Genomic DNA, 144179 nt, shown 5'->3' on the forward strand with positions numbered 1-144179 from the left:
CCCCTCACACGCAGGAAAGGAGGAGGAACCCAGAACAATGGCGCGCAAGGCCTTATAAAGACTTTTAAAATTGCCACCCTGTAGATCAAGACCACCCCCAGAAACATCATACATACATCACAGAAGGGGTGTAACCTAAGACCACCCTCAGATACATCATACCTACATCACAAAAAAGGCGGTCTAAAACAGAAATTTTAATGTTGTTTTTCTCCTGTCGTTGTTTATCTCCTGTCTGGCAGGTTACTTGATTGGATTGCCTGGGGAGCCTGGCTAGTCTTTTGTAATGATAAATACTTAGTTCCTGGGCCAGGTCACAGGCTCACACCCTATTCATATCTTAAATGTGCCCTTAAGACAGGATTTGTGAGGAAAGAGACAATGGGGAGGTTTCCCACTTCGACCTTGCAGAGAAAACATTTGCTCAGTTTAGGAATCAAAATGGTTCCAGGTCGGTCTTCCTGTGTTGATCTATGTACGTGCTTGGTTGGTACGCTTATGAACATTACCATATATCTAAGACCTCAAAATTCCTATCACAGTACCATATAAAAAGATTAGGGGTACAGTGGTACCTCGGGTTACAGATGCTTCAGGTTACAGATGCTTCAGGTTACAGACTCCGCTAACCCAGAAATAGTACCTCGGGTTAAGGACTTTGCTTCAGGATGAGAACAGAAATCGCGTGGTGGCAGCAGGAGGCCCCATTAGCTAAAGTGCTACCTCAGGTTAAGAACAGTTTCAGGTTAAGAACGGACCTCCAGAATGAATTAAGTTCTTAACCCGAGGTACCACTGTACTCTCTAGGTCCCTACCAAGGCCTGGGCAGTTGGTCTGGAAGGAGCCCTACCTACTGTACATAAGGAATCCAGATTCAGAGAAAGTTCGTACATGAGTGGCTTCCCTACCAAAGTGGAGCCTCTTGGGATTGCCACATATTCCCCATGAAACATTAAGCAGGCAGCCCAGCCAAGGGCTGGTATTCCACCTGCACAAAAAGAGAGTCTGGTGGCCTCCTCAAGAAACAGGATTAAGAGAAGCCAGCAGATTTGGGAAATGGATATTTAAGACACCTTATCGGCCTTCTGCTGTCATGTGATTCCTTGGGGCAGGAGAAGTGTCGGCTGTTGGTCAAATGTCTTAGCTACAACTGCCTGCAGTTCTTTCCTTCAACCAAAAGCCCCAGGGAGCACAGAGCCACGGCCAATTTCTCAGTCTGAACTTTGTGTTGCCTGACAAAAAAAATCCTGACATTTACCACATCAGCTTGGCACTTAATTGTATTTGAGATTTTACTGGTGGATGCCAACATTTTCTGTCATTGCCTACCAGTTTTCTATAAACCTTAAGAATGACTGGTACAAATCAGCATTTACTGAATTTGTGGCATCTTCCATATTAATAGGACAAAACTGGCCCACTCCTTAGATAAAATAAAAACTCTTTCACTGCCAGTTTTTATGAAGTAGGAAAGGAGCACTCTTGAAGTGATGTGCTTGCGAGCTGAATGTATCTGTGTGCTTTTTGTGCCCTGTGTGCTGATGAACAAGATTATAATTGGAACAAAAGCAATTGAGGGGAAGCATCTCATCTGCCTGAATATTTGTAATGTTTTTATGTTTCGTGTTTCTTCTCTCTTTCGTCTGTTCTAAGGAACACCCTTGAGAGGGGAGTAATCTTTACTAAATAGGCTTTGTTAATAGATTCTCAGACATGCACACTTGGAACAAAAAGAATAAATAGAAGTGAAGAAGTGTTGGAATGAATGCACAGAGAGAAAGCAAAAGAAAGCAAAAGAAAGAAAGAAAGAAAGAAAGAAAGAAAGAAAGAAAGAAAGAAAGAAAGAAAGAAAGAAAGAAAGAAAGAAGGGGTTTGCATGTAACCATAATACTAAATTATAGTTTATTAAAATATGGTTTATTAAACCATGACTTAGCATTATGTGTGAACCCAATCCAGGGGCTTAACTATAGTTTGGTTACTGCCAGCAAGCCACAATCTGTATCCATGGTTTGCTGTTGCTTTACTAACCTTGGTTTGAATATAGGAAGCTACAGCATCAGAGCACTGGTCCACCTAGCTCATAGCTCAGTATTATTTAGAATGACTGGCAGCAGTTCTCCAGGAGTACAGACAGAGGCCAATCTCAGCCTTACCTGGAGATGCTGAGAAATTAACCTGGGACTTTCTGCATGCGAAGCAGATGCTGTGCTACTGAGCTGTGGCCCTTCCCCAACTGTTTAAACTATGACTTGACTTTATGTGTAAGTCCAGCATTCTTCCTTCACTATAGTTTGTTTGACCACCAGTGACACTCACCCAACTACAAAGGGACAAGGCAAAAGCAGCTGGAAAACAAACGAGGCTTTGGCGAGGCAGCATGCCTCTCTCAATACCAGATGTGGGCAGAATTACAGCAGGAGAAGGCTATTGCCTTCAAGCTCTGCTTCCCAGAACCATCTGATTGGTTACTTTGGAAAACAAGATGCTGGACTAGATGGGAATTTGGTCTGTCCCTGTGGGGTTGTTCTTATGTCCTTATGCTGGAATCTGGGACTGGATTGGAAAGGTCTTGTGTGAGTCCTGCAGAATCCTGCAAATGGCCTTTCTGTTCATTAGCCTTTCTGTTTGTGGGTCATGCAGTCTCTTTTTTCCTATTACTGTACTATGAGCTTGTTATGGGTGCTTCACATCCACTAGATTCAATTCTCTATAATGACAGAGGGGGAACACAATGGCTGGCTGGATTCGAAATATATCAGTAATGTTTCTCTCCCTTCTGCTCATCACCTCCTCCTTGTGTCTTGATCTCCTTTTCATACTCTTGCTTCCAATATTGTCAGCTTCCACTGGCCCTTTGCCACTGGGGTCTGGAGAGCAGGCTGCCATTTCCTGACACCCAGATGTGGGGTTTACTGTTATACTTTGGGAAGGAAGATGGCATCAAAATTAGATCACTGCTTTCTCTCTCCATTCTGTCCTTTGCAATCACTCAGGGGGGATTGTTCCGCCTGGCAAGCTGAAGAGCTTGCACTGATGAAACAATTGTCATACTGTTATGTGGAATTCCTCCCTGCTCTTCTCAGTCAAACCACATTCCTTCGTCTATTCTTCTGACACCCCCCCCCCCCCCGTTACAACTTCTTCCCTGTTTTTATTTTTTTCACCATACATTTTGGCTTTCTGTTCTTGCTTTTTGCAGTTGCTTATTGCCCAACAGCCGTGCTGTCTCACCTATGCAGACCTGAAGATTTAAAGTGGTGCAGCATGGCTCAGGGAACCCTGGGAACTATGAAACTGTGAACGGGTGCTAGGGATTTCTAACAGAATAGCCAGCACTGTCCTCAAACTACAATTCCCAAGACTCTTTTGGAGGAAGATGTGACACTTAAACTGGTATAAAACAGATATCACTGGGTGGTACAGACCTTCCTTTCAGACTCTTTTTGAAACAAGACAATAAGCCTTATTTAGGCCTTTGTCTGCCATGCAGTTTTTATCATGTGGGAGAGTGGGGCTGTGGCCTGTTGGCCCTGCCTCCACATTGATTCTTTGCCATCCACATGTTGAGGGCATCAGCATCTCTAGAAGGGAGGCTGCTGTATGCATTCAGTCTCCATCTGTGCAATCATGGTTCCCAGTCATAGAAAGAGCATGCACATATAACAAATGTCTTCCCACCCAAAAAACCCCACATGTTGACAGCAGGTGTGTGTGTGTGGGGGGGTGGGGTAGTGTCACGGGCTGGTTGTATGCTGATGAGTGGTGGGGGAACCTGCAAGGCTCAGAGCCGGGGATTAGTAGTGGAACGGCGATGAGTGGTCCAAGGGAGAAGAGGGAGCAGACTGGGAGAAGGAGGTGTTGGGTGCTGAAGAGACAACAGGGTTTAGTGAGCAGGAAGAGGCTGGGGCAGAGAGCAGTCTAGGATCAAAGGCAGAAGTGGAGGCTGGAGAGGAGGTGGCACGAGAGGCAGAGATGAATCAGGCTGGTGAAGAAGCCAGGGGGTCTCCCCCTCCAGCTGAGTAATCCGATACCCTCCACCCTGGTCTCCCAGAACCAGAAGAGGTATGAAGAGGGAGCAGCAGAGACAGGCATGGCGGCACAATCTCAGATCACTTGGGAAGGACCCAGGGCAGGGAACTTAGACAACAGTGGGAAGGTGGGGACCTTCAGTCCCCAAAGCTGCCTCATTCGGGTGAGTTGCTATGCTCACTAGGCCTGGCTGGCCTTCTGAGTTGACCTTGTTTCCGTAAAGAGTGAGTTAACTTCACTGATGCCATGTGATTTATTGCCATCCTGCTCCTGACTCCCATTCCTGGCAGGTAGGGGCACACCCCCTCTCCCCCTATACATGATTACAATAGGAATCCTTTTGTGACATTTTTCTCTTCCACCCTTCCTCATATTTAAGTTCAATGCCTCATCACCTGTTTTCAATTCTGTTTCTTCTTAGCAGTCCTCATGTGTCACCTTTTAAAAAAAACCACTGTCAAAGCTTGAGGGCTGTGGATGTCTAATTCTTTATTGTGATGCCTTCTTACTTGAAAACAAGCTCTGTTATCACTCCACAACTGTGCAGTGATAGCAGAGCTGCAAACTTTCCTTGATGATCGGCACCTTGCCTCTGTCATCTATGCTTTCGTAATTTCTAGACTGGGCTACTAATCATGCCTTCCAGGGGCGCTGACTATGTGGGGTCCTGAGTACCCCAGCACCCACAAATTTTAAATGAATGGGCTGTTGCCCCTAGATTCCACTCGTGCACACCACCGTGATGTCAGCAAGCACCAGCCGCCTGCTGTTGCGAGGTCAAGTCAGCACTCCTGGTGCCTAATAAAGACAGCTCCACAATTTCAACCAGTACAAAATACAGAAGTGAAAAAGTTTAACACATCACTCTGCAACCGTTTCCTGCTTCTGGTTTTCTCCTGTAAAGCTTGAACTGCATAGGTCTTGCCTAGGATCAGTGCAGTGTACATTTCACATAGCGACCTACAATCTCGATCTCATGTAATTTGTGGCCCGGTAGCAGCAGGAATCCAATAATGGGCACGACGCGGGTGGCACTGTGGGTTAAACCACAGAGCCTAGGACTTGCTGATCAGAAGGTTGGCAGTTCGAATCCCCGCGACGGGGTGAGCTCCCATTGCTCGTTCCCTGCTCCTGCCCACCTAGCAGTTTGAAAGCATGTCAAAGTGCAAGTAGATAAATAGGTACCGCTCCGCGGGAAGGTAAACGGCATTTCGGTGTGCTGCTGTGGTTTGCCAGAAGCGGCTTAGTCATGCTGGCCACCAGTGGCGTAGCGTGGGAGGTGCAGGGGGGGCCGGCCGCACCGGGCGCAACATCTGGGGTTAGGGCAAATCCACAGGTTAGGGGGCGCAAATCCACGGGTTAGGGGGCGCAAATTACTTGCCTTGCCCCGGGTGCTGACAACCCACGCTACGCCACTGCTGGCCACATGACCCGGAAGCTGTACGCCGGCTCCCTTGGCCAATAAAGAGAGAGGAGCGCCACAAACCCAGAGTCGGCCACGACTGGGACTAATGGTCAGGGGTTCCTTTACCTTTACCTAGCAGCAGGAATCCAATAATAGGTACGACTTTCAGACACCCTCATATCTTAAGAACCTGTCTGTACAAACCTATCAATGCTTATTTACCAAAGCCAAACTAAATGTATTTCCATCGGAAGTGCTAAATGGTAGACTAAGAGGCATCCCTTATCAGAACAGGCTTTGTTTATGTTCTCAGGACGTCGATTGCACGAAGCATATTTTACTGCAATGTGGGCAGTACGAGCAAGCAAGGCACCAACTGATCAAACCCCTGCCGGGAAAATCTGAAGCCTCCCATATTAAATATCTTTTGGGTGACAGGCCTAATGATATTACACTGGCCGTGGCAAAGTTTCTCTCGGAAGTTAAAAGAAACAAGGATCATCATGCTTGAGACAAAACAAAATGACCGCCTCGGTCCCTCTCTTTTTTGTGGTTGGCTGTCTTAACTGTATTTTGTTCTGAAATTGTTTGATGGGTCTTTGGACCGCAATAAAGATTTTATTATTACATATGTTGGGCTGCTTTTGAAAATGGCATGGAAACATCAGCTGGCCCAAAACCAAATAGCAAAGCTATTATGGCCAAATTACACCCACGCGCCTCCATCTGTAATGCCTGCCTGTCCATTTCCAGGCCTATTTCAGAGTGTTGGTATCCACCTTTAAAGCTCAAAATGGCTTGAGGCCAGGTTACCTGAAAGGCTGCCTCCCTGCATATACCGGATTTTTCGCTCTATAAGACGCAACAGACCACAAGACGCACCTAGTTTTTGGAGGAGGAAAACAAGAAAAATTATTCTGAATCTCAGAAGCCAGAACAGCAAGAGGGATCGCTGCGCAGTGAAAGCAGCAATCCCTCTTGCTGTTCTGGCTTCTGGGATAGCTGCGCAGCCTGCATTCGCTCCATAAGACGCACACACATTTCCCCTTACTTTTTAGGAGGGAAAAAGTGAGTCTTATAGAGCAAAAAATATGGTAAATGGACCCTCAAATCACCTTCAGGACTCTTCTCCCAATAGTTCTAAAGCAAGGGTGGGGAAAATGTGACCCTCCCGGTGTCATTGGGCTTCAATTCCCACCAGCCTCAGTTGCATGCTCAACAGTCAGGGATGATGGGAGTTGTAGTTCAGCACCACGTAGTGGCTCACAGCTTCTCCATCCCTGCTGTAGGCCATCCTGATACAGTTATTCCTCTGCTACCAACACGGGGGCTTTGCAACAAATGCGTTGGTATTGAATGAGTGCCCAAGTACTACAGCAAAGCCTGGTTTGTCAGTTGTTTACAGGTCTTTGATTGGAGTGATTTTCCAGAATGCCTTGAAATCAGTTGAAAATTGCATCTTCCTGGCGCATTTGCCCCATTCAGTTCCAACTCTGTAACTGATTAAAATCAATAGATTAAGCCTGAAGCTTTCAAGTCTCTCTCCATATAAAATATTTCATGAAGGATTCTAGGAGCAACCAGTGTCGTAAAAGTTTCAGGGAAATCACTGTCACTAAAGCTTTTCAGCTCCCTATTTCTATGCAGTTCTCTCTCTCCCCCTCCCCCCGCCCCAGTTTACTACATCTTTCAGTTAACAACTCAAGCTCTCTGAGATTAACTCAAATGTATTCATTATCTAGTGATAGATGGATAAGACCAGAGCTTGGTAGGTACCATAGATGATAAGGTACGTGCTAAAGGTGGGGATGCGGGTGGCGCTGTGGTCTAAACCACAGAGCCTAGGACTTGCCAATCAGAAGGTCGGCGGTTTGAATCCCCACGACGGGGTGAGCTCCCGTTGTTCAGTCCCAGCTCCTGCCCACCTAGCAGTTTGAAAGCATGTCAAAGTGCAAGAGAATAAATAGGTACTGCTCCAGCAGGAAGGTAAATGGTGTTTCTGTGTACTGCTCTGGTTCGCCAGAAGCGGCTTAGTCATGGTGGCCACATGACCTGGAAGCTGTCTGTGGACAAACGCCCTCGGCCTATAGAGCGAGATGAGCACTGCAACCCCAGAGTCGTCCGCGACTGGACCTAACAGTCAGGGGTACCTTTACCTTTTAAAAAGTGGGGATGTTCCAATCCATTGGCATTCCCTTTTCCAAATACCATGTCCAGCTGCCAGCCAATGTCAAGCTTTAGCTTCTGGTGCTAAACTCTTCAAGTAAGATTATGATTATGATTTATTAATTCTCTATACCACCCTTCATCGAGGGATCACAAGGCGGTTTACAATATTGTTTGTATCCATCTGTCTCAAGAATGGAATGTGTCTCTGGCGGCAAAGTCAAACCACTGTGTCAGCAGCACTGAAGTGATCTCCCTGGGGCACAAGCCTGGGCAGTGTGTATAATGATAATGATAATGATAATGATAATGATAATGATAATGATAATAATAATAATAATAATAATAATAATAATAATAATAGTTGTTATTATTACACTCCACCCATCTGGCTGGGTTTTCCCAGCCGCTCTGGGTGTCTAGTTTCTCCTAATAATACAGATTTGCAAGCCGTTTCCCCATACGCAATGCATCTTATATGTTATTTTCACCAATAAATGCAATTTTATGGACACTGTCTCATAATACACACATTTTTACTCATATTATTTGAGTGGCTGGAGAGCCGCATCAGAACATTTGGGGGAGCAGGAATTTCAAAGGATAGCTGTAAAGGAAAACCCAGCCAGATGGGCGGGGTATGAATAATAAATTAATAATAATAATAATAATAATAATAATAATAATAATAATAATTTCAGTTTACATATTGTTTCAGAAAGTGTGAACTAGAAACTTTAATTTATACCCCCATCCTTGTATGAGTTATAACATGTGTATTCTTCATACCTGGGGTAGATTGCCATATTTTTTTCATGCACGAATGAAAGATTTTAAACGTTCGACAAAAGCTACAGCGTATTTGCATGAATCACAAGGGAGAAGTGTGTTGTTGCACTCGGATGCTGCTTGTCACCTTCCCATAGGCACCTGTTTGGTCACTGTGAGAATAGTATGCGGGACTAGATGGGGCAATGGCCTGTTCCAGCAGAACTGCTCTTCTTACATAGCTCAGCTGGTTACAGCGTGGTGCTGATAACACCAAGTTTGCAGGTTTGGGACAGTTGCATATTACTGCATTGCAGGGGGTTGGACTAGATGACCCTACTGGGTCCCTTCCAACTCTAAAGGTAAAGTAAAGTGACCCCTTACCATTAGGTCCAGTCATGACCTACTCTGGGGTTGCGGCGCTCATCTCGCTTTATTGGCTGAGGGAGCCGGCGTACAGCTTCCGGGTCATGTGGCCAGCATGACTAAGCCGCTTCTGGCGAACCAGAGCAGCGCACGGAAACGGCGTTTACCTTCCCTCTGGAGTGGTACCTATTTATCTACTTGCACTTTGACATGCTTTTGAACTGCTAGGTTGGCAGGAACAGGGACCGAGCAACGGGAACTCACCCCGTTGCGGGGATTCGAACTGCCGACCTTCTGATCGGCAAGTCCTAGGCTCTTCTGGGACAGTTGCATATTACTGCATTGCAGGGGGTTGGACTAGATGACCCTACTGGGTCCCTTCCAACTCTACAGTTCTATAATTCTTATGGTCTTAATAATCATTTTCCTTAGGGGGAGGGTCCAGGGTCCAGTTCACGCTTTTCAGCTTTTCTGATAAGTCAGCCAATCCTGACATTGTCTTTTGACTTAACGTTCAGTTGCGGCTTCAGCATCACAGAAATGTACATTCCTTCATTAATGAGGATTCTCCTTTCCAGCGTTACTTCCTCCCTGCCCCAGTAATGTGCACACATTATACTGTAAGAGGCCCAATTAATCTCCTCTTGGGTGGGAACAGCAGGCTGCTTGGCTTGGTCATCTAATCAGCTCTCTTTACCCAGCAGCTGTGCCTGCTTCCCCGGGGAGTATGAAACGCTAAATGGCTCTGAGCTGGTGAGTTACAGCAAAGAGCTAAGATCCAGCTGGAGAATGGCATTACACAGGAGGAGCAAAAAGACTGCAAGATCAGAAGGTTAATTAAAAGATCTGAAGGCTGACGAGGCAACAGGCAGCTCTGCTTCTCTCCGCAATGCATGCCTTCTCCTGTCCTGGGCCTTCTACCCGCTTCCACCTGGAGAACGTTCATTAGGACTTTGGACATCTGCCTACCTGCCTCAGGATGCAGAAACCAACAGAGGCATTTTTGCTGACTTGTGTGCACTTTCCCATGATGCCAGGGTGTGATGTAAAGGTGAAGGAAAGTGAGCTTGACCCAACAGCGGGTCACAAATGAGGAGAATTTGAAGGAAATCTGGTTTTAGCTGGTTTTACGCTATGCTGTTATGCAAATACGTACTATTGGTTATTGCCAAGGGCTGAGAGGAATTTGTGTTGCTTAAAGGCATCAACTATAAGGGCACTGAAAGGCAGAGGAAGCTACAGGTAGAGATGAAAGCTAGAAAAATGCATGTAAACATGTAACAAAGAAGACTGATCGCCGAAGAATTGCTGCTTTTGAATTATGGTGCTGGAGGAGACTCTTGAGAGTCCCGTGGACTGCCAGAAGATCAAACCTATCCATTCTTAAGGAAATCAGCCCTGAGTGCTCACTGGAAGGACAGATCCTGAAGCTGAGGCTCTAATACTTTGGCCACCTCATGAGAAGAGAAGACTCCCTGGAAAAGACCCTGATGTTGGGAAAGATGGAGGGCCCAAGGAGAAGGGGACGACAGAGGACGAGATGGTTGGACAGTGTTCTCAAAGCTATCAGCATGAGTTTGACCAAACTGCGGGAGGCAGTGGAAGACAGAAGTGCCTGGCGTGCTCTGGTCCATGGGGTCACGAAGAGTCGGACATGACTAAACAACAACATGGAACAATAGTGACGTAAAGGCAGGGCTGGCCCACCCCACCCATGAGGCAAGGTGAGGCCACCACCTCGGGTGGCAGGATTCACAGGGGCAGCAGATCTGGCCTCTGAGGAATGCATGGCCCACTCCTGCTACTGTGGTACCAGCAACAGCTGCAACGAGCTCCTTAGAGACCAGATCTGCCCCTGCCCAATTCCACCTCTACAGCCATTTTGAGGTTCGCCTCAGGTGCCAAAATGCCTTGGGCCGGTCCTGTGTAAAGGGCATTTAATATAACCACCCTGTACTGAAATAAGATTATCACCTGCAATTGGGAACTTGGCTTTTTAAAATTCTTCCCACTTGGGGGATTGGAACTGCCACCACGGGCTTGCTCCTTCCCCCTCCCCGTTCAATACACCCAGTTGCTTGAATCAACAGGACTGCTGTTTGGTTCAGGGATGGGGCATCTGTGCTCCCCAGATGTTGCTGGACTGCAACTCCCATTATCCCTGAGGCTGATGGAGAAATGGGAGTCCAGCAACATCTGGAGGACCGCAGCTGCCTCATCCCTGGTGTACCTCAGCCATTTCCAAATTGTATGCCCTGACACAGCTACCTACCAGATTTTGCAACATGAATCTAGCAAGAGAAGTAGACACAGACTTGAGGGTTATTCCTATGTGAGGCTGAAAGGCTTTTTTTGCTTCAGGTGGCTGTGCAATATAATATAAAGCCTTCATTGACTAAAGTGCTCAGTCACATTACATGAGCGCCTCTCTTCCACAGTATGAATCATTATATATATTACACACACTCACCTATCAGAAGCATTTATGCCTCATTTATGGAAATACTCAGCTGGGGGAAATGCAGGGATGTGCTGTTGGTTTTGCAAAATGGATGAGCTCATGTCTTGCTTGTGGGCTTCCTAAAAGTATCAGGCTGGCCACTGAAAGAGAAGGTTGCTGCACCAGAGAGGCCTTTGGTTTCATTTCTTATGTTTATTTTATCTAACAAAATTTATATACTGCTCATCTGCAAAACAGAAACCTCTGAGTGGTTTACAAAAACATAAAATAAAATTATAAATAAAGATCACTTAAAAACAGGTAGTTAAAAACATTCGAAAGGTGATTGAAATCAACAGTATTGGAAAACAGGATAAGACATATGTCATTTTTACGTCTGGATAAAGGTAAAGGTACCCCTGCCCGTAGGGGCCAGTCTTGCCAGACTCTGGGGTTGTGCGCCCATCTCACTCAAGAGGCCGGGGGCCAGCGCTGTCCGGAGACACTTCCGGGTCACGTGGCCAGCGTGACATCGCTGCTCTGGCGAGCCAGAGCCGCACACGGAAACGCCGTTTATCTTCCCGCTAGAAATGGTCCCTATTTATCTACTTGCACCCGGGGGTGCTTTCGAACTGCTAGGTTGGCAGGCGCTGGGACCGAGCAACGGGAATGCACCCCGCCACGGGGATTCGAACCGCCCACCTTTCGATCGGCAAGCCCTAGGCGCTGAGGCTTTTACCCACAGCGCCACCCGCGTCCCCTTACATCTGGATAGGCTTGCCTAAACAAAAATGTTTTAAGCAGGTGCCAACAAGAGTACTGCTTGGTGTCAGCAGGAAGGGAGTTCCAAAGTGTAAGTGCTGCCACACTAAAATATTAAGTTCATGAAAGTGAGGAACAAGTCACCAGTGCCTGAGTCACTGTGGTCAAGCTATTATGTTCTTATGCTGTTGGGGGTGGGAGCTGATGCTACAAGACTCGCACTGTCTGTCTACTCACACCTCCACAATTTTGGGCCCAATTAGAAGTGATATGGGGGATCTTCATCATGCAGACTCCAATATGTTATAGCTTATTTGACCTGAAGCTGAACAGGGAAGAGCAAAGAGATAGTTTTCTGAAGGAGCATCACTTCTCCTGAAGCAACAAAATCTTGCCACTGTGCCTTGCCTGTCCCCAGCCATCTTTCCAAGTAAATAACCTTCAGTAGAATTTTGCCTCTGTGATGACTAATGATCAATCACGCCTTAATTGAACATGCAATGTTGGCTTAACAACAAGAGTGTAAGATGTCTCTGGGATGTGCTAATGGAACAGAAATGCCTGTCCACTGGGATTGCTTTAAGCCTTAACATCCGCTAGTTCTCCACTCTCCACTTGCAAAAGCAACACTTGACCGCAAGGCATCCTTTGAACTAGTTAGCATAGGAGTAAATTGCTTTTCATAGGCAGGCATAGGGTGGGTGTTCTTGATGAGGGAGGAAGCAGGGATTACAATGAGGCAATGCTCACCATTACTTATACACATGCATTCACACAAGTGCGTATGTTCCTGCATTTTAAGAAGAAAAACCCTCCATGTGCGTGACTTTAACGTTGAGGGGAGGGCTTTTCTCCCACTATTATGGAGAAGGATTTGGATTCAAGCCAGTCCGATGAACAATAGATTAAAGCGTTAACATCATACTTAACTAGATCGTTCAATACCAAGCAACTGATAGAGTGGGTGTTCTTGATTCTAATCTTCTTAGCTGCTGCCAGACATAAAAATGCTTTTGTAAATAACATACCGGTATTTAATCTACAATGGCCAGAAAATAAATAATCTTGTCATTAATTCCAGAGACATTTCTAAATGGTACCATAAGGGAATTGTCTCTGGGATCCTTGCATAATGAGCAACAAAAAGGTACAAGATATCTTCTGTGGAATAGGTAGGCACGCCAGAGGATTTGCCAATGAAATTGTTTGGAAACAAGGAAGTCCTCCTTAGAGGGTTAAAGGAAAATAGCCAATCATCAGGGATGATGGAAGTTATTCAGCAATCAATCTCTGGTGGCATACAGCACCTGTTGAAATGCAAGGCTTTTTCTACTTCCTTCATTTTCCTTGTTTTGTGCCAAGACAACCTCAGCTGGTCAGGTTTTCAGTCACTGAAGCCACTTGGTTCCATTCTGTTTCCCGTTTCATTGCAAAATACATGGCCCAATGTCCAGTGTATCTAGTATCTCTGAAGCAGAGGTAGCCAACATGGTGCCCTCCACATGACCTTTGACTTTGGCTGATGGGACTTGCAGCCCAGCAACATCTGGGGCACACCACATCGACTACCCAAGAATTTGCTCTACTCACACTTGTCTTGGTGTATGCAGTAGTGAACAGACTTTGAACAGGGAAAGCTGGGTTGAAACCCCCACTCAGCCATAAAGTCCACAGTGTAACCTTGGGCTACCCAGTCTCACACTTAGTCTAATCTCTTGTGGGGTAGTTGTGAGATTAAAGTGGGTCAATGAAGGAAGGGTGGAATAAGCATGCATTTCTCCAAAACGACGCTTGCAGAGGTATGAATTCTGTCAGACTATAGCAGGCTTCCTCAACCTCAGCCCTCCAGATGTTTTGAGACTACAGTTCCCATCATCCCTGACCACTGGTCCTGCTAGCTAGGGATCATGGGAGTTGTAGGCCAAAAACATCTGGAGGGCCGAGGTTGAGGAAGCCTGGACTATAGTGTTACAAGCACAGAACATCCTAATTAAAAAATAAATAAGAATATCTGAGGCAGAAGTATTATGCTCACATTATTACATTGCTTTGGCCTACGTCACTGGCTGTTGCGAGATATCAAATCCCTGAAATTGCCTTATAAATTACAATAATGAATAAAGCGTCCAACTCACAGACGGCAAATCAGATCACACCTGAAGTTTTACTTAGTCGATTCTGAAGCTAGAAGGGATTCTCTGTTCAAGCAAGTCTGGAAAAAGCCCGTCTTTCCTTTTTTGTTTTTGCTGGTGTCTTGACTCCCATCCATCAGAACTAAACTTCTTAAGTATTTTGCTCAGCTGGAACTGAGTTCTCGTCTTCTTCAGCCTCCATTAGCACCAGTCTCCCTGAATCCATTTTAAGCTGTTGCATTTACCACCACACGGCTCAAAGAACACATTGCCTCCTACACACACTGTCTCTCCCTTCCTCTAACAAAGGAGAAGACAATGGGGGTCTTGTGATTCAGTAGAAGTGCTGTCAAAGCTTGGAGAATTAGTAATCCATCTTCAGGAGAGTTGGATATCCATGGAAGGACGTGGATTCACCAGATGAATAGCTTGCAAACTGAGTTACCGGGTGATGTTTTTAAAAATTTAAACATTCTAAATTATTTTGTCCGTTTCCTTTCAGAATGCCAGAGCTCCACAGAACATAATGGACTCAATATATTTTGGAACATGATGGTTCCGTGATGTCCTATATATTGGATATTTGGATAAGGTGACCTTCTCTCTGTGTCAAGTGGAACCGAACAAATCTTGAGATTAGTAGATAGACTGAGAGCTCTATTTTTAATCCCCACCCCCAAACTTGAAAAAAAGCATTTTGCTGATGAGCAAGGATCTGAAAATTTCTAGGGGAGAAAGTAAACAGAATAAGTTTGCAACTGTATGGCATTGCTTTATTGGGTATACAAGAGTATAGGCCATCTAAGGTCATCCCCTGCCTGAAACATATTCTTGTTTGTAGTTGCAGTAACAATTTTTGGCCTGGGAGGAAATAAAGAGTAACCTTGAACCTGCAAGGAAGATTATTACGTATTAACCTGAAATTGTCAGCAAGCTAGATTGAATGAATGAATAAATTTATTACGGTCATAGACCAGAAGAAAAGAGAAAAAAACATAAAAGGCAACAGTAGTTTACAAGGGAATGATGGTGTCAATTTAAAAGTTGTAAAATTATACATAAAAACAATACATATATGCACACCCCCCCACACACACATATATACTCATATATGCACTACAGTATATGTATAGACTTAAAAAAGGGGGGGGCTTGTCCAGGGGTCAGATCTTTCACTTTTTTACAACTAATGCCCTCCGCTTGATCGCGGCCGCAGAAAACTTGGCCACTTTCAGTGTTACTTCTGGGTTTTTATCTCCTAGTAGGATTTTCAACCGCTGAGATTCAGATCGACCTGGAAATTTCTGAACGATAGGGGAGATAAACAGTGACCTGATATCCCCGTAAAGGTCGCAGTGTAACAACACATGTGAAGCCGTTTCCACCTCCTTCAGACCACATGGGCAAACTCGTTCAGCATAGGGTGTGCCCTCGTATCTGCCCTTTAGTAAGGCAGATGGCAGTACATCAAATCTGGTAAGGGTAAACGCCCGCCTATATTTTGCGATTTGTAGATCCAGCAAATATGGGGTTAGATTAAACCCTTTTCCATAATCTTGGATAGCTGGATATTTATCTATCTTGCTCATATGGTCCTGAAGCTCTACATCTCCTATTCGCTGGCTCACCATCATTTTAGCCTTTTCAAAGCCTGAGGCTATAAGTTCTTGTGGGGAAAGCCCCAGGCCCTTCAATTTTTCATAAAGCGACAATCTCCATTTAGACTGGAACGGGTCTAGTAGAGTCAATGGAGCCACTCCCACTGGGAAAAATATGAGTTTTAGCCAGAAGTGAATCTTCAGGATCCATATCCTGGCATTAATAGGGAGTTGACCTACCTCCAGCCTAATGGCAGTGTTGGAGACACAGGTAGGTAACCCTAGTAGGGAGCGGTAAAATTTAGTTTGTACAGATTCCAGGGACTTAAGTTTTTGACAATTAAATATCTGGGTGCCATACATCAATTGTGGAAGTATTTTTGCAACAAAGACCTGGGAGGCAGCAGGAACATATTGACCTCCTTTTCTGTAAAAGAATCTTATGATAGCTCTGAGAGATCTTTGCGCATTTACAATGGAATTCTTAATCTGATGGCACCAAGATCCCTTCTCATCAAAAATTATTCCAAGATATCTAAAAGATGTTACTTGCTCAATAGGTTGGTTATTAATTTTCCATTTATGTCGGAGTTTTCTCTTGGAGAACACCATAATTTTTGATTTAGTGTAATTTATTATTAGGTGTTCAGCTTCGCAATACTCTGTAAGAGCTCGTAAAAGTTTCCTTAGACCCACACAAGAGAAGGAAATAAGTGCCGCATCATCTGCGTACAAAAGGACTGGGATTGGTATATTATTTAGGTTTGGGGAATGAGTACTTGCTTCCTCCATCTTTCCGACTAAGGAGTTTATATAAAAGTTAAATAGAATAGGGGCAAGAACACAGCCTTGCTTGACACCATGGAAACTTTGGATTTCCTTTGATAAGTTCCCATAACGGTCGCATCTAACACGGATCCGAGTATTTTCATGTAGTCTACGGATAAGAAGCAAAAGACGTCTATCGATGTTTGTGGCATTTAATTTTTCCCAAAGTCTGTGCCGGGGTATCAAATCGAAAGCTGATTTGAAATCTATAAAGGCTACATAGAGAGAGCCTCCTTTCTTTGAGGTGTATTTCTCCACTAGATGTTGCAATACCAGTCCTTGGTCTAGAGTTGATCTATGTGCCCTGAAACCAGCCTGGGCTTCCTTTAGGATGTGCTCCTGTTCCAGCCAGTCCGCAAACTTTTCACGTAAGTGAGTTGCATAAAGTTTGCTAATGATGCTTAAGAGACTGATTGGTCTGTAATTGGCTGGATCAAGTTTACAGCCTTTCTTGAATATGGGAACGATGATTGCCAATCCCCAGTCCTCTGGTATTATTGCTGTTTGATCTATGCTGGTGAAAAGGGTGGCAAGGACTGGGGCCCACCAGTCAATATTGGCTTTGAGAAGCTCAGGAGAGATATTATCTGCTCCCGGGGCTTTTCTGTGTTTGAGTGCCTGAATAAGCCTCCTAATCTCCGCAACCGACACCGGTGGCCACTCATCACCTGCCGCACACTGTATTAGTGGCTGTGTCAAAGGCAGAGCTGAATATGAAGATTGGAAAAATGCCTCCCAAGTCCCTGCAGGTATAGTATACTCCACTTCTGAGGGAGTAGATCGCACTCCATTTGCTACCAGTCTCCAGAAGGTGGCCGAATCTCTCTCTCTGGATGCATCTATTAGGCAAGCAAGCTAGATTGTATTTGTCTGCTCAGTTTTTCCAACTACAATAGTAGATGATCTACAGTTTGTAACCATCCTTGACCATGCTTTTGTAATTTGTTTTGTACTGGTTGAAATTGCTTTCCCTTATAAATTAATAAAAAATATTGAAACAGAAAGAAAAGAACAAGGTCCCCAAGTAAGTTGCAGTCAAATCGGGTCCTCAGTGAGGAAATCTTGCAGTTAATCCTATACACTGTCTACTCCCAAACAAGCCCCATTGAGCTCAATGGCACTTCCAAGCAATTGTACTTAGGCCTGCAGATTTACTTGTTTAATTGTATGATAAATTCTACAATTGATAAATCTTCATATATTTGTATGTGAAAAACATGACTATTTTAAAGAAGGGGTGGCTAACCTGTTTGGCTGAGGGTTGCGTTTGTTGTTGGTCAACCCTCTGGGGTCCCCATGACCCCAGTGATGCAAGTTGGTGCAAATTCCCTAACTTAATTTCACATATACACTTATCGGGTCTGAACTGGTGTTGACTGACCAGAGAAGAGGTATTGGGGTCATGCTGAATAGCTTGATGAAAATGTGAAGCTAGGAATCGATGAAAGGGATTTTAAATAAAGCTTCCAGTATCATAATGCCACTATACAAATCTACAGTGCAGCTACACTTGGACCTGTACAATTACCCTGTACAGTTCTGGTTGCCACACCTCCAAAATTATATTGTAGGGCTGGAAAAGGTTCAGAAAAGGGCAACCAAATCCATCATCCGGCTGGGACAACTCCCCTAAGATGAAAGTTTAGAAAATTTAGGGGCATTTTAGTTCAGAAGGGACGTGGGTGGCGCTGTGGGTTAAATCACAGAGCCTAGGGCTTGCCGATCAGAAGGTTGGAGGTTCAAATTCCCACAACGGGGTGAGCTCCCATTGCTCGGTCCCTGCTCCTGCCAACCTAGCAGTTCAAAAGCACGTCAAAGTGCAAGTAGATAAATAAGTACCGCTCCGGCACAAAGGTAAATGGCATTTCTGTGCGCTGCTCTGGTTTGCCAGAAGCGGCTTAGTCATGCTGGCCACATGACCCGGAAGCTGTACACCGGCTCCCTCAGCCAGTAAAGCAAGATGAGCGTCGCAACCCCAGAGTCGTCTGCGACTGGACCTAATGGTCAGGGGTCCCTTTACCCTTTACCTTAGTTCAGAAAAAGAATGTGAATAGTGGGACACCATCCGGTCTAAAATTATGCATGGCTTGGGAAAAATGGATAGAGATATTTTTTCTCTTCTTCTCTCAACTCAGGAACATCCCATGAAAATTCAGGGCAGACAAAAGGAGATGCCCTTCATTCAAATACATAGTCAAACTCTGTGCAGTGGTACCTCGGGTTAAGAACTTAATTCATTATGGAGGTCTGTTCTTAATCTGAAACTGTTCTTAACCTGAAGCACCACTTTAGCTAATGGGGCCTCCTGCTGCCGCTGCACGATTTCTGTTCTCATCCTGAAGCAAAGTTCTTAACCTGCGGTACTATTTCTGGGTTAGCGGAGTCTGTGACCTGAAGCATTTGTAACCTGAGGTACCACTGTAATTCACTACTGCAAGATGTAGTAATGGCCACTGACTTGGACATATCGATGGCTATTGCATTTATAACGTGACCTGATGGTCTGTCCTCCCTTTTCTCTCACACCGCCCCCCCACCCCGTATTTCTTGCTGCTGCTTCTCTTTGTTAAATTTGTTATTAAAGTTTGATTAAAAAGAAAGGGGATTCGACAAATTCATGAAAAAAGGACTGTTAAAATCACAAGTTTGATACGCATAAGATGTAATGCATTGAAGTTAAAACTTATGTAAAGGTTTGCATTTGCAAAGCTGAGAAGTTTACATTGAGCAAGAGGTTCCACTCTGGGTGAAAGCAGAAGGCTTGTGTTTTTCCATTTCACAGGGTTAGGCTACCTGATGACTCACTCCAAGCTGCAGGTTGCTCGCAGCAGAAGAGGAAGCTTGAGAAGTCAGAGATGGCTAGTAGCAGCAGTAGAAGAGATGTTCTGCAGTGATGAACAAGTTCAAGATCTCTCTCTGGGACCACAGAGAGGAAAGTTTACTGAGCTGCATACAATTCTATGATTCTACTATTCCAATAGTTACTAGTCATGATGGCTAGTATACAATTATATATGACCTTTGTATCAGAGGGGGCATGTCTCTGAATACCAGTTGCAGGGGTGCACAAGTGGGGAGATTGCTCTGGTTGGGCACTGTGATAGCAGGATGCTGGACTAGATGGCCATTGGCCTCATCCAGCAGGGGTCTTCTCATGCAATGCTAAAGAAGAAACAACAACTTACCAAAAGTATACCCTCTCGGGCAAATTATGCCATTTAAAATTCATTCATAATAAAAACCAATATCCTGGAGATGACTGGCCTGGCATTTTGGTCACATACTTTTGGGTTTGTTGCCTTCCCAGCCTTTCTTATAGCAAATACTGCATCAGTATAAAGCATGTACTGGGTTGTTAACTGGAGTAATTTCTTTGTAGGGCCCTATTAGGCCCTGTCCCTTCCCTGTGCATTTTTTATTCAAAACTCCCAAGAGGCATGACCAGCAAATCAATACAGAAAGATTAATCTCTCCCTTTTTTAACTGCTGAAACTACAACAGCAGTGCAATTAACGGCTTTTATAACTCCTGCTTCTATTTAGGATCTCCTAGAACTGAAATAGCCTTATTGGTGCAATCCAGTGCATGGCTATGCAGAAGCAAGTCCTTCTCAGTTTCAGAGAACTGATTTCCCTGGTGCATAGGATTATAGTCTTAGTCAGGGGTAGGCAACCTAAGGCTTGTGGGCCGGATGCGGCCCAATTGCCTTCTCAATCCGGCCCGCGGATGGGCCGGGAATCAGTGTGTTTTTACATGAGTAGAATGTGTCCTTTTATTTAAAATGCATCTCTGGGTTATTTGCGGGGCATAGGAATTCGTTCATTCCCCCCCCCCCCAAAAAAAATATAGTCCGGCCCACCTCATAGTCTGAGGGATGATGGACCGGCCCACGGCTAAAAAAATGTTGCTGACCCCTGGTCTTAGTAATGCATTCAAAACAAAACAAAACAAAACAAAAACCTCACAATACTTGGGTGTAATAAATGCAGGGGGGCAGGGATACCGAAAGGTTATCACCTCTGGATCTTAACTCCAGTGCCAACACAATGTCGCTGTTGTACTCTTATGTACAATATGGTTTATTTAAAATGTACCTGTATTATGTCTGTCTCCCCACCCTCACCCACCGCTGCTATTAAGTGAGGGTGTTAAGTGGGTGAAATAGTGCAGGAGGAAGTGTTAACTCCCCCTCCCCAGCACTGTGACCCTGTTTCATACTGGGTGCCCTAAACCTGCTTTTAACATTGTGCGATCTCATCACAGTGCAAACCCTATGTCATATTTAGTTTAGCCCCTAATAAGGCTACTTCCAGGTGTCAGCCTTTCTAGGCCAAAAGCGTGGGATGTGAAAAACAGAGTAGTCAAATGCAACATTCCTAGAGTGGACATGTTTGGACCAGCCAGTCGGAACTTCCTGTTTCCTCCTAGGCTGGGACAAACTTCCTCTACATGTGACCAGAGGTGGGCATTACCTTACCCGTGCAGGTAACATAAGCACAGGGCTGGCCACCATTTCTCTCTCTCCTCCATCTTGCTTTCATCATAGAAGCATCAGCTGCTTAGCCTCAGATGCTCTCTTGGCCTCCAGTCAAGAGAGGACAAAGGAACTATCTCTTGATGGGATAGATTCCAAGTGTATATATTTTGTAACCTAAGTCTGCCTTCTGGGATCCATCTGAGAACAGAATGTGTGAGTAAACTATTTTATACCGTTTTTTACAAGACTGTGTCGTGTCTATTCTTTTTAGGAGGGAATAAAGGGGAATTAAGCAAGCCTGGCAACAAGTTATCCGCTGTGTAATTTTAGAAAGTGAATGTTACTCTGCTAAATTATAGAACTTGCTAACACAAGTTGCGAAGGATATTATTAAACAATATATCCTCTCCTGCCTCCCTGAACATTCCCACAAAAAGAAGGATGCAGAGTAGTAGCCAGAGTGGCCGCTGCTCCCTGCTGACAGCTGTTGCATGAAATTCATCCCCGATATAAGATGCATCAAACAACAGCATGTGAATATGTTCTTTTGTTACCTGTGACTGCATTTCCTCTGCACCTGTATGCAGGCTGGAGAGTCTGCAGAGAATCCCCCCCCCTTCACCCTAAACTTGCACTTGCCTTGATGTCTGTTTTCCTTTATTCCTATTGCTTGTGTCAAAATTGTTAAGAAATTTTCTGTCCTCACATGTCAAACCCTCGCGCTGACAGCTTATCATCTTGTCGTCACAAGTGGGCTGTAGGGGTTTGGAGGTGTGAGTAGCTTTTTGCGGTGTGTATCTGTGCAAGGTCTGTATAGTTAAAGCCATGGTTTTCCCAGTAGTGATGTATGGAAGTGAGAGCTGGACCATAAAGAAGGCTGATCGCGGAAGAGTTGATGCTTTTGAATTATGGTGCTGGAGGAGACTCTTGAGAGTCTCATGGACTGCAAGAAGATCAAACGCATCCATTCTTAAGGAAATTAGCCCTGAGTGCTCACTGGAAGGACAGATCCTGAAGCTGAGGCTCCAATACTTTGGCCACCTCATGAGAAGAGAAGACTCCCTGGAAAAGACCCTGATGTTGGGAAAGATGGAGGGCACAAGGAGAAGGGGACAACAGAGGACGAGATGGTTGGACAGTGTTCTGGAAGCTACCAACGTGAGTCTGACCAAACTGCGGGAGGCAGTGGAAGACAGGAGTGCCTGGCGTGCTCTGGTCCACGGGGTCACAAAGAGTCGGACACGACTAAACGACTAAACAACAACAACAACATCTGTGCACACATATGCACGTGTGTGTAAATGCACATCTACAGTGCACCTTCTTCACTCCTTCCCTCTGCTTCTAATATGCGCTAGCTTAGACAGTGTGAGATAAATTGGTGGAAGGGAGAGAATAATGAACATGTGAGTGATCCTGTCTTGGGGCAAAGGCAGTAGGACATTAAAAAGGTAAAGGGACCCCTGACCATTAGGTCCAGTCGTGACCGACTCTGGGGTTGCGGTGCTCATCTCGCTTTATTGGCCGAGGGAGCCAGCGTACAGCTTCCAGGTCATGTGGCCAGCATGACTAAGCCGCTTCTGGCGAACCAGAGCAGCGCACGGAAATGCCATTTACCTTCCCGCCGGAGTGGTATCTATTTATCTACTTGTACTTTGACGTGCTTTCGAACTGCTAGGGTGGCAGGAGCAGAGACTGAGCAACAGGAACTCACCCCGTAGTGGGGATTCGAACCGCCAACCTAGGCTCTGTGGTTTAACCCACAGCGCCACCCGCGCCATTAGAACTTTATAAAATCTAGTTCCTTCCGACCTTGTGCTTTTATGTATGAGCACAACCAAGGCAGAGAGAATGTGCTGGGTGACTGCATGCATGTGTTGCAGAAATGGATGGATGTGCTCATAATGTTTTGTGATGGGTGCATACCTGTGTCCATGTGAGACCACAGGCATATGCATATGTGCTCCTGACGCAATGCATATAAATTTGTTTAACATGTGTGGCATACACAGAAGTAAATACATGCAGTGCTTTTCTACTAGAAAAAAGGTGCCAGTACTTACTATTACTCACGTTATGGTAAGTGCCATGATCCTAATAACATTTACAGATGTTGAGGTGTTCCAAAGGCATTTGTGTTTCTCTCTTAGTAACATTGTGCTGTATCCACGGAACTGCATATTTTGTGTGATTATGACTAGGGATGCCAGAGAATTCTGGAAGAAACAGAAGTGGGAATGGAACTTGCCAGGTTTGCTTATTTGTCCTGTATCCGGAATGCAAATCAATCCAGTGAATACGATGTGAATATTCAATGTGAATATTTCCACATTTGCAAATTGTCCCATTTGCACCGAAATGAATGATGTGGAACAACATGATAATATAAATAATTGCATAATTAATTACATAAAACCCCACCACAGCGAACAGCAAGCCGAACGTCAGTGGAAATATCACTGCATCCTACCATGACAGATCAGAATGGAAATCAAAGTCTTCTCACAGCCCTAATCATAACATGCAGTGCCTGTATATATCCATATATGAATATATATCCATATGAAGAGTGTGGCATATAGTGCATTTATTTATCTATGAAGTGTGGGGCTTGTGCAAGCATGTTACAGGCAGTGAATTTTTATATGCATAGTATTTCGGTTAGGAATGACCTCATAGGTGCTACATGGGGTTCTACAGGTTGAAGATGGTAAACATGAATAGCTGCTTTTAATGTGTCATTTTATTTGTCACATTTATTTGTCCCACCTTTCCAAAGGAGCTTAAAGTGGCATGAAGCTACCTCATTTTCATCCTTGGTTAGCCCGAGAGAGAGTGACTTGCCCAAACCCATTCACTTTTTATTCTCTTGTCCCCTCTGTTTCATACACAAACTCTCTCCCTCCCTCCTAGAAACAGTGTCTGCAGTTTCTTTTGGCCCAGTCCCAGGTTGCTCCTGCATAAGCCTACCCCTTTAATTCTACTTTGTGGGAGAGTTCTTTCAATCCCTTATACTCAGCACATCAAGGATTCCCACTGTCTTGGCAAATCAGCTTCATCAAGGTCCATAATTCATAACTGTCTCATGTGGTGAGATTTGCAACTGGCTCCCCTTACTGGTACCAGTGAGGGGCTAAGCTGCCAACCGGTGGGAGCAATATTCTTCTGAGTATCCTTGCAGGGAGGTAGAGGAGAGTAATGATTTTGACTTCATATGCACTGGAAATAAATATCTGCATCTAAACTGTTATCTCTCCACAGTGCATAAACAAGTCCATACAAGTAACTTGCTCACTTCTGACATGGCTCCATTTATTCATGTCTATCTATCTCATTGGGGGATGCGGGTGGCGCTGTAGGTTAAACCAGAGAGCCTAGGATTTGCCAATCAGAAGGTCGGCGGTTCGAATCCCCGCGACGAGGTGAGCTCCCGTTGGTCGGTCCCTGCTCCTGCCAACCTAGCAGTTCAAAAGCATGTCAAAGTGCAAGTAGATAAATAGGTAACGCTCTGGCGGGAAGGTAAACGGCATTTCCGTGTGCTGCTTTGGTTCGCCAGAAGCGGCTTAGTCATGCTGGCCACATGACCCGGAAGCTGTATGCCAGCTCCCTCGGCCAATAAAGCGAGATGAGCACCGCAACCCCAGAGTCAGCCACGACTGGACTTAATGATCAGGGGTCCCTTTACCTTTTATCTACCTAGTTATCTAGCGGTTTCCTTGAATTTAGGAATCCTCATGCCAGCTACCGACCTATGAAATCTTATTCCTTCCCTAGTCAGGGACAGAACACAGAAGTTCTGGAATGTAAAGCAAAGAAGCCATTAACACACAAGTCAGCCAACCTATACCTTGACAAAGTCACTTGCTCCATAGGTGTACAGTTTGCATATAGGACCTATAGCAGCAAGAACAACAAAGAACTCATTTTATCACGTTGTTGTTAGGATGAGACCCTAATCTAATGTTCCAAAACTATTTCAGTATTTTTAGATCAGCCTTTCTCCCTGTCTCTTTTAAGTATAGCTCTTTAGGGACTGCACCATGTTTGAGGATTAATAGGAAAGTGTTTAAGATGCTCCACTTTAGAAAGATGGCTTTTTCAAAAAAAATGGGGGAAAGATTGGGGATAGAGATACCAGCAGAAATGCGGAAATGGGTTTGGGCCAATGTAACAAAAATATTAATTTAAATTACGCTAAAGCAGAATGTTCACAAAATATCAGTGGTTTCTTACTCTGCATCTTAAACTAATCCATAATGCAATGAAGGCTCCCACACCCTTGGCATTGTGAGCAGCTGCATACTGATTTCTTACATAAGTTTTGGAAATATTTTATTAGCCCTTCCTTTTCTGTTTCCCCTGTGTCCATATTAGACTGATAGCCCCTTTGGGCAGGGGCTTGTCAAACCTCAGGCCTTTTGCGTTATTTCTCATGATTCAATGTGGCTCAGTATTTGATATTAACTTCTTAACTTTAGTACCTTATTTCTGATTATATTATTTACTGTACAGAGTGTATTTGAATGACTCTGTGTTTATTTAATTATGATACACTTATTCTTGCATGTGTGTGTATCATTTTTTAAAAATAAGATTCCAATGATGTATGTTTCTTTAAACTGCAGATCTAAACTCCACAGGGCTGGTCTAATCACTGAACTTTACTATCTTCTGATGCAGTAAGTGGTTAAGTATTCTGGAAGAAAGAGACCAGTGGCGTAGCGTGGGGGGTGCAGGGGGGGCCAGCCGCACTGGGCACAACATCTGGGGGTTAGGGTTAGGGGGCGCAAATCCACGGGATAGGGGGCGCAAATTACTTGCCTTGCCCCGGGTGCTGACAACCCACGCTACACCACTGAAAGAGACAATTGTTCCAGAAAGATTTATAGTGAAGTTGATGTGTTATTGATTAGCTAATCAAAGTTGGAGCTTGTTTCTCAAGTGGTATTCTGGAATGTTCAAAATCACACTAGAATTTCAATACTAAAGCGTAAGCTAAAACAAATAAAAGAATGGAATCTTGTCAACTTAGAAACATGAGGAAGTAGAGATGCAAAATGTAGACGTTTCTGGCATGGTTGTCAAGAATTAATTAACTGTGGGTGCACATGTGTGTAGTACACAGATTGGATCTGGGACTTGTCAATGTTCTGATGCAGTCTTGTGAGGATTAACAAACCTGTGATGGGGTTACACTATAGCATGAATTTTGGATAACTATGGATTATTTGCTACCTTTCATAATTAAACAGCTAGTTATTGTACATTTTAAAGGAATTATGTAACGTTTACTCCTTGAAAAGAATTGAAATGAGTATCCATGAAATGAATTGACCAGCAATCTCTTTTAAGGTTGGGGCAGTTTCAGAAATCAAGGCATATTTCCTTTCATCCTCTGTTGCTTTTATATTGAAGTGGGTCTGAATCAGCCGGCCCAATTAATGTAATGAGATCAGGTTGTGTCTGGCAGCACCAGCCGGCATGGTACGGTCCTTGTGCCATGAAAAATGAATGTCACATAACTGCAGCCATTGGATTGGCAGGAGCAACACCCGAGGTGGCTGTTACCCTCGCAGGAAGTTTTCAGGGGGAGAGCCATTGCAGAGCTATTACGACTTTGCAATTAGGTGGGGCAATGCGTTTATTAATTAGGCCTTCTCTTCCCAAGACTCATTTAATTATCATCTCAGCCTTCGCAGATGCTCCCCTTTGCTTGGGGCTGAGAGATGGATTCGTACATGACTCACAATGTCCCAGTTGTTGCCACATGTGTGTTCAAGTGACACTTTAGACTGAAGTGGCCATTGTAATGGAGATGATGACAAAGCGGGGGGAGCAGATGTGTGAATCCTGAAGTGGCAAAAAGAAGGGGGAGGCGAAAGAGAGTGGTAAACAGAAGGCTAGGAAGTTGAAAGGTGACTGTGGCCATCCTTGCACCTTGTTGTTTCATATTTATGTGGTATGCATTATCACTATAGCAGTACAACAGCTTTGGGTAAATTATAAACCTTAAAAAAGTAAGTCACTGTCAGGGACTGGGCAGAGGTGGAATGGTGGAGACCACCTCCCCATCCTGACCCTTCCAGGGAGGAGGAAGAGGAAGACGGTATAGATTTACAACAGGGAGTTGAGGGAGGTAGCAGCTCAGAGGCAGATGAGGGGGAAAGATGGGAAATCATGGGAGAGGCGGAACAACACCCAGATGACACATTCTCATTAGAAAGCATTCCAGACCCTCCATCTCCCAGAACCCAGTGAGCCTTAAAAGTAGGAGAGCAAAGAGCTCAAAGACAGAGGGAACGTAGCAGCACCCGTAGAAGAGGTGATGAGAATGACGAATGAGGAAGTGGGAGAGACGGGGTGTGTGTGTGTGCAGATACACTGGGGGCAACGCCATTATCCAAGAGGCTGGGGTCTATAGCCTCTCTCTGTAAAGATTGAAATAAAAAAGGTCTGTAAGAAACTTTCCCTTGTCTTTATAATTGCCTGGGCAACCAGCCGGGAGCCGCTGACAGCATCCTGACTGTCACATAGTTTTCAAGCCCACTTTTTGATTGGAACTTTCTTGACAGGTGATTTTTAAAAAAGCGTTTGCTTGGGGTTCCAAGTGCTCCAACATGCCAATAAATATGAAGGTCAATGGACTCGACAGCTCAGTCCTATGCATGTCCATTCACAAGTCCTGCTGGGTTCAATGAGACTTACAGTATTCCCAGATAAGAATTATAGGGATGTAGCTTGAAGTTTACTTTTTATCAATGGGAGGGGATCTTCAGTGGTGATTTGTTAGCTTCTTTACAATATGGTGGCTGTTGCAGAGACTGGCAGGGTCAATGTTATCCTATGCATGTGTTATCTTACACATGCTTACTCAGAAATAAATCCCACTGTATTCAATGACAGCATAAAGGTAAAGTTAAAGGACCCCTGACCATTAGGTCCAGTCATGGCCGACTCTGGGGTTGCGGCACTCATCCCGCTTTATTGGCCGAGGGAGCCGGCGTACAGCTTCTGGGTCATGTGGCCAGCATGACTAAGCCGCTTCTGGAGAACCAGAGCAGCGCACAGAAACACTGTTTACCTTCCTGCTGGAGCGGTACCTATTTATCTACTTGCACTTCGTGCTTTCGAACTGCTAGGCTGGCAGTAGCAGGGACCGAGCAACGGGAGCTCACCCTGTCACAGGGATTTGAACTGCCGACCTTCTGATCAGCAAGCCCTAGGCTCTGTGGTTTAACCCACAGCGCCACCCGCATCCCTAATGACAGCATAGTGTGCAACAAAGCAGTATAATTCCAGTCTCATACCATGGCTGTCTTCTGCTGGTCACTTCTACTATATTCTTCAATTGCATTAGAACATTGATGTCTCATAGATGCTGAGAATCCTTCAAGTATATTGACAATTGCTGAGACAAGGAGAATGTAGCCTGCATATACAAAACCAGCCTTCTCGAACCTCTTGCCATCCAGACACTTTGGACTCCAACTCCCATCAGACATCAAAACACCATCAAAAGTCAGAGATGATGGGAGTTTTAGTCCAAAACATCTGGAGAGCATCAGGTTGGGGAAATGCTGGACAAGATAGATGCTTCAAACAGTCGTTTTTGCAAAATGGCTTGAGAAATGGCCTCCATGCAGTAATATAATGTCCTGGGAATGACATGGTAATATGATGTAATCACATGAGATTGCATTCTGTTCACATAAACAATTTAATTCCTAGAAAGTGGTCTCGTGAATCAGCTCGGAAAAGAAAATGTGGGTGTGGATGGGGAAACAGAGGAGCTAGTTCATGCACAAACCACTCCTTAATTAGACATATGAGATTGCATGAGATACCATGTGGTTCCAGGAACAAAGTTGGTGTTCTGGATCAATTCTCGTTGTTATTCTAGACCTCTCAGCAGCTTTCAACATAATTTGAACACTAAACATTACTGGGTCATCAAATATTGACTCAAAATGTTCTACCCATTTGTCATGCTGGCTGCTTTTCCCTCTGCCCTTTCCATCAGTTGCTTGGGAGATGCCATATATCAGGGGTAGCAAAACAAAATAATTTTTTTTTTCTGTTGAGGATTGCACTCAGTTGAGGGTAGTCTCTTGAGGGCTGTATACTGGCAGCACAAGAGGTCAGAGTCAAATGTGGGCAGGGGTAGAACCCAAACAAGCCAGGAGCTCAGTCTTTCTGCCACCTCTCTTTCTCTCTGTTTCTGCCACCCACTTTTCTTTCTTGCTCTTACTGGCAAGAGGATGGAAGGAAAGCTATAGCCAGATCAACATTTTGTGTCTTGACATGTGTGTTTTAATAAATTAAATAAAAATGACATTCATAGACTCATAGAATTGCAGATCTGGAAGGGACCACAAGGACAATCTAGTCCAACTCCCTGCAATGCAGGAATCTTTTGCCCAACGTGGGGCTCTAACCTATGACCCTGAGATTAAGAGTTTTATGTTCTATTGAGATTAAGAGTCTTATGTTCTATACTCCGAGGATGTGGACAGGCTGCTTGGACGAGTAAAAACAACCACCTGTCTCCTTGATCCTTGCCCATCCTGGCTTATAAAAGCTAGCCGGTAAGGGCTGGGCAATGGGCTTTGTGGGGTGGTGAATGCTTCCCTCCGTGAGGGAGCCTTCCCAGACCCGCTGAAAGAGGCGGTTATTAAACCGCTTCTTAAAAAACCATCTTTAGATGCGGCCACGATGGCCAACTATCGCCCAGTCTCAAATCTTCCATTCTTGGGCAAGGTGATTGAGCGAGTGGTTGCTGAACAACTCCAGGCACGCCTGGAAGAAGCGGACCATTTGGATCCCTTCCAGTCGGGATTCAGGCCTCATCACGGGACTGAAACTGCCTTGGTCACACTGGTTGATGATCTCCGGCGGGCTAGGGACAAAGGTGAGAGCTGTTTCCTAGTTCTGCTGGATCTCTCAGCGGCGTTTGATACCATCGACCATAACATCCTTCTGGACCGTCTTGAGGGGCTGGGAGCTGGGGGCACTGTTATACAGTGGTTCCGCTCCTTCCTCCTGGGCTGTGTTCAGAAAGTGGTGGGGGGGGATGAGTGTTCAGATCCCTGGGCTCTCACTTGTGGGGTGCCTCAGGGTTCTGTCCTCTCCCCCATGCTTTTCAACATCTACATGAAGCCGCTGGGAGAGATCATCAGGGGATTTGGGCTGGGTGTTCATCAGCATGCGGATGATACCCAGCTCTACCTCTCTTTCAAATCAGAACCAGTGAAGGCGGTGAAGGTCCTGTGTGAGTGCCTGGAGGCGGTTGGAGGATGGATGGCGGCTAACAGATTGAGATTGAATCCTGACAAGACAGAAGTACTGTTTTTGGGGGACAGGAGGCGGGCAGGTGTGGAGGATTCCCTGGTCCTGAATGGGGTAACTGTGCCCCTGAAGGACCAGGTGCGCAGCCTGGGAGTCATTTTGGACTCACAGCTGTCCATGGAGGCACAGGTTAAATCCGTGTCCAGGGCAGCTGTGTACCAGCTCCATCTGGTACGCAGGCTGAGACCCTATCTGCCTGCGGACTGCCTCACCAGAGTGGTGCATGCTCTGGTTATCTCCCGCTTGGACTACTGCAATGCGCTCTATGTGGGGCTACCTTTGAAGGTGACCTGGAAACTACAACTAATCCAGAACGCAGCAGCCAGACTGGTGACTGGGAGCGGCCGCCGAGACCATATAACACCGGTCTTGAAAGACCTACATTGGCTCCCAGTACGTTTCCGAGCACAATTCAAAGTGTTGGTGCTGACCTTTAAAGCCCTAAACGGCCTCGGTCCAGTATACCTGAAGAAGCGTCTCCACCCGCATCGTTCTATCTGGACACTGAGGTCCAGCACCAAGGGCCTTCTGGCGGTTCCCTCACTGCGAGAAGCCAAGTTACAGGGAACCAGGAAGAGGGCCTTCTCGGTAGTGGCGCCCTCCCTGTGGAACGCCCTCCCACCAGATGTCAAAGAGAACAACAACTACCAGACTTTTAGAAGACATCTGAAGGCAGCCCTGTTTAGGGAAGCTTTTAATGTTTGATGTATCACAGTATTTTAATATTCTTTTGGAAGCTGCCCAGAGTGGCTGGGGAAGCCCAGCCAGATGGGCGGGGTATAAATAAAAAATTATTATTATTATTATTATTATTATTATTATTATTATTATTATTATTGGCTGAGCTGTGCACTAGAGTTAAAATGGATCCCCATTCATTCAGATATTCAACTTCTTAAGACCCAGGGAAGGGACCTGAAACAGAAAGCCCTCCAGTGGACATATGTGCACGCACGCTAAGTTAGACAACAAAACAGGGAAATGTACCTGAACACAGAAAAATTTGGAGCATGAATGATGAGTGAAAGAGTCACTAGGAAGGATTCTATTGTTTACAAGTGTGACAGCCTTATCTCTGTGTGACTGAGTGACATGTGCATGAAAGTGAAAGCGTGAGTGGGTAGCACTGAGATACAGAATTTTTGTATTTTACATAAAAGAGGGGAAGGTATATGAGCAATACACAGTGAGAAACAGCGAGGAGCAATATGTTTGGTTTTGAGATCAGGAATGCATGTGTCTGTTGATGCTGAAATTACAGATGCATTTTCACACACTTTAATCATCATAATACAACAATCTTCCCCTACGTCTGTTCATGTGTGTTACCACCACTATTCGCAATGTATGCTTTCCCAGCTTCAAATGTCATCACACCACCCTCCAGTTAGCAGGTGCAGAAGACTCCCCAGCTTGCCTTCTCCATATTCGTGGTACATTGTCATCAGACTCTGATCATGATGTGGCTGGTGGCAGTCCTGACAGTGTTGCCATCCCATTTTTTGCATTACCTGCTTGCTGCACTATTCTCTCAAATCTCAGAGCTAATGAAATAGTATGCTGGGAGGATAGTTCTTGTCAATTTCAGTGATGCTGTCTCGGTGTTTCTAACAATTAAAGTATTGCTATGCTTTAATGAAACTGAAAATGCTTTCTACTGACATTTGCAGTGACTGGATAGCAGAGGGTAGGATGTGCTTCCAGGTGACCCATTTATTGAGCATTCACCCTGATTCGTTTGCAGGGAGGTCTGATGCTGCTGCGCCAAACCAAGTGTAACCACACACTTTCCAGTGCATTTTGCTGTCCCTTTCCTTATTGCAAAGAGTCTTATATTTGGGGGAAGTGGGTTGGTTGCACATGACCTCCCAATTTGCCAGTACAGTGGTACCTCGGGTTACAGACTCTTCAGGTTACAGACTCTGCTAACCCAGAAATAGTACCTTGGGTTAAGAACTTTGCTTCAGGATAAGAACAGAAATCATGCTCTGGCGGTGGCGTGCTGACAGTGGGAGGCCCCATTAGCTAAAGTGGTGCTTAAAGAACAGTTTCAGATTAAGAACTGACCTCCGGAACGAATTAGGTTCTTAACCCGAGGTACCACTGTATGTGATTGAATCCCAACCAAAACTAGCAACAGTCCAGAAGTGCCCTAATATAGGGTCATGCCACAGTTGAAGGCCATGGCAGACTTTGGGCTTTCAAATTTCAATGGTGCCCTGTGTGACTCCAAAATTCACCTCCCCTCCCCTCTCACCTTCCGTTCTACATCATTGCTTCAGTGTGCAGTGCATGCAAACTAGTTTCACCCCCTTAAATCCACCTCTCACCTCTGATGGAAAACTGAGGGAGCTGGTCTGCTCCTGTGAGTGATCACTGTCAAAGCAGCACTTTTGTGATGCGTGAAACTGTGAGCAGGTGAGGGGGGGGAGTCACTCCCACATGTATTTAAGAACATTATAGCCATGCTGGGTCACATGAGCACAATAACCTTCTCCTGTTCATGTTCCCCAGAAACTGGTATTCCGAAGCATGCGAGTTAATATACCCACCATGACTAAGAGCCACTGACAGCTTGAAATTGTGGAAACCCCCTTTAAAGCAGTCCAGATGGATGGCCATCACACTGTAGTGTGGTGTTGAATCCCACAGAAAGCCAGTGTAGCGTGGTCAGAGCACTGGACCAGGGATCAAATGCTCACTCATCCACCAGGTTCACTGAGTGACCTTGGGCCAGTCACAGACTCTTAGTCTAACGTACCTCACAGGGTTGTTGTGAAGACAGAAATGGAGAGGAAAAGCCACCTTGCGCTTTACTTTGGAGGAAAAGTGGGATAGAAATGTCACAAATAAGCAAATAAGTATCTGAAGAAGTGTGCATGCACACGAAAGCTCATACCAAGAACTAACTTAGTTGGTCTTTAAGGTGCTACTGGAAGGAATTTTTTTTGTTTTGACAAATAAGCAAATAATAGTTCAACCATGTGCTGTGTAAAGAACTGCTTTTCGTTTTTGTGTGCCTTCCAACATTAATAAAGGTAAAGGGACCCCTGACCATTAGGTCCAGTCGTGGCCGACTCTGGAGTTGCGGCACTCATCTCACTTTATTGGCCGAGGGAGCCGGCGTACAGCTTCCGGGTCATGTGGCCAGCATGACAAAGCCGCTTCTGGCGAACCAGAGCAGCGCATGGAGACACCGTTTACCTTCCCACTGGAGCGGTACCTATTTATCTACGTGCACTTTGACGTGCTTTCGAACAGCTAGGTTGACAGGAGTAGAGAGCGAGCAATGGGAGCTCACCCCGTCACGAGGATTCGAACCGCCGACCTTCTGATCAGCAAGTCCTAGGCTCTGTGGTTTAACCCACAGCGCCACCCGCGCCCCAACATTAGGCTTCCTTTAATGGCCATGGGTCCTGCTAGCTTGTGTCAGGGCAGAGGGAGAAATGTTTATCTCTTGCCACTTGGGATCGCTCACTAGGTAGACACGAGATCCTTCGTCTCGGGGTCCAGGGTTTGAGCCCCATGTTGGGCAAAACGATTCCTGCTTTGCAGGGGGTCGGACCAGATGATCCTCGTGGTCCTTTCCACCTCTACATAGCTGTCAACTTTCCCCTTTTTTAAAAAGGGAAATTCCCTTATTCCGAATAGGATTCCTCGCAAGAAAAGGGAAAAGTTGACAGCTATGCACCTCTACAATTCTATGATTCCTTTGTATGCCATGTGTTATCTTACGCACCTCTTACCAGGTCCTCTGCTATGACGAGCCTTCTTCACAGGTGAGTTGTTCCGGGCCCTTGGTCACCTGCCCTTTTCTCCACTTCTACAAGATCGTATGGAAGTGAAAGCTGGACCATAAAGAAAGCTGATCGACGAAGAATTGATGCTTTTGAATTATGGTGCTGGAGGAGACTCTTGAGAGTCCCATGGACTGCAAGAAGATCAAACACATCCATTCTTAAGGAAATCAGACCTGAGTGCTCACTGGAAGGACAGATCGTGAAGCTGAGGCTCCAATACTTTGGCCACCTCATGAGAAGAGAAAACTCAATGGAAAAGACCCTGATGTTGGGAAAGATGGAGGGCACAAGGAGAAGGGGAGGACAGAGGACGAGATGGTTGGACAGTGTTCTCGAAGAGACCAGCATGAGTTTGATCAAACTGCGGGAGGCAGTGGAAGACAGAAGTGCCTGGCGTGCTCCGGTCCAGGGGGTCACGAAGAGTCGGACACGACTAAACGCCTAAACAACAACACAAGATCGTTTCAGAGGTGAGTTAACGGCGCAAAGTATCCCTGCGCATCCCCCCTCCCCCCCCCGCGCGCCCGCCTCCTTTCCGCGCCTGCGGTTTCGTGGGGCGCGCGCGCAGGCGGCGCGTGGGCGGGAAGGGGGCGCCGCTCCCAGCCCCCTCCCCCCCCGCCCTCCCCGAGAGGCGCTCTCCAATCCCCGGCAGCCAGCCTCTTCTTAAAGTGGCGCGGCGCTCGGGCGGCCAGGCACTCTTCGCCGCGGCTCCTCCGACTTTCACGCGCGCTTGCTTCTCCTCCTCCTCCTCAAGCGAGCCGAGGCAGCGCTTGCCGTCCGCACGAGAGCGCGCGCCGCGGACTTCCCGCCAAATCGCCCTCCTCCGCCAGGTGGGTGATTCTCACGGCCCCGTGGCTGGGAGAGAGGGGGGCGGGGAGGGGGCGGCAGACCCCAAAGTGCGGGAAATGGGTTAGGTATATCTATAAAGTTCGGGGCAGGAAGTTTCAGAGCTCACCGAACTTCATGGATGAGGATGCACCATCATTTCACGGGGGGGGGGGGGGGCAGGATCTTCTAAGACAGGGCTGGCCAACCTCCCGAGAGACTGCGATCTACTCACAGAGTTAAGAACTGGCAGTGATCTACCCCCTTTTGGGGGGTGCAGGTCAAAGTTGTCGAGCTTTTCTTTAGGGAGGAGGAAAGCCCGTTTTTAGGGGTGCCGGGCAAAGCTTTTTTTTAGGGGAGCCAAAGTTATTGAGCTTTTTTTTTGGGGGGGGGGAGGCAGTGATCTACCACAAATGTCCAGTGTTCTACCGGTAGGTCACGAACTACCTGTTGGACACTTTTCTCCTCCTGACAAAGTTTTCGGAGCTTTGTAACCAATACTGTGTAGTAATAGTATTAATAATAATAATAATAATAATAATAATAATATACTGTGTAGAGCACAGGGCAAAAATTCGGCAGAAGTTTCCCCATCACTGAGTTTCTGTCACGAGGAAAGCTCCACCTGTTGAATTTCCCCTTGCAAAGAATTTGCTCAAGTCTGGGAGACGTGTGTGTGTGTTTGTGGCAGGGTTTGTGCCAATGCAACTCCCCGTCATATTCTCTGGTTCAGCTTGCATTTGAGATTGCTGGGTGATGCTTAATAAAGGGAGAAACACAAATTAGTCGCTTCCTAAAATCTGCTAGCCATCCTCCTGTATTCTCCATTAGCAGAGGTTTATGGTTGCTTCGAAGTGTGGGGAAATGTGGGTTCTAATCTGCGTGAGTGGCTCTGACTACACATCGAGGGCACATTTTCCCTCAAAGAATTCTGGGCACTGTAGTTTGCCCCTCACAGAGTTGCAATTCCCAGGAACCCTTACCAAACTACAGTGCCCAGAATTCTTTGAGGGAAAGAACATGCTTCAAATGTGCCTTAGAGGTATAGTATGGAACCAGTGGGTGGGAATCGGTCGTTTTGAATCAATTGCCACAGAGCACGAAGATGCCATATGCATATGTAACAGAGGGAATGGCATGTCCAGGCAGATGTGTCCTCCTCATACACCTGGAGAAGAGAAGTTTTTTTTAAAAAATAATAATATTTTTTAATTTTTTCCATGCTTATTTCCATGCTTATTACATACCTAAAAACAACAACACTGGAGAAGAGAAGCTTAAGGGGAGACATGATAACAGTCTTCTTCAAATACCTGAAGAACTGACACACAGAAGACCAAGCAGAATTTCTCTCTCTCTTGGTTTGGGCTAGAATTCATGGGTGGAAATTGGAGGGAAACAGATTTCAGCTAAACAGTAGAAAAAATGACTGTTTGGCTGGGGAGTGGATTGCCTTGGGAGGTGGTAGCCTGTCATTCACTGGAGGTATTTACATAGAGGTAAAAGATGCTGTAGCATCCAGGGTATATGAGGACCCCTTTGCTTTGCCCAAGAGACCCTCAGAACAGGCAGTAACCCTGAGTCTTCAAGGAGAGCCATGCACAGATATGGAAGATACACACGGCAAAGGTAAACGTAGATTTGCTAATGGGTATATGGTCTAAACCACTGAGCCTAGGGCTTGCCGATTGGAAGGTCAGTGGTTCGAATCCCTGCGACGGGGTGAGCTCCCGTTGCTCGGTCCCAGCGCCTGCCCACCTAGCAGTTTGAAAACACGCCAAAGTGCAAGTAGATAAATAGGTAACACTCCGGCAGGAAGGTAAATGGCATTTCCGTGCGCTGCTCTGGTTTCGCCAGAAGTGGCTTAGTCATGCTGGCCACATGACCCAGAAAAACTGTCTGCGGACAAAGGTCGGCTCCCTTCACCAGTAAAGCGAGATGAGCGCCACAACCCCAGAGTCGTTCGTGACTGGACTTAACTGTCAGGGGTCCTTTACCTTTACATGTATATACTCAGCAGGGAGGTGCAGCCTGTCCTGGCTCCCTGGCAAGTGAATCTGCATGATACATATGCTTGCAAAACACCTCTTTGTCACATTATTATGTACACATTTCAAACTTTTTAAGTTAGCAGCCAAAACGTGTGATGTAATACAGAAGAGTAGCCAATTCAGTGCGGTGAATTGCTGTGCAAAGTACTGAAGAAGATTGATCTCTATTTTGGAGATTTTGCAGGCACAGACAATCCCATTTCTAAGCTTTTCAGAGCAACCACAAGATAGGGTATAATTGGCAGCATAGGGCCCCTGAGCAGTTGCCCCTCTTTCAGTGCCAGCCTGGCCATGCTGCCTATGGAATTTTTCTTATAAAGATGAATTATTTGGTAGGCAGGATAAAGTGCTGCTGAGTGCCCAGTTTACTAACGTGCATTCTGGCAGGACAGCTGCTGAAACTTTGTGCAAGTTAACTGTTTGCTAGCAGACTGGCTGCATTTTAGAGGAGCAGTTTGTCTTTTGGTAGGAACTGCTTTTCAGTGTAAATGAGTGGGGCTGCTATTTTCAGGGTTATAGCAATTTTGCTCTAAGTGTGAGGAGGTGAACTGTTAGTTTACCAAATGATTTTCCCTTAATGGAGAAAACACTTGGCATCAGACCAAGCAAGTAAGTTTTGAATACCGCCTTTAATCTGGTATATTTTGGGGTATTTCTCTATAGATTACAGTATCTCATTTCAGACATAACACACTTGTGCTTCAGGTATGTGTCTAAGCAAATGTGCGAGTGGCACTGGATGGCTGACCAAGGCTGAGTTAGCATGAGGGTGAACATCAATATGCTGGAGTATCACTAGGAGCAAGCAGGAATATGGATGCAGGAAGGAGTGTGTCTGAGAGAGAGAACTTTTTATAGCAGTGTGTTTGTTTAGTGTGACATACACAATGCTTACAATAAGCAAGCATACGTATGCATCCGTGTAATGTGAATATACTGACAAGCATGGATTAAGATGTGTAAGAGCATCTATGTAATTGCACACTGCAGTTATGTAAAGACTGCAGTCCTCAAAGCTAGGCTCCTTATGTTCAGAATAACAGGATGGCAGCCAAAGTCATCAGCCCTTGCTTGCTCTCTCCTCTCCAAGGTTCTCATGACTATCAGATATTTAGAATTAGGGTTGCATTTTTTAGGGACTGGTAAGAAGCAATAAGGGACGCGGGTGGCGCTGTGGGTTAAACCACAGAGCCTAGGACTTGCCAATCAGAAAGTTGGCGGTTCGAATCCCCACGACGGGGTGAGCTCCTGTTGCTCGGTCCCTGCTCCTCCCAACCTAGCAGTTCGAAAGCACGTCAAAGTACAAGTAGATAAATAGGTACTGCTCCAGCGGGAAGGTAAATGGTGTTTCCGTGCGCTGCTCTGATTCGCCAGAAGCGGCTTAGTCATGCTGGCCACATGACCCGGAAGCTGTACGCTGGCTCCCTTGGCCAATAAAGCGAGATGAGCGCCGCAACCCCAGAGTCGGTCACGACTGGACCTAATGGTCAGGGGTCCCTTTACCTTTAAGAAGCAATTGCTATGCATTATATGGGGCACATTCATAACACCTTTCCTATGATCAAAGACTAGGGCTCTAGAACTGCTTTTGAATGGGAGCAACCTTGGCTGCCCTCTGCAGTCACCACCCACTAAATTTAATAACAAAAAAATGCACTGCCCTGGCCTATAGAGCTATAAAATTCATTCCCAAACACACTGGGTGCTTGGGACTGACAGGGAGGAGGGGACTGAGGTGGGACTGGCAGGGAGGATGGTGAGTGGCAGCCCAGAATAAGGGGAAGTGGTGGTGCTGCTGTCTCCATGTGTGGTGGCAAGCAGGACAGGTGTCCTGTCCTGGTTAGGGGCAGGGACAATGTTGGAAGAATGAGGTGACCCAGTGAGAGAGGGGCATTGCTATCACTACATGCAGAAATGGGAGAGAGTCCTGCCCTAGTCTGGAGTGGTGAGGGACTTGTCAGCAGCCCTGGGCTGAGAGCCCCCTTTAAGTCTGGCCCTGGCCCTGCTTTTGCATAGAAATGTACATATGTGGGGGAGGTAAGTTGTTTGCATGCACATGCTTGATTTAAAATATAGTTGTTCAAGCCTTTTAATAAAAGAATACATATATTTTTTTCCAAAATAATTTAATATTTGGACAAAATAATTTAAGAACATTAGTAAAAGCTGTCATTCCATCTCTCCTGTTATCCTCCTTAAGAAAATGGCCTGGAATTGTAAATGTATGAAATTGTCTTGTGTAGAGTCATAACATTCTGGCTGACATGAGCTCAAAGACTAAGGCAGAGGCTTTTGCAGGTTTTGCCAGAGATCCTTTAAATGGCTGAACCCTAGACTACAAACTATAATCCTTGTCTTAGCATCATGTCTGAAATAGGGATTGTTTGTGGGTTTTTGGCAAAGTTATCCTTATGTACGTTTTGTCTCTTTAATGATGATGGCATTTACACATTTCTATGTGCATCTATATCCATTACGTGGTGCTTAAATTAAAACACCATAGGTGTAAGTAAAGTTGATTGTGTGCAAGGGTGAGTATGTGTGCATGCATATATGTTGTAGTTATTTCCTGAAATTTGGTGAATGACAGTATCCACATGTGAATATTAATAATCTGGCATCATTGTGCGTTTAATTTATAATTATTTTATAAATAAATAACTTATTTTATGCTGACAGTTTATGCGGTTGTTTATGCCCTCTTGATTTTTCATTTTTATTGCTTTAATATGATTTTGTGTTCCTGCACATCACCCTGATGTTTTGCAAAAGGGCAGTATATAAATACTTCTATATATAAATGAATAATTTTCAGTGTGTAATGTTGCATATTCACACTGGTCAGACGTACACAAGAGCAGGAGTCAGCCCACCTGGTACTGTCCAGATGGTATTGGACTACAACGCCCATCAACCCTGAAAATTTGCCATCCTGCTGGGGCTGATGGGAGTTGTTGTCCAACATCAGCTGGAGGCCACCACATTGACTAACCCTGCATTAGAGAATGCTGATAATCTGATGTGGGTTACTATGAACCATTACTACTGTACCTCCAAGTTTTTGTAATCCACCTAGAGATTCTTTTTACAATCAAGCAGTATATTGGTAAAGGTAAAGGGACCCCTGACCATTAGGTCCAGTCGTGGCCGACTCTGGGGTTGCGGCGCTCATCTCGCATTATTGGCCGAGGGAGCCGGCATTTGTCCGCAGACAGCTTCCAGGTCATGTGGCGAGCATGACTAAGTTGCTTCTGGCGAACCAAAGCAGCGCACGGAAACACCATTTACCTTCCCGCTGGAGCGGTACCTATTTATCTACTTGCACTTTGACATGCTTTCGAACTGCTAGGTTGGCAGGAGCAGGGACCGAGCAACAGGAGCTCACCCCGTTGCAGGGATTTGAACTGCCGACCTTCTGATCAGCAAGTCCTAGACTCTCTCTGTGGTTTAACCCACAGCGCTACCCATGTCCCCAAGCAGTATATACTTATGGTTAAATAGCTAGCTAAATAAAGATATGGTACCTAGCCAGTTTTAACCCTGCATTCTGATTTTCAAAGCATTATTTGTATGTGTAAACTCACAGAAAAGTCTGTAATCCTGGTTGAGGTGAGTTTAGAAAAGCTTTGAAACTGAAAATGGGACTGGGAAAGTAAGAGTGATAAAAAGGAAACCATGCAGGAGGAAATGTAAAAAAGATTAATTCTGTTTACAGCTATTTAATTCATATAAAACATTTTAGCTGTATTCTCTACCTGCTTCCTCCAAAGTTGCAAACAGTTACAAATAATAAAATACTGAAATAATGTGTAACCATATAAAACCTGGCGGGAAAACAATAATAGTAGCCAGCAGATTTAAAAGATACTATCTGCAGCTGTTTAAAGCAATAGCTTTCAGATTAGATTTCTTTACAAACCACGTTTTTCCTTTTTTCTGGAAGGCTGGCGGTGGTAGAGCTGAGTAGACTTTAAGTGGGCAACGTATCATGTGAGTGCCATGGAGGAGACCAATGCCCTTGCTGGACGTTCTTGTCTAAAAAGATTGGTCCCAGATTGTAAAGGGCTTTAAGGGTTAAATACCAGCACTTTGTAATTAGCCCCAGAAGAAACAGGCAGCTGCAGTGGTTGAACCAAACAGTGTTAGAAACTGAGATATGAAAGCCAGGAGCTAAATGGCACCTTAGACCTAGGTTATGGGCACAACCTAGACCTAGGTTTGGGACACGGGTGGCGCTGTGGGTTAAACCACAGAGCCTAGGACTTGCTGATCAGAAGGTTGGTGGTTCGAATCCCCATGACGGGGTGAGCTCCCGTTGCTCGGTCCCTTCTCATGCCAACCTAGCAGTTCGAAAGCACGTCAAACTGCAAGTAGATAAATAGGTACCGCTCCGGCGGGAAGGTAAACAGCGTTTCCGTGTGCTGCTCTGGTTCGCCAGAAGCGGCTTTGTCATGCTGGCCACATGACCTGGAAGCTGTCTGCGGACAAACGCCGGCTCCCTTGGGCAATAAATCGAGATGAGCGCCGCAACCCCAGAGTCGGTCACGACTGGACCTAATGGTCAGGGGTCCCTTTACCTTCACCTATGGGCACAACAATGGAATGTCTAGGCATGCTTTTCTATAACAAGAATACAAAGCTGGAAATGATTGAACTGTGGCTGAAATATTATGCTCATTTTTCACATGGTCTAGTCCTTCCCCTGCCCACCCTCCTAATATTCTTAAGAGGGTGTCTTCTCCAGTCTCCAGAGAGTAGCTGGAAGTGGGGAGGCAGAAAAGGGTCCTCTTTTCCTTCCACTCTGCAGTTTTAATCTGAAATCTTAGGCGCAGCCGGAGCTCAGAAGCTACTTGCACTAATGAAATTCCCTGTCGCAAAATGTGCCTAGAGCAATGGGAGTTTCGAACACTGGAACCAAAATGAGAATAATGGAGGTGCCCTGGGACATGCCTCTCTCAGGCTGCTGCATTTTGCACCAGCGGCAACTTCAAAAAGGCAGAGCACATTGCAGTCACCCAAGGGCATTTTAGGCACCCATCTATGTCTTAGAAAAAAGGCAAAATGACCCATTTCCCTTCTTTAATTTTTAATTTTTAAATTATTTATTACTTTCCCCTTTCCATGCACAGGGATCCCCCCCCCCCAATTGTCGTTTGTTCAGGAGCACAATCAGTAAGGAAAGATGGCTTACTATAGTGCATCCAAACTGAAATCATCAACTTCTCTCCTTGCTGGTGCTACAGTCCAGCTTTGGTGTTGTATAGTGGCCTCCAGGCAGTGACACCCTCTTAGCTAAGAACAATGGCGCAAATTTCACCAGCTCATCAGCAAACCTGTACTGTATTTGCAAGCTACCGCTAGCTTATCAAGGACTTTATTTTGAAGCTTAATTAGGAACACAATATTTTGAATCCACCAGAGAAGAAAACCTACTTCATATATTTTACATGAGGAACATGCAAGTCACCAGATGAGATTCTTGCAATGCCCCCTGTGTTGGCATACTCACGAGGTGCATAATCTTGTTGCTTGGCTAGTAACAAATATGAGCCTGTGGTTAAACAACTGAGGTGGTTACTAGTTTGCTTCCAGTCCTTCTGTGGGCTGTCCATCTTTAATGCCTCTTTAATGCAATTCCCTAAACAAGTGAAATGAATCTTGTTTCACTGTTCCATTGATAGTTAGTCCCTTTCCAATTTTCTGCTGTTGATGTTTTTGTATCGAATCTTTAGTTTAGTTTATTATTTATATTCTAATTGCTTTTATATTATTGCTTGCATGCCACTTCAGAGCATAAGCTGAAAAGAAGCATATGCATCTTTTAAATAATTCCCAAACAATTGTGGCCAGTGTACCAAATGTTTCCTGCTACTGAGGAGACCTTTTTTATCTTACTGTTACAGCTGAGACTGTACCTTCTTCATTAAATATCAGGGCAGACAGTGTTCTTGATCCATGGTGGTTTTATTAGATTGTGCCCACAATTAACCTAGGCTTGTTAATCCAGTGATGGGTTCCAAATTCTGACACATGGGCTGATTGGCTGGGGAAGTAATGCCCTTGTCTTCAGTAGAGAGGATATGTCTGACTGATAAAGGTTAATACAAGTATTATATTGGGTTGTATCAAAGGGCGTAATCTGTGAGTCCAGATTGCATGACACTAGGTAGGTAATTTCAGTTTGATTCGTTCTGTTCCTGAGTAGGAGAGAGAAAGCAACATTTTGATTGTGTGCAAAGAGAGCAGCAGAGATGGAATTTAAGCCTAAGAGTTCAAAGAAGGGAGGTAGCTAAGAAAGCATTGCTTTATTGTCTTCTAAGGCTGTGCAGAGAAATTATTTTTGTGGAGCAACAAGAGTAACTTCACATCACCACGGTCACACTAGCCAGATTCTGTTTCAGTAGATATATAGATAGATGATAGGTATGTATATATATAGAGAGAGATAGATGATAGATAGATAGATGATAGATAGATAGATAGATAGATAGATGAAAGAGAATGGGAGCTTTTTTGTAGGTGGGGTTGCCTGATGCGTGACATGTTCATTTAAAATAAATTTAAACACTCACAAACAGTTCATGTGTCTTGCTATAGGAAATAACCAGCTTTGCATATGAAATAAACATGTTTGACAGGTAATGTATGGTGGTGTTCTGTTTCTAGCTTTAGAGAGGATTCAGTATAATCTTTTTAAAAAACAAAGTACTAGCTTTCCCAGAAATTAATTGGCCAGTCATTATGTAGTACTTATAAGGGAATAATAGGCAGTGACCTCTTGTTCCTCTTACAAATCTGAAGCGTGAAAATGGCAGTCTGCTAATTAAAGTTCCACATAAAATTGCTTGCTGTTATTTATCTGCTTTCTTTTAATGATGGATATGTATGTTGGTACTCCTGTGCTCCCTCCACACTTTGCAGTTTCCATTTTTCGCACTGATATTCTCCCACTTTCTCTCTCTTTCTGAACCCTCTCCCACTGCTCCCCTTCCCAAGCTGTCGCTCCCTCGGGAAGAGAGAATGAAGAGCCCTCTTGTGCTGACAGTGCTGCTGTCCTTAATAACAGCAAAACTGTGCCATGCTTACTGTATTGAGTCCCAGGAGCAGCAGATCCCCAGCGGAATGCAAACAAAGGTGAGAGTGGCTAGAATTTTGTTGGAAGAGGGGATAGGAGGTTGCTGGTGAGTGGAACAGCTTCTGTGCTGGGTAAGGATCTGCTCCAAATAAGTTCCTGCCATGGTACCAGTGTGGTTTTTAGAGCCTTGCATTTCAGGAGTTGAAACTGAACCCATCATCCACTTCGGAAAACCTGAGGACTCAAAATACTAAAGTTAATGCATAATTTTGTTTTACCCAGATAAGGTAAAGGGGGGAGACCCCTGACCATTAGGTCCAGTTGTGGCCAATTCTGGGGTTGCGGCGCTCATCTCGCTTTATTGGCCGAGGGAGCTGGCGTACAGCTTCCGGGTCATGTGGCCAGCATGACTAAGCCGCTTCTGGCAAACCAGAGCAGCGCACGGAAACGCTGTTTACCTTCCCGCTGGAGTGGTACCTATTTATCTACTTGCACTTTGACGTGATTTCAAACTGCTAGGTTGGCAGGAGCAGGGACCGAGCAACGGAAGCTCACCCCATCGTGGGGATTTGAACCGCCGACCTTCTGATCAGCAAGCCCAAGGCTCTGTGGTTTAACTCACAGCGCCACCCGTGTCCCTTGATATCCAGATAGAAGCTAATTAAACAAAGATAATAACCCCCAAACACTCCCCTGTTGTGACTTCTGCAATAATAAATTGTCCAAGGCTTTGGAAAGTTATTCTGATGTTTCTCTATATTTCATGGGTTTCTTTCCAACATAGTTTTTCTTCTAGCGTTTTGCAAACAGGATATATTTCAAGTTTTGACATACAACACAAAATTGGATTCTGCCCCCTGCCCCCTATTTCATTATTTTTACCTGATTTCCTACAGTGTAATGAACAAACAAATAATGGAAAACATATTACCAGTGTACACTGTTTTAGACAATCAGGAAATGTGACCATGCCTAGTCACTTTCTCAATGCTAGAAACCTGAATCAATTAAAAAGAAATGTGGTACTGTGTAATTTATCTGTTAACTTTCATCTGCAGTTGCTACAGTTTGAAGGAGTTTTGAGGTTTATAATACAGAAGAAGATCCTATTTCTTCCCTATAAAAATGTTAATTCGGTTCCCCCATAAACACACCCCATGGCAAGACATTCATACATCTTTCATCTAAGGCAGTGGTTCTTATCCTTTTTGAGGGTCACAAACGTCTTTGAGAATCTGATAAATGCTGGACCCTGCCCCCAGAAAAGCTCACATAAACACAAACATAAGTTTGCATATAATTTGGCTTGGTTCACAAACCCCTGGAAGCCAGAGCAATGTACTTCAGATGACTTCTCCTTTTATCCACACAACAACCCTGTGGAGTAGGTTAGGCTGCAATACAGCATTTGGCCAATGGGACTCATGGCTCAGTGTTGATTGAATCCATGTATTCTCAATCTTGAGTCCAAACTTCTAAAATGATAAACTGCCTTCCTGAAATAGTGAATTTCTCAAGAGAGAAAGTTCCGTAATGTTCAGACCACAGCAGAGAACTCAAGCAGCTGCTGAATTAATCTTGTTTGATGATAACATGTTGAGCAGGACCCCCATTACAAACCTGAAACTGAAAACAAATACTGATTCCCCTACTACTCGGTGTTTTCATTGTGACTCCTTTGGAACAGGGATTAACTCTCCTGAGCCTGCTTAGAGAGCCCAGAAGCATGGCTGGCTACAGAATGCTGTGCTAGATGTACGTTCATTCTGCTCCTGCAGGGCTCTTCATACGTTTCTGGCACAACTAGAACTTTGGGATTGCTTTGGCTTACAAATCTTACCAATCTATTTATTACACAAGAACAACAGGACCTAAACGCAGCAGGAGAGGTTTCCAAGTTCCATGTTAATGAGCCCTGCTTTACATGCAGTGATTTTGTACACAGATGTAACTTAAGCATTCTCTGTGCATGCCGTCGTGTGAAGTGCATGTGAATCATACACACACACTTTCTGCATTGGTGGGACTTGAGTGTACAGGGGTCTTCCTGGTGGTTTCCCATCTAGACACTGAGCAGATCCAGACCAGCTTAGCTTCGTGTTACTTAAGGCCTTTCCTTGGTGACCTTTTTGCTACACATGGACTCTGTAAAATAGGGAACACTTGGCAAATGGCAGTTTAATTTGGGACATGCACACAATGATTCAGTGAACTAGCCACATGTGAACCCATCACAGGCAAATGTGTACATATGGTTTCCCAGCATGGATGTGGTATCTGTGTTTGTCACACATCTCCGTCCCCCGCCAAAAAATAAAATAAAATAATCCTGGGATCTGCAGTTCATTAAGCTCCATGAAGGGTAAACTTTAGTTCCCTGATTTCTTTGAGCCATGTGCTTTAAATATGCTTTAATAAATAACAACACCCTAGTGGCACAGGGCCCTAAGGAAGTTAGATTGGCTTCAACCAGAGCCAGGGCCTTTTCAACTCTGGCTCCGGCCCGGTGGAACTCTCTGCCTCATGAGACCAGGGCCCTGCAGGATCTGATTTCTTTCCACAGGGCCTGTAAGACAGAGTTGTTCCGCCTGGCCTTTGGCTTGGAGCCAATTTGATTCCCTCCCTCCCTCTCTTTCTTTTTTCTTTTCCTTCTCCTCCTGCAATGAGGCTACATTTTAATATTTTAATGTTCCATTGTTTTAATGTTGTATTTTATTTTTGTTTTTAAGTTGTAATCATTCTTCTTGTTTTTATTATTGCTTGTAAGCCGCTCTGAGCCCGGCCTTGGCTGGGGAGGGCGGGGTATAAATAAAAATTATTATTATTATTATTATTATTATTATTATTATTATTATTATTTAAATGTATGGTGTGGATGAGACTGAAGTAGCCATCCACCTGTTCTGTTATTTGTGATGGAACAATGGGACTCAAGTGTAAATTATGCTAGCTGAATCAGAGCAGTTATTGCATGGTTATGAAGGATGGAAACTGTTCTATGAACAGACGAGAACAGAGAAGAGGTAATGAAGAAGTAAATGGAAAACTGGTGCCCTAGTTCAGGCATAGGCAAACTCGGCCCTCCACATGTTTTGGGACTATAATTCCCATCATCCCTGACCACTGGTCCTGCTAGCTAGGGATCATGGGAGTTGTAGGCCAAAAACATCTGGAGGGCCAAGTTTGCCTATGCCTGCCCTAATTTGTAACAAAGAAGACGTGGCTTTGCTGGTGATTCTATCAGATGTGGACACCAACAGTACAAAGAGAGATAACCCCACCTGCTACTCATACCTGATGTGTACCTACAACACAGGGAGCAGGCTTGACATCCTTCTGCCCCCCCCCCCAAAAAAAAACCCATGAGCAATCTTGTCCATCATATGCAGTGGTTCATAGCTTACATTTTAGCAAATAAATGACATCAAATTTCCTCTCCTGGGCACTCACTCACTCATTTTAAATCAACAGACTATTCAGGCATTAATATTGATGATAGCGTGCTTTATTTTGAATGGGACGGGGAGCACTGTACTGTGATGGGAAGGGAAGCTCAAGTAAGTGAGAGACAATGTGGGCATATGGATGGAAAAGCATGACTAGAGGCCAAGAGATTTGCAGGGTGGAGCAGACAGGTTTGCAGGGCATAAAGCTCCCCATTATTGAATACTGGAGCCTTCAGCAGAAATGGCCCCTATGTTTCTAAAACATATCATGTGCACCATAAACAGTATACAAGCTTCTTAATTATTTTATTTATTTAACAGTTTGTATACCACTTAATAACAGGGGTGCTAACTTGAATAAAATATTTTTTTGGGGGGGGGGCAGGTAAGCCCTACCCCACATAATTGGTCACAAGACGTGGCACATGCAATGCACATCAACTTAGGGGGCGGCCCTCTCAAATATTTTATGGGAGGGAGGGGTGAAGGGACCTCAGACCCTAGAAATTGGCTCCTGTGATCACAGTTATGTAGAAGAAACCTAGCAAATTAGACTAAAATGATAAAAACTATAAAATCAGAGTTCAATTTTTAAAGCCCTGCTGAGATACAAAAAAGAATAAGTCATCAGTAAGGACTAGGGTGTGGGTGGCGCTGTGGTCTAAACCACAGAGCCTAGGACTTGCCGATCTGAAGGTCGGCAGTTCGAATCCCCGCAACAGGGTGAGTTCTTGTTGTTGGGTCCCAGCTCTTGCCCACGTAGCAGTTTGAAAGCACATCAAAGTGCAAGTAGATAAATAGGTACCACTCCGGCGGGAAGGTAAACGGCGTTTCCGTGCGCTGCTCTGGTTCGCCAGAAGCAGCTTATTCATGCTGGCCACATGACCTGGAAGCTGTCTGTGGACAAACGCCAGCTCCCTCAGCCTATAGAGTGAGATGAGCGCCATAACCCCAGAGTCGTCTGCGACTGGACCTAATGGTCAGGGGTACCTTTACCTTTACCTAAGGACTAGAAGTTCAACTGGAAGGGATTTCCAAAAAATTGGGCCCACACTACTGAATGTACGGGCTCCTTGTGGGTATGAGCTGTGTGTCCAAGTCATGGGGGCCCACTAACAGCCACCCCCAAAGACCTCAAGGATCAAAAGGAGAGATATACAGGGTCAGGCTCTTGGTCTGTATCCTGCTCTACTTTTGATTCCTTGGAGTCAGTTGTGTATCTCTCAGTGTTAGGCTGCTGGTCCCTCATTGATTTTTGTGATGGGGCCTTGTACATAACAAAACAACAAGTGGTTCAAAGAAGGCTCTTTGGTGCAGTTACAAAAAGTTGCTCTTTCTTTCTTTTCTTTTCTTTTTTACTCAAAGCTGTTTCAATAACCTAAAAGCCTATACATCCTGTGGAGAATGAAATGTTGGTCTGCGATAATGACCTCACAGTAGGGAACATCTCTCCCACTGCAGTCTGAAATGAGAGCTTCCATGAGCCAGTGGTCTCTTGGTAGCCAAGCGATGGCTTGAGAGCCGAGCACTTCAGTGCATCTGCATGTGCGAAGAGGTTGATTTCTACATATTAGAGAAATTATTTAAAATAGCTTCACCGTGAAATGAAGCAAGTATAAAACCATCCAAGATCCTGGCTTCAAAGGCTCATACTTTTGGCTTTCTTCGCTTTTTTTGCAACTAAATTACATTGTTGAAATGTTTACCCCACAACTTTTCCCCATTTATAAAGATATCAAAGGATTAAATCATTTGCCCAAGGTCATGAAGGCAGCCTTTAGTGGAACTCAAATCTCTCAGTCCCTAAAATACCGTAACCAAACAGCTCCAATCTAGTATAAAATTAGATGTCTGGCTAATGAGAGGTTGAGGGAGATCTGTGAACTTGATCATTAGCTGTCTTGTTTTCAAAGCTAAAGCAGAAAGTTTGGAGAGAACAATTTCTACTGCTGTCTTTCACATGCAGAGATAATGGCAGCTTCACTATTGTATATCATCTAGGACAAGGCTGGGGAACCTGTGGTTTCCAGATGTTATTGGACTACAGCTTCCACGATCCCTATTAGCCATGTTGTTTGGGGCTGATGGGAGTGAGAATATTTCACCCCTCCCATTGCAAGAATCTGCTGATTTTCCAGAGAGGAGGGGGCAGATTGTGCTTGCTACTTATTCCGCTTCAGCCTCACTTCAAAAGGGGAGACTGGGTGTTATCTCTGTGTAGATAAGGTCGCTGCAGAAAGCAGCTGTAACACTCAGTGCAGTCCAGAGTCTCCATTTGTATATAGTTTGTATAGTACAGTAGCTTTTAGTGAATAAAAGAAGATATTCTTCAGCACTGTCGTCCGAGTGATTTATGCTCTGCTGTACTCTGCTGGGCACAGCTGTCTTCTGGAAGTGAGTTCGGTGCTCACAGCTCTGAGTTGTGAGTCTACAGCACTTAGACCTGTTCCTGCAGAAGAAGGTCTCTGGAAGTGCTACCCCAGTTCGCCCGGCCCAGTCGGGGCTGAAATAGTTGAGCCCGGTCGGTGGCACTGGCTCAAGGGTGATGCTGACAGGGAGTTGTAGTCCAAAAACATCTGGACAGGTCAGTGAAGGCTGATCTACTTGTGGTGCTGAATGCATGGAGCAGGCCACACAGTCTCTTGGCATTTGGAAGCAACATGCATGGTAGAACACCTTCTTGGTAGCCAAAACTATAATCATATTTCCATATTCTAAGTCTGCTGAAGAGGCTTTCGGTGTGTAGGTGGTCTCTAATCTGATGTAAAAGGGGCATTCTTTCATAGGTATGAAAAGGGGAAGTTAAAAAGAAGATGAGGTCCCCCCGCCATCTCTCTTAAAAAGAGCTTTCTGCTCTGCAAATTACTTTTGTAGACAAGACCCAGCTGGAGTCTTTAAGTGGCTGTTTTTGTCAAATCCCATCTGAATCAGATCTGCTGAGGATAAAAAAGCTTTGAGAAATCCAATTCAACCCTCTCCCATCACCTTCTCTTCCTGTCACATCCTTACTGTCCAAAAAGAGAAAAGAAAAAGCCTCAAATTACTGTAGCTTTAAGGCTCTCACGAAGCAATTCCGCATTTTTGGATGCAGCTGACCTTCGGACCAATTTCACATTTCTCTCTCCTGGAATTACTTCACTCTTAGCATAGGCAGAAGTTTTACCCAGATTAAATTAGAGGACACCCCCGCCCTGCCCCCGCTTTATTCTTCAAGATAGATTTAAATTCTGTAACTAACGGTAGATGTAATCGACAAAGTTTTTCACTTGAAAATTATGCTTTGATTACGGGAAATAAGGATGGAACTTCATATCCATCAAAATCTGCAGACATTCTAGTGCTACCTGTCCAGGATGCCTGTTGGCTATCAAAGGAGATGTACAAGTGAGAGCCTTGTGCCTAAAGGCTGTGTTTTCTTTACATCAGAACCTTTAAGTTTGATGGCCAATATTTACTCCAAGAACTTGGTTCTCACATGATTTGGATTTTTGTGTGTGGAGGGGGGAAGTCTGGGATGACAGAAGCCATTGCACAGGAGAAGGGCATGGAAATCATTTCCCACTGAGAGCAATACAAGGCATTCTTCCTTGGCAATCACTCATAGCCAAATAAGATTGTCTTCCATAAACACAGTTTTAACAGTGAGTCTGTAAGTGACTGTGGAGGTCAGTTCTGGATCCACACGTCCTTCCACAGTGGAGACATAGGTTTCCGGACGGAAGTTGATCAGGGTGAGGGTTTGCCAAGCATGCCTTCCTCTTAGCACATTTCCTGAGTTCTAGCATCTTCAATGCCCATGGCATCTTTGGTAAAGGCTGTTCTCCAATTGGAGCACTCACAGACCAGTGTTTCCCAGTTGCCAGTGTTTATATCACATTTTTAAAAGATTTGCCTTGAAAGAATCTTTAAGCCTCTTTTGTTGACCACCAGCATTACGCTTTCCATTTTTAAGTTTGGAATAGAGTGGTTGCTTTGGAAGATGATAATCAGGCATCCACACAACATGACCAGTCCAACGAAGTTGATGTTGAAGAATCATTGCTTCAACACTGGTGATCTTTGCTTCTTCCAGTACACTGGCATTAGTTTGCCTGTCTTCCCAAGTGATGTGTAAAAAATTTCAGATACACTGTTGATGGAATCTTTCAGGGAGTTCAAGATGGTGTTTATAGGTGGTTCATGTTTCACGAGTGTACAGTAAGGTTGGTAGTACAATAGCTTTGTAAACAAGCATTTTGGTTTCCCTGCGAATGTCCCGGTCCTCAAACACTCTGCACTTCAATCAGGAGAAAGCTGCACTCACAGAGCTCAGGCATTATACTCCTGCCTTCTGAACGGTGGATGCCCTGCAGAGTCCCACTCTACTTTCTGACTCTTCACCTTCAAGTTTCTACATGCTATGAAGGCTGTAGTAAATATGCTGTTGAAATTCTTACACTGCCAAGTTCTGCACTCAGGCTGTCAGTACCACAGACATATCCTTTTTTCGTACAAATATTAATCACAATGTCAAAAGATGCAATGTCTGTCAGATCACAATGTCAGAAATAATAGCACCTGTGAAGAGAAAATAGAAAACAAATTTTAATTAAATACTACTGGGGATGTGCAATATGTACAAAAACAATGGAAGTCAAGGGCAGTTGTTTTAGACAAAGTCTAGATACTATTGCACACAAAACCTGTCTGCTGATTTTTACATTTCAGAAACAAATATAAGCTCTGCAACACCAACTTTTGCATCCCAAAATGATTCGTTAAGCACCATTCGGTTCCATATTGATAGAGTATTATTTTTATAAGATTGTATTTGGAAATGATGAATTCAAAGGTTGAAGATTTCGCTATGTTTTGAATCTGCTCAAAACTTTTAAAGACTTGTATCTGACCCCACAGTAAGCAAAATGTGGAAGTTTATATGATGTTTATTCATGGGGGGGGGGGGGGAGGCAGAGCCCACTTTTACCCTCTATGACAAAATGGGTAGATCTGGCACTGGAGGAGCCTCACTATTGTTACGGCAAAATCTGGGTGCGAGGCTGCTCTGCCACCCAGCTCATCGGACTAAGTCCGTGGGTCCCTGCGGAAGAAAATGAGCTCAGCTGGACGCAGGAGCAAACTGTAGAAGATCCAAGTTTATTGCGCAACAGGTTCAAGGCGAGATTGAACCCCGAGAATGGGGCGACATAGACTTTTAAAAGTTCCCTCCAAGTCCCAGAATACAGTGCACGAAACGTCATGAATACATTTTGGGAAGGTTGGGTTTCATGGATTACATCATGAATATATTACACACGTCATGAATATGTTTACAGAGAGGTGGGGTTACACTGATTAACATTTAAGACAAGGGAGGGGGGAATGTGCAGAGTGAGGGATATACATAAATAAACATTTCTTGAGTACCGGTGGTGGCAGGACAATGGGACAGTGATATGCATCGTCTGCCACCTGGTATTGCCCGGAGGAAGGGTTAGGCAGGACGATCTGACAGGATTAAGAAGTTCCTGTGTACGTGACTTGTCGTCTTGAAGATTATGGAGGTAGGGGTAGCAACATGGAGTCCAGAGGAAACTGAGTTGAATGTCACCAGGATGGAGAAAATCGGAGTTGTGGTTGATTTTATATCAATTTCTAAAGGTTTCAATGCTTTCCAGACTCACGTTAGGAATAGGGCGAGAGAAAGGCATAGGAAAGATGGGGCTTATTCCGCCCGCGTGAAGACAGGAAAGAGAGCCTTTTATTTACAAGGCAGGGGTACAGTGTGGTGCCTATGCAATGGTGCGGGGGCTGAGGGTTCGAGGCCGGCTGGGCACTGCAGGGGCCATCGCCTCGGACCCCTTCAGGGAGCGGTAGGGAAGGATGGGTACCCCCCCCCCCTGTTCCTTCCGTATCAGTCCCCCATTCGGAGATAGATTTGCATTAAAGTTCTGCAAGAACTTGCAAATCTTTTCTCCGCACCCTAAATCTCGGTGAATGTAGGGGTGCCCTGTGAGTGGGAATAGTGGGCAGCAAAAGAGGGAACAACACGGACGAATAAAATTACTTGTGGCACCCTAGCTCTTTCAAACACTTTCAATAGTGGTGTATGCTTTACATTTAGCAGGAAGGTCCACTACTGACTGAAAAAAAATGCAGTTTGCTTTTTAGCCCCACCGTTTTTGTGTTTTCAGGTGCCAAGCTAGCTCTTCTGTGGTCTCACACCGGCATAGTGGTACAGTAACACATCCTGCTGAATCCCCTCAGGGCTTTCATTTAACCATGTCGCCTGGCAACCACCATAGCTGACCAGGCTTGGACACATCATGAGAGATATGTCTTCACCTTGGTCTTTCTATAGGGTTTTCATTATTGCAGGCTCTGGTCCCACACTCATGGAAAGTTGTCCACTTGCTCTTAAAGGACCAAAAGCTAGTTGCAGCCTGGATACAAGTGCCCAATTCCGGTAGAGTCCAATTTGAATTTATCTTGCCCCATGGTTCTCAACTTTTCAAAACCAATATGTTAAAACCAAAGCCATTCCTAAGGGGGCATTTGTCCAAATGAGTCAATTTAACTCTATAAGGGACCATTCTTGCTACATCAAGGCATATACAATTTTCTTGTTACCAATAATAATATTACGTATGGTAGTCGTGTCCTCAAATAAATAAATAAAATTTTGACATGATCTACACCCAATTTCATCTGGCATCCTAATCAAAACATCTCAAATAATAATAAGGAGTGTTGCTTCAAATCTATCTGATAAAATATGGTTCCGATAATAACACTTGGTTGTGGTAGATTAATTTCGCAGCTATAGATGAAAACCAAGATTAATAAGTAAATAAATGCAGAACAATTGCTACTTGAAGACAGTACTGAATCTGCAAGAGATGCAGGGAAATCATAGAAAAGATTTGAAATAGTTTTCTGGAACAGAAAGAAAGAAATAGTAAAATCTGGGAACTTCATATATAGAAAAACATTGAATGCATAAATAAATGGGTAGGGAAGGTTGGCACTCTTCAGAGTGCCAGGTGGGACAAGGAAATATGATCATCAGTTGACTTGATCTAAGTATAGTCTGCTCTATTGGAAAGCATTGTAATATATGGGAAAGCATTGTAATATATGGGAGTCCTCCATGAAGACTTGGGGTGTAAGCCATATCCTTCTGCTGTTCATAGTTATGTATGTTACATTACACAGAAATTTTTCTTTTGTGGAGATAACACATAATCAGACACACTTCAACATTCCTACATAATAACACATAATACACAAAACCAACTAATTAAATATCATTTGCATATTGACATAATTGTGATCTTTTACGCATGTATCTTTTGAATCCCTGGAGCACCGAGGCTTGAGGTTCAAGTGAAAAAATGTCCTCGCTATTCAACTCTTCCCCGTCAGTCTACATCCTTTGAAAGAGATAGCTGTGGGCACTCTGGCGTCTGTTGTGCAGGTCTTGTGATCGCGAAGAACCGAGTTGAGGGAGGGGTTGTTGCCGCTTTTCATCATTGCACATCTGTATAAGTGATATCCTGTAAGGGGGCAGGGTTTTGGGGACTTAAAACACGGTTAGTCTAGAAAGAGAACTGTAAAAATACAAAGGTAAAAAAAAAAGGGAAGAAAAAAAAAAAATAGATTACCAGTCAGATGAAACCAGACTTGACACAAAGACATCAGACTTAGAAAAGAATTATTATTAAATAATACAAAGATATTATCAAAACCACACGGATTACTACTGGACTGAAAAAATTGGGAAAACAATGGGGGGAAACTTAATTTAAAATTGTGCAAGTACCTTGCACTAGCCAAAATGATAGAATTAATAAGAAATGCTCAGGCAAAAGGTAAACAAATACCATTCCACAAACAATGTTTGGTTGTGCTTCGATTAACTTCATAGACATCATGGAAAAACGGATTAAATAAATGGAAAACAGATTATTTGTAATTTTAAAAGTGTCAAAGCCACAAAGAGATTCAGGCTTGTTTCACAGAATAGAAAGAAAGTCGCTGTGGGAGGAAAAAAGGGGACAAACACTTTGTTATCGGGGTTCACATATCCTGTTAAAAGGAAAAGTTATTTCATGTGAGAAGCCTGTCAGGAAATGCTGTTCCTAAAATGCAGACAAACAAAGTCTGTGATTTTAATCCCATTGAGGGGTGGAATTCTTTGATATTTACCTGTGAAAAGAATTTGGCATGTTAAGATTTCAAACTTGGGACACATTAAGGGTGATTTCTCTCAATGGTTCCAAGTTTTACATAAAAAAAAACCTCCTCCCCCCCCCACAGTTCCCCCTCCCCCCCCCCACAGTTCCCCCTCCTTCCTCTCTCTCTCTCTCTCTCATTTCTTTTCCTATCCCTTTTTTTTTTTTTTTTTGCTGATCTAGTCTCTGTGCATGTGTGGAGTTCATGTCTCAGCAAACCTTTTATACTATTGAAATGTTGCATCTTTTGGCAAAATTACCATTTGAATAAAGGAAATGAAGGGTAAGGAGTAGATTTAAAAAATAGGGTTAGATTTTAAAGCAAAAAAGAGAAACTCAGCAATTCAAGTATTCACCAAAGCTAGCAATTTCAGCCCAAGCAAAGGGACTGCTTCCTTTATGTACAGGAAAGGGCTATCATTATTGGTCATTTTATCTGGTCATTCGCGGAACAATCAACCGCTCTCTTATTTATGAGTAAAAATGGCCAGTCAGAATTCATAGGATTTTAAACATTCTCAGTCAGTTCAGCCTTACCATTCGCAGACAAATTTTTCTCCTGCCCTTTATTTACAGGATTGGTCAAGGCTAATTCTACTTGATTATTCATTTGTATGTGCTTAAACTTTGAGTGGACTTTTAAGTCTGATTTTTGTAAATAATAGACAAAACGATAAACACTGTAATCACTTAAATGCCTGATATCACCAGTTCTGCTTCAAACATCATGGCTTCACCTCACACCTTTTAAAAAAACAAAGAGCAAATCTGGGCTGAATTTCAACTCATCAGCCACAAATTGGGAAAGTTGAAAGGGACCTGGGGTCATCTAGTCCAACCCTAAAATACAGGGTTCATAGCAAGATTTGTACTACCAGAAACACACACATACTTATGTACACAGACACAACTGGGGAAGAGATCACAAGCCATGCGCCTATCACAAACCATGCGCCTATCATGTACTAAGGAAGAGGAAAATAAAAGTACCCAACTAGTTTGAGTGAGAGTTTACTTCCTTAGACTAAAGAGTGAAAGTTCCTAGATAAATTATCTTTAAAGACTGAAGTGAACATTTTTCCTAAGATAGGGAGAGGATCTCTTATAAAGCATAGTTTAAACAGCCATAGATTTGATTTAAAGGAATACAAGAGTGAACAATTTTTCCTGAACTTGCAGAGGAATAGTAAGCCTAATCTATGCCCCCCCACCTTTGCAGTTTCCTTTAAAGGAAGCTTACTCGGAAGTAAATTTACCTGGCACAGAAGAAGAGGAAAAAAAAAAAAAAACCTGAAAGAGACAGAATGAAACAGGGGGGCATTTTCTAAGAAAAGAGGCCAGGACGTCTTATAGAGACTGATATCAGGAGCTTTACAATAACTCTTCTGTCCAACCAAATCAAAGTTAAAACTGGACTCACATAATTTTCTTAGAAGGAACACCATACCTTCATAGGCATATGCTTAATGAAGTACATACACTGCATTTTAGCTTGAGAGAGCAGTTGGCTCAACTAGGCTTTTGCAGCAGAAACATTTGGTTATCAGCACCTTCCAAAATAAGACTGTAGACTCACGATCTCAAAAGTTGGGGCAAAGCAAGAGGTGGGGTAAACATTTGCACACTTCATTCTCATCTTGTCTTATTTAGGACTGCTAAGATCCAGCATGGCTTCCTTAGATTTAACTTTTGAAGCAAGCTTGCAGTTTAAACTATGCACACTTAAGAAAGGCAGTCTGCCAGAGACAGAAGGAACAGACAACACACATAACAGACAACATGTAAACATACATATTCTCATATATGTATTAACAGACAGCACACATAACAGACAACATGTAAACATATATATTCTCATCCTTTAGTTGGTTATTGCAAGGAGTTGGGCCACTACCTTTGGCTTCATTAAGTGAAATTAGTAGGAAGGTCCCACATGGTTTTATGAGCCTCCTTGCCTCTTCAAACACACCACCAGTTAATCAAACTGGTAGGGCTCACAACGCTTGGTTGACGGGGTACCCCTTTATGTTTCACGCGTGTCTAGACAGAAAGAGGGAAAGAGAAGGGGTCGGTGAGGATTGGTAGGTCTAGGAGATTGGTATACTTAACATGAGGATTTATAGGAAAAGAGGGGTCATCAGTCGCTTGGCAACTTTCTGAGAGAGTTTTTAAAGAGCTCTAGCTATCCGGTATTTCATATTTCCTTCCGATTTCCTTAATCAATAACCTGGGGTCCCTTTCCACTCTGCCGATCCCGCCCAATTCCTCATGGGCTATCCCTCCTGGCAACCTCCTTATCTATCGTCACAATCTCAGGAAAAGGGGCCCTACTGGACGCCCGCGCCGTGCGGTGCCAGATCGGGTGATCCCTGGATAGAACTTCGAACTGAAAATCCCCCTTGCTTTTGGAAGCGGGCTCACGCACGATACACGTGTTACGTGGCTCCGACCAGTGCGGCTGGGATTGGGATAGAAAGCAAGACCACTTCCTGCCCCCTAGGAAGGACGCTCGGGAAGATCGGAAAAAGAGCTCCAACCCCTTGCTTTCAACTGGGATGCCCGTTGCGGAGAGTCGGCTATCTTTCAAGTCGGGTCTCTCCGTCTTACTTTCGGGCTCCCAATTGGTGCGGCTGGCTGGAGATTTTAAGGAAAAGAGATAGAGCTCAGAACCCCCCTTTCGGGTTGAGCAGCGGTCCACGGTCTCTCTCACCACTTGGACCAAGAGACAGGCGAGAAGGAGCGATAGAGAGGAGGGCAGAGAATTCAGTTGCCAGGAGACTTCCACCCCCTTCCCACCAGTGCACTGGATTTTTCCTTTTCCTTATACTCACGCGTCTTCTATGATGATCCCGGGATCGATGAATAAGCCGGCTGGATCCCTCTTTTGCTCCCCGGCTGAACTCCTAGGGCTTTCGATTACCGCCCGGGAGATGGCTGGGGGTCCAAAAGGGTCTTCCCAGGCAAAATGGCCCGGAGCCGGCTGAAGATTTCGGGGCCCCCAGTCAGCAGCTCGGGAGAACCGCAAGCCCCACGTTCGGGCGCCATCTGTTACGGCAAAATCTGGGTGCGAGGCTGCTCTGCCACCCAGCTCATCGGACTAAGTCCGTGGGTCCCTGCGGAAGAAAATGAGCTCAGCTGGACGCAGGAGCAAACTGTAGAAGATCCAAGTTTATTGCGCAACAGGTTCAAGGCGAGATTGAACCCCGAGAATGGGGCGACATAGACTTTTAAAAGTTCCCTCCAAGTCCCAGAATACAGTGCACGAAACGTCATGAATACATTTTGGGAAGGTTGGGTTTCATGGATTACATCATGAATATATTACACACGTCATGAATATGTTTACAGAGAGGTGGGGTTACACTGATTAACATTTAAGACAAGGGAGGGGGGAATGTGCAGAGTGAGGGATATACATAAATAAACATTTCTTGAGTACCGGTGGTGGCAGGACAATGGGACAGTGATATGCATCGTCTGCCACCTGGTATTGCCCGGAGGAAGGGTTAGGCAGGACGATCTGACAGGATTAAGAAGTTCCTGTGTACGTGACTTGTCGTCTTGAAGATTATGGAGGTAGGGGTAGCAACATGGAGTCCAGAGGAAACTGAGTTGAATGTCACCAGGATGGAGAAAATCGGAGTTGTGGTTGATTTTATATCAATTTCTAAAGGTTTCAATGCTTTCCAGACTCACGTTAGGAATAGGGCGAGAGAAAGGCATAGGAAAGATGGGGCTTATTCCGCCCGCGTGAAGACAGGAAAGAGAGCCTTTTATTTACAAGGCAGGGGTACAGTGTGGTGCCTATGCAATGGTGCGGGGGCTGAGGGTTCGAGGCCGGCTGGGCACTGCAGGGGCCATCGCCTCGGACCCCTTCAGGGAGCGGTAGGGAAGGATGGGTACCCCCCCCCCCTGTTCCTTCCGTATCACTATCAATCACAGAAACACATAGGGAGCACCTCCCCACCCCCCGGAAGGCTTATATCCCATTGTATCATATTTCCTGTGTCACTATGTACGTACTACGTAGCATTCATAAGAGGTTCTTCTAGGTGTTCATAAGCTTTCCTGCTTGGGAGGGGGACACACCTGAATGGTAGCTACACAGGTGTCCTCCTCCTCAATTGCTCAGTGATGCGGTCAGCAATATAGAAATCGTTTTGAAGAGATCCATTGCGGAATTGTATCTTCCCCACTTCTTAGCCCTTGTTTCCTTGTGAGATGTGTTGCCTTGCCAGTCTTGCTGCTGGGATCTCAACGGTTCTCTTCCCACTGCAACTCACTCTCTGAAGCAGGAAATTTCTCTTCGCAGTGAAAGCAGCTCAGCGCATGGACTTTCTCAGATTGAGGCAGGTCATCAGGGTCCTGCCTACTGTACAAGTAATGGCAGCAGTGTATCAGAAGGGGGATTCTGTAGCAATCTGGCTTTAACGGGAGCACACGTTCTTTCCCAGGAGTTGATTTCACGGATGGACAGGAATCTGACAACAATTATTTCTTTTGTCCATTGCTCCACACTGAATGCTGAAGAATAAAATACTGGTTGTAATTTCCGTTATGCTTCTTCAGATAGAGGTTTTCTCTGAATTGTTGTAGGACAGAAGAGGTATGGGCCTCTTTAAATCACTCGGCCTTTTATATGCCTATACTCAACAGCTCAACTGAGGAATGCAGAAGTAGGAGAGAGAGAGAGAGAGAGAGAGAGAGAAAGAAAGAAATAAAGAAAGAAAGACACCAATATAGAACTCAAAACTTTAGAGTAGGTGTCAGCAACTGGAAGTCCATGGGACAAGTCCAATTTGCCTAGAAACAGAAACAGGGTGGGAGCTGAATGGAGACAGTTGTATCTGTGCCAGCAAAGCTTTCTGAATATCCATTTTAGAGGGTGAAAGTTCCGGTACAATGCCTCCCTCCTCACCCCCACCCTATCCTGGAATCTGAAAAAATGAGACTCAAAAGTCTTCATATTGATTTGCATTCAGTAGTATTCAAAAATATCCAGTGAGAATTTAGAGAATTCCATGTAAAGCAACTGCAAAATCCAAAATCCCACATAGCTACATTAATAATTTGAGAAGTGATTGGGAGGTGTGCATGTCAAACTTTGCAACATATCTATTTAAAATTTATGTTCTGAATCCCTACCCCCTTTCCCAGGGAATGGGGAGGAATTGCTCTTCCAGCACTAAACATCCTATTGTTTCACACATGTCTTGCTACATACAGGTACTGATTAGCATGCTGTTCCCACTGGTTTGGGGAAGATCCCCCTGTTCCCTTACCCATCTCCAAGACAGCCTTCCACCACAGCCTTATGTATTAGGCATTCTCATATTTTGCACTGGATAGAGTCTGTGAGCTCCTCATTTCCCCTTGTGCAAGTAGCTTAGAGGTTGCACATTTACCTGGCATTAAGCTCCAATGAACAAATTGCTAATTTCTTCCAGGTTAATAATGTGCATAGGAACCAGGCTGCAAGAAAGATTGACAGATGAGGTTTTTATAGCAAGCACTGTTAGGCAAATCTTCCTGACAGATTCACTGCTGCTCAGCAGGCTGGATAAAGTTTGGCCTTGTCTTCTCTTCTGGGCTTCTGGGGACTCTGGAGTAAGGAAGCACCCTCTGGACTATGATGGTTGTGACCAGAGGGAACAGCAGGAATGGGCATGTCGAAGCACAGAGGCAGCGCTTGATGTGCCAGGGAGGAAAGGAGAAGGGAGCTTGCTCTTCAAACCTGCAATTTTTTCCTCTCCAGGGAAACCTAGCCATAGGGAGAAAATGGGATTGGTGGATGCATATCCCAGCACATTATGTGGAATAGCTTTGAATACACAGATTGTGAGGGAAAGTTCCGAAATAGCAATGAGCATGCAGTATAGAGGAAGATGGAGAAAAGCTTGGGGTTTGAGAGCATTCTGGGGGAACGACTAGAAAAGAAGGCTAACAGAGGACTAAAAACATTTTTTATACTGTGTGTGAGCTCAGCTACTAGATTTTGCATTAATGCTTTTCTCCATAAACTAGTGTACAGTTAAAGCCATGTAGCAGTTTAGTTCCCCTTAATCGTGAGCTGAATTCTACAGTTATTTCTTTAGCTCTTCCCACAAAAAGGTGGCAGTGGCCATCGCTGAACCAACTCTTTTGCTACATACCTGGTACAGATTGGGAAAAGTAATATTTTTAAAACTGCCTTCTCATTGAAATTTGATATGCCCATGTTAGAGTTATTGAAGGTGACAGTGGGAATTATTTGTTTGGGGAAGATTTTAGCCGATACATTGCCACATGAGCTTTGGTACTTCTTTCTCAGTTGTCTTCTCCTTTCTTTCCAACAGAAGAGCTCAGACTTCTATAAGACTCCTCCATCTTTGCTCCGGCGATTGTATGATGGCCAAGGGATTTCCTATGAGGCACTGCTCAGACTGTCAGGCAAAGAGGAAGTCAGTAAGTCCTGTTCCCCTCACCTTCCGAATAGTTACGGCAGTTTCCCATGAAACAGAAGAGTAAATTTGGCATTTAGGCAACTCAAGTCACCTTGGTTACTTGAAAAGCCTTTTTTGTAAGCTGCTTTGAGGCTTTTTCTTACAATCAAGAGGTATATAAAGGTAAAGGTACCCCAGCCCGTACGGGCCAGTCTTGACAGACTCTAGGGTTGTGCGCCCATCTCACTCAAGAGGCCGGGGGCCAGTGCTGTCCGGAAACACTTCCGGGTCACGTGGCCAGCGTGACATCGCTGCTCTGGCGAGCCAGAGCCGCACACGGAACACCGTTTACCTTCCCGCCAGTAAGCGGTCCTTATTTATCTACTTGCACCCGGGGGTGCTTTCGAACTGCTAGGTTGGCAGGCGCTGGGACCGAGCAACGGGAGCGCACCCCGCCGTGGGGATTCAAACCGCCGACCTTTCGATCGGCAAGCCCTAGGCGCTGAGGCTTTTACCCACAGCGCCACCCGCGTCCCTCAAGAGGTATATAAATTTTATGAAATAAAAATAAAGTATGAAATAACAAACCGAAAATGGGACATTTTTATGTTTTTCGTTCGAAGTACGTTCTATGAAGTCTACTTTACAATAGCAGCAAGCATTCCAGCAGAGAGCCAGACAAGCTATGCATGGAATAGAATAGATTTGGGGGTTGCCTTCACATATATGAACCATCCTCAGATTTCTGTTGTAATTATTACAATCCAAGGAGCTCAAGATTTTTCACCTTCCCACTACTTCAAAATGCTAATGATTTTTTAAAATCTTCACAAGGACTCTGTGTAGTAGGTTAGTCTGAGAGACAGTGACTGCCCCAAGGTCATCTAATGTGCTTAACAGCTGAGTGGGGAAATGAGCTCTGCTCTCCCTCCCAGGTCCTAGTCCAACATTTGGATGAAGGGGATATTTGCAGTGGCAGCAAAAAATGTAAATCTAAATGCAGGACGAGCCACACCTACAACAAAATGGACATTGTTTGTGAGAGTTTAATTTTCCTTGGATTTGGGATGGGAAAATTTCTAGAGAGGGTTGGGAATATTTCTATTAACGCAAAATGCAAGCTGTATTTCCTGGCAGGAATCACAATAACACCTTAAGATATCAAAAGATGTAGTCAACACCTGAAAGTGTCATTCAGTGACAAAAGTTTTCAGCCCAGTTATTTCAGAATATTCTTGATGACACCATTGGTCATCAGCAGTTAAATAGGCTATGCACTGGAATCCTAATAAACACATGAACACACAAAGGAAAAAAACCATGAAATAAAGACTTAAAAGAGGTGTAGAACACCATTGCTTGTGTAGTAGCATAATCTCTAAAAGCACCCAGTACATCAAGGGCGTTGATAAGTAAGCCCTCTGCTGACTATTAGAAAGCACACTGCTCCCTGGAAAGTAAGTTAAGTCCATAGATCTTCACCCAAAGTATTTAAGATCTTAATCTTAAATTAAAAACTCACTACTTTAGTCCCAGCAGGCATCTGTTCCACCTTACAAACCAGTCATGGCCTGGAGATGTGTATTGTGCCTTGGTAGTCCAGAACCCCTGTTCTTTCTTTTTTCCAGATCCTCAGGCACTTGCCTCTTCCCAGAAACGTAAGTCAGCTCTTATTTTGCTTGCTTTGCACACCAGGAGGTCCCTGGGCTATGGCTTGATCCCTAGTGATTGCTTGAAGCGGCTGTTGAAGGGTGAGGCTAAGCGCTCAACCAGACATGCGCTTGCCCTGTCACTTCTCCCGGGAAAACCCGATCTTTACTGCTGAATCGGAGCAAACATCAGGTTTTCTCCAAATTGATGTTTGCTCCAATTTAGCACTAAAGAGTGGATTTTCTGGGGGGAACAGCGGGGCAAAGGCTTGGACCCGTGGCTAGAAAGCACAGGATGAGATGAAAAACGCTCATACTCCTGCTTTCTGGGCACAGAACAAGTGAAAGTTTGGACAAGCCCTAAGGTTGCTAGTGAATTTATGGTGGAGGAAACATTTTCATGAGAGAGTCACAGTCTAATAAGGTTTTTAAACCATGCGTAAAAAGCAGAAGCTGAAATGGGGCTCTTTGCCTCATCTCCAGCCACCCATATCTTTCACTCTGGGGGGTTTCTGTCCTCTCTCTTCCCCTATGGTACTTGGCATGTACAGCATGACCAGTCCAGGCCAATAGCTTCACTGAGGCCAGGATTCCCAATGGCACTGCAGTAAGAGTGATGGAAGTAGTTCCTAGGATGACTGGCATAAGAATTAGGTAGAAGTGTGTGCAGGTGAGACTGGGGACAGCATGTAAGAATGATAGAATGAGACAGGAAGAAGAAAAGAGAGCGGTTTTCTGCTCGTGATAAAAAGTGATGAGAGAGTGAAAAGAAGACTTCTGACTGTTGATTAAGACTGCAATCCTATATACACTTACCCAGGAGTAAGTCCCATTTTACCCGAATAGATAGGTAAAGGTTTGTTCTGTAATGCTGCAGTCCTAAACCTGGTTAGTGAGGAGTAACCTCCAATTAACTTTTTGGGCTTACCTCTGAGTAAACATGCAAAGGATTACAATTGAAAGCAATGCCCCACAGGGGGGAAAGAACCTGTTATCTTTGCCACTGTCAGTTCCAGATGATGATGATGAGCCCTGTTTAGGGAAGCTTTTAATGTTTGATGTATCATAGTATTTTAATATTCTTTTGGAAGCCGCCCTGAGTGGCTGGGGAAGCCCAGCCAGATGGGCGGGGTATAAATAATAAATTATTATTATTATTATTACTATTATTACTATTACTACTATTATTACTATTATAATTATTATTATTCCCTGCCCATCTGAGTGTGCTGCCACAGAATAGGCAATGGCAGGAGGTATGACAAAGAAAAGATGGCTGGAATCTCTTAAGATGAATGAATGCAGATGGTTATAGGACACAAGTGAGAGATGAATGTCAGGGAACAGATGACCAAAGACGGATTTTTCTCTCATATATATACATTTACTTGGCTTTCCTGCTTCACCTGCTCGCTGTGCCCACTGCTATCATGATGCAGTTGGCATGGGCATCTATTGTCATTTACACAAACTGCTCCATGAAACTTTTTTTAAACAGAAACATTATATAGTAAGAAATGAATGATGTGTTCAGCATGATACTGATATTCCATAAGTTCCTCAACTTACAATCAGCAATATCTCCCTTTCTGAGAAGCTGGTTTAAAATGGTGGCGGCAGTGTGTTATTTACAGAAACTTATTTGTGACCATTGGAGTCATCCCTGATTATCAGAATACAAGTATCTAATCAGAGTCTACAAGAAAGGCACCCAACCACCACCATAGCAGATTTAGAAGCCATTCATTACAATAGTCCTGTTATTTCTTTTCTAAAATCTGAAATCCAGCTGATACTTTGACCTGTTGTAACCCTCTTGTTTTTCTCTGTAGGAGACATGCATGATTTCTTTGTTGGACTCATGGGAAAAAGGACCACAGAGCCTGGTAGGTGTGTAAGCCAAGAGATTTCACACTCAAATACACTCCTTGAAAATCTTGATAGGTTTCAACAGATTTCTTGGTAGATTTCTTAGTTGGAAAGTACAGTAAGGGTTCTTTCTTTCAACTTTCTAATTCTTAGGCAGGGCTGTGTGCGTGAGATGCAGTTCTGTGGAAACGAAGGAGGAAAAACCCAAAACACGGCATTAGTTTTAGAATGCAGTTTCATGGGAATCTGAGTTTTCATTTTAAAAAGCAATTACCTGGTGGGTTTGGTGGTTAAGGGCCAATATCCAGGGCGTAATCTGAGGTGGCACCTACTTTTCAGATTGCATTAAACTAGATCATACAGCAGTGGAGAAGGTGGAACATGGTAAAGCAGCTACAGCTAAATGGAAAGCAAAGAACAAGGGTAAGGGAGGAGGAAGGAGAAACTGTCATATTTGTAGTGGGTGATTTCTATTTCTTGTTTGGTCTGCTCTACCCCTGGACAAATGGAACTGCAGAAACAGAATCTGGCTGTAGCTTGTTTCTTCCCTCCACACCTTCCATAGTTGGTCCTCAGGATAAGCACACTCGTTCCTTCAGCTTTCCTCATAGAACCTTCCATCTTGATGACCACTATTTGAGGTGTAACAACAGGAGTGAGATGTGTCCCATCGCTAATGCATGTCTGAATCAATATACTCTCAGAAGAAGCTCCATGTGCCCATAGTGGTTATTTATGACTGTCTGAAATGGAAATATTATTCACTCATAACTCAAGAGTTGAATGAAGAAATAAATTCTGCCACGTTAACTGATTGTAAAGGTTGGGGAACCGGGCAAGGAATCCTTTGGTGCCATTACCTTTGATTTAGAGGGAAGATGTGGTACCCACCAAAGGGACTGAACAGAAATGCCTCTGGGAAAAACTAACTTGCTTCGTTCTCTAATTTCAGATAATCCCACAGACGTCAATAAGGGAACACTCACTGGTTTTGGCGACCTAAAGTATTCATTGAATGCAGAATGAGGTAAGGAAGAAGGGACCCAGAACTTGACTATAAGGGAGAGGGATTATTTGAAATACTGCTCCACACTTCACCAACACATGCACAAATGCAAACACAAGTGCACTCACACCTGCTCATACATTTTTCTTTTGTCGTTAAGTTGAAGTGTAGATTCCTGCCCCTCATTGTAGAAGAACAATATGTTGATCTCCAGGCATTTCCAGTGCAAGTCAGAGGCACATTGCAGATGCCACAAACCTGGCACCAGTGCCATCTATTCAGTACAACAGGAGCAGGGGGAAAGGATATTTAAAGAGAAATGTTCATACAAGGAATAAAGCTACTTTGATAGGTTGCTGTATGTAGACCTAGAGACCATGACAAGTCCAACTTTGATGGGTTCACAAGATTGCAATTTACAAGTGGGAAAGTTACACTAGAATTGGTTAGCCCAGTCACTTTTCTGGAAGAAAGCAATGGACAAGAAGTGGTCATGAAATTATTTTCAGAAATCTTATGACATGGTATGGATAGTAAGAGAGAGTAAACTCATAGCTTCCCCCCCCTTGTGTCTTTAAAATGAGTTTACCCTCTTCTCTTAACTGTATCATTTCATTCATAAAATGGGTGGAATTGATCAAGGGGTGGCTTTCAGGAGGCAATCTTTCCAACTTGGTTAAGAAAATAAAAGAGAAAGTTGCATGTCCTTAAGGTAAAGGGACCCCTGACCGTTAAGTCCTTATTGCAGCATAAAACTACCTTCCTTATTCTGTTACATGAGGACTATGTTATATGCCAAAGCTGCTTTTTGCAGCCATCTGGGAAAACATTAACCATCTACACCAGGCTGTTAACAGCCAACTGCAACTTCTTTTGATGCCATTTCTCCAATTAGCATAGTGAATGGGTATGTGACCTCCTTTTTTGTTAACTCTTCAGTTCCAATAATTTGGTGAATGACAGTAGTTATTCCATGATTATGAATTTGTGATGTAATTTCAATGCTGTTGCTGATAAGCCTTAGACTGTAGAACAATGCTTTCCCTCAGAGCCACTAACTTCCAAATATAATTGCTATGCATTTTCAGGATACAGAAAAATCAAGCATTTTGGGAACTTCACACACATGAATTAACACTATGCCCACTGCTTTCTACTACAGTGGTACCTCTGGTTACATACGCTTCAGGTTACATACGCTTCAGGTTACAGACTCTGCTAACCCAGAAATATTACCTCGGGTTAAGAACTTTGCTTCAGGGTGAGAACAGAAATTGTGCTCTGGCGTTGCGGCGGCAGCAGGAGGCCCCATTAGCTAAAGTGGTGCTTCAGGTTAAGACTGACCTCCAGAATGAATTAAGTACTTAACCCGAGGTACCACTGTAGTTGGCTCCTGTGCTTCTGTGTGTCTACAAGAATTCTATATATTTAACTGAACACTGTTAGCATGTGGGTGTATGTTGTTGGTATAATGTTTGTGTATACAATACCTAAGTGATGCTGCATGTGTGAAATGGCTATATCATAGGCTTCACACTTCAGACCTTATTCCCGCATCACTTCAAAGACAATTGAAACAGAGTTAATGCAGTGGAGTCAGTTCACGAATTCAAGTTCAGTTATGAGTCACTTGGTAATAAGACAGTGACTCAGCGGCACATAATTTGTCAAAACACTTTCTAGTCTGAAATGCAGCTAAAAAATTTAAAATTGTATTTTAATAACCTGTGTCTTGCTTTTCTCTGTCTAAGGTTGAACGTAGGTAAAAGCCAAAATAATCAAATAAGACAATAAACCACAGTATTCAGCAACTAGTAAAATCCATAAAATATGCAAATTTCATTGCCATTCAGAACTAGGAACAAGCATTGATGTATCTAATGATGCAACAGGTGGTGGCCTTTTTCCGTGTTCCATCCTGCCAACATTGCAGATGGCAGTGAAAGTAACAAAGGTCAATTCCAGATTGTTGCTCTTTTGTGGGTGGGATTCAATACCATACCCACACAAATTCATGTTCTACAAAGTGGATTTATTGTGCCAGAAACCTGATTCTGAGGAAATTAGGCCTTTTGAAGTAAGGAAGGCCATGTGAAAATGCACTGGGAAGTGTGGGATAACAATTGCTTGATGTCACATTGTATGCAAATAATAATAATAATAATAATAATAATAAGTAATGAGATTACCTGGAAGTGACTGTGTACTGTGCAATCCATGAAGCAGCAGGAATCTCTCTATAAATATGTAAAAAATGGTTGCTATATTTTAAAGGATTTTTAAAATAATATAGAATAGGCAATAACCAAGGTTTTTTTTAATATTTCAGATCCAAGATTAGTAAAGAATATAGTTTGTTTTCCCCCTTCCCCCCGTCTCACTCTGCCTTTAATATTACATAATTAGTACTGAACTCAGATGCCATTGTCTTTTATGCATATTTTTTTTTAAGGAAACCTGTACAAAAAAATTAAATGCCCCTCTAACTCAGATTGAAATCTGAATTTTTAAATTACCCACCTAAAAGTCTTGGTTACTATTTTGGACACAATCGTTGAACCAATGCTTTGATAGTTGTCATTGATAATAACGTTTCCACACTGGGTGTGCAAATTTGGCTTGCCAAGCTGATCTCACAGTTGCACATACTTAAGGGATAAACAAAAGCCGAACAAGGCGGTAGCATGGGCCTGTAGGATACAGATCAGGTGTGCACATTATGTTCCAAAAGCAGCCATCCCCACTGGAACACTGATACAAAACTGCTTTATCTTGAGCAAGTGCCATTGAAATTCTTGCTCCAGTAGAGAAACTGAAGTAATAGTTTTGGTTTAACAAACAAAACATTGGAAATGTGTTGTTCTGAGCGAAACACAAAAGCTCGCTGTGGGATAAACCACAGAGCCTAGGACTTGCCAATCAGAGGGTCAGAATCCCTGCGACGGGGTGAGCTCCCGTTGCTCGGTCCCAGATCCTGCCAACCTAGCAGTTCGAAAGCACGTCAAAGTGAAAGTAGATAAATAGGTACTGCTCTGGCGGGAAGGTAAACGGCGTTTCCATGCACTGCTCTGGTTCGCCAGAAGCAGCTTAGTCATGCTGGCCACATGACCCGGAAGCTGTACACCACAAAAGCGAGATGGGCGCCACAACCCCAGAGTCGGCCACAACTGGACCTAACCGTCAGGGGTCCCTTTCCCGTTTACTTTCTTGTACTCTAAACATTTCTTGCTTGGGTCCAAAGGACCACAAAGCCTGTCCATGAAACTGAGAGAGCTTTAACACCAGCCACTCCCACCCATGTTACGTGACAGCTACTTTTGAAACTGATGGACGTTTCCCAAGCAGTTGGTAGTATGGAATGGGGATCAGCTGTTGAAATGGGAGAGTAAAAGAAATCACCTGTGCAACCCCTAATTTAAGCAGCTATTTGGATTCCAGCCTGCCATTTTCTTCCATGCCCAGACCTGATTCCAAGACAGGGAACTGTGCTGAATGTTGGAACCAATTTAACTTCAGCCTTCTCTGCCCCCCTTGATCTCTCATACAGGTATCCATGTAGGAGTGTGGACAATCACAATGTCTGCAGGACCTCAAGAAACCAACACAAAGCTGATTTCATCCACCAAAGCCCAGCACACTCTCAACCAAACCAGAACCCTTCGGTGTACTATGGAGACCTCATATTGTCCTGTGCTTCCTTGTTGCCATGTTCTTTTCCTTGATTCTGCCCTTTATTCCAGCCTTTTCCTCACTGTAACTCTCTAGTGTTCACTGTTTGGAAATTTTGAAAGTAACCCTTCCCCATGGTGCTTTGTCCCTCTGTGTACATATTGACCTGATCTGCAGAAAACTCCTATGCCACAAGCAAAATCACCCTCACTGACCACCCTTTTGTGGCACAGATTAAGAACACCTCAAAATCTTCTATAATTACAGGGTTTTTACTTATGACCTGCCACTGTGTGTCTCTCGTTCTTTGTTTGATATTTAATAAAATTGTGGAGGGGATTCTGCTGTCACAAAATGAACCATCACAGTTTAAAATGGTGTAACTTACTGGCCTACAGCGCAAGTTGTTGATGAGAGTCTGGGCATAGTTCAATCATAAAAAGCTATGATCTGTGCACATGAAGTCCCAGGCTCAATCCCCAGTATCTCTGATTGAAAACTGTCTCGGGTGCGGATGGCTGGGAAACACTTCTGCCTGAAGCACTGAAACACTCAGAGAATATTCTAGAATCCTGGTTAGCAGGATAGAGCGTTCCTTGGTCTCACAGTGTCAGCTAGAAATTTGCCTCTTGAGCTGCTTCTTGATGTGTTTACATTCCCCAACTGTAAGTTCCCCAGCCTCCTCAACACCAGTCTCTTGACTACCCCTTTCTGCCAATAACACAGCACCTCTGTTAATTATTTTTTCAAATGAGATGGACCTGGCCTCAGACCTGCTTGGAAGTTGAGCCAGATAGGTGGACTTGCTAAAATGCAGCCTCAGTGAAAGTTAATTCACTGGAACTCTGAAGTTCGAGTTAATCTCTTCCTGTTCCTGGGTCTGGGTAGAGGTTTTTTCTTTTCCAAGGACGGACAACCTGTGGCTCTTCAGATGTTGTAGGACTCCAGCTCCCACCTGCCCCAGCCAGTTTAGTCAGGGATGATGGGTGTTGTGATCCAGCAGTGGAGTGGTGCAGGTTCCTCATGCCTTCTTCAGCCATGCATAATATCAGAATCCAAAAGCCTTGATGGAGCAAACTAATATTCTATTCTAGTCCTGCATTCGGTTTCCAGCAGTGGCCAGCCACATCAGTCTTCAAAATTTATCACGGAATTCATTTTAAATTACTCTACACATTTCTTTTCTGCTGTCTGTGGAGGAAATTGTCCTGTGCTAAACACTCGTGGTCAGAATTGTTACCGTACTGAGCTAGATGAACTCAGCATAAGGTGGCTTCATGCATTTGCATTGTAACAGACAGCACAAAAGAGTGATTGAAAGCAACCGTTGCAGATTTACCATAATTGCAAAACAGCCCTTGTGTTCAACATTCTACCACTGTTCATTTTACATAAAATTAACGCACACGGCAAAGTATGCATATTTAGTAGCCTACGGTATCTTATTTTGCTGTGTGATTCTATCACAATTAATAGTGTGTTCTTTTTGTTCCTCCCATTTATTTTGTTTGGCATTTTATGTAAGGTAATTCAATTAAGTATGATTCACTAATTACTATTTTATTACTGTTATTTCTTTAATGCATATCAATATATCTCATAATATGCTGTTTTTGATTTGCCTGCCTGGGCTGTGAGGTACATCACGCTACTAGATGTATCTTTTAACTTAATTATTTCTGGAGGAGCCATGTAGGCAGTCTGTATTCAGTCTGCTCCCAACACTGCTTTGGGAAGCAGTGTACGTATGACGTTAGCTACAATCCATATCCTGTATTTATCCTGTCACTTCTTATGAAAGTGATGCATTTTGATGCACTTTCCCCCAACCTAGCTTCAATCCAAATTGAGAAAAACCTTGCTATATGCATTCACTAATCTTGTCTGCTTTGGTGTGTCTTGTTCTCTTGGCACAAAGAAACAGATCTGTAGTAAGGATTAAAGAGTAAACTGAGGTGAGCAAGTTGTCAAAACATGGAATCTGTGGAAAGGGTTCCCCATATTATATTTGATTCCACAGTACAGAAACCTCTAAAATGTATCCATCAAATTGGGCAGGCAGCTCCTTGGCACCTGCCTCCCTATACAACAAATTCGGCAAGCACAGGACATTAAAATCTTAATTTTTTCACTTGGCTCTAGAGTCCACCCATTAGAGGTCTACATTCTCAGTGATAAGCTTACAGATGGGATGAGAACCTTGTGTTTGTGAAGTAGTAGTACTGAATGTACTATAGTCCCCTCCTGGATATATTTCCATGGAACTGTTTCTTCTCACTTCAATTTTCCATTTCCATCCCATTTTTAAAAAAATATTTAAATTAAACATTTGTAAGTGAAAATGGTTCCAAGTTTCCCCCCCCCCTCAACTTTTTGCATTCCCAGTGCAACTCTTCACATCAGTATTTATGCTGAAACCAACTGGCAATGAAAATAGAAAAAGCTTGTGGCTTTGAAATAAGTCCAGACAAATGACAAAATAATCATGGATATCAAAGAACACACTGCTTATTTACAGAGTTGTTTCTCTCGTGCATCAGAAGCATCAGTTCCCATAGAAAATTCTGCATTTGTCTGCCCTGCTGTAGCACAAAAGCCATTCACTTCAGAAAGAGTAAATTGACTTCAGAAAGAATAAATACCGGTAATCCTATTTTGGATTAGCAACAGGGGTAATTTAACAGGGGGGAAATGCCCTTAGGCTTTGCCTATCTGCTGTCTCCGCTATCTGAAAAGCTACATTACATCTTAAAACCCGAGACCTCCCTGGGAGTGAGGGGGGGGAAGGGGGGGAGACCAAAAAACAGTATTTACACAAAACTTTGCAGGAAAAAGAATTTTCACAGGCTGCTGCTCCCACACTAGGAAAATAAGGTTCTCTGGATACTGAAGGGAGACTGCCATCTTGTGTGTTTAACTTTATATTGCAGCTTTGTAATAACCAGAGCAAATTGTTCGGTTACATAAGAGGGCGCCAGTCAAATTAAGCGACTAGCTGCTTCAGTACAGTATAATGATCAAAGCACCTTTGGGAAACGCTTATCATGCTACCTAAAACGAGGACTTTTACTCATCCAAGCATTTCTGAAGGAGACAAGAGTGCTCATTATGCTAAGAATTTTTAAAGTTCCCTGTTGTCAGGATTGGGTGGTGGGTTGAGAGGGCTTTTTACTGCATTTATTTCCCACCCTTTTCTCCAAGAACTCAAGGTATCATATATGGTTCTCCCCTCATTTAATCCCCCCAACAACCCTGTGAGGTAGATTAGTCGGAGAGGCAGTGAGTGACCCAGTGAGCTTCATAGCTGAGTGGAGATTTGAACTGTTGTAAACAAAAATTGCCCTTTTCCCTTATGGGGTATCCAAGAGCCCATATAGAGTCCTTACATAGGTTCCCTATTGGTAGGAGAGAATAACAGAGGCCAACCAGGAATATTGAGAAGCAAAGCAGCTAGTAAGCCTGATCTTTATTGAACTGTTGCAACAGGGTGCTCCCCCCACCCGCAGGACAGAGGAAAGACCCAGAAAAATGGCACGCAAGGCCTTATAAAGACTTTTGAAATTCCAATCCTGTAGATCAGGACCACCCCCAGAAACATCATACATACATCACAGAAGGGGTGTAACCTAAGACCACCCCTCAGATACATCATACCTACATCACAAAAAAGGTGGTCTAAAACAGAAAATTTGAATATTGTTTTTCTCCTGTCGTTGTTTACCTCCTGTCTGGCAGGTTACTTGATTGGATTTCCTGGGTAGCCTGGCCAGTCTTTTGTAATGATAAATACTTAGTTCCTGGGCCAGGTTACAGGCTCACACCCTATTCAAACACAGACATACCCTTAAGGCAGGATTTGTGAGGAAAGAGACAATGGGAGGTTTCCCACTTTGACCTTGCAGAGAAAACATTGGCTCAGTTTAGGAATCAAAATGGTTCCAGGTTGGTCTTCCTGTGCTGATCTATGTATGTGCTTGGTTGGTACACTTATGAACATTACCATATGTCTAAGACCATAAAATTCCTATCACAGAACTCTGGTCTCCCAGGTCTAGTCCGACACTAACCACTACACCATACTGGATTTTCCAAGACAAGTTTCTCATGCACTGGCTACTTTCCTACCTTATCAGAATCAGGGGAAATGTTTCTGTTGAATCTATAGGACTATCCTACCGAGACTGCAAACTATGCCTATGTAGAAGAAATATCTTTGAACTCAATGGGACTTGTTTCAGGATAGACAGACATGCATTAGGTTGAGGGGCAAAAGCAGCATTCTTCAGTTTTAACAGACTTGTCTTGAAGTCCAGTCCAAGTTTGGAACACACTTTCTGTTTCTTTCCATGTTTGCATAGCTTTGTTTGGACTGCATGCGTAGTACGTTTGAAGTACTTTCAAAATAAATCAGCAGCCACAGCAACAATAAATGCACAACATTTCAGCAACATTCTTTGTTGCTGCTGCTAACAATAGCAAACATACATTCTAGCCAATGTGAGTTTTGAATCTGAATCCTATCTATGGAAGCCAAAACCATCTCACAAAAGAGCATGTGCCACAGCTGGAAACGGAAGTTCTAGTTTCATAATTCACACTGTGTGGTGCAGTCTTTCCTTTGTATGCGGAAACACCTCTGCCCCTCAATTCACACGATTGCAGGTTCACACTGAGTTTCTCCTTAACAGTGAAGCATACCTGGCAACTGTGCTTATCCAGTTTGCAGAATAGTGCTTGCTGCATATGGAAAATGTATCTTATGGCTCAGGGTTGGCCAACTCCCAAGAGACTGCAATCTACTCACAGAGTTAAGGACTGGCAGTGATCTACCCCCTTTTGAGGGGTTCAAAGTTGTTGAGCTTTTCTTAGGAAGGAAAACCCTGTTTTGGGGGGTGGGGTTTCGGTTGTTAATGGAAAAATCTGATGGCTCCCTTGGACAAAAAAACAACAACAAGGACACCAGCCAGGAATACCAGAGCAAAACAGCAGCCAGAAGGCTTGGTCTTTATTGAAGACTGTCGCGACAGGACTCCCACCTGCCACAAGGTGGAACAAGATGGAAGCCCCAAACAAAAGAGCCCCCAAACTTTTATTAGCTGCTAATCCCCATGTTACACCCCCCCAAACTACATCACTCATACATCACGGTTACATAATGAAAGGGGAGGTCTGGTGGCATTAATCTGAGCATCCTGGACCCTGCCCCATGGTTCTCCTTGCCCTCCACCAAACACCCATCAAGTGTAACAAAAAAGATATTTACATTTCCCTGTTTCCCAGCCAAGTTAATCGCACCCTTTAGTCTTCATCTGGGTTTGTTATTTCTGGAATGGCTACCTGTCTGGCACTCAGGTATCAGGATGCCAGGGATTATCACTCAGGCAGAGGGGCTGCTGAGCAGCTGAGCTCCCATGTCTATATGAATTTCTGAAGTTTTCCCAGTGAGCCAGTACATAGATACATTTATCAGTGAATTCTTACATTTGGTATTGTGCAGCAAAGGCCCTTTGAATAGGTAGGAAGAAACTGTGATGAAGTGTTTTGTGGGGTCAAATCACAAAAGTCACAAAAGCGATTGTGCTGATTTTGGTAGTGGGCTGCATGTGCATCATATCTGCTGGAGGGGCAACCCCCCCCAACCTATACATAAATTACTGGAATAAGGTCAAAGTTGTTGAGCTTTTTTAGGTAGGTGAAAAGCCCCATTTTTTAGGGCTGCAAGGGGCAAAAATGTTGAGCTTTCTTTAGGGGAGCCAAACTTGTTGAGATTCTTTGGTGGGAGCCAGTCATCTACCAATCATCTACCACAAATGTGCACTGATCTACCGGTAGATCACCGTCTACCTGCTGGACGAGCCTGTTATAGCTTTACAAGTGTTATTCAGTACTGTAGGGCACTTCCACTGGCAAGCACATTTTCCACTGTGCAGACACATGGCAGAGGTGAGTTGCAGCCAGTCCCGCTCCCTTGGTGCAGTTTTCACCTCCCTGAGGTCACCCACTATGTATGCATGCTGATCTCCAACACCTTGCTTGTGTCTCTCACCTTCATATAGCAAGCCAGGCCTTTGCACCTCAAACATAGACCCTTTATACCCCTATTATGCATGCACTTGTGTCATGGCCACTTTTAATTCATTTTCTGCCTCAAGGCAGTGCAGCTAGGGTCCTCAGGCCATCTGTTTTCCAGGCACTGACAATGCCTGGACCTGGTTAGCTGCATCACATTCCTTTAGATCAGGCAAGAGAAATTGTGGCCCTCCACATATTGGACTCAATCTCCCACCAACCCTACCAATGTGGACAGTGCCAGGGATGGTGGGAGTTGGTAGCCCAACAACATTTGGAGAGCTACAAGTTCCCCAGTCCTGCTTAGACCAAAGTCCTGGGCATTAGGTAGGGTGCTGGGATCTGCCTTAGGCAGTAGTTAGTTAAATACTGTTTTACATTTTTGCTACCATAGAAACTGGCGGCACAACATGGACTTTTCTTTTTAATGCCACACACACGATTTGGACCATCCCTGATTTGTCATGTGCATGCACACACACACTCTCCACACACAAACATGTTCTGCATGGCCTAAAGGTAAAGGGACCCCTGACCATTAGGTCCAGTCGTGACCGACTCTGGGGTTGTGGCACTCATCTCACTTTCATTGGCTGAGGGAGCCGGCGTATAGCTTCCAGGTCATGTGGCAAGCATGACTAAGCTGCTTCTGGCGAACCAGAGCAGCACATGGAAATGCCGTTTACCTTCCCGCCGGAGCAGTACCTATTTATCTACTTGCACTTTGACGTGCATTCGAACTGCTAGGTTGACAGGAGCAGGGACCGAGCAACGGGAGCTCACCCTGTCGCGGGGATTCGAACCACCGACCTTCTGATCGGCAAGTCCTAGGCTCTGCGGTTTAACCCACAGCGCCACCTGCATCCCTTTCTGCATGGCCTACACCTACATACCGTATTTTTCGCACGATTGGACGCACCGGACCATAGGACACACCTAGTTTTCAGGGGGGGGAATCAAGGAAAAAATATGATTTCCCCCTCACCGCAGCTCTGGGAGCAGTGGACAGGCTGCACGCAGCCTGTGCGCTACTCCCAAGACCTTCTCCCTGCTTTTGCGGGAGGTGGCGGAATTCCCCCACCTCCCGCAAAAGCCCACAGGAGCCCCGCGTGACTCCTGTGGGACCCTTCTCCCTCTTTGGGGAAAAGCCCCCAAGAGCTGCGTGCTCTTTAAAGGGTGTGCGGCTCTTGCAGGCTTTTCTGCGAGGTGGGGGAATTCCCCCACCTCCTAGAAAAGCCAGCAAAGCCGTGCAGCCCCTTTAAAGAGCGCACGGCTTTTGCCTGCTTTTGCGGAGGTGGGGGAATTCCCCCATCTCCCGCAAAAGCCCGCAGGAGGGAGAAGGGACTGACTTGGCCAGTCAGTCCCTTCTCCCTCCTTGGGGAAAAGCCCCCAAGAGCTGTGCGCTCTTTAAAGGGTGCGCGGCTCTTGCAGGCTTTTCTGCGAGGTGGGGGAATTCCCCCACCTCCTAGAAAAGCCAGCAAAGCCGTGCAGCCCCTTTAAAGAGCGCACGGCTTTTGCCTGCTTTTGCGGGAGGTGGGAAAATTCCCCCACCTCCTGCAAAAGCCCGCAGGAGGGAGAAGGGACTGACTCGGCCAGTCAGTCCCTTCTCCCTCCTTGGGGAAAAGCCCCCAAGAGCTGTGCGCTCTTTAAAGGGTGCACGGCTCTTGCAGGCTTTTCTGCGAGGTGGGGGAATTCCCCCACCTCCTAGAAAAGCCAGCAAAGCCGTGCAGCCCCTTTAAAGAGCGCACGGCTTTTGCCTGCTTTTGCGGGAGGTGGGAAAATTCCCCCACCTCCTGCAAAAGCCCGCAGGAGGGAGAAGGGACTGACTCGGCCAGTCAGTCCCTTCTCCCTCCTTGGGGAAAAGCCCCCAAGAGCCGCTCGCTCTTTAAAGGGTGCGCGGCTCTTGCAGGCTTTTCTGCGAGGTGGGGGAATTCCCCCACCTCCTAGAAAAGCCAGCAGAAGCCACGGAGCCTCTTTAAAGAGCGCGCAGTATTTTGCCTGCTTTTGCGGGAGGTGGGGGAATTCCCCCATCTCCCGCAAAAGCCCACAGGAGGGTTGGAGAGTAGCGGGAAGGCGTCGCGCGCCTTCCTGCTGCCCCCCATCCTCTGGGGCTGACGATGGGGGAAGCGCTGCTTTTCCCCCCGCCAGCCTCAAAGCCGGGTTGGAGAGTAGCGGGTAGGCATCGCGCGCCTTCCTGCTGTCCCCCATCCTCTGGGGCTGGCGATGGGGGAAGCGCTGCTTCCCCCCCCCCGCCAGCCTCAAAGCCAGGTTGGAGAGTAGCGGGAAGGCATCGCGCGCCTTCCTGCTGCCCCCCATCCTCTGGGGCTGGCTATGGGGGAAGCGCTGCTCCCCCCCCCGCCAGCCTCAAAGCCAGGTTGGAGAGTAGCGGGAAGGCATCGCACGCCTTCCTGCTGCCCCCCATCCTCTGGGGCTGGCTATGGGGGAAGCGCTGCTTCCCCCCCCCCGCCAGCCTCAAAGCCGGGTTGGAGAGTAGCGGGTAGGCATCGCGCGCCTTCCTGCTGCCCCCCATCCTCTGGGGCTGGCGATGGGGGAAGCACTGCTCCCCCCCCCCCGCCAGCCTCAAAGCCAGGTTGGAGAGTAGCGGGAAGGCATCGCGCGCCTTCCTGCTGCCCCCCATCCTCTGGGGCTGGCTATGGGGGAAGCGCTGCTTCCCCCCCCCCCCCGCCAGCCTCAAAGAGCAGACTCTCCTGGCTTCAGCGGAAGCAACGGGAAGCCTCCGGAGCGCAGGCTTCGGAGGCTTTGCCTTGCTATCACTGAAGCCAGGGAGCCTGCATTCGCTCCATAGGACGCACACACATTTCCCCTTCATTTTTGGAGGGGAAAAAGTGCGTCCTATAGAGCGAAAAATACGGTAAATGTAAGGTGAGAAGCAGCACATAACATCCAGGGAATGAGCTGTTTGCGTGCTTCATCCAAAATGTGCAAGTATATGAAATACATCATTTTTTTCCAGGTGGGCAGAATGGGACAGAATCTGCAGGTGTGCATTTTGGCAAAGAGGATTTCAAACACCCCTTTCCTGTTGGGCTGGACACCAGACCTTCTCCATTTCTTCACCACCAATGGAGAGCATTGTCCTCTACTGCACAGCTAACTACTCCCTTGTTCCCCAGGCATAATCTGACAACCAAACAAACACCTTTCAATCTTCAACAACCACATTACGCCACCTTGAGCTCCAGGAAAGCGGCAACTTGCAAGGCAGGATATCCGGTACATGTAAAAAGAAAAAAGGAAGAAGAAAAGTTTTTAAACATCCAGCAACTGGGGTTCAATTATCTGTGCTAGGGCTTCGGCAGCCCAGCTCGCGTTCCCATGCCAGGGCTCAAGCTGGAACCCAATTTTTTATTTATATTTATTAAATTTCCACCCTCATCTGAAGAAACTAGGGTGATTCACAACAGAAAAACACAAAATGAGAATACATTAACTAATTACTGGTTGGCATCCATCAGTCGTGGGAGACAATGGGCCTTTGGGGGGGGGGTGAAGTCAAACTGTTGGATGGTTGCAGTGCCTTCTGTAGCTGTAGTGTTCAATACGGGAGAGACATGTTTTGTTGCAGCTGGGGCATGTGAAGGTGTCTGGTTGTGCTGCTGTAGATGCACCATGACATTTCTTCTCTGTGTGTTCCCCCTCCCAGAGGCCGTTCCTCCTTTGGTCACTGCTAGGGATGCACGACCTGTCTCCAGGCACTGTGGTCATCTGCAAGGGATTCCCACACAGCAGGGCTGATATTGCTAGTCTCACATTTGCAGACATCTTTGTAATGCAGAAACCGGCCTGTAGAGCATATCCTTGGGGAGCCTGCCATCTTCCATCCTGTGGACACGACGGAGCCAGTGTAGACACAAGTGTGAACATGCTTGGGTGGGGACGCCAATATAGCTCCTTGCCAAGGGCACAAGGAAGCCTAGCTACTCCTCTGAACAGCCAACTCCTAGGGGCTGAGGTCCCTTCACCCCCCACTCCCAAATAAAATATTGCCCCCCTAGTTGATGTGCATTTCCATTCCAATGGTGTGTGTGCTTGTGATCGATTGTGCAGGGTGGGGCTTATCTGAGCTCCCCAAAAATTTCATTCACGCTGGAACCCCACCTCTGAATAAAATAAAACCAAAGCAAATCAATAACCCTCTCCAGGGCTGGATTTAGGTTTGATGAGGCCCTAAGCTACTGAAGGTAATGGGGCCCTTTATATGTCCAGCCGTCCTTTGTCAACAACAAATTGCCGCTGTCTTTTGTGTTGAATATATGCTATATGGTAATTTATGGGCCTAATAGGTCTCTAAAGCCATTTGCATATAACAAAATATGTACAGTAGTACCTCAGGTTAAGTACTTAATTCGTTCCAGAGGTCCGCACTTAACCTGAAACTGTTCTTAACCTGAAGCACCACTTTAGCTAACAGGGCCTCCTGCTGCTGCCGCACCACTGGAGCCCAATTTCTGTTCTCATCCTGAAGCAAAGTTCTTAACCTGAAGCACTATTTCTGGGTTAGCGGAGCATATGCAACCTGAGGTACCACTGTATTTTATCAAAGTAATTGTTGAACTGAAATACAATTGAGAAGAAGTATATTAATAGTGATTTTGGGGGGGGGGCGCTAAGCTATAGCTTGTTTAGCTTATACGTAAATCCGGCGCTGACCCTCTCCCACAAACACGTTTAAAAACCATATAATGTTAACCAACCCAAGAAGCTGGGGTGCAGGCAAGAGTGCCCCTGAGCGGGCGCAGAGTGCGTCCCCCCCGACACATCAGGAAGGCCTTCCAGAGGCTGGGTCACGGGCCTGCTTTGGGTTTTACCTCTCCCCCCCCCCGCCATTCCCTCCTCCCGCGCCTCCTCAGCCCCCCGCTCGCTCCTCCGCCGGGCGGATCCCCTCTCCCCGCCGCCGCCGCCCGCCTCATCTCCCCGCGCGCCTCCCCTGCAGCCGGGGCTGCTGCAGTGCCCCCTCCGGGGCTGGGGGCGGCGCTGGGCCCGGCCGTCTCGGGGCCGGATGGAGCCTCTTGGCCGGGTCCGGAGCAGCGCCTCCTCGGCGAGGCCGGGCGGGCGGGCTGGGCAGGGAGGCCGGGCCGGGGGAGCCGGAGCCCTTTGTGTATGTGCGAGAGAGCCGCGGGGATGGTGCCCGCCGCCGCCGCCTCCCGGGTAAGGGGCCGCCTCCCCGGAGCACAGCAGCTCCTTCCCCTCAGGCGCCGCTCACCCTCGCACTTCCCGCCCCGCTCGCCTCAGGCGGGCGACGCTCGCTCGCCCCTTTCTCCGCTTCGCCCTCGGCTCCCCATTCCGGGGCGAGAGGAGCCCCTTCTCCTCCTTCGCCCCGCCGCTCGCCCCCCCCCCCCCGCGGGGCTTGCTCTGCCTCGCCTCCCTCCTGCCCTCCATCCCACACTCGCCCGCACTTTCCCCCCTTTCCAGTCCAAACTTCTTTTCCCTCCCACTTTGGGCCGCTCTCCTCTCCCCCCAACTCCACCTCTGGGTCTCACCTGCCCCCCAGGCTCCCCACTTAACCAAATGAGAGATACCCTCCCCTCCCCATAATTCCAGTTTTAACGTTACTTCCACATCTCCTGCACTTACCCAAAAGAGAAAGAAATCGTGTTCACGACCCTGACACAACCTTGCGCCTCAAACCTATTTGCACGTGCATCTCTCTTTTTTTTGCAGTGATGATGTCCATCGTCGTCGTCATCATTCACTTTGGTTATGAAGTGATCCCCGTCACCTCATGTTGTTGCATGAAGAAGGGGCATAGAGCCGTCTTCTGCCTTAGTGAACGGCTATTCAGTGTTCTTCCATCCTGCTGTCATGCAGAGTTGAGTTTCGTTTTCATGGTGGGCATAAGGGGCCCAGAGTGCTTGAAATTGCCCTAAGAGAGCATCCCTGCCTGCTTGCTTAATGCACAGAACCTTAGGGAAGAACACAAGGGAGTTTTAACATGAGTTTTGCACTGCACATATTTATTTTATTGTGTTGGTCAGCTGGGTTAAAAGTTAAAACCCACCTGGAGGCTCATAAACAAAGAGACAACAGGTTGTGTCTGGAAGGAAATGTGCAGAGGGGAGTTTGAATTTCTAGTCTTTTGGCCTTCTGCCAACCAAGTTTTAAAACTTTCAGTCCAGTTGTTAAAAGGGGTTAGTAGAACTTCTTTTCATAGTAAATGTGTGTCTTTAAAAAGGAGGTTTTCTGAAAGTGTGACAAAGACTAAAAGGGAAAAAATAAACATAGACAGGAATAGCAGTTTTGAACAACCTGAAAGGGAATGGTGTGAACTGGCAATCACCCCCCCCCTGCCCCCAATTTGGAGAATTACTGTTATATCTCTGATGGAAAGATAGCTGGTGAACTGGTCCCAGAACTGTGAATAAGTAGACGTAGAAAATGGTATGGTGTAATGTTACATTATGCAGAGTGATGCTACATCCTGACTTTCTAATTTGTAGTATATGCACCACGCTCTTTCCCACCTCACACCCTCAGAGCATTTTGTCAAAAGCAGCTATGTTTTCTTGTAATGTGAATAATAAATGTATGGCATTTTCTTTTTTATTAAAATCATCTTTACTCCACCTTTCCCTTTACAGAATGTCCAAGGTGGCATACTAATATTTTAGGTTTATTATATTTTGGGCTTCATTCAAAACCAGTAAGAACAAAAACTAACTTTTCGTTTTCTCCTCTCTAGAAGACCTTGCCAGGTGAGCTTCAGAGCCAGGAAGCCACCTTCTGGTGCAGCTGAGGAACGGACAGGAGTAAACAAGAAGTGAGCAGGAGAAGGAGGTTTTCAGCAGCTGTCAAGATGGGCATGAGGATCAAGCTGCACAGCACTGACCACCCCAACAACCTGTTGAGGGAACTTAACAAATGCCGGTTGTCAGAGACTATGTGTGATGTTACCATTGTGGTGGGTAGTCGTACCTTCCCTGCACACAAAGCAGTGCTGGCGTGTGCAGCAGGCTACTTCCAGAACCTTTTCCTCAGTACAGGTCTGGATGTGACCCGCACCTACGTGGTGGATTTCATTACTCCAGCCAACTTTGAAAAGATTCTGAACTTTGTCTATACCTCAGAGCTCTTTACAGACCTGATCAATGTGGGCGTCATTTACGAGGTTGCTGAAAAACTGGGCATGGATGATTTGCTGAAGGCTTGCCATTCCACGTTCCCAGACTTGGAAAACTCAGCCAACACGAAACAACCTTCTGTCTCAGGTGAAAGCCGGCCAACTGGCATGTCGACTGAGCCGAACCATGCCCTGGGTGAAATCCGAAACAGTGGGGAGCACCCGGGACCAGAGCGGAGTTGCAGTATGCAGAGTGAAGCACCAGGTGGCTACAAAGAAGATTCTGCAAATGAAGGCAGCCATAACTTAATTCACCAGCAGACTCCCAAAACCGAAGAACAGGAATCACCAGCACAGTTCACTGGTGCCATGAGCATTATGACACAGGCTGGTCTCAGCAATGTCAGCATGGCTGTTCAAACCACTGTCAACTCATGTCATCCATATAAACTCCAGAACAACGGGGATTACAACAAAGGCAATTTTTTTGCTTCGGATGCATCACTGGATATATCAACAGGCAGCAACTCCTGCCCTAGCAATAGTGATCACTCCAAAGACCAGGGCTTTGGGCAGATGGATGAGCTGCAGCTAGAAGATCTAGGGGAAGATGAACTACATTTTGAAGATCCCAGCGAGGAGCTCGGTGCTGCAGAGGAAGTGATTGAGCTGAGCGATGACAGTGAAGAGGAGCTATCCTTTGAGAATGACAACCGTGATAACAAGGCCATGCCCTGTCAAGTGTGCAAAAAGGTTTTAGAGCCCAACATACAGCTGATCCGCCAACATGCCAGAGACCACGTGGACCTCCTGACTGGCAATTGCAAAGTCTGCGAGACCCATTTCCAAGACAGGAACTCCAGAGTCACTCACGTCCTGTCTCACATTGGGATATTCCTCTTCTCCTGTGATATGTGTGAGACTAAGTTTTTCACCCAGTGGCAGCTCAGCCTTCACCGCCGCGAAGGGGTCTTTGACAACAACATTATCATCCATCCTAGTGACCCGCTTATAGGGAAGGTCAACTTGTTCAGTGGGGATTTAGCATGTGCCACTTGTGGGAAACCCCTCGCCAAGGATTTTCATATGGTTCGGGGCCACATCTTGGACCATGTTAACTTGAAAAGCCAAACATGTGGCGTGTGTGACCAGCGGCACCTCAATCTCTGCAGCTTGATGTGGCACACCCTTTGCCACTTGGGCATTTCTGTTTTTTCTTGCTCCGTTTGTGCCAACAGTTTTGTGGACAGGCACCTCCTGGAGAAGCACATGGCAGTCCACCAAAGCATGGAGGAAGCCCTCTTTCGGTGTCACTACTGTGGCCAAGCTTTTAAGCTGGAAGCTGCTTACCGCTACCATGTGAGCCAGCACAAGTGCAGCTCTGGCTTGGACCTGGTCCGGCCCAGTTTTGGCGACCGACTCCACCAGCAAGCTCTGCAGAAGAGGAAGCTGACAGAGGAGTTCCTAAGTGAGGATGTGGCTCTTCAGAGCCAACCTGGAAACAGTAAGTACAGCTGCAAGGTGTGCGGGAAGAGATTTGCCCACACAAGCGAATTCAATTACCACCGGCGGATCCACACAGGGGAGAAGCCATATCAGTGCAAAGTGTGCCACAAGTTCTTCCGTGGGCGTTCCACCATCAAGTGCCACCTGAAGACACACTCGGGAGCTCTCATGTACCGGTGCACGGTTTGTGGGCACTACAGCTCTACCCTTAACCTTATGAGCAAGCATATAGGTGTGCACAAAGGCAGCCTTCCGCCCGACTTCACCATTGAACAAACTTTCATGTACATCATCCATTCCAAAGATACGGAGAAAAATACAGACAGCTAATGTAGCAGTATTTGCGGAGTAAGCACTACTTGCAGGTAGCAAAGAAGCTTGTTTCTGTTTTTAAAAAACAACGTTACATTTCAATGGTCAGGCATCATCAGCATCGTACTTTATTTCCCTTTGCCTTGTTAGAGGGTTTCTTAAATCGTCGTTCTGTGAAAACAACAGCACGTTATACATGTGTTACTGTTCTTGAGAAACCTGTCTGTTTACCTCCTGCTGAGTCCAGGGCTCATTATTTCAAGTCTTAGAAACAGGCTGTGCCCCCCTCCTTCAACGGATAGGTTTCACACCTCATATCTCTCCTCCCTACATCTCTAATTCGAGATCTTGAAAAGATTTATGCTGCTAAGATATATTAATGCTACACATCAGTAGGGATAGCAGGAGAGAAAGGGGGGGGGGAGGAATTGTTTATGTGCTGCTATTGGGAGGGTAGAAGTTCTATAAAAATTTACAATGCAGTCCCCAGCACGCTTACTCAGAGGTAAGTCCACCTTTGTTTAATGGTGACTTGCTCTCTGCCCTGTAAGTGTGCTTTGCATTCTTAGCCTTAGCTTCGTGTCAATAAGTTTGTATTCCCCTCCTACCAGGATTGCCATATACATGGCCAGTTCTTCCTCTTGTGCCAACCATGTGATCTGCAGACATTCGTGGTTGTTGGGGCTGATTTCCCTGTCACTTGCTGATTTCTGTAGGTAAAAACTGCCAGAAAAAGGCACAGTAGCAGATTAGGACAGTTGTTTTGGGTTTTTTTCCAGTTCACACCCAGCCTCTGCCTTTTGCCCTTTTCCATGAAACTGTGAGTCGGTTTTACAAAGCTTTGCTTTAACAAAATCAAAGAAGGCATAAAAATGGTGAGGTGGAATGGAGAGTTTTGCCAAATGTGAACATTCTGGATTTTTATTTTATTTTTTTTGAAGGGGTTACCTAGAAAGGACTCTTAGCTTTGAGTATAAGCATATAGAGGCTTTAGCAATAGTGTTTCATCTCCAACATCCACTTTCAAAAAAGAAGTGTTCTTAGGGCATCATAAAACAGCTTTGGGGCTCCTTCCTTTCCTCCAGCAATATTAACTCAGTGCTGGTGTCTTGAACATTGAGATGAATGTCTCAGGGGTCACATTCTTGAAAGTCTTTGACATAGCTCTGTGGACAGTGCCAGGGTTTTAGGTTGCAGTTCTATACACAGCTGGGAATAAGTCTCATTGATCTCAGCGGGGCTTACTTCAGCCTCGTTATGTGTATTATTGCACTGTTAGTTCTGTTTGAAAATATATTGTTGCCTTAAGGAAATGTCTCTGGAAGGAGGAATGACAGGTTTAGGGCAGATTATTATCTCTCTTTTTTGAAGGGGGGTGTTGCATATTAAATATTCAGCTCTTAATCATTTGTTTGGAGGGATTCACAGATCTTCTCAAAGTAGCACTTTTGTTGCAGGGCTATCCTATTTTCCAGCACACAAACCATAGCATTTTGTTGCAGGGGGAAAAGCAATCACACTCTCTCCTCACCCCACCCCAACTTCTAGCACATCCACTCTGACTGTGTCATGTACAATGTGGTTGTGTTGGTGTCACAGGTGCTCTTGGAATGAAGAGATGTAATTTTTGTGCAGCAGTGAGGCCAGTTTGAATGTGCCTTTACCACTCAGTACAAATAGACCTTTTCTCCAGGATTATGCTCTGACCAAAAAACAAACCGAAACAAATTTATCCAAAACACCCAGTTCTGCAAGTTTGCAGCAAAAGCCGGCTGTGGATGGCATCAATTTCCATTAGGAAATTACATCACCAAGAAGCATGTACCCAAATCTCCACAGTTTTTTAAAATAGGCTCATTTTAGAAGGTACAGGATGAACAAAGAATGAGTAAGCATACAAGTGATGCTTTGTAAAGAGGTGGGCATCCCTTCTGAAGTATGGGAAGAAGGACAAGTTTAGTGGTCAATTCAGCATTTGACTTGATTTGATTTGATGTGTGTTTGTCATACAAATTATTTAAACTGGGAGGATAAAGAATTTGCAACGAAGGGTCATTCTTAAATTATATGTCTCTTCATCCTTGAGCAGCATGACATCACAAACATGGAGCAACATTAATTCCCCCTATCTCCATTGCAGAGCAATTATATAAACTTTTAAAAGATTTTATTCTCATTAATATTTGTAAAGTCGTCTTTAGAGTTTGAGTGCTCTCATGCTGGAATGCTTATTTAGCCCATCATCAAGAAGTAGTGGAAAACACCATCAATTGATTTTTTTGTTTTTAAGTACTTTAAGGGCTGTGCACTTTTCCCCTCCAGCCTGGAACACACTTCTCCTCTTCTTTTTAATTTTTACACTATAGCAAGGTATCCCCCCCCCCTTATTACAGTGGTACAGGATTTGTGCTAGCATATGGGGTTTTTTGTCATCTGAAATGCCTCTGGGTGTTTGTCCCTTGTGGCAATGAAAAACCAGCATGTGCTTGTGTAATTGACAATAACAATTATGCTGTCTTTTGAAGTGAGGTTGTAACCTACCTTCCTTTTCCTTTTCCTGCAACCCAAACAGGTGCTTTCTGGAGGGATGCAACAGAACAGATTGATCACAGGGCACAGATCCTGACTCAGTTTGAACTACACTTGTGGCTTTATCCTATAGGTTGTATTTTATGCTTTCTAAGTGCAGTACTATGTGAAATCCAGGCAGGGGGGTGGATGAGAGAAGCGAACGTTGACAAATGTAGCAGCTGGCTTGAGATCTGCCCCTAAGTTTAATGCAAACTACCTCATAAGGAGGAAGTCCTGGAGTCTTAAAAACCAGTGGTATGTACAAATAGGCTTCCAGGCTTCTGTATATGAAAACACTGTTGTTAAAGAAAAACAGAAATCCACATAATGCTGCTCTAGCCCTGACCTATGGGGGGTGTGGAATGAAAAACTGTACAGCCCCAGGAATCTCAGCTCTGACAGTAATTCCAGTAGGGCAGCCTTGGTCAGGTTGCTTTGCTCTCTGCTTACAGTACCTACCTCTAAGGGTGTTGTGAAGATTGACTGCTTTGATTTTTGTCGAGGAGAAAAAGCACTTAGGTATGTCTTCTTGTTTTCTTATAAGAAAGTTGCTGTCTTAAAATAGCCCCCAGCGTGCAGCAAGTGTCCTGACATATCTCTCAATTCCTTTCCTCCTTGTGGCCTCTGAATAGCAAACACCAAACAGGACACACTAAGGAATTAACTCAACAATATAGCGGACAAGACTATTCCTAAGTTTAAGTAATGCTGGAAGCATTCAGTGTAAGGATGTAAGAGTTGTCATAGGACTTCTAGTAGTGCCACTAGTATTTAGTTAATGTCAGGGCCACATGGCTAGACCCACAGGGCTTGAGAAAGGAACTGAAGCCTAAGAAAGCCCAAGGTCCAGCTGTGGACTAATGGCATACGGACAGTATTTTATTATTTATACGAGCCTTGGCCAGTCAAAAAGCTTCATACTATCTATCAACTGGAGGGGCTGATGTTACACACTCTTATTCCTCCTCTATGCCTGAAGAGGGCTGAGCCCATAAAGTAGCACACCAGGCTAAGCCCCAGTCTTGGTCTCTGAAGCTCTTGGTTCAAGATCTGGAGTCCAAAACAATAATGGATGTACTCCCCAGGTGTTGAACAGAACCATGTTTTTGTAGTTAAGATGCCTTCATTGGAAGTAATGGAGAAGGAGCTATACTGGATCTCACCCAGTAAGGACTGTTCCTTATTCTCGACTTCTAGAGCTGTTTTAGTCTCGTTCTCCAGTGCCAAACTGCATCCAATGTAAACTTGGCCAGCTTTAGAAATTCCATTTTAAAAAAAGAATTCTGCCATGACAAAGATATGAATCATTGTGCTTGGTAGTGTAGCTTGGCCCAAGTAACTTCACCTGTCTGCCTCAAACACCCACACATCAACTCACCCCAAATTGTGAGTGAGGAATATTTAAAAATACCTACCTCACAAATGGAAAAGTTGTGAGGTGTAGTAAATGTCTGTAAAGTGCTTTGGAATCCTTAGGCGTGTAGAAAGACAAAGTATTGTAATTAAATAGCTTTGCTCTGTTTGCTATGCTACCATTTGTGAAGAATCCCTACCATTATCACCACAGTAGGGGAGGGTTCAGGCATGGAACAGGTGTTCCAGTCTAACACAGAAAGCTTTGAAAATAATAAACAACAATGTTTTTGGAGACTAACGCTTTATTATTGCTCTTATTTTTGTGAACTCAAAACCATGCCCTCTCCCTTTTCCTCCAAAGATCCAGATGTCTTGAAATAAAAAAACAAAACAAAGCAGAGCATTGTGATTGCTGTCTAACCTTTTGGTTAAGTTAATTGTAGGTACTGACCTGGTTATTTAAGTGTTTAATATCTATTTGCTGTAAAGTTTGTACATTTTGTAAAACTTTTCTTCCTCAAAGAAAAAAAAGTAGATGTCTAAAATCGTTGTACATCGGATTCTTTTATACTCCATCATTTGGCACAAAAGTGTGGTTTTTATTTAGAATAATAAAATGAAAAACTCGAGAGTTTGGTGCATTGCTCATAGTTTGTGGTTGACACACTATGGAAATACTATCAGATCAAATGATAACAGAGGCTGCTCACCTGAGTCTTCTGCCTATGCCAAAGGACTTTGCTCTGGGCTACTGGTGCTCCTGACTTCTGTAAACGCTGCTTTGATTGCAGAAGGTTCCAAGTTCAGTCCTGAGCATCCCCAAGTAGGCCTGCAAGAGACCTCTGCCTGCAACCCTGAAGAGCTGCTTCCAGTCAGAGTAGGCAGTACTGAGCTAGGTGGACAAATAGTCTGTCTCTGTATAGGGCAGCTTCCTTTGTTCCTCTATTCATACATACAGACTTGTAACTGTTATATTTTTGCCTGTATTGGGGAAAATGTTTGGGTCTTTCTACCCCCTGCAAAGGAACCAATGTGTTGGGTCATTTCTGATCAAAAATGGTTAGAATTAATTTTTCTTGCCTTGGCCTGAAAAAACCTTTGTCAGGGCTGTTCATAAATACTTTTAGATAACATTCGAATGCAAAAGTCAACTCAATGTGTTATAAACATCCTGCTTCCTTGTCTTCCTTCCCTAAACTTTATCCAAGTATATTTTTTTTAATCCAGATGTTCACTTATGTCCTTCAGCCCTTGGATAAGAGTGCTATTTTTAAGTGATTTGTTATCTTCTAGCAGTTGTAGTAACCTCCTCTTTTACCTTCTGTTCATATTGTTCTGAGATTATACTTGGCCTGGACCTGTGCCCCCATCACAATTCTTGTAATAAAGGCCAAAATGGCATTACATAGGAAATGCTGAGAACATTTTGCTCAGCGCTTCCTCACATGTCCGAGCTTGACCTCTAGGAACATGTGCCTTCCTATAACCACTTAACTCTCACTTTAGAATGAGGGATCTCCAGATCACATACCCATTTACCCCATGTTTATGTGGCAGATTCCATGATAAAAACGCGAAGGCCTATTCACATTATTATTTGAACATTTTGGCAGCCAGGCACCCCAACCCCACCAAATCCCACCTTCATATCTTGGCACTCATTCCATGGTTGTGTAATCTCATCACATGCAAGGATCCAGTTTTTTCCATGCCTTTGCAAATATGTTTTTTGAGCTAATGATACCATGCTAAAATCTGAGTCCTTGGTTTTGTGAACGCCCTCAGATACTCAACTTCCATTTTTTAAAGTTTTATTGGGCGCCACTGGGCTGGAACCCTGTGAATAGGGTTAGCAGAAGCTTCTTGATTCAGTGACCAGAACGGCAGTGCTCCTGGTTAACTCAGGAACTGAATCATCACGTTTTCTGACTCTACCAGAATGGACAACGAAGTTTACCCGAAGCCAAAACTTCAAGGTGGGAGTGCATTCTCTTGGGAGATAAATCCCAGGCACCAGCATTCCTTTAGGAGAGGTCCGTAGCCCCAGCACTGCCTTCCCTTCTCCAACCTCAGGCTGGCATGCCTGGGTGTAAATGTCTCTGTGGTGACATAAATAAAAGGCTGCCTGTGCACAAACTGCTAGAAGGGAGTTGTTGGTGTCCTGGTTCCTCAGCCACAAGAAGTAACTAGTTGGATGCACATAAAAGGACCTTGGTAGTCCCTGTCTCACCCTTGCAGGGACGGAATTACAGTCTTTGTGCCATCTATTTAATGACCAAGACACCCTCATGTTTTTATAATGTAATTTTAACTCAAAACTCTTCACAAATAAGAGGAAATTGACAGAAATCTATATCTTCCAAATAATCATAAAATTACAGGGTAGCAGAAATCAGAACATTTATTTCCATAGTTATTTTTTTGAGGTGGGGGATTGGATGAGGGTTACTAGAAAACGCAGGGCACAGCAGCATATAATCACCACATTTCACCCTGTATGGCCCTGCTTTCCCAAGATTTCAAGAAGCAGTGATGTGTATGCAGAGAGGTTCTTACTGAAGACTGCCCTTTGCTAGCGAGGGAATGTCTGAATACACAGGATCGTGTTGTGGAACCACAGCAATAAACCAAATCAAGCGCACTTTTAATTTGGCAAGGTGTTCTCTTTTGCTATGACAATGGAATGTTGGGTGTTAGAAGAGGAACCTTCACCGCCCTTTCGATCCATTTGGTCTTTGGGGATGTACCTGACCACAGCAGAGATGAGCTTCCCTTTGAAGTTCTTGCTCAGGAAGTTGTACAGGATGGGGTTGACCACGCAATGGAGAAGGGTGAAGCAGTCTATGATATCATAGAAGAAGTAGAGGAAGTCCAAAAAGTGGCAGTGGAGGAAGATGCTGGTACCTTCAAGCGTCAGCAAAAGCAAAACCAGGTGGAACGGCAGCCAGCTCACTAGGAAGACGGCAATGTAGGCGTAAATGACGCGGCAGTGCTTCCTGCTCTCAGGCTTGTTGCTGCGCTTGATGTGCCTCGCTGTCAGTATGTTGAAGACTGCCATGATGGAGAAGGGAATGAGGAACCCAATGAAGGCAGTGAGCAGGGTGAGAGTAAGGGCCCAGATGTCGTAGGTCTCCAGGGGGGCCATGAAGAAACATACTGGCTCAGTGCTGTCAATTAACTCCATGTGGGACACCTCTGGCAAAGGGACGATGGCAGCCAAGGCCCATATGCAGCAGCAAGCAATGCGTCGCACCAGGTGCTGGTGTCGGTGCCAGAAGTGGGAGGAGGTTGTCAAGGACACATAGCGGTCGACGCTCAGGCAGGTGAGAAAGAAGATGCTGCTGAACATGTTGGCAAAGTAAAAGTAGTGAGTGAAGTGGCAGAGGAAGCTCCCCCAGAGCCAGGTATAGTCAAGCATGGCTTGCAGCATCCAGACCGGTAAGGAGAGGACCACTCCCAAGTCTGCAATGGCCATGTTGAAGATGTAGAGGTTGACCAGGTTCTTGTGGCTTCGGGTCTGCCAATTTACCCAGATCACCAGAAGGTTCTCCACCAGCCCCACCACAAAGATGATGAGGTAGAGGACAAAGAGGAACACCCGCTTCACGCTCTCATCCAGCCCCAATCTGCAGTAGCTGAAGGTGTAGTTGAGCAGGTGGGCAAGCTCTGTCAAGTTGTGGTACTCTCCGTATTCATTAAAAGGCAAGAGGTGGTCGGGCTCTCCCATTTTGGGTCAAAAAGTTAACTGTAAGAAGAAATGGTGGAGAGAATTCAGTACTAGTAGATCTGGGCTGATTATTCCACTGAACCAAATTAAGGAGGAGTAATCGATACTGGAAAGTGTGATATGCATTGCTCATTAGCACAGTTGTAACCCTTTGCTATGAATCCACATCAATTATAAGCGGTTTTGTGTGTGTATGTGTATAGGCTCTGAATTATTAAAAGAACGGGTTGCTGTTTTTTTTCTATCCATGTGAGTCACTAGGACTCCTAACTGATTTGGGATTTTAAAGGTTTACTTATTTAGATAAGAAGAATGTCTAGTCCAATATTCCTTTTCCTATCATGTAAAGGGACGTGGTTGGTGCTGTGGGTTAAACCACAGAGCCTAGGATTTGCCGATCAGAAGGTCGGCGGTTTGAATCCCTGCGACGGGGTGAGCTCCCGTTGCTCGGTCCCTGCTCCTGCCAACCTAGCAGTTCGAAAGCACGTCAAAGTGAAGTAGATAAATAGGTACCGCTCCAGCGGGAAGGTAAACGGCGTATGCCAGCTCCCTCAGCCAATAAAGCGAGATGAGCGCCGCAACCCCAGAGTCAGCCACGACTGGACCTAACGGTCAGGGGTCCCTTTACCTTTACCTATCATGGGAAACCATATACCTATGGGAATCCTGCAAGCTTGGCATGAATGCAATAGTCCTAATCACACTCATGTACCCCATTCACTGCCTTTGATACCTGAAATGGGAGGCCTTCAGTGAGATGGGTAGATAATGACAGCCTTATCCTCCATGAATTTATCTTAACCACCTTAAAAAACCATCCAAGTTGATGGCCATTATCACAACTGGTGCTGGCCAATTCCATAGTTTTAACGTGTGTGCGTGTGTGTGTGATATTTTAATGTAGTTCTATGTATTTTAATCAAAGGCAACTGTATTTTCATAATTGGTTTTATTCTTGTTATTTTGCCGTTGTTTTTTAGTTGCTTGTGACGCACCTTGGTATTTCTTCTCGAAATGAAAGGTGGTATATAAATTCTTTTAATAACTACGATGACTACAACTGTGTACTGTGTGAAGAACTCTTTTTGCCTGTCCTGAATCCACAACCCTTCAGCTTCATTAGTTCTAATATGTGAGAGGGAGAAAAACGCCTCTTGATTCACTTTCTCTGCACTATGCATAATTTTATATGCCCCTCACATGTCTTTCTTTAGCTGCCTTTCCCCTGTAAGTTAAAGATGCCCAAACATTGTAAGCTTTGCTCACATGGGACTTGCTCGAGCCCTTTCATTATTTTGGTTGACCCCTTTCTGCAAATTACCGTATTTTTTGCTCTATAAAACTCACTTTTTCCCTCCTAAAAAGTAAGGGGAAATGTGTGTGCGTCTTATGCAGGCTGCGCAGCTATCCCAGAAGCCAGAACAGCAAGAGGGATCTCTGCTTTCGCTACGCAGCGATCCCTCTTGCTGTTCTGGTTTCTGAGATTCAGAATATTTTTTTTTCTTGTTTTCCTCCTCCAAAAACTAGGTGCGTCTTATGGTCTGGTGCGTTTTATAGAGCGAAAAATACGGTATATTATACTACAACAGCAGCTTCCATTTAGGCAAGTGTGGTCAGTCAAAGTGCACTGGGCAGACAGCCCTCTGCCCTTCCACCCCAGAGTTGTCCTTTCCCAGTGCACCTGCGACTCAGTGGCAACTGAGAATGCTGTGCAGCGACAGATGAGTGTGCGCCTGAGGAGCATCAGTGTCACAAAGAAACCCGGGGCTTCGGAGAGAAGCGCTGGCTGCTATTGAGAGAGGCAGAGGAAAATGTGAGTCAATGGCAAGGAAGCAAGAAGAGGCAGAGGACTGGCAGGCCAACCGGGGAGGTTCAGCAGGAGAACCTATGCCCTGCGTAAGGTACCAGGCTCAATTTCGGGCATCCCTAAGGAAAGGATCTGGGGAGAGAGCAGTGTACCAGGGCTTATAGCACTTAGCACATTTATATATAAGCAGTGAATTAGCTGTTAATTCATCTCTCTCTCCATCTCTCCTGACTACTTACCGCACATTGCTACAGTTAAGCTACAAACCACTCTAGAATTACGATTCATTTGATTTAATGCTCAAAGCTAAATCAAAAGGCTTACAGAGATTATAATGCTGCCTCTTCAACAGGGTATGTAGATAACTCAGTAAAGAGCAGCTGTTAGTGAATAGGCTTAGGTACTTACTCCCTAAGGCCTTGGCTAAGGTGAATTATAGTTCCCAATATAGCCCCCCTATTGCCCTTGCAACCTGGCACCTCCTGCCCTAACTGTTCCCCTATGAAAAATTTCACCACATACCACTGGCCACTGGGTTGTGTCCACCTGGGTTCTACTCAAAGCAGACCCATTGAAATTAAGGGAGGTAAGTTAGTCGTGCCCATTAAGGTCAATGGGTCCACTTGGAGTAGGCCTAACATTCACTACAGCTCATATTTCCCAACCATGGAATTCTGCAAAGTGCAGCTTAGTGAAAAAGCTCAGGGATCTCTACCAAAAGATTCTCAGAATCAAGATCCTCAGAATCAATTAATTAGGATTCTCAGAATCAAGATTTCACAGAACAATAGCTGGGATAGCTCAGTCGGTAGATCTGAGTTCAGGTCGTGGGTTCAAGCCCCACATTGGGCAAAGGTTTCCTGCACTGCAGGGGGTTGGACTAGATGAAACTCTACAATTCTATGTTTCTAGGAACTCCTGAAATTAATAAGGAAAGCCACAACAGTTCAGCCATATGCACACAAAGGAACAGTGCTGTAAATATGCCCTCAGTATAGCTTTTTTAAAATCTCCCCTTGTCTCTTTAAATGCAGATAAAACTGAATACTTGAAAAAGTGGTATTAGGAAACTGTGGATAATATAATCAACAATATCACAGAATTGCAGAGTTGGAAAGAACCCTAAGGGTCATCTAGTCCAATACCCTACAGTGCAGGAATATGCAGCTGTCCTGTACAGGGATTGAACCTGAAATCATGGCATTATCAGCACAAAGCTCCAGTCTAACCAATATAATCCATAATCAAAAGTTGTTGTCTTACCCATCTCTTAAGAGACTTAGGAATACCTCATTGAGCTTGTATGTTAAAATGCCCCAGGTTTAAATAAGGCTTATTTTTAGCGCCCATTCTGAAAATATCTTCAGCAATATTTCCCAGCCCTGCTTCACACGAGAGCCTTTAATCGAAGATGGTGCCAGAATATACAAGCCTGGGACCTTATACGTGCAACCTGCATGCTGTGCTGCTGAGCTGTGATCCTCAAGTTTTCCCACACTGATGCTGATTTTGGAAGAGGCTGGTTCTCAGACACTGACAAGAGAGCACTGATTGGTTTGTTCCTAGCAACAGAAAAACCTTTTATTAAAGGGGTCCAGATGACAGCTTTTTATAAGATCGGATGTGTGGTCGGTGAATGGTTGGCTTTTGAGTGCCAGACGACTCTTCCTTCATGCAGGAATAGGAACAATTACACACCATAAACTTAAAGCAAATCCAACACACACTTAAAGCACTTGACTTCCATCGAGAAGACGGATATGATGGCCCTCTTCAAATACCTCAAGGGCTGTCACATGGAAGAGGGAACAAGCTTGTTTTCTCCTACTCTGGAGGGTAGGGCATGAGCCAATGGCTTCAAGTTGCAAGGAAGGAGATTCCAACTAAACATCGGGAAGAACTTTCTGACAGCAAGAGCAGTTCGGCAGTGGAATGGTCTCCCTTGAGAGGTGGTGGACTCTCCTTCGTGGAAGCTCATAAGCAGAGGTTGAATGGCCATCTGTCATGGATGCTTTAGCTGAGATTCCAGATGGCTCCTTGAGTCGCTTCCAACTCTACAGTTCTATAATTCCATGATCAAAGAATACTGAGATCTATAGTTTCCCTTCACAGGCAGTGCCGGATTTACGTATAAGCTAAACAAGCTATAGCTTAGGGCCTCACTCTCTTGGGGGGCCCCCAAAAAAATTAAAGGAAAAGAAACTGGATGCACATTTCCAAAATATAAGATAAAAAACAAATAAAACCTACATACAGCAACAGTGGTTTGTGCTGTGTAGGCTCCTATTTGTTATGTGCATAAGGCTTTAGATACCTATTAGGTCCATAAATTACCATATATAATACATTCAACACAAAAAACAGTGACAATTTGTTGTTGACAAAGGACAGCTGGACATATAAAGGGCCCCATTACCTTCAGTAGCCTAGGGCCGCATCAAACCTAAATCTGGCCCTGTCACGGAGCTATAATTCCCAGCATCCCTAACAAACTGCAGTTCCCAGGATTCCTTGGGGGAAGTCATGCACTTGTGCAATGGATGCGCTTTATATGTATGGTGTGGAACTGCCATAATTCTGAAGTAGGTTCTGGCTTGGTGAAAGGAGAATTCGGTGCATCTCAAAGGCTCACTTTTATCAAATAAAAGGTATCATGCTGCAGACGGACAAATGTTATCAAGAGAGTTCGAAAGAGGCTTTACTTCCCTTTTCAGGCACACATTATTTTGACTCACAGTCACTTCTGGTCAAACAGATTTTTGTGGGTTGTTTAAAATGATGCAAAGTCCTGCCACACCTGCTTAAGAGTGGGACACGCAGCGATGCCTCTCAAAATTCCTTCTTTCACTCTCCCCAGAAGGACAGCAATCACTGCCTGCCTCCAACCTTAGAAAAAGATTCATAACTTGGCAGCCACTGCAAACAAATAAATAAAATAACTCTTACTTTCTCCAGGGCATTTGGAGGAAGGAAGGGAAAGTTGCTGCTTCTTTAAGCAGACGGAAATCTGGCGTCTGTAACAGAGGTGTCTCTGGGAGGGTCTCTATACAAGCTCAGATGCTGGTGAAAAGTTTTGTTTCTGGAGGAGAGATGGAAAACTTGAAGTTTATTTCCATGCCTTACTTACCTTATTGGAAGCCAAAGACGATCCTTTGCTGCGCTGAGATGATGGACCTCTGGTCTGAAGTCTCTCAACTTGGTAGCTCAGCTGGGTCTTTCGGTGCAGTCTTTCCAGGAATGTGTGCTTGTGGCTGGCGTCCTTGCTGCTGCTTTTCCTCCCTCTGCACAGGAAATGAGCATCATCGCCTGCTATCCTGAGAGCACAGGCTTTGGTGTAAAACGAGCTGTCAAACACGGTCCCATCCCTTGGACTTCCCTTTTCTTGAATGCATGCAGATTTGGCTCAGATGGCCTGGCAGGCACCAAGGACAGATATCAGGCGATTCAGAGAGGCCCATGACAACTTTCGAAGAACATCTGAGGATGCAGATTTTTCCTGAGGTTGATTTCCTTTCTCTGAAGTGCTGTTTCAAAGCTTGCCTCCCTGGTCAAAACCACAGCCTGCAAAGACAGGGTGAGCTGGAGCATCCATAACAATGCAACCAGAGTGCATTGGGAGTTGCTACAGAGTCAACAAGAATGTCCCCTGGGATTCCAGTTGCGAGTCGTTTTCCTTCTCTTTGGCCTCTGTTTCCCTGTCTGCAAAATGGGAGGCCAATAATGATTCCTTGTATGCTTTATGCCATGGGTGGGGAAGCTTTGGCCCTCCAGATGTTGCTGAACAACATCTCCCACCAACGCCAGCCAGTATGGCCAATTGTCAGGGCTGATGGGAATTGTAGTCCAACGACATCTGGAGGATCAAGCTGTCACAGACTGGCTGGATGCAAAGGAGTGGGGAGGCACCAGCTGGGGAACCCCCAAGGGAACCTTCAAGGGAAGAAGGCTCAGAGCCAGAGGACTGGTGGTGGGACGATGATGAGTGGTCAGAGGGAGAAGAGGCAGCAGACTGGGAGGAGGAGGAGGTGTCAGAAGCTGAAGAGGTAACAGGATTTAGTGAGCAGGAAGAGTCAGTGGCAGAGAGCAGTCCAGACCTGTCTGCCTGTCTCCAGGCACTGCAGTCGTCTGCAGGGCCAGATTTAGGTTTGATGAGGCCCTTTATATGTCCAGCTGTCCTTTGTCAACAACAAATTGTCGCCCTTTTTTGTTGTTGTTGAATATGTGCTATATGGTAATTTATGGACCTAATAGCTATCTAAAGCCATAATGGGATCAAAATAAACAAATTATGTATTACATGAAATCAATCAGTAGGCATAAGACTTATACCCTTCGTCTATGCTGCATGATCATCAGTCTACAAGCACTCTTTAATATCAGGTAACAGGTACAACAGCTTGAGCTACATTCAACTGCGCTGCACTGCAGTCGGCAGCTGCATGCTACATGTTGTTGTGCAACTAGTCCATGCAGAATGTAGGCACCCTATATATAGAAATGAGCAAACCAGTGATATTCTAGGGAGCAGGCTAGCAGGCGGGGCCCATTACTCACCATATTTTCGCTCTATAAGAAGCACTTTTCCCCTCCTAAAAAGTAAGGGGAAATGTGGAGCGAATGCAGGCGGGAGGCTCTGCTCAGCGCTCCCTTTAAAGAGCCGCGTGGAGCCCTTCTCCCTCCTTGGGGAAAAGCTTCCAAGAGACGCACACACACTCCACACGCTCTTTAAAGGGAGTGTGGCTCTTGGGGGAGCCTTAGCCGTGTGCAGCCTCTCCCGGGCAGGGGGATGTAGGCTCCCCTTGCCCAGGAGAGGCTGCACGCGGCTATCCCACAAGCCCAGACAGCAAGTGGGATCACTGCGCAGCAATCCCGCTTGATGTCCTGGCTTCTGGGATTCAGAATTTTTTTTTCTTGTTTTCCTCTTCCAAAAACTAGGTGCGTCTTATGGTTTGGTGCGTCTTATAGAGCGAAAAATATGGTGCATCATAGGAGCCAATACAACACAAAACACTGTTGCTGTATGTAGGTTTTATTTTATTTGTTTTTTAATCTTATATTTTGGAAATGTACATCCAGTTTTTTCCCCTTTAATTTTTTTGGGGGGTCCCCCAAGAGTGTGGGGGCCTAAGCTATAGATTGTTTAGCTTATTCGTAAAACTGGCGCTAGCGTCTGCAACGGATCCTCACTTGGGTGGGGGGGGGTTGACGTTGCCAGCCTTCATGTCACATTTGCAGGTATCTCTGTAACAGGAGTTGGTCAGGAGCGCTACCTGAAGCCAGCTCCTCACAGAGACAGCTGATTTTGCAACTGGCCTGTGGACCACACGATACCTGACATGAAGCTCCTAAGTTTAAAATACTACTAGATCTTGTAGAGGAGTCATCGTGGCCCAAGGGTAGGGTACATACTTGGTATATTGAAGGTCCCAGATTCACATCTTCTTTCATTCCAGATTATAGATCTGGGAAAGACCTCGGGTGGGGGAGGGGAGAGGAACATCTGTATTTTCATTTATAATTGGAACAGCATTTCACCAGAAAAGGTTAGCTTTTCAAAAGTGTGATGAGGTAAGAAAGACTTGTTGATTGGAAGAGCAGCAACATGCGGAGATGCAATGGTCCATCTCATTTGAGTTTGATTAATTCAGACCACTCTCTGCTCCGGGTTGTTCCAGTCACACCTGATCTGGAGGTGTGGCAGAATTAACTGCCCCACAGTGGAAGCTGATTGGAAGGAATTAAGGCTCATCAGCCTCCACAGTGGGCAGGAACCATTGATTATGTACTTCACAGTTGTCTCTTGGCTTGCAGAGTCTGGTAATCACTCACGTTGGTCTCCTGGAGAAAAGGTGTAGTGGAATAAGAGGGAAACCTTGCTGGTTCAGGCCAAGGATCCATCTAGTCCAGCATTCTGGCCAGCCAGATGTCTCTGCAAAACCCATAAGCTGCATATAAACTATCGAAGGCTTTTCACCAAAGCCAGACTAAATGTCTTTCCTTCTGCAGTGTTGGCTGGCAGGTTGAGAGGAGTTCCCTACCAGGACAGACTTTGCTCGTGTGCTCAAGACATCGATTCCATAAAACATATTTTGTTGCATTGTGCAAAATATGAGCAAGCCAGGGCTGAACTGATACTACCCTTGCTGGTACCTTTCCCGGGAAAATCAGAGGCTCACTATGTCAGGTTCTTATTGGAAGACCGGACAAATGCTAGAACATTAGCAGTGGCAAAGTTTTTATTGGTGGTTGCAAGAACAAATGATCCCTATATTCTGAACAAAATGCTTGTTTAACCTGGAGGTAGGCTGTATGAATTGTGTATTGCTTTGTAATGATTTGTTGGGTCTCTGGACTGTAATAAAGATTGATGATGATGATATAAAGCAGGCATGTCCAAAGACCATTTTGTGGGCCTAATCCGATCCAATCCTTTTTTTAAAAAAGACATATACAATAAAAACCATAATGACAATAATAGCACAATTTGACAATTCAGATTTGAATACACTGATATACCTACGACTACACCTTTTTAAACAATATTTTTCCACCTCTCTCTCCTCCCCCTACTTCCCACCACTATCCGCCTTATCGCTTAAATATTCATTCCAGATTTCTTCATGTTTTTCCATTCTTATTTCGCATCAACATGCAATTCGTTCGTATGTAGCTAATCTGTCCGTATTATCAATCCATGTGCTCAATGGAATCTTTTTGCGGCTCTTCCAATTCATCAAAACAAGTTTTTTTGCTTCTTGGTACATCCATTATTTTTGACCCCCTGAAATCTCCCACGTTTCCGGAATATAATTTAGAATTAAATTCAGTTCCCCTAAATAACATTTTCTTTTTATTACTCTTGCTTCAATCCCAAAAAAAGTTTGGCCCTTTGGTCGGCCCTCATGGCCCTTCACATAATCAAATCTAGCACTCTTCGAAAAAAGTTTGGAGACCACTGGAAAATGGCCTTTCTCTGGCGATTGCTCTCCAGCAACTGGTATTCAGGGGTCTCAGAAGACTGGAGGGTCCATATAGCCATATAATCCATATAGTCTTTATATCAGGGATGGGGAACCTGAGAACCAGGGGACAACGCCATCTCCCCCAGGCCTTTCCATTTGGACCTTGAAACTCTCCCCAGGCTACAGACCTCTGCAAATTTCCCTCACTCCCTTGCAAGTGCAATGTTATAGGGGTAAACTGAGGAAACCTGGGAGAACTGGGGGTATGACGTTGTGTTGTGTGTCCTAGAAAGCAAACTTTAAGTTATTAGGTGGGGACAGACTCAGAGCTAAGCCCAGGACCGCTAGGATTGTGACACAACTAATCGGCAAAAGATGATGGCTCTGCACTTTCTGGCAGCGAGGGGGGGGGGTGAGGAGGGGACCTTGGCTTGGCTCCAGCAAGGGGCCAAAAGGCCTTTATGTTAGAAACAATTGCTGGAAATCTCCATTTCAGGCGAGGTCAACAATCATATCGGAAGGAAGGCTCGGCTGGAACAGGGAAGTGCACTTGCACAGATAAGTCAGGCCTTTTAAACAACAAACCAAGCCTGGAAAACAGGTATCCTGGGTTTGCAACAGAGCAACTGCCCCAGGAGCTGGGACCGACTTATTTAACCTATACCTTTGACTGTGTCCCCTCTCCCCAACCTCCCACAGTAATTGTCCACAATTGGGACTGGTTTGGAGAACATTTAACTGCTATGTTGGGCCTCATATGGTTCCCGCAGGCAAAGGGATCACTTTATTTCTCATGACTTGGTTCCGTGCAGCTGAGGTTAGATCTACACAGGGAGCGGGGCAGAATTCTGCAAGGGCAAAGTGGACTGCATCATTTTAGACTGCTTTGTAGCTCCTCGCTTGAGGCTCCCCTGGATCCAGAGATCAGTTTCCTCTCTGTTTGGAGTAGAGATAAAATGAGAAGCCTTTTCCGTTACAAAAAAGCTGCTTGAGAAGGGTCCTTTCTGCAAGGCCCTGACAGATAGCAGGTTATATAAACTGCCTTCAGGAAGAGAGAAAGGAAAGCGCGATAAGAGAGGCTGAGGAAGGCGACTTCATTTCCAAGCCTTATCATTCAGCCCACTCCCATCCAAACGGGACCTTGTCAGCACTTTGGTTCCATGTGAAATCTTGCAAAGGAATAAGGTCTCTGGCATCCTCTTCGAAGAGCATTTTCACACGTGCCACCGGGTGGGGCAGCCCCCTCCCCAAATGACCACTGAGAGGGGCAGATGGTGGTGGCAAAGGCAAACTGGCCGAACACCTAGGCTGGCACGAGTATTGCGCTGCCAATGGGGCAGTCAGCTGGGGACATCCATGGTCACAGATGCTCTTCTGAAAAAAACACATTATACTTTTACGCAACAAAATAGTGCCTATTGTTGATGTTTAAGCATCAGGGCAGCAGAAGCAAAAATCCATATTATTCCAGTAGTCATGATGGTGCTGTGATTTAAGCGGATTTCGAATGAGCAACTACACATGCTCAGAGTTTTCCTTTTCCTGGCAAGCTGTTTTGTATGTTTCGTAACACGATTAGTACTCCAGCATATCAGGAATGCTGAAGCAGTTGCAAAGCATGGAATGGCAATATGTATATTATTCTTATTTATTAATTAACTTTGTTAGTCACTTTATCTTGCCCAGGACAACCCAAAGTGACTTACAACCAAACAAACAACCAGACAAAAAACTCCACATGGATACATTAAAACCAAGAAGGGTGGGGTGGGGAGAAATACATTAAAAACATTTCACCCACTTCTGAAAGACCACAGATAATTAAAAGCCAAAGGCCTGGTTACAGAAGAAAGTTTTCCCCTGGCGCCTAAAGGTATCTAATGAAGACACCAGGCGAGCCTTCCTGGGGAGAACATTCCACATATGGGGAACCACCACAGAAAGGGCCTGTTCTCGGGGTGCCACCCTCTGGACCTCTCGTGGAAGAGGGCCTCAGATGATGACTGTAGGTTCACCATCAGCTAAGATGTGCCCGAGCTTTTCCATTCAGTCAGCCATTATATTATTGGTCTGATCAGGAAAAATGTATTTTTTCAGATAATTAGCATCTGGTACGGAAAGCCAGTACAGTGGTACCTCTGGTTATGTACTTAATTCGTTCCGGAGGTCCGTACTTAACCTGAAACTGTTCTTAACCTGAAGTACCACTTTAGCTAATGGGGCCTCCCGCTGCTGCTGTGCCACAGCTGCACAATTTCTGTTCTCATCCTGAAGCAAAGTTCTTAACCTGAGGTACTATTTCTGGGTTAGCGGAGTCTGTAACCTGAAGCGTATGTAACCTGAAGCGTATGTAACCTGAGGTACCATCCATACATTCAGCTGCCATATTCTGCCTTGCTCTGCTACAGTCCATTTGCCTCTTTGTGCCCATCCCCACATCTGATAGTCTCCTCCAGGCCCCACCCTTCATCTGCCTTGACTCTGCCCCTTGTCCCAATCTAGAGGGCCATCACCACCACCACCATCATCATCATTTTAAAAATGGAGGTTGGCGGCATTGCCTGGTCCCTTGGAGCTCAGGCAGTAAAGAAGAGCAGAACCTAGAAGCTACAGGATGGCGAATGGTAGATTGGGAGAAGATTTTGGCTAAAACTGATGTCTCAGCGGCAGGGATGGACAAATGTCTCAGTTTTGTTTTCTTTCAGCTTCTCATTTCCCCAGTCTACAGTTCTCCACATTGCTGCATTAGTTTGCATTTTTTAAGTCCTCGTGAATATTCACCAGCATTTTATTTCAGATTTATCCTAATAGGGACAGTTTTACATGCAATTTTGTCTAATACAATCCTTTTTTGGGCAAACAATTTCGCCTAAGATAAAGTATTTCATATGCTATCTTCACAAATAGGTACCCATTTTTATGTGCAATTTGCCTAATTTACACATACTTGTAAACATTATTTCGTCACAAAATTCAGAGAAATGCAAATTTTCGAGAATAGCTGTGTTATTGGAGAATAGCTGCATATTGTTTTGGAAAGTGGAAATTATGTAGGTTCACACTGAAACCCCAAGCAAAGCCAATTTCTCTCCTCTCCCGACTCAGCAGTGAATCTTGATCAGGGTGAGGAACATGCCATCCCCTAGATGTTGGGCTATGACTCCCATCATCCAAGACCATTGGCCATGCCGGTGGAGCTGATGGGAGCTGGAGTCCAATGGCTGGTGGGTCACAGATGTTAATAGCCACCCCTGATATTAATTTACCCCGGGGGGACACAAAGAGCAAAAGCTCTTGGAGCGAAGCAGAGGATGATCCACCTTGTTTGCTTCTGCCTCCTCATCCTGAGAGTTGAGTTTTTCTCCTGGGAAACCCTAAGAAGAAGGCTGGCTGAAACTGTTTGGCATTTCATTGGGGTGGAGTGAAAATGCCACTAAAGATTATCTCAATCAATCAACCCATTTCTAAGACCTTCCGTGGATTTTCCCCCCTTCTTTTAATTTGGTGGGGAGCCAGTGGCCGCCTTATCTTTAAAAACACCCAAAATGTCTTAAAATATTACCCCCCTCCCAAGTTTCCGAGTATCCCACACATCAATTTCATGATGGATGCATGGTCTCAAGAAAGCTTTCAGCCCAGTTGTAACTCAAACGCTAAAACTTCAAGTCAAACTCTCTTTAAACCTGCCAACAACCCTATACAATCCCAGTCCCAGTTTTGTAAAGATAGCACAAATTGTTGTTACATCTGTCATAAAGGTAAAGGGACCCCTGACCATTAGGTCCAGTCGTGGCCGACTCTGGGGTTGCGGCACTCATCTCGCTTTACTGGCTGAGGGAGCCGGCGTACAGCTTCCAGGTCATGTCACCAGCATGACTAAGCCACTTCTGGCGAACCAGAGCAGCACACGGAAACGCCATTTACCTTCCCGCCGGAGCGGTACCTATTTATCTACTTGCACTTGACGTGCTTTCAAACTGCTAGGTTGGCAGGAGCAGGGACCGAGCAACGGAAGCTCACCCTGTCACAGGGATTCGAACCGCCGACCTTCTGATTGGCAAATCCTAGGCTCTGTGGTTTAACCTATAGTGCCACCTGCGTCCTATACATCTGTCATAAGGGTGTGCAAATATGACAAGTTTCGGTTTCTCATATTTTCAGTCTTTAAGTTTAGTTCCCCTCAATTTCAGATGTGCCTGTGTGGGTCCACATGAAAATTCTCCAGCATTTTAGACCTTCTTCTAATGCACATACTTTTGCATGCAATTCTGCATAATAGAATGTATTTTTGTATGTCGCTAATATATGCACATACTTTACTCCAGCATATGCATTTTTGTACAGAATGTGTGGCTGGGGAACCGCGTTGCAAAATCTGGAGAAATAAAAAATTCAAAGGATATCTGTTGTTTCGCATATTGTTTTAGAAAGAGTGATTTCCTTAACTTTGCCTTTAAATGTGAATTGAATCAAATTGCACCCCCTGTCCCTGGTCCCTCGATCACAGTTTCCCCTGCTTGGGCAAAGCAAACTCGTCTGAACTCAAATACTCTGGACCCAAAGAGGCAATTGTGTGTTGCGGCTTCCCAGTCTGCATTTGATCCTGCTCCCCCCCCCTCCAGGCAGCCCTGCTTCGGAAGGGAAAGAGCTGGCTCCTGGTCATCACATCAGGTTTTATGATTCCTGTCGGTAGTCGCTGGTGCCCCTAAGGTGCTTTCGTCTCCTGCTGTTCTGTTTCCTCTGCACTTCTGTGGGCTTCCTGCCCCTTCCGCCAGTCCATGCGGCCTCTGCCCGCCGTGCCCCGATGATCTTCCTCCTATTGTCTTTGTGGGATGCCAAGATTCCCGCACTTCAGCCAGGGGTTCCTGGAAAAAGGCCAGATGGGCGAACTTCCCAGCGACAGCAGCAGGATGCGGCATCCCAAAGCCACATTATGGACTCAGGAGGGCAGAACGCACAGCACAGATAATGAATGGCACCATTTCCCAACATTTGCTGCACCAGCATCCGGATATGTAGAAAGGTTGTATATTGGCTCCTACACTGTGATAATAAGAAAAGGCAGAAACCCTGCTGAAGTATAAGATGCTTGTTGCACACATGTTTACGCAGATGTAAGTCTTGCTATGTTCCTTCCCAGTAAGTGCAATTTGGATTGCAGCTTAAGTATTGCGTGGACAGGCGGAGTCCCCCAGATCCTGGGTGCCCCCCCGTCATGTGGAATAACGACTCAAGACAACGTCCTATGGGATTAAATTGGCCACAACTTTATTATATTTCAGATGTGGGTAGACCTTGGCTCAGGCATTGGGCGTTCTCCCTCCCCAGTCCCCAGCCGGGGACCTAGGGAGCATCAGGGTTATCCAGTGTGTGTGTGTGTGTGGGGGGTGGGCCGGCTCTGGAGCACATATGTTCAAGCAGAGATAACCGCCCCCGTTACGCCACCGCCGCAGGGGAGAGCAATGACGACCTTTCGGCGTACGGTCAAAGCCTCCCTTCAGAAAGCCCTTTAACGGGGAACCCTGGTATCGCCAGTGCAAAGAGGAAGATAGACTAAAGGATTCCGCCCAAGGCCTGATACCGCCAAAGTTGTGACGTTTTGCTACGGGAAAGGGAAAACCTGCCAATGCAGGGGAATTCCTTTCCGGCCCTTTAACAGTGACCTTGATGTAGCAGCGCCCGCATACCTGTGAAGAAAAGTTAAGCTGTAAAATAAGACTTAACTGAGGGTGGGTAGGGTGGGAGAAGCTCTGGAGCAGAGTGAGGATTCCCAGGTAAGATCCTCCCTCTACTGTATGGGCAGGTAGTCCCTTCCCTACCTGGCCTGGTCTCCTTGGCAACACTTCCCCCAGGCGGGATTGGACAACCGACTGAGGTAGGCGGAGACCTCCAGGTATCCCACCTGGGGGAAGGCGAAGCCAAGCCTGCGTCCAGATCCAGGGGCTGCACGTGTCCACGCAAAGGGCGCCCCCCGTTTTATGCGGGGAGCGGTCATTACCACATTTTTCGTCTCTTTTTTGGGACTCCAAATTGAGAAAATGGAGGGAGATTGCCCACAGTTGCTGAGCTTTTTTTGGGGGGTGATTGCACATGGTTGCTGAGCGTCCCCCCCCCCCCGGTTTGTTTTTTTGCAAAAAAACCACTTACCCGCAGGATTGCCACAGCCAATCGCACGCACATCGGCAAAGCCACGAATCATATGCACGCTCGCCAAAAGCAAACGCCAATCGCACGCCCAATTGCCGCAGCAGCCAATAGCCAGCGGACCTTGCCGCAAACACCAATCACCTTCAAAAACACCGCCAACAATCTCCAGCTCGCGGCAGCCACCAATCGCCCATCCCACCTCTCCACTATCTGTGTATAAGACAACCCCATTTTTTTGCATAATTTTTAAATAAAATAACACCGTCTTATATACAGAAAAATATGGTACATGCCAGTTTTATATTGGCTACATGCACACAATCCTGGAAATGCTTCCGTTCTTCTGATGCTATGCCAAGGTAGGTGTGCTTAAACCTAACTAAGGCTGCCTTGCTCAGCAGAGTATTGGGCAGGCTGTCGGGATCCCTAATGAGCATAGCTGTCAACTTTTCCCTTTTCCTATGAGGAATCCTGGGACGCGGGTGGCACTGTGGGTTAAACCACAGAGCCTAGGACTTGCCCATCAGAAGGTCGGTGGTTCGAATCCCCGCAACGGGGTGTGCTCCCATTTCTTGATCCCTGCTCCTGCCAACCTAGCAGTTCGAAAGCACGTCAAAGTGCAAGTAGATAAATAGGTAACGCTCTGGCGGGAAGGTAAACGGCATTTCCATGCGCTGCTCTGGTTTGCCAGAAGCGGCTTAGTCATGCTTGCCACATGACCTGGAAACTGTACGCCAGCTCCCTCAGCCAATAAAGCGAGATGAGCGCCGCAACCCCAGTTGGCCACGACTGGACCTAATTGTCAGGGGTCCCTTTACCTTTATGAGGAATCCTATTCGGAATAAGGGAATAGGAACATTCGGAATAAGGGGGAACATTGACAGCTATACTAATGAGGCTGTGGTCACCCCCAAACTGTCAGTATTTTGTGAGTTGGATCTGAGTGCGCACCAAAAAATTAGGTTTATGCAATTGAAGTCGATTCCATTGCTCTGTTGCCCTGGTGGAACAAATCCACTTAAAAACAAACAAACTGACTTTTTGTGGTTAGGAAAGTGATGGGGAAATTCCCGTGGGATGAGTGAATGATTAATGGGAAGATGCACAACCACACCACAAGCAAATCAGGATGAATTCCGGATGAATGCTGATTGCCATATGACCTCTCAACAAACAAATCAGAACAGTTGCTTGATAAAGACATAATCTAACCTCGCTTCAAAGTGAGTGCTATCATGCACTTTCCTGTGCAATTTTCTATCACTTTCCTTATCACAACAAAATTGGTTTGGGGAGGGGAAGTGGGTTTGTTATGTAAGACCTCGCAATACCCTATACTTGCGAGATCTGAATTTGACCGTATGTGATGAATCCCACCCATGAAACTGTGATAGTCTGGAAACACCATACAGTGGTGCCTCGCAAGACGAAATTAATCCGTTCCGCGAGTCTCTTCGTCTTGCGGTTTTTTCGTCTTGCGAAGCACGGCTATTAGCGGCTTAGCGGCTATTAACGGCTTAGCGGCTTTAAGAAAAAGGAAACAAACTCGCAAGACGTTTCGTGTTGCGAAGCAAGCCCATAGGAAATTCGTCTTGCGAAGCACCTCAAAAAACAAAAACTCTTTCGTCTAGCGAGTTTTTCGTCTTGCGAGGCACCACTGTATGTAAAAAGCACTTAGCTTTGGCTGGGCTGCGGCAACCCTACACATACTCAGCGACTTGGAAGTTTGTCTTCCTGGAATCCATGCGGTACTGAATTGCACTGTAAAAAATCAAAACACCTGGTGGATAAAAGAGCCTAAATTAATTACAAGCAAATTAAAACAATAACTTCACCCCCTCTTGCAAACAGTCCTCCAGGAGGCAGCAGCTTCAAAGGGCAAATCACTTTTGCCTTCCGCTTGTAAATTAGAACATTTGGACACACCTGACCTGATCACTTTGCAAGTGTTCAAAATAGGAGAAGCGATTATGCACAGAAAAGGGGCATCTTGGCAACAGGCGCTAGGCCCCTAACCATTGGTGGCTGCTGCTCTTTGGGCTGGTAGTGCAGAAAGCAAGGAAGCCAACAGCAGTGGACCCCAGAACAAGCAGAGCAGACTAATTCTAGCTGTGTCCCCATGAGTTCTACAAGAGACACTTTGAGACTATGGAGGAGGAATTGGACAGATTGTGCCACCTGCTGGTACTGGCTGGCTGGAGATAGATGGAAGTTGCTGTGGCAGTGCCCCATTCACTCTAACGGACAAGCCTCCCTGCACTCCCTAGAACACCTGTAGAAAGCTGCTGCGATTCCCTGCAGTCCATGCAGAGCAGTTTTACAGATGCTCTCTGCAATGAACATGCATAGACTGGGATGCAGCCAGCTAAGTCACACACAGAGCACATCTCGAATGCCCATTTTTGGGGTGTTTTTTGTTTTTGTTTTAAATAACTTTTATTCAAAATTGAAACAAAACATATTATCCAGAAACATATCATCCTTATTCCCCCCCATTTTTCCTCCCCCCCACAGAACCCCCCCCCAACTTCCCTCAGTTCCAGTCTTTGATTTCTCTAAAAATGCTTTTGTCTGCATGTTACACAGTTGTATAGATCCTCAAACTATTTAGCTGATTATTATCAATAAAAAGGGCAGGGGTACCTTTACCTTTTACTTTATCAATAAAAAGTTTGTGAACCTCCAGTTCAGGAATTCTCAGACTCGGCCCTCCAGATGTTTTGGGACTACAACTCCCACCATCCTTAGCTAACAGGACCAGTAGTCAGAGATGATGGGAATTGTAGTCCCAAAACATCTGGAGGGCCAAGTTTGGGGATGCCTGCTCCAGTTGTTGTTGCAAACCTCAAAATGGTCAAGAAGAATTTGCATTGAAATGTGACTATTGACACACACACACACACACCAAACAATAATGACATTAAACAGATACTGTAAACTCTTTTCAGTGTTCAGGCTTTGAGTGCCATTGCTTATGTAGCCAAAACAGCACACCCCCCCACACACACATAAGAGGGAGGTTTCGGCAGGCCCAGGGGAACAACAAACTTTCCAGAAGTACAAACAATATTTAGAGGGGGGGATATCAGAGAAGGGACCCCTCTAAACGGCCTAGTGAAGACATTCCATGCTCAGGGAGTGTAGAATGCTGACTGCTGAGGTGGGTGAAGACAGAAAACCAGGATGATAGGTGGAACGGGGCACAGTGCAACATTTTGCTGCAGGGGGTACTTCTGTTAGATAGAGTAACTGCACTGCCTTTGCAACTACATTTGCCCCGATGCAGCTAAGGCAGGCTTCCTCAGCCTCGGCCCTCCAGATGTTTTTGGCCTTCTTTTTTGACGGTCACTTGTAGCCAAGTAAGATTGTCTTCTATAGACACGGTTTTAACAATGAGTCCGTAAGTGACTGTGGAGGCCAATTCTGGATCCACACGTCCTTCCACAGTGGGGACATTGGTTCCTGGGCGGGAGTTGATCATGGTAATGGTTTGCCAAGCGTGCCTTCCTCTTATCCCCCTTGCGTCCTGAGTTCGAGTGTCTTCAAAGTCCACTACACCTTTGCTAAAGGCTGTTCTCCAACTGGAGCGCTTGCAGGGCAGTGTTTCCCAGTTGTCAGTATTTATACTATATTTTTTTAGATTTGCCTTGAGACAGTCTTTAAACCTCTTTTGTTGACCACCAGCATTACACTTTCCATTTTTAGAGTAGAATAGAGTAGTTGCTTTGGAAGACGATAATCAGGCATCCACACAACATGACCAGTCCAACGAAGTTGATGTTGAAGAATCATTGCTTCAACACTGGTGATCTTTGCTTCTTCCAGTACACTGATATTAGTTTGCCTGTCTTCCCAAGTGATGTGTAAATTTTTTTCGGAGACACTGTTGATGGAATATTTTGAGGAGTTGGAGATGGCGTTTATAAGTGGTCCATGTTTCACAAGCATATAGTAAGGTTAGTAGTACAATAGCTTTGTAAACAAGCATTTTGGGTTTTGGGCCCACAACTCCCATGATCCCTACCTAGCAGGACCAGTGGTCAGGGACGCTGGGAACTGTAGTCTCAAAACATCTGGAGGGTTGAGGTTGAGGAAGCCTCAGCTAAGGGCTACAACGGGCATGAAAGCTGGGCTCTGCTTGCTTGTTCCTAGCTGGGTAAGGAACTGCACATACAAATAGGTCCTCCACATGCAGATCTGCTTCCCAGTCCAGCAGCTGATGTTGATTGTTGCATTTAGCCATTTGGGGAAAGCTTCTCTGCTATGCAGTTTGGGAAGGGGAGCAAGGTGCTTATCCCTCACCGACACAACCCTGCCAGACAGCAGATTGGTGAGATTTCTTAGCTTTTCCATATTTAAAAAAATCAGTGCCACGAGCACAGCCTTGGCTTCTCTTTATATACTCTGTTGCAGCGGAACCATTGCCATTGATGGATAGATGAAGGGTGGATAGATTGCATTGCTAAGAGGAATTAGTGATGCCATTAAAATGAGCATGCTTCTTTTAATGCCGCCAGGAACTTTAGGAATGAAACTTTCTGAAGCTGTTTTGGATGTTGTTTCACTTCTTCTTCTTCTTTTTTATTAAAGATTTTCTTGACTTACAGAAGTATGTGTAATGTCTCTCATATTTTTTCCATGTAACATTTTTACAAATCAGTTTCATTTGTTGAGACATTAGGAAGAAAAGGCGGTGGAGTGAGGGAAGATGGGTGGGGTCGGGTGGCGATGTTTCTATTTTGCTTAATGTATGTAGGATTTGGTGTCAGCGTTGCTTGTGCTGTTCACTTGTGTTCCTTTGTTGGTGAGAGAGGTTGGGGTTGGTTGTTCATTTGTGGTTGGCTGTGGTGATCTTCGTTTTCGTGTGTGAGTGGGGTGGTTGGGTGTTTTGGATCAGGTTAGCCATATCGATTTGTATGCTGTTGGTGGATTATTGTCATTGTCTTGTTGGGCTGTGTACGCGATAAAGGAGAGCCATACTGGGGTAAAGGCGTCTTCTTCTGTTTGTCCCCGTGTCAGTTTCAGTTTATTGGTTACTTTTTCCATACTATTTGGTACCATTGGTCCATGCTTACTCCTGACAGGTCTCTCCAGTGTCTGGTTATGGTGTTTCTGGCTGCTGAAAGTAGGTGAGTTATGAGTTCTTTGTGGTGTAAGTGGGCATTGTTGTCGTAGGGCCAGTTCTGGGGTGGTGTCTAATACTTGCTTAGTTATTTTACATATTTCTCGTATGGCTGTTGTCCAGAATAGTTGGATTTTGGGCACTAAATGTGCCACTTCTAACTTCCAGCAGGTGGTGCTAGTGCACCACGGACAGCCCTATTCCAAGGACCAGAGAACGTTGACTTTCCCTTGAGAAATGCATAGCATCTTGCAACTCTGGTTCTTTTAATGAAATGATCGGTCAAATGAAGCAAATATTTTTCTCCAGAACCAGAGTAGGCTGGGGTGGCTCTGTGTCCTTCTAACTCCGTATCAGACCCAGTCCCTTGCTTCCTCCAAACAAAGGGTGTTTATTTTCCTAGATTGGGGCTTGTCTGAATCAGGCGACTGTCCTCCCCCCCTCTTTCTGAAGAAGGTGACCCTGACCCTTCTCCTTAGATCCGGGATGGCCATCCTGCAGCGCTCCAGATGTTGCTGGACTTGGGATCCCATCACCCCTGACCCACCTCTGGCCTGGCTATTCTAGGAACCCAGCTGCTGGCTCTAGAAGCTGTTAACTGAAGGCAAAAGAATCAGCTGAATTGATGTCTTTAAAACAGGGGGCGGCAAGGTTTACCTCGCCTGGGCCGGTTCACTCCAGCAGAGATCCGTCCATGGGCTGGATTGCGCGCCCGCAATTTCCGGCATCTGTGTCTGCACAGACACGATTTCTGGCGTCTGCACATGTGCACACGCGATTTCTGGCACCGTGGAAGCGAGTCCCTGCGCCGCGCTGGTTTAGCATAGCGTGCAGGGACTTGTTGAGTGGGTGGCTCGGTTTGGGGGTGGCTCGGGGGCCGGTTAAACGACCCCCATGGGCCACTTGTGGCCCATGGGCCTTAGGTTGCCGACCCCTGCTTTAAAACACGGCCCAAGCATTTGGTATGGCTCCTTACGCTATTAGTCATCTTCCCAAGAACTTTCTGAAAGTATAGGTTGGCCTGGCTCTTGTTTCTGTGACGCTGATGATGCGGGTGACTGCTCTCTGTTGTAAAGTACCCAGTCAAGGGATAAGCTTCAGTTCACTTCACTCCTCATTGCAAGCCAACTTCACATGTTCAGTGAATGTGTGTGTGTATGTGTGTGTATGTATGTATGTATGTGTTTGTTGAAACTGTACCCCACCATGCTTGCTCCCAGACTCCAGGGGTCTGGATGGTGCCTACCTCCAAGTGCAAGCTTTGCAGGTACAAGTTCATTTAACGCAATTTGGAAACTAGGTCAGAGCAGGAGTAATAGTAGTAGTAAGGTAAAGGGACCCCTGACCATTAGGTCCAGTCGTGGCCGACTCTGGGGTTGCGGCGCTCACCTCGCTTTATTGGCCAAGGGAGCCGGTGTACAGCTTCCGGGTCATGTGGCCAGCATGACTAAGCCGCTTCTGGCGAACCAGAGCAGTGCACGGAAACGCCATTTTCCTTCCCGCTGGAGCGGTACCTATTTATCTACTTGCACTTAGACGTGCTTTTGAACTGCTAGGTGGGCAGGAGCAGGGACCGAGCAACAGGAGCTCACCCTGTCACAGGGATTCGAACCGCCAACCTTCCGATTGGCAAGTCCTAGGCTCTGTGGTTTAACCCACAGCGCCACCTGCATCCTTAATAATAATAATAATAATAATAATAATAGCATTTGCACAGGAGTGGTTGAATTATGGGAGGAAATGTGTGCATTAAACACACACACACACACACACACACACACACACACACACACACACTTAACTCAGGGTTTATTCACACTATTCACTCCATGGGGCTTACTTCCGAGTAGGAGTACCTTTGACTGGGTTGTGGTAGTAAGGGATGCAGTCTGAATTTCCCTTTATTCACTTGTGGGAGGGGGGCTGTTGGGAGACCCTGAAAACACACACATATAATGTGTGTCTATGAATGTGTCCCTTGTCTCTGAATAGATTCAGAGCGGACCACTTGTGTGGCTGCTATTCCTGATAGCAGTGCTGACCGCTGAAAACACATTGTTAGGTGGTTGTGGAGAGAGAGAGAGAAAGAGAAGCAAGCAGAGTGCATGTGTTTTTCTTGTTTCTGCCAGAGACAATGACAGAAGGGAGTGTCAGTTGGTTTTATGGGCTGCTTACAGAGCAGGGTTTTGTTTTGTTTTTTTTAAAAAAATGAGCAGCAGTATGACTCTAAGGGACATGGGTGGCGCTGTGGGTTAAACCACAGAGCCTAGGACTTGCTGATCAGAAGGTTGGCGGTTCGAATCCCCACGACGGGGTGAGTTCCCGTTGCTCAGTCCCTGCTCCTGCCAATCTAGCAGTTCGAAAGCACGTCAAAGTGCAAGTAGATAAATAGGTACCACTTGGGTGGGAAGGTAAACAAGCTTTTCCGTGCACTGCTCTGGTTCGCCAGAAGCAGCTTAGTCATGCTGGCCACATGACCCAGAAGCTGTACGCCAGCTCCCTTGGCCAATAAGGCGAGATGAGCGCTGCAACCCCAGAGTCGGCCACGACTGGACCTAATGGTCAGGGGTCCCTTTACCTTTACCTATGACTCTAGATTTGAAATACAAACAGGCAGAAAATGTGCTCCTGGTACAACAGAATGAAGGGATTGTGAATTAAGTTTGCAAGACACACACTTAACCCTAGGGGGCAGCAGAGGAAAAGGAATTCAACGAACTGTACTTTGATTTACAGATGGCATTTCCTGCAGCAGAAAACAGCAGAGGCTCTTATGGCACATTGAATAGTAATATCATTTATTAAGCTTTTGTGGACTAGACTTCACATCATCAGGGAATTGCAATTGGGAATATTTCCTTGTGCCAAAGGCAAGAGAGTTCCCAGGACTGATCAGTAGTCAAATCAAAACCGCAGTCTCCACAAAACCTGGTATGATAAATAAGCTGGCAGGATTAGGACCCTCTGCAGCATCCCAGTACATTTGAAAAATGGGGACCTTAAATCTTATAGAGAACTTCAGCCCGGGAATCCACAAGGTGTTGGTCTGTGGTCCGCTGCTGCCACCTAATGGCAATGTGATGCAATGGCAGATTTTATTTTGTACAAAGTGATAAAAGTTAAACAGAACTATTAGTTTAGGTGAGTGCTTAGGGCGGGCATGGCCAAACTTGGCCCTCCAGATGTTTTGGAACTACAACTCCCAACATCCCTAGCTAACCAGTGGTCAGGGAAGATGGGAATTGCAGTCCCAAAACATCTGGAGGGCTGAGTTTGGCCATGCGTCGCTTAGGGCTTATCCACGCTTACAGGCCTGTGCTTAAAAACTAAAAAGCAGCTTCTTTTTTGCTCCAGAGCTTTCCTGTGAAAATTCCCTCTTTATTGCTCGATTGGAGCAAAAATCAATTTGGATTTTCCATGGACTGCAGTTTGCTCCGATTGAGTTTTAAAGAGCATATTTTCACAAAGACAGCTCTGCAGCAAAAAAAAGATGCTCAGATGTGGAGCTTTAAATTGTTGAAAGAGCAGAGGAAAAATAAATGTGGACAAGCGCTTAGCTAGCATGCAATAGCTGGTGGGCTGTGCTAGACTTGGTGACTCACGGTCAGTAATGCATGGTAAATGTTAGTCTTACTCACAGTAGACACATTCAAGTTGATGAACATGATGAACTCGGGTTCATTCAGTTCAATGAGTCTACTCTGAGTAGACAACCTTAATTGGAGACAACCCTAACTGTAGTGGGATCTCTACTCGCTGGCGTAAAAAAAATGGTAAAGGGACCCCTGACCATTAGGTCCAGTCGCGAACGACTCTGGGGTTGCAGCACTCATCTCACTTTACTGGCTGAGGGAGCCGATGTTTGTCTGCAGACAGTTTTTCTGGGTCATGAGGCCAGCATGCTTAAGCCGCTTCTGGCAAAACCAGAGCAGCACACGGAAACACCGTTTACCTTCCCGCCGGAGCGGTACCTATTTATCTACTTGCACTTTGATGTGCTTTCGAACTGCTAGGCTGGCAGGAGCTGGGACTCGAACCGCCAACCTTCCGATCGGCAAGCCCTAGGCTCAGTGGTTTAGACCATAGCGCCACCCACGTCCCCTACTCTCTGACCTACTTCCTGGTAATACAACCTTGTTGTCTTTTCTTTTAGGGCTGGGCATCTCTTCTCTGGCAAGGCCAGGGGTACACAACCTTTTTGCAGGGGGCTTGGAATCCGCATTTACGTCTGCCAACACTTCAGGGGCTGCATGCTACTGGGGGGCATGCCCCCCCCCATATTCTCTCTCTCTCACACACACACACACATGCAGAACACAGCAGCATGGCCCTCCTCACCATCACCATAGCTGATCTGTGCAGACAAGGAGAGGGATGTTACTGTCCCATCCCTAGGCACCAAATCTGACCAAATCACCAAATCTGAGGTCCAGGAAGGAGGTGGTTTGAATCCCCATCGGGGTGCTGGGATGGGCAGAGAGCCTTAAACTGCACTTACTTATTCATTATTTTTTACTTTTCCCAAAATCAGTGAGGTCAGAGAGGGGGCTGATACAGTGTTCCATGTTTAATTTTTCAGTCCCTTCCTCAAAACATGCAATTTGTCTTTTTCACAGCTGGGTTGACATTTTCATTGAGCTGTCCACCCCAAAATTTCTTTTCCGGTCATTTGTCACCAGTTCAGACTCTTTAAGTGCATATGTGAAACTAGAGTTTGTCCCCCCACCTCAGTATCTACCACTTTATTCTTTCTTACACTGAACCTTGTTTGCCATTTTCATGCCCATTTAGCGTTTTGAGAACATTATTTTGGAGCCCTTCACAATCTCCCTTTCCCCCCCATCACCCCAAACAATTTGGTGTCATTTGGTACCACCAAGTCCCCATCTTATCGAATTCAGGATTCCCCATTAGTAGACTGAAGGGATATTATCTGTTTGGATCAGTGCTTCTGCCAAACACTTGCCACTGCCTGCCAACGCATGTTAGCTATGTTTCTCCTACCCTTGCCATGCCAGGGCTCAATCCACCACAGACTTTGACTTCCAGGCATAAGCTGAACACATGTGAAGCCATCAGCGTGGTTCTTCAGACCACAGATGAGAGGAATGCTGTTTCTGAATGTAAAAAATAAAAATCCCCGCGTGTAGAAAACAAGCATATCAGGGTGAAAAGCTCTATTCCCACCTCCACTACTGTTCTACTTGCAGGGAGGAGGTTGTATGGAGAGGGACATTCTAAAATGCAATCACCTACCTGCAGCTTGCCATGTGGTACAATCCACTCTATGCTTTCGTTTTGCTACTGGTCCCTGTCTTTGCTTTATCTGTACAACTCACTGAGCAGTATTGCTGTTATTATTTTGCAGATGGGCAAACTGAGGCAGACAGCCCGAGTAGCTTGTATGTAGCGGGGGAAACTCTGTAATCTCAAAAAGCTTTCTCACTAAACTAATATCAAGGAGTGAGTATGTGCATGGAAGCCTCCAGTTCAAATGCTCCTGCTGCCACCATGAATTTACTAGCTGGCTTTGAGGCAAGCCATTCTTCCATTAGGCTCAGGCCTTGCCTTTGCCCCTTTCTGCAATAGGGGGATAATAATACTTGCCTAGGGACGCGGGTGGCGCTGTGGGTAAAAGCCTCAGCGCCTAGGGCTTGCCGATCGCATGGTCGGCGGTTCGAATCCCCACGGCGGGGTGCGCTCCCGCTGCTCGGTCCCAGCGCCTGCCCACCTAGCAGTTCGAAAGCACCCCCGGGTGCAAGTAGATAAATAGGGACCGCTTACTGGCGGGAAGGTAAACGGCGTTTCCGTGTGCTGCGCTGGCTTGCCAGATGCAGCTTTGTCACACTGGCCACGTGACCCGGAAGTGTCTCCAGACAGCGCTGGCCCCTGGCCTCTTGAGTGAGATGGGCGCACAACCCCAGAGTCTGTCAAGACTGGCCCGTATGGGCAGGGGTACCTTTACCTTTACACTTGCCTACATTGGAGGTTGTTAAGATTTAAAAATATATGGCATATTTACATTGGGTCCAAGAGCCAGGTTGCTCAACATTTTCCTTAAAAACATGAGCATGGAATTTAGCTTTTGCACGTTTCCGTTTTTATCTTTGACTAAAGGGGGCGAGGTGCGTAGTTTTAAAGCACCCAGGTTTTTAAAGCACCCCAAACCGGGGCACCCTGACTCCTTCCCTGCTTCCTCTCTCTCTTTCCTATCAGGAAAGCGGGCAGCTGCCTTCCTGTTCTCACAGGCCGGCAAATGCGGAGCTGAATGTTCTGTACCTGCCTCTAGGACCTAAAAGACGCACGGCTTTGTCAGAGCTTGTAATTTCGCTTAATTAAAGGAGTGATAAAGGATTCCGGCAGCCTCCAATTAAATGGCACGGCAGGGCGGAGGCAGAGCTTAAGGTATGTGTGTGTCCATGGGATTGTCACTGAGGTCAGGCTGCCATTTCCCTAAGCTGGGCCAGAATGTGCCCTGCCCATTTTCTCACACTGGCATCACAGCTGACACACCCTCAGGGCAAATGGGACACTCATCCTGGCGCCAGATCCAGGCCCTTTTGTGGGAGGCACCTGGGCATGCAGCACCTGGGCGCCCCCATTTCCCCGATGTCCTGGCCAGTGCTGGATTTACGTATAAGCTGAACAAGCTATAGTTTAGGGCCCCACTCTCTTGCCCCCTCCCAATTTCACTATTAATATACTTCTTCTTAATTGTATTTCAGTTCAACAACTACCATATTTTTTGCTCTATAAGACTCACTTTCTCCCTCCTAAAAATTAAGGGGGAATGTGTGTGCGTCTTATGGAGCGAATGCAGGCTGCACAGCTATCCCAGAAGCCAGAACAGCAAGAGGGATTGCTGCTTTCACTGCGCAGCGATCCCTCTTGCTGTTCTGGCTTCTGAGTTGCAGAATATTTTTTTTCTTGTTTTCCTCCTCCAAAAACTAGGTGCGTTTTGTGGTCTGGTGCGTCTTATAGAGTGAAAAATACGGCACTTTGATAAAATACATATTTTGTTATGTGCAAATTGCTTTAGATACCTATTAGGTCCATAAATTAACCATATAGCATATATTCAACACAAAAAACAGTGACAATTTGTTGTTGACAAAGGACAGCTGGACACATAAAGGGCCCCATTCCCTTCAGTAGTTTAGGGGCTCACAAAACCTAAATCCGGCCCTGGTCCTGACCCACTGCAGGGCTGATGCACCCAATTACACACACACACACACACACACACACACACACACACACACACAATCTTGATTGATTGGTCTCGTAAATCTACCTGTTATTTCCATTCGAATTAAGATAAATGTATCCTCCCACTTCTTTGTTTTTAAATCACGGATAACTTGCAGCAGCAGATACACACCTGATATTTAAAGCACATTCCCTGCACATTTAAAGCACATGGCTTTCCCCAGAGTGTCCTGGGAACTGCAGTTTCTCCCCCACAGAACTATAATTCTCAGCACCTTTAACAAACTGCAGTTCCCAATCTTCTTTGGGTGAAATCCTGTGCATTGAATGCGCTCTAAATGTTTTGTGTGTGAGAAGGCAAGAGGCATTTCCTTTTCTTTGCATCTGCCACCCACCATTTTCTGTTAGTTCTTGTACGCAATATATATTGATATTTAAGTCTGCTCTCAGATTAGTCTTGGCCAGGAGCAGCTAGTCTGTGGACCTGTAGAGGTGGCTGAACTTTGGCTCTCATCATCCCTGGCCATTGGCCGTGTTTGCTTGGGCTGATGGGAATTGGAGTCCAGGTGGGCTCTCTCTACCTCTGGTCTAGAGTATCATTTTATAGCCAATCAAAATAAGTTTGATCTAACACTAATTTGCTTAACAATGCAGCTCTCAAAAAAAGCGGGGTAATCTCTTGGTTATCAGTCAACCATACGATCCAGTCCCTCCTTCCAATAGCATTTATTTACTGTACCCTCAGTTTCTTTTTAAATTATTATTAAAAAGCCCTCCTTCCAATTTGGTAGATGGCTAGCTGGGGAATTCTATGGGAAGAGAACTGGGTGGTTGGAGATGTGGAAACCAAGCCAGACTTGGCATGGAGCAGGGTGAAAATATGAGTGACTTCTTAAAGACATTTATATCCCACTTAATTATTCGCTTTCCTAAGCAGTATAGATAAGAAACAATCCACGGAAAACGGGACAATAAAATAATTTTTAAAAATCATGAAACCAAGCACTCCTTTAAAAATACCTGCAGGAACAATGAAGTCTTAGTCATGTGCCTGATCTTCAGCAAGAAGGGTGCCCATGTAATATCACAATTGGAAGGGAGTTCCACAGGCTTCGGCCCACTACACTGAATGAGCAGAACCGAACAGGAATTGGTGTCTGGATGGTGCAGTAAGACTTCTAAGAGTTGACCCTAGTGCAGAGGGTTGGAGCAAAGAATTGCCCTATTTGGGTTCCACATCAAGCAGCCATGTTTGTGGAAGCTATGCTAAGTGTGGGACCCCCAGGCCAGCTCAGGGGAGCTTTATGCCACCCTCCAAGAGCTGAGTGGCAGCACGGGCAAGTCCTTTGGAGAAGAAGGTCCCTAGGCCGTGAAGACTATCTTCCTGTGGAGCTGAGGGAAACAAAACCAAGCCTTGCTCTGTGTTGTTCTGCGATAGCTTGACTTTCACACCAGTTTCTGAAGCATGGTGTGAAACATGCTTTAATATAGGGACTGTGAAGGTCTCCTTTTGTAAAATACTCTCAGAATGTTCAGCCTTGGAATGGAACTGTTTCTCCTGCCCTTAGCTTACAACAGATGCAAGTCCAACACTTCCAGAAGTAAGATGACCTCTTTGGACCACTGACTTGCAACATAGGATCTGCAACTTGAGCCTATCCACATTTGCTCAGGGTGTGAGCGGTGTCCTCACTCCCTTGGACAGCTTGGCAGTATTTCCCAGGGTTTTCTCGTTTTCCTGGGAACTAGGGACCGCAAGAAGATCAAACCTCTCCATTCTGAAGGGAATCAGCCCTGAGTGCTCACTGGAAGGACAGATCCTGAAGCTGAGGCTCCAATACTTTGGCCACCTCATGAGAAGAGAAGACTCCCTGGAAAAGACCCTGATGTTGGGAAAGATGGAGGGCACAAGGAGAAGGGGACGACAGAGGACGAGATGGTTGGACAGTGTTCTCGAAGCTACCAGCATGAGTTTGACCAAACTGCGGGAGGCAGTGGAAGACAGGAGTGCCTGGTGTGCTCTGGTCCATGGGGTCATGAAGAGTCGGACACGACTAAACGACTAAACAACAACAACAACAACAGCTCTGTGAGGGATCTTCTAACAACTGTAAGCACCCATAATAAACCACCATTCCCAGGATTTGTTATGGGAAAGCCATGATTGACTAAAAGCCTGGTGTGGATGTGAGCACTGAGCTTCTAGGAAGAAGCTGGTGGATGGCTAGAAAAACAGACAACAAGGGGGTTAAATTTTAGCTATGGACAGGTACAGAAAGATGAACGAAAGTCACCTGCTATCTCACTGAGAGGTATCACTGGGCATGTTCTGAACGGAAAGGTGTCGGAATGGAAAGGCAGACTTTGGACTCCCTTGTCCTCCACCCAGTTGGGCTGAGGAAAGCCTTGAGAGTCGGAGCCTTTATTGCTGAGCTTTCGAAAACACAGGCTGCCTTCACAGCACAATTCAGCATTTTTGGCCGGCTTCCAGGCACCTGAGCCAGGTGGGGCGAGGCAACTTTGCCTGAGCAGGCCTGAACAGAGAGAGGAGGCAATCCAACAGGCGATTATTAGTTCTCAAAATAAGAATAGGGCTTTGTTGTTAGAACTGGGCGGCGGCTGTTCGAGCAGCCAGGGAAGCTGGGGAGGGCAGGCGGTGGCTGGCTGGCTGGCTTGCAAGCATTTGGGGGGTTCTGCTTAGGCCTAAATACAGTGGTGCCCAGAAAATAAACAAATGGAGCCCCAGAGAGGAAGGAGTAAAGACAAGCCAAGGAGCTGTCTTAGCAATAAAGAGCGGGTAGGAACAAAGTGTATAAGCACAGAGGCTGTGAACGCAGAGCCAGTTCAAGTTATGGACATTGCAAAGTTCTCTTGGAGGTGTTTGCCTTAGGGTTGGAGAATCCTTGGTTCCAACAGACTCCCTGTGGACCCAGGCCAGAGAAGACTACCAGCCTCCCTTGGGTGCTGTCTTCTCCCGACTCTTCCTCATGGTCCAGTGATCTGCTCTGTTTGCAGCAAATCCTCTGGCTATGGGGCTTTCAGTATGCCAGAAAGTTCCAGAAATATTGCCACATCAGGAGATTTCTTCTCTTTAGTAACCGAGTGGTGGGCCAAGTATACAATTATCACCTCAGAGTTCACAAGGAGAGAACTTTCTCTCTAAAATTAGTAAATGCTGTCAGGTGGGACAGAGATTGTGAGCCTTTAGGCAGGGGCTGTCTTACCATACTAATTTGCGAGCTGCTCTGGGGGCCTATTTTGGGCTGGCAGGCGGGATAAAAATGCTTTGAATCAATCGAACAAAGAAGTAAGTGGCCCAGAATGTGAAATCTGAAAGGGTATGGTTATATGTGAAGACTAAACCATGCCAAGAACATGAATACTTATCTATGGAATTTGAATGCTTATGTAGGCATTTTGATAGCTGCAGATGTTCATGTATTTTAAAATTATTTTCCTGTAGTATAGGGATTAATGACAGGGCAACAAAAGTGGACTTTGTGAGTCCTTATGGTTGCTTAGAGGCTTATATTTCAAGCCTGGATGGATAAATACCCATCATCTATCACATAATAGTCAATGAGGACCTCACTGCCCTGGCTACATCTGAAAATATTTCATATATACACCAATTTTATATGGATACTTATTCTGACACCTGGTGGGTTATATTAATGTATATGTTTAACATAAGATGAATACATGGGTGGATATTGTACTCTGATGGGGTGTTTTTTAGTTCATATATTATTTATTTTCATTTCATTTCATTTTGTTAAATTTGAAAGAAGATGATGAAGAAGAAGAGAACCCAAATACTTGAAATGGTCTTTGGATCTTGTACATATAATTATTTTCAGGCAGCTGTGCTAAGGCCTGCATTTGCCTGAGGGTTTGCATCAGACTAGCAAGCTGCTCTGAAGGTGGAACTTAAAATGACAATGCAAATACAGTTCTTTTGGAGATGCCATTTTGCTGCCTTGAGAAGTATGTTTGGAATGAAAGAGATTTGCAAAACCGAGTCCCTTTTCTAATCTTGGATTTCAGTCCTGAACAACCCAACCATCCCAAATTGAGCCAAGCTGACATCTGCCCATGTGCAAAAGGCAGGCTTGCAGAAAGACTGCCTTGAGTAGTCAGGAGAGACGAAACAGGTGAAGTTTTACTGGCTGTGATGAAAGGCCCCAGAAAGGAATTTGCTCCAAGGTCAAATAGGCTAGGGACAATTTGTTATCTTTGCTTGCTTTCCACTTCCTTGAATCATCTGGAGCCAAATGCTCTGCAGAAAGTGCTCAAAGTGGATCCATGGCAGACATATGTTGTTGTTGTTGTTGTTGTTGTTGTCTAGTCGTTTAGTCGTGTCCGACTCTTCATGACCCCATGGACCAGAGCACGCTAGGCACGTCTGTCCTCCACTGCCTCCCGTACTTTGGTCAAACTCATGCTGGTAGCTTCGAGAACACTATCCAACCATCTCATCCTCTGTTGTCCCCTTCTCCTTGTGCCCTCCATCTTTCCCAACATCAGGGTCTTTTCCAGGGAGTCTTCTCTTCTCATGAGGTGGCCAAAGTATTGGAGCCTCAGCTTCAGGATCTGTCCTTCCAGTGAGCCCTCAGGGCTGATTTCCTTCAGAATGGATAGGTTTGATCTTCCTGCAGTCCATGGGACTCTCAAGAGTCTCCTCCAGCACCATAATTCAAAAGCATCAATTCTTCGGCGATCAGCCTTCTTTATGGTCCATATGGCAGACATATAGGACCAGACAAACCAGTGGGGAAAGGAGTCCCTGAAGGAAGGAAATTTGAACCCCCAGTTCCTCTGTGCCACCTGCGAGAGGGACAGAATTCTGAGCAGCTTCTAAGATGGAGCTCGCAATGGGTAATTCTTTTGGTATGCACACAAGCTCAGAGTTGAGAGCAGCTGAGGAGGGAAATACCAGTTTCTGTGAGGACAAGGCGAAAATGTTTGGCCCAGGGAGCCTGAAAAAAAGCAACAGCAACAGCCCAAAATGCCCAGAAGCGAATGACTAGATTTGGCCAGCTGTTTCGCCCTCTTCGCTGTGCTTTTGGGGTTCATTTTCTGCTTCCCCCACCTGGCCTACGGCAAGACTTCGTTGCTTGTCTTCTCCTATCTTGCTGACCACGGGCGACAGAGCTGGTTCGTTCTAGCTGTGCAAGCAGGGCGGGGGCCCCCTGAGTCACAGCAAAGCTCCTGACTCAGCTTGTCCTTCTTACAGAGAATGCTTGGGTGGGCAGGGAAAGGGGAGGGCGATGGCCGGCTGTCAGGCTTTCTGAGTCACGGCAAGATTCTCCACACCGTGCCCTGCGGGGCAGGGCGGGTGCTTACTTCAGAACCCTGTAAACGACCAAGCAAAGCTCTGTGCTAATCCCAGAGGGAGGGGCCCGGATCCTTCATTTGCCAGGCTGTAGCTTGATTGACCAATCAGCGGGTGCCAGGTGTCGCCAGGTTTGGAGAGGCTTCTCAGGCTGCTCCTGTGCCACGTACCTGCCATGAGCCGCCGTTGCATCAGGGTGCACATTTTAGGCCACCACACGGTCCCACAACCAAACCTTCCCTTGACGTTTTAAGCCCACTCATAAATCACTACCTGCAATGTTTGCTGACTCCAAGGATTTCGGCTTCAACTTTCACATGTTGCCTTCCCTTGCAAAGGTCATGCCTCTTCTGCTGCTTTTTATCCTGGGAAAGATGGGAGGAAGGCTTGGTTCTGAGCCATAGATGCTCTTCTCATGTGTTGTCTTTTTGCTTCTTCAAAATGGAGCTGGCAGGGGAAAGAGGGCTTTGAGCTCCTGTTGCAGTGGGGCTGTAGGCACAACTCAAGTGTTGCCGCCCATGACACTAGGTCTAAAATGCAATTTGCAGTTGCATGGAGTGGGGGACCTGCATCTCCCCACCTGCATGGCAGCCCGAGTGCAGGTGAAAGGCACTCTTCTCAGGGGCTGTGGGTGGGGAGACACACATGAACCCTCCCCAAACACCTTGGTAAGGGCTGCACATTCAGTGTGGCCAAGCAATGCCATCTGGAAGGGCCCTTAACCTCCAGCCCTGCTTATCTCTGTTTGCTGTGATGATTTGGAAAGTTGAACTATTTCCCACTGGGCCATGTTGAAAGAGGGTTTTGCACCACGAGTACTGTTTGTTCCCAAGCTTATGGGGCAGGGAATGCCCTCTTTACAAGGTATTCTGCTTATGCAGAAACGGCCTGCTGATACTCCAGCCTCAACAGCTGAAGCAGCTTCCCTCTGCATCACACCCAAATAAGGAAGGCGGCCCTGGGAACCCTTGATGATTGGCGGGGACAAGGGCCAAGCTGCTTGGCCTGCTTTGAGAGCGATGGCAGCGTCTGGGTGTGGTGTGAACCCAGCTTTCTCGTTCCCACTCACCTGATGTGAGGAGATGCTCACTTGGCAGCTGTCTGTTCCACACCCAGTAGTAAATCTCTGCAAAAGAAAACACCAGGAATTCACGTCCCACCCCTGAGTTGCCTTGCCTGCAGAAATGCTCGTAGCAGACGAAGCTCGCCTGCTCGTGATCTTTTTTTCACCTTGCCCATGCACCAAATAACCATGGTACTGATGTTGTTGCTTAGCCCTCCACCAACAGCAATAGCCAGAGAGACAAAAGCGCAACTCTCTGGAAATGGGCCGCTGGAAATCTAAGTTGTGAGAAACGCCCCCCACCCCTGACACATACACTCTGCTTCATCGGCTGCTGCTTGGAGTCGGGGAGGAAGAACAGTAATCCCCCCACCCTTGATGTCCACCTGTCTCCCTGCAAGTTACCTCTGTTATTTGGGTCTAACTCCCACAGAATCATGTTGTGTGGGAAATGAGCCCACTAATAGATGCTTGCCATTTAACTATTTGTTGATTATCTGAGATCAGTAGACACTGCTGTTAGCAACCAGCCGCTATCTTACTCATCTGACCAGCACAACCATGATTTGTCCGGTCACCAATACTGGGGTCTGAAAAAGCTAGTGAATTCCAGTTTCTTCACAGCTCTACCCACTGGACCTCCAGAAATTTGTCAGGTTCACTTTGCTCTGACTGCACCCCATAGGTGCATAGGCAGGAGAGAAGCAGGATTCTTGCATTTTAAAAAATGAGTAACTGTTGGGGTGGTGTAGAGCAGGCTTCCTCCAACATGCAACTCCCATCATTCCTGACCACTGGCCATACTGGTTGAGAGAGAGGGATGGGAGTTGGGCACCAGGTTGGGGAGGCCTGTTGTAGAGACTTCAGTCAGGAAGGTCAAAACTAGTAGTCAACAGTTCTCATGAGGGGAAACATTTTTCCAGAGAGGTCTGGAACCAAAGAAAAGAGACCATCTCCTCCAAGTCTACAATATGAGGCCGGTTTGGTCCTTGGCCTGCCATTTGTGTGGCCATTTTTTCAACCACTGCAACTGTTCTACAGCAACTTGATGTTCAGCTGGGAAATGTTGTGCAGGATGTGAAAATTTCCACTTGCTGATTCCTGCAATTAGGCTGGCGTGAAAGGCACATGAGCAAGCCAAGTGTGGTCCTTTCCCCCATACGTATTGGCAACCCCGTGTGGAGAGGTGTAAGTGACCATGGAGTTGTGGCCTTTGCTTCTTTCCTAGAGCCTTACATGCCAGGAAATGTTTTCTCCCCTTAAGGGAAAGAGTGTAGCCCCATAGATTGCTTCTGCCTGCTCCCCACCATGCAAAAGGTTCCAGGTCCCTTGCCATTTCCAGCTAGGACTGGGAAAAATCATGGTCTGAAACCCTGGAGAGCTGGGACTGATCCATATAGACAACACTGAGTTCTGGGCCAATGGTCTGACAAGGTATCATGCAGTTAACTGCCTAAGTCTTTTGCACCACTCTCCAGAAATCTTCCACTGAGCCCAAAATCTCCTGCTTTCCCACGGTCAGTCTTCTCGCCTCTGTCCCACTTCCCCCTGTCTAATTGCTTTATCTTTCACGCTTAGCCATTTGATTGGGGTATCCCCACCACTGCCACTCTTGCACTGAAGCCCCCTCCTGTTCAGTTTGGCTGCTGTTGAGACAGCTAAGGGGTGTGTCTGGGGCATCGTTTCAAAAGCAAGAACTGGCTTGCCCTGCTTTGCAATTGAAGATCATTCCTGACACACCTCAAACTTGTCTCTTCATATTTTCACACACACACCCCTTGCAGGCTTCCTGCCTTCTTAAGTCCATTTGCTGGCACTGTAACAAGAGGGTTGTTTTTTTTGTACTGTGATTCATGCTGCAACCCTATACTTACCTGGGAGTAAGCCCCATTGAATTCTGCGAGTCTTAGTTCTGAGGAAACCTGCACAGGATTTGCACTGTAAAGTTAATTTTTTTTATCGCATCTTTATTTCCATCTTTAAATCACGTACATTTTCCCCATAACATCTTTATTATCTGCTGTCATCTCTTATGCTTTACAAAATGTACTGATTTTTTTAATTTATTAAAAAACAACAACAACCTATAATGCATGTTTAAGAACCTTAATTACAATTTAGCCTATTTTGGAGCAGAGACTGCAGGAGAGTGAGAAATCACACCCTACACGGTTTAGGTTGCCAACTTTTTGAATTAGACCCTGCTCAGGTGCTTATAATGGCAGCTTGATCTGCACACATAAGCAGTTAATAATGCTTGCCCCCATCTGGGGATGTGGGAAGCTTTCCTGCTGATTTCTGAAGCTGTTGCCAGGGGTCCAAAAGCAATGCAATATTATTATTTTTCTGGTCAGTTGGCAACATTACACATTATAATCCAGGCAGAAAACAGTTCTGAGTTACAACAACTGAAGAAACAAATCAAAACACCCTTATATTTAACACATACACCCAAATTTGTTAGGGTGTACCCTGCACTAAAATGTTCTAGAGTGCACCTAATAACTTAAAACATGAGTAAAGCTATGAAAATGTATAGAACCCACTGGTGGCATGATGGGAGATCTGTGGGGACCCTATGTTAGCTCCTGCAAGTGTACAAAGTAAACATCAGGAAGAACTTTCTGACAGTAAGAGCTGTTTGACAGTGGAACATTCTCCCACAAGAGGTGGTGGGCCAGGGGTAGGCAACCTAAGGCCCGGGGGCTGGATCCGGCCCAATCACCTTCTAAATCCAACAAGTGGATGGTCTGGGAATCAGCAAGTTTTTACATGAATAGAATGTGTCCTTTTATTTAAAATACATCTCCGGGTTATTTGTGGGGCCTGCCTGGTGTTTTTACATGAGTAGAATGTGTCCTTTTATTTAAAATGCATCTCCGGGTTTTTTGCGGGGCATAGGAATTCATTCTTTCTTCTCTCTTTTCAAAATATAGTCTGGCCCCCCACAAGGTCTGAGGGACAGTGGACCGGCCCCCTGCTGAAAAAGTGTGCTGACCCCTGTGGTGGACTCTCCTCCCCTGGAGGTTTTTAAGCAGAGACTGGATGGTCACCTGTCATGGATGCCTTAGCTGAGGTTCCTACATAGCAGGCAGTTGGACTAGATGACTCTCAGAATCACTTCCAATTCTATGATTCTACAGTCCAAATGAGAATTATAAAAACTCGGAAGCAGAACTGTATTCAAAATGTGAAATGCACTTTCAGACCTTAATATGCAAGTATGTTTACAGCCTTTAGAGGGAGCTCTAGGCCATGCAACACTCCTTGGAGAGCTCCCTAGGAAGGTTCTCCCATGGCAAGATATCTTTAAAACTGGGAGCAACGATGAACCACCACGAAGCAAACTACATTGTGTGGGAAGACCTATTGGGTTGTCTTTGGTTCATAGTAATTAGACTGTCAGGTTTTTTTTTAAGCACAAGACTGCAGAGGACATTCATTTCTTATAATTGCTCCAGATCAAGATTCCTTTTGCGTTAGCTTCAAATAATGTTTTATGAATGCTCGACAATGCATTGTAGAATGGTCAGTTTTTCAAAATGTGGAACTACAGAAGTATAGCTCTCTCTCTGTGTATATATGTGTGTGTGTGTGTGTGTGTGTGTGTGTGTGAGAGAGAGAGAGAGAGAGAGAGAGAGAGAGAGAGAGAGTGTTTGTGAAACTGCTAAAGATATTAGTCTTCTTCCACAAACCTCTATACTCCAGCTTTACTTCTTAGCATTCATACAGCTATTGTTAAGAGCAGGGGTCAGCAAGGTTTACCTTGCCTGGGTCGGTTCACTCCAGCGGAGATCCCTCTGTGGGCCGGATCCTGCGCGCAGCCGCAATTTTTGGCATCTCCATCTGCGCAGACGCGATTTCCGGTGCCGCGAAAGCGAATCCCCGTGCTGCACTGCGCCGGTTTAGCGCAGTGTGTGGGGAATCGCTGAGTGGGCAGCTCAGTTTGGGGGCGGCTCATGGGCCGGTTAAACGACCCTATGGGCCACTTGTGGCCCATGGGTCTTAGGTTGCCGACCCCTGGTTAAGAGTAATCTATAGCATTTTCCCCAGTGCACAAAGGGCTTTTAAATTATCCTCATGACAACCCTGTGAGGTAGGCTGGAATGATAGCTGGTTCTGACAATCCACTTGGTGGAAATAAAGCTGCTTGTGCGAGCAGTTAGGGTGAGTACTGGCACAATAAAATCACTGTATTTCTCTCTTGGACGTGTCTGCTGCTGCTGCATTGCACTGCTTGTGTGGGCAGGCTGCTCATAAAAGTAATAATAATAATAGTAATAATTTATTATTTGTACCCCGCACATCTGGCTGGGTTTCCCCAGCCACTCTGGGCGGCTTCTACAAAGACCAAAAATACACTAATATGTCATACATTAAAAACTTCCCTGAACAGGGCTGCCTTAAGATGTCTTCTGAATGTCAGGTAGTTGTTTATCTCTTTGACATCTGATGGGAGGGCGTTTCACGGGGCGGGTGCCACTACCGAGAAGGCCCTTTGCCTGGTTCCCTGTAGCTTTCAAGTGCTTCCAGCAGAATCTGAGAGGTGGTGACTTGCTCAAGGTCACCTGGTGGCTCAGGATCCCCCCCCCCATCTCAATGCGATGTGCTCTGACTGGTAGCAACACTCTGGAGTCCCAAGGAGACATCTCTCTATCACCTACTGCCCGATTCTTCACCTTTTTAACACTGAAGCTACTAGGGGCTGAATCTGAGACCGTCTTCAGGCAATACATGTGTTGAGCCTGTGAACTACTCGTCCTCCTGGTACAAACCTTCACTGGTTTGTACCAATGGGGAGGACCCATAGTTTAGTAGCAGAACACACAATCTGCATGCAAGAAGTTCTGGGTCTAATCACTAACATCTCCAGCTGCTAAACAATCAACGAGCGTTGGGAAGAACCAGCTGCCACCAGGGATAGACTTTGGTAATATGGTGCCCCGAGTGAAGAAAATTATGCTTTTGAATTATGGTGCTGGAGGAGATTCTTGAGAGTCCCATGGACTGCAAGAAGATCAAACCTCTCCATTCTTAAGGAAATCAGCCCTGAGTGCTCACTGGAAGGACAGATCCTGAAGCTGAGGCTCCAATTCTTTGGCCACCTCGTGAGAAGAGAAGACTCCCTGTAAAAGACCCTGATGTTGGGAAAGATGGAGGGCACAAGGAGAAGGGGACGACAGAGGACGAGATGGTTGGACATTGTTCTCGAAGCTACTAACATTAGTTTAACCAAACTGTGGGCGGGAGGCAGTGGAAAACAGGAGTGCCTGGCGTGCTCTGGTCCATGGTGTCACGAAGAGTCAGACACGACTAAACGACTAAACAACAACAACAACGAGCGAATAAAATATCCTCCCCCCCGCCCCCGATACATCTTATTTCCACAATAATTTCTTTTGGTACAGTTGCTTTTTAAATGGATCTTCTCAACAGGCTCACTGAAACTTCACATTATTTGCAAACCAGAAATTATTATTATTGTTTTGGGCCCCTTGGCTCAGTGCCCTGTGCGGGGTAACCATCTGCACTGCCCTAAATCTGCAAATAAATAAATAAATAAATAAATAAATATATTTTTTAAAAATTCATCAGTATTTTAGTGTGGTGTTCTGCTAATAAGCAACTTTCTGTATGTTGTTTTGATACATTTTTGCAAGAAACGTTCTCTAATGAAATGCACTTTGTTATTTTCACCAATATGTTCATTTTAATGCATGTTTTTCCACATTTTAAAAATGCCAGTTGGTTGGAGAACTGCATCACAAAATTCAGAGAAGTGCAAATTTTGAAGGATGCCCCTATTTCAGTTCTGTTGTTTTGTTAGGTGCGATTTTGCTACATTTGCCTTTAAATATGAGTTGAATTTAATCTATCCCTCACCCCTATCTAGAAGGGACTGTTTCTACTTACAATACCTTCCAGCTATACCTATTTTCTTATTTTGTGCTGTATGCTAAATTTGTATCCTGAATTAGGGCAGACACATCCTCCTAAGAGTAAAAGGTTTGTTTTTGCTTTATTATGTATTTTGTGTTTTCATTTTGTATTTGTATGTTGTGAACCCCCCTGTGATTTTCAGACGAAGAGCAGTATACAAATGTAATAATTGATAAGAATAACCACCTGGCTGGAATATATAGCGCCCACCCCCCTTGAAACCTGATTGATAGCACGGGGCAAACTTCTAAATCCATTTCTTTGACTTTATTTCTACTTTGCACCAGGCAAGTTGCTTTGTCTCCATTTCACCACCCATCATAATTTTAACCTGTCTTGTAGGGAGGCTGCACAAATTAATTAATGTTTATAAAGCACTCAACACTTCTCATACAAAAGGAGCACGGTGTAATTAAGAATGGCTTCTGGAGAATGTGAGTAAGCGAAAGTCCCCAGGGAGGAGCAAGCCTGCTATGTTCTACATCTTGCCCCCTCCGTGTGCGTAAAAGGCCATGCATTTCAGTGGGATTACTCCTGTCTGTTTATCACCCCCCACATGGTGTCCACTGGTTTGCCCATTTGGGGATGCTCTTTTTGGGCCAAGCTTCCTTGCTCCAAGGCCATCCTGGAGTGCAGTACTGCAGAGTAAATTCAGTTATCCACATTTCTGTGCACTAGTTCCATGTATGTGTTTTTATGCAAACTTTCCCCTAATATACGCTTTTTTTGTACACACTGTTTGGCTGGCAAATTGCATAGCCAAATTTGGAGAAGGGCAAAGTTCGGAGGACAGTTGTATTTCAATTCTTGTTGTTGTTGTTTAGTCGTTTAGTCGTGTCTGAAACTTCGTGACCCCATGGACCAGAGCACGCCAGGCACTTCTGTCCTCCACTGCCTCCCGCAGTTTGGTCAAACTCATGCTGGTAGCTTCAAGAACACCATCCAAGCATCTCGTCCTCTGTCGTCCCCTTCTCCTTGTGCCCTCCATCTTTCCCAACATCAGGGTCTTTTCCAGGGAGTCTTCTCTTCTCATGAGGTGGCCAAAGTATTGGAGCCTCAGCTTCCCAATCTGTCCTTCCAGTGAGCACTCGGGGCTGATTTCCTTAGGAATGGATACGTTTCAATTCTTGTACTGGTTCAAAAAAAATGTGGATTAAGCACTTTCTTATTTCAATGCTCACAAAACCAAATTTCTCCCGCAGTCCAAGATTTTCAGGGGAGAGAGATAAAATTTTCGAATATGAATTATTTTTTGAATATTAAAAAGAACTTCGTATACGTAGAAAATTAGTACCTTATGAAAAAGTTGTAGTGTAGCTCAAGCTTTATAAAGGAAGGGCAATAATAACTCAGTATCTACCTAGATCTCTGTTTAGCCTTGTTTCATGGACTGATGAAGTCCTGTGTGACAAAACATAGAACTGATCACACACAGTGACTTGTATTGGAACAATTTACTGCAGTACCACCACCCTGTTGGGAAATTCCACATGTTTCGATTTTTGAGGCAGTGAGTCTGGCATAATAATGTTAATACAATAATAGCCTGCAAGGTGAGCTATGATTTGAACATGTAGTACTTCATTTTTTCTGAGACAGCTCGGTGATTTACAGCCTGACCTCCCCTTTCTTTGTGACACAAGTGCCCCAAGCTAAGGAGAATTATAGGTCTTGAATGGGCTCCCTCCAGGGGCAATGCGAAAACATTAAGTAGGCAATACACACGCACATGCTCTTGGCATAAGTTTCAGCCATTTTGATGGGCCTGGAGAAACATTTCTTATGGCTGCCTAGCAACCATCAGTTGCATTGCTGTACTTCCAGACAAAATGGCACCACCAAAGAAGGCAACAGCTATTAAATAAATTTCTAGTCTGTCCCGTCATTGACCTCTCCCTGTTACGTGCATGAAGAAACTCACTGAAGTGATGCAACCCTGGACACTCTAGGCTGACAGTTCACTGTATGTCTTTGAGTACCTATTCATTCATCATGTTCTTCCATGGCCATAATCTATTTTTCTTCACAGTGGGCTCCTGCTTTTACAGCTGGTTCTCTTATCTTCCAATGGGCCATGAAACTACAGAACAACATTTATAATATTTGAACTACTGACTGATGGTTTTGATTCTCTCAGGGATAACACCCCTCCATGTTGATAATTTTGAAGAGGACATTGCTTCAAACTGTGAAGAGTTTAAAAATGTCATGCATCTCTATGTTCTTTTCTATGGAAGACATTCTCAATGAGAATATTCTGGAACAACCGTTAACAAACACCAACTAACAGTTTCCAGACACTTCTCCTCTAAGACTTTTATTTACTGAAGCCCCCAAGGGGTGGTGAACTTCACTCTGGTTAAAATTTGTTGAAGAAGAAGAGTTTGGATTTGATATCCTGCCTTATCACTACCGGAAGGAGTCTCAAAGCGGCTCACATTCTCCTTTCCCTTCCTCCCCCACAACAAACACTCTGTGAGGTGAGTGAGGCTGAGAGACTTCAGAGAAGTGTGACTGGCCCAAGGTCACCCAGCAGCTGCATGTGGAGGAGTGGGGACATGAACCCGGTTCACCAGATTACGAGTCCACCGCTCCAAGCCACTACACCACACTGGCTCTCAGTGAACCTCAACATCTACCAAATTTTGAAATTATACTGTCGTAGGCAGATATAAACACACAGCTATTGAAATTATACTGTGATAGGCAGATATAAACACACATATTTAAACACACAGCTATTGGCCCGGAAGCCTTAGTTCAAGTTAGTTCAAATACAAGCCATCTTTACCAGTGTGACAAGTCGCTTAAGCATATGAATGTCCCTAAAGCCAAATATTATAAACAGAAGGTGTGCATAAACAGTGTTTGAAAGGCTATAAATCACAGTCGAGTGTCTTTCACTAACTCTCCAACTCAACAATGCAATCTGCCTCTTCTGCTTTATCTGTTCACCCACACTACAAGCAACAGTAGTCAGAAAGAATGCTATTTGCATTAATTTTCATGCGGATTTTATAAAGTCAAATCTAGCTTCACCCATTTTGGAACTTTGAAGCAGAAATGAAATAGTCCTCCCAGTAACTGGCGTTCTGATTTCTCTGTCCCAGCTAAAAAAGTCAAATTTGGTGATAGTAGGGCAAAATGAGTGTGCGTTTATCAGCGCTGTTGTTGGAGTGCTTGCTCTAGGGCAGGAGAAATGAACCCATATCTTCGTAAGTACCATCCTGGGTTCAACCAGTAACTGCCTCCTCTTTCTTTTGCCCCAAGGTCTAGTAACTTAAGTTTAGGGCAGGAGAAAGTAGTGGCAGAGGTGGTTACTTCTAAGTCACCTGCTGGAAACTGGGACCAACATTCCTGACCAGAAACAGGTTAAAAATGCTTGCTGCCATCAGGGCCAAGAATATGCCAGCATGGATAACGAGCACGGTCAAGGAAGCTGTCATGGGCAAGAAGGCTTCCTTCAGAAAATGGAAGTCTTGTCGAAACGAGAACAAAGAAGACCGCAGACTTTGCCAAAAGAAATGCGAACAGACAATAAGGGATGCAAAGAAAAGAAGGGGGAAAGAATTTGAGAAGCACATTGCTAAAAACATTGAGACCACCACCACCAAATCTCTACATACATTAGTAATAGGAGACAAACTAGGGAGGCAGTTGGACCTTTGGGTGACCAGGGTATCCAAGGTGTGTTATGGGTGGGGGGGGAGATTGCAGGGAAGCTAAATGAAGACAGAAGGTTAGGGCAGATCCATGTACCTGAACTAACTTTCACAGGAAGGTATATAGCGTATATAGTGATATATTCATATCACTGTATATGCTGGAAGCTGCTCAGAGTGGCTGGGGAAACCCAGTCAGATGGGTGGGATATAAATAATAAAATGATGATGATGCGCATCCATGATTAACAGAGCTATGCAGAAGGAATTCTTTTGAGCATGGTGACTTGAAAAGGCCCAGTTGCAATTCTGTCAATTGCTACCAAGCTACAGTCACCGGATTTGCAAATGGGCCAATTTGCAGCCCCACACAAGTGAGCAATGCTGAAGAAGTGTGTAGGAGATGTTGGCTATGGGAGCTGTTCCAGACTGCGAAAGCATCAAAAAGCAAGAGGAGCTTACCCAACGTAGCAAACAGAGCATGAAAGATTGATGGCAACATGAATAAATAGGCAAGCAAGATTGCCCATTAGTCCTTTAACGAAAGGAGAGAGAAGCGTTTAATTGAACAGAGAACTGACACTTCACTTGGGCGCAACCCTTGGGGATCACACCCACTCTCTTATTTTAGGAAGGTGTTGACACCCAAAGATTGCCTTCACAGCATTCCTGCATTGGAAGTGACCCAATGGTGAGATGAATGTGTGTGTTGCAGATCACAAGGAAGCTACAGAAGGTGTCTAGAGAGGGAATTCCCTAGAGAAAGAGAAGTAGCAGCCATAAATCAGTGGCAGTTTCCAGAGAGACCCAAGATCAAGCGATCTCCAGGAAAAGTGATAGCTGGAAGACACCACACAAACAAAACTTGCCAGAACGACACATCTTCTGAAGTTTTAAACCCAAACAACTTAGATTTTAAAACATACCCTCCAACAACTTGAGTCCCAAAACCAAGACACGCATCTTCTTACCTGTGCTCTTGCATGAGCCACATGACTAGGGTGAGATCACGGAACCCAAAAGATGCATTTTTGGGGAGCCATTCTTGCACGTACCCAAAAACACACATTTTAGGGCACTGCGTGGTATTGCAGCCTCGGAAAAGCACTTTTTTTGGGGGGGGGGAGGGAAGAGTGCTTTTTCTGGGTGAGATCTCGGTGTAAAATCACATGAGATCACAGCACCCAAAGTGGTCACCGTGCTCTCGTGTGAGATAACGGGATTCCCCATTTTTCCCCGGGACGCTTACAGGGTATGTTAAAATGCTAATTTTTACGTACTCCAGTGTACATATTTTTGCTTTATATTTTTTTACTGCCTATGACTGACTTTATCATGTTTGCTTTAGCCATGTGCACAGTATATTATGAAATAGATAATCAACCTTCTTCCAGGAAACCGTTCAACTCCAAATATAGCATGCTGCTTTAGACATTATCGTCATTGTTACCATCGCCACCACAATTTTTATCCTGCCTTTACACCCAGTGTGCCCCTTGCACTTCCCCCATGTCTGGCATCAGTTCCCTCTGATCCTTGATCAAATAAGAATGAGCTCTGCTTTTACCATCACTGGATCTCTGCATGTGCTCTTGGTGTTACTGTTCAGGCTCTTTGGGGATGCCTTTAAATGTTGAATCCCTGCTGTGCTTTCCTCATTCCTTTTCCTGGATCTTGACTTGCTTTGTGCCCTGGGCTTTGTCCTCATCCTAATTTCTCATGGTGCACTACCCATTTTACCCTGACTTAACCCCAAAGCTGCTTTGTTTTTAAGCAAAGACTTCTGCCGAGTGACAATGAGGCTGCACTGGAAGAGATGGCAGGATATTTTATAGCTGCAGCCTCAAGCCCATGGAACATTTCCTTAACAGTGAAATGAGAGAGAGAGAGAGAGAGAGAGAGAGAGAGAGAGAGAGAGGGAGAGAGAGAGGGAGAGAGAGATGGTGATTGCTTGACAGAGAACCCATGTCTCACTATTTAAAGGCTGTGAGGGTTAGAATAATCTGTTAAAGAACAAATAAATTCTAAAATTATATGTTGCCTGGAATTGCTCGGTAATTATGTCATTAATCGTGAATTAACTGCAAAATATAATCTGACAGTGACTGGTATTCAGAGGTTTACTAGATCTGCTGCTCAGGTTTGCTGCTCCAAAGTCTCAAATAAATGTAAATATAATGTCATGAAAACTGGCTGTGGAGCAAAGGAAGAAGAAATATAGCACTGTTTCAGCGGCTGGCCAGGCCGGGAAAATCTTTGGCTCGCGAAGACAATGCAGGGTCCAGCAAGCCTGCCCTTTTGCTTTGGGGTTTGGACAGCGGCGGTTGGTGCCCTTGGAACCAGGGGGCAGAAAGCAGAGATCCTATCAGTAGGTGAAATGACAGGCAAAGCCACCTAGTGCTCCATATCCTCCTCTACAATGGCAGTGCTGAGACAAAGGAGGAGGATGCTGACAGCAGGGACTGCCCCCTGGAGCAGATTTAAGAAAGAAGGCAGGCAAGTAGAGGGCAGCTGGGGCTGACTGAGGTTGGTGGAGCAGTGCCCCTTTTGTCTGAATGGACCAGCCACCATTGGCTTTCAGGAAGTGCAAGTCTCTATTGCAAAGCGCTGCTAACATGAATTGCTGGTGTCTGTAACTGTAACTTAGTTGATTTGCATGCCCTATTCTCTCATCCCTCATTGGTTCAGAGAGATGGGGGCAAAGTACCTCCCAAATACTGACCCTGGCCTTTCCCATGGTGCACAGGAAATCTACAGAGTATGTTCCCCAATCCAGCCCAAATTGCACATTGTCAAGAGTATTGGCACACCAGTGTTACGCCAAAGCAGTGGGAGGTTGAAACCAGTTCAGAATATGTCTACATCTGATATACCTTTGTTTTATCTGTTCTTGACTGTCTAGTTTTTATTATTAAAACCCAAAAAAATCCTACAGAGGGAGAATGGTCTTCCTAAGCTTCCTTGCTCGTCATCCCATAGCATCAATACATTTTCAAGCTTGTTTTGTAGCCATAGGTGCTAGAAACCTGTTTAAAAGATTGGGTGCAGGGGAGAGATTGTGGGTTTCTCAAAGTTTTGAGAAGTAGCAAGACATGGAATGTTCCTTTGAGATGCTATCAAGTACCTCCTCAGCTGGGGTGGCCAGGTTCTATATTATTTAGGGCTGCTTTGTCTTCCAGGAACAGTAATCCAGGACCTGGAAGTGGCAACCTGAGCCCCTGGTTAGATCTTCGCCCCATTTAATCTGTGATAAATGTAGTGCCACCTACTACTAAGAGCTTCACAGTTGTTAAAGACATACGCTTGGGTGATGTAAGGTCACCAGTAAGGAAGGAACAAATGTGCTTCCTCACAGATCCATGCAGGTGGCAAGTTGGCTGTGGCTTTTCCACCATGGAAACACCACTGTCAAACATCTGAAAATTTGGAAGTTCATGGGAGGAACCCTGTTATGTTTTATTTTAATTTTAAAGTGATGGATGAACCTCCAAATCACATGAAAAAGCCAGCTGACGGGCCAAAGGGAGCAGCGCAAGAGAGCCAGCATGGTGTGGTGCTTAAGAGCAGTGGACTCGTAATCTGGTGAACCGGGTTCGCTTCCCCGCTCCTCCACATGCAGCTGCTGGGTGACCTTGGGCCAGTCACACTTTTCTGAAGTCTCTCAGCCTCACTCACCTCACAGAGTGTTTGTTGTGGGGGAGGAAGGGAAAGGAGATTGTTAGCCGCTTTGAGACTCCTTAAGGGGAGTGAAAGGCGGGATATCAAGTCCAAACTCTTCTTCTTCTTTCAGCTGGCAGAGATGGAGATACACCAGTGTAGCAAAAACTGTTGGAAGACCCAAAGTACACATGTGGAGCACTCCACCGGTGTTGTCAATGGGATGAAAAGGCCACCTCTACTTCTCACCTTGCCTATGGCGAAATGGCAGAGCAATGGATGTGGGGATTGCTCCACCAGCACATCTCACCTCCACCACCATAGGATTGTCCCACCCATTGAGTAAATTGATATGCATAACACATTAAAACATTAAGGAGGTGGGCAGCCAGTTTGAAGTTTGGCAGAGGGGGTGTTTATGTCTGCCTTTTGCATAGTAAATGCAAGAGAAAGCAATTGCTGATTCAGTGCTATATTTGCACCAACCCTCAGTCGGACTTGGGGAGGGAGAAGAGGGTATCATTTGGTTCATGGGGATCGGTTCTATGAATATATAACATTGCTAAATGAGTACAGAGGCACCTCAGGTTACATACGCTTCAGGTTACATACACTTCTGGTTACAGACTCCACTAACCCAGAAATAGTGCTTCAGGTTAAGAACTTGGCTTCAGGATAAGAACAGAAATCGTGTATCGGCAGTGCGGTGGTAGCAGGCCCCATTAGCTAAAGTGGTGCTTCAGGTTAAGAACAGTTTCAGGTTAAGAACGGACCTCCGGAACGAATTAAGTACTTAACCCAAGGTACCACTGTATCTGCAAATTTCCATATGGCAAACAAACAAAATCCAGTTTTACCCTAGAAAGGTATTAAGGGGATGGGACAAGGTCTCCATGAGGAAAGGTTGCAGCATTTGGGACTTACTGGTTTACAGAAAAGGTAAGAGGTGACATGAAAGAATTTTATAAAATCATGCATGGCATGGAGAAAGTAGATAGAGAAGAGTTTTTCTCCCTCTTTTGCTTCAACCTGTGGAGACCCCATGAAGCCGAAGGCTGGAAGATTCAGAACAGATAAAGGAACACACTTATTCACACAGTGTATAGCTAAACCAGGAGGCAGTGGTGGCCATCAACTTGGTAAAGGTAAAGGTACCCCTGCCCGTACGGGCCAGTCGTGTCCGACTCTGGAGTTGCGTGCTCATCTTGCTCTAGAGGCCGTGAGCCGGCGCTGTCCGAAGACACTTCCGGGTCACGTGGCCAGCGTGACGAAGCTGCTCTGGCGAGCCTGCACCAGCGCAGCAAACAGAAACGCCGTTTACCTTCCCGCTATAAAGTGGTCCCTATTTATCTACTTGCACTTAAGAGTGCTTTCGAACTGCTAGGTGGGCAGGAGCTGGGACCGAGCAACGGGAGCTCACCCCGCCGCGGGGATTCGAACCGCCGACCATACGATCGACAAGTCCTAGGCACTGAGGTTTTACCCACAGCGCCACCCGCCTCCCTGGCCACCAACTTAGATGGCTCTAAAAGAGGATCAGACAAATTCCTGGAGGAGAAGGCTGTTGGATCAATCCATCAACCTCTGATGGGTGATTTAGAAGGAGTGGGTGGAAAAAAGGTGTGACAAAGGCATCAGTGCCTGGGAATCGCAGGTGGGCAGATTGCCGTTGTGCTCATGCCCTGCTTACAGGCTTCCTGCAGGCATTTTGTGACAACTCTTCTTACGCTCTTTATGTTTTGATCGTAAAATGTCAACACTGACATTTGAATTCAGATTCTGAATCCACGCACAGTTTTTGAAGCCAGTGCTCTCTTCCTTATGAGAACATGACCGTGGGCAACATTCCTAATAAAATAAAGAAACCAGTGTATATATATATCACTTTTATATTACGGTAAACATTACAACAGTCTTGAAGGCCAATATTATTAATGCCCACCTTACATTTCAGGGATTTGTTTTCCCTAAGTGTATCCAATAACTTTGCGGCTGAGGTGAGACTTCTCAATTCATATTTTTACCACACCTTGGTTAATGTTTGGCAGGCCCACAGGGGGCAGGTATATGTGTGTGTGTGTGTGTGTGTGTGTGTGTGTGCGTGCGCGCCATGAAACTACTTCTCATCCTGGATCTGAATGCTCCCAGAGAAGATATATTACTGAAGTAAGCTGAAAAGGTATTTGAGCTGTTTACTCATGGACATAATGCAATCTGAAGACAGCATCAGGCAGGCAGCTGCAGTCTTTCACTTCTTGGCTTCTGCAACAGGAAAACAACAGCAGCCTGCAGGTGGCATTGCTGGAAAATGAAGAATTCTCTTCATGCTGGTGCATGTCAGACATTGTATTGCTTGGCTAATGAACACGTTTCCTTCCCTCCCTCCCTCTCTTTCGCTCTCATACATGTGGTCACCAGTTAGAGGCCACACTGCATTCTTTGCTACATGTATCACAGCAACTCCACCAAATCTCATACATATTTATTCAGTGACTGACTTAATTTATGCCTCGGCCTTTGATGCATCAAGGTGTCTTGTGCAAAATAATGAAATGCAATTAAGATGTCCCGTCCATTAAAACCAATTAAGCTGTCCCGTCCAATTAAAGCGTGCAATTTCTTTCTGTTTATTTATTTTGATATTTAGATCCCCTTTGATTGGGCAATTAGAACCACATGCATATTTTCACCCTCTTTTCAAAAAGGTTCTCCCTTTCCCTATAATTTGAAATACTTCCCTCCCTAATGAATATCACTCTTTAGATCCTTTCCCTCTTCCTCCCCATCCTTTCGGGAACAGCCCCATTGCACTAGCGGATGCCTCTGTGTGTGTTTCCGCTAGTGGGACTAGTTAGCTGAACTCTTCATCCCTTGCAATATTCCCATCCCATGAGTCCTGATAATGGGAAAAAACCTATGCTTAACACATGCCCCTAAGCCTTCCTAGGGCATGGCGGTTGCTGCCAAACTTTCAGGCACTGTTGTGGGACAGCCACCCCTGTCCACAAAACCCTAATTTCCATTGAGGTGATTTACCTGTTCCCTTTCCCTTTTGCCCCCTCAAATTCCTCTGGCATATAGTGCAATGTAGAATCATAGAATCATAGAGTTGGAATAGACCACAAGGGCCATCGAGTCCAACCCCCTGCCAAGCAGGAAACACCATCAGAGCACTCCTGACATATGGTTGTCAAGCCTCTGCTTAAAGACCTCCAAAGAAGGAGACTCCACCACACTCCTTGGCAGCAAATTCCACTGTCGAACAGCTCTTACTGTCAGGAAGTTCTTCCTAATGTTTAGGTGGAATCTTCTTTCTTGTAGTTTGGATCCATTGCTCCGTGTCCGCTTCTCTGGAGCAGCAGAAAACAACCTTTCTCCCTCCTCTATATGACATCCTTTTATATATTTGAACATGGCTATCATATCACCCCTTAAGCTCCTCTTCTCCAGGCTAAACATGCCCAGCTCCCTTAGCCGTGTCATTAAATGTAATGACAATTAAAACTACAACGACAACACCTGTAGGCATGCTGAATTTGCCCACAGCTGTGACAGTTGCCTTCTACCTATACATACAAAACAGATAAGCTGTCTCAGTGTAGTGGTTATGGGAATGAGCTATGAACTTGGCCATTTGCTTCCTGGGTGGCCTTAGGTGAACAATCATTCTGCGTCAGCCCCACCCATATTAACATAAAACACTTGTAGCCACCATACTAAATGTCCCTTGGGGTCCCTTCCAACTCAACTATTCAGTGATTCTGTATTCCAATACTGTGGTACCTCAGGTTACATATGCTTCAGGTTACACACTCCGCTAACCCAGAAATAGTGCTTCAGGTTAAGAACTTTGCTTCAGGATAAGAACAGAAACCGTGCTCCGGCGGCACGGCGGCAGCAGGAGGCCCCATTAGCTAAAGTGGTGCTTCAGGTTAAGAACGGACCTCCGGAACAAATTAAGTACTTAACCCGAGGTACCATTGTACTTAGGATGCAACCTGTCCTATGGGCATAGGACTTCCAGAGTTCTTTTAGCGCCTAAAAAAACTAGATGTTAATGTTTAATTTCAGGTAAGCATTTCATGTTCCTGATTTTGGTTCTTTAAATAGCAGCTGTGAGTGACGTTGGGGAGGACTAAGACCGGGGCTGAAGAATGTGGGAGGAGAGAGCTTAAAGTCTTAAGCCTTGTGTTATGGTGCCAGTGAAAATCCTCCCCACCTCTGCCTCTGAAAAGCTATTCTTGTTATCCGTGCCTATGGGAACTTCCCTACCAGGACAAATAGCAGCTTGGTCTCTGGTGGGGGGCTGGGT

At 45.3% G+C, this 144179-nt stretch overlaps 3 protein-coding genes and 1 long non-coding RNA gene across 9 annotated transcripts; 2 read left to right on the forward strand and 2 right to left on the reverse strand.

Moving 5' to 3' along the window:
• Positions 1–34745: 34745 nt before the first annotated feature.
• Positions 34746–70626, forward strand: TAC3 (tachykinin precursor 3). Its single transcript, XM_077923816.1, has 7 exons — positions 34746–34949; positions 43992–44129; positions 62065–62173; positions 63780–63809; positions 65633–65686; positions 66622–66696; positions 70223–70626. Exons 2-6 carry the CDS (start codon positions 44016–44018, stop codon positions 66693–66695), a joined length of 381 nt encoding a protein of 126 aa, XP_077779942.1. The 5' UTR covers positions 34746–34949; positions 43992–44015; the 3' UTR covers position 66696; positions 70223–70626.
• LOC114592992 (uncharacterized) lies at positions 65679–82087 on the reverse strand. 2 transcript variants are annotated; one of them, XR_003705570.2, is made up of 5 exons: positions 82009–82087; positions 79574–80256; positions 68865–68912; positions 65944–66068; positions 65679–65849 (listed from the first exon to the last, which is right to left on the reverse strand). It is a non-coding gene; the product is annotated as an uncharacterized LOC114592992 (long non-coding RNA). The 2 variants fall into 2 exon arrangements; XR_003705571.2 differs by lacking the exon at positions 79574–80256.
• ZBTB39 (zinc finger and BTB domain containing 39) lies at positions 81458–89865 on the forward strand. 5 transcript variants are annotated; one of them, XM_028721451.2, is made up of 3 exons: positions 81458–81582; positions 83114–84995; positions 87882–89865. In XM_028721451.2, the coding sequence occupies exons 2-3, from the start codon at positions 83228–83230 to the stop codon at positions 88079–88081; spliced, it is 1968 nt and encodes a 655-aa protein (XP_028577284.2). In that variant the 5' UTR covers positions 81458–81582; positions 83114–83227; the 3' UTR covers positions 88082–89865. The 5 variants fall into 5 exon arrangements, with proteins under 5 accessions (XP_028577284.2, XP_028577280.2, XP_077779941.1 ...); XM_028721447.2 differs by having other exon boundaries at positions 83114–85362; positions 87882–88001; XM_077923815.1 differs by lacking the exon at positions 87882–89865 and having other exon boundaries at positions 83114–85828.
• Positions 89866–91522: 1657 nt separating this feature from the next.
• Positions 91523–98195, reverse strand: ACKR5 (atypical chemokine receptor 5). The gene is made up of 2 exons (XM_028721452.2): positions 97898–98195; positions 91523–92981 (listed from the first exon to the last, which is right to left on the reverse strand). Exon 2 carries the CDS (start codon positions 92961–92963, stop codon positions 91881–91883), a length of 1083 nt encoding a protein of 360 aa, XP_028577285.2. The 5' UTR covers positions 92964–92981; positions 97898–98195; the 3' UTR covers positions 91523–91880.
• Between the last annotated feature and the right edge of the window lie 45984 nt (positions 98196–144179).

The sequence above is a fragment of the Podarcis muralis genome, chromosome 2 (assembly GCF_964188315.1).
Source record: "Podarcis muralis chromosome 2, rPodMur119.hap1.1, whole genome shotgun sequence".
Lineage (NCBI taxonomy): Eukaryota > Metazoa > Chordata > Lepidosauria > Squamata > Lacertidae > Podarcis > Podarcis muralis.

Coding starts and splice junctions, on each gene's coding strand:
- ZBTB39 (XM_028721447.2), top strand. CDS start 83,228: ATGGGCATGAGGATCAAGCTGCACAGCACTGACCACCCCAACAACCTG.
- ACKR5 (XM_028721452.2), bottom strand. CDS start 92,963: ATGGGAGAGCCCGACCACCTCTTGCCTTTTAATGAATACGGAGAGTAC.
- TAC3 (XM_077923816.1), top strand. CDS start 44,016: ATGAAGAGCCCTCTTGTGCTGACAGTGCTGCTGTCCTTAATAACAGCA. Junction 44,130..62,064: donor CCAGCGGAATGCAAACAAAG/GTGAGAGTGGCT, acceptor TCTTTCCAACAG/AAGAGCTCAGACTTCTATAA. Junction 63,810..65,632: donor ACTTGCCTCTTCCCAGAAAC/GTAAGTCAGCTC, acceptor TTTTCTCTGTAG/GAGACATGCATGATTTCTTT.